General features: G+C 38.9%; 2 protein-coding genes across 2 annotated transcripts; both read left to right on the plus strand.

Annotated features, from left to right (window-relative positions):
- The first annotated feature begins 10,207 nt into the window (after positions 1 to 10,207).
- Positions 10,208 to 85,590, plus strand: SMCHD1 (structural maintenance of chromosomes flexible hinge domain containing 1). Its single transcript, XM_027675844.1, has 48 exons — positions 10,208 to 10,642; positions 23,395 to 23,470; positions 23,934 to 24,095; positions 28,783 to 28,865; positions 28,962 to 29,092; positions 30,157 to 30,271; positions 30,418 to 30,537; positions 33,113 to 33,279; positions 35,320 to 35,413; positions 35,662 to 35,872; positions 36,704 to 36,821; positions 36,923 to 37,106; positions 37,632 to 37,829; positions 37,963 to 38,076; positions 38,512 to 38,618; positions 38,887 to 38,969; positions 39,122 to 39,235; positions 41,070 to 41,147; positions 41,261 to 41,380; positions 46,576 to 46,720; positions 46,937 to 47,033; positions 50,138 to 50,210; positions 51,883 to 52,022; positions 52,987 to 53,121; positions 53,942 to 54,169; positions 54,840 to 54,988; positions 55,703 to 55,791; positions 56,297 to 56,415; positions 57,074 to 57,241; positions 58,495 to 58,620; positions 61,878 to 61,957; positions 63,429 to 63,586; positions 66,774 to 66,889; positions 67,337 to 67,398; positions 70,443 to 70,530; positions 70,941 to 71,072; positions 71,876 to 72,025; positions 75,196 to 75,322; positions 75,489 to 75,608; positions 76,955 to 77,040; positions 78,040 to 78,162; positions 78,431 to 78,621; positions 79,391 to 79,500; positions 80,297 to 80,367; positions 81,200 to 81,371; positions 83,267 to 83,425; positions 84,086 to 84,209; positions 85,193 to 85,590. Exons 1-48 carry the CDS (start codon positions 10,463 to 10,465, stop codon positions 85,299 to 85,301), a joined length of 6,102 nt encoding a protein of 2,033 aa, XP_027531645.1. The 5' UTR covers positions 10,208 to 10,462; the 3' UTR covers positions 85,302 to 85,590.
- A 23,284-nt stretch (positions 85,591 to 108,874) lies between these two features.
- EMILIN2 (elastin microfibril interfacer 2) lies at positions 108,875 to 140,070 on the plus strand. The gene is made up of 8 exons (XM_027675889.1): positions 108,875 to 109,041; positions 109,179 to 109,301; positions 122,951 to 123,126; positions 124,695 to 126,629; positions 132,643 to 132,975; positions 133,530 to 133,568; positions 138,409 to 138,546; positions 139,334 to 140,070. The coding sequence occupies exons 1-8, from the start codon at positions 108,917 to 108,919 to the stop codon at positions 139,669 to 139,671; spliced, it is 3,207 nt and encodes a 1,068-aa protein (XP_027531690.1). The 5' UTR covers positions 108,875 to 108,916; the 3' UTR covers positions 139,672 to 140,070.
- Positions 140,071 to 144,179: the final 4,109 nt, after the last annotated feature.

The raw sequence follows: 144,179 nt of genomic DNA on the forward strand, positions 1-144,179 counted from the left end.
GGTTTGTTGTCCTTTCCCCTCCTTCACCATCTCTCCCTCAGTTGCCTTCAATTTTTAAAAATATAATTTAATCTGTTATCACGTTGGTCAGATATTTCAGAACCATGGACTGTGCTTACAGTCCTCTCAGCTTGATTGTGTTTCACAAACTTTTGTCACTTTAGTTGCTTACTAATTTTGGTCAAGTTACTGAGAAGCAAATGAAAAAAAATTACCAGAGAGCACTTCAGTAACTTCTCCACTTCTACCTTAGTTTGCATGTTATGATGACAATTCACTGTTTATTTATATTCTTTGGTTTCTGTCTCTCAGATGGTTTGGTTTTCTGAATAATGGCACGGTGGTTTCACACCTTAGTGGTTCAAGTAACGACATTCTTTTGTTTCACACCTCAGGGATTCTCACTAAGGTACTTTTTCTAACAGATCAGGTCAAAGGTCCACAGAGTTCTAAACATAAGATGCCACAGGCTCCCCTTCTTACATATAAAACCTTTGTTAACTTTAAGGAGGAGCAGCCCTTTTTCTTAGATCATTTGGAGTTTGTAGTTTTGTACCTACAGAGCATATGTAGGCAGTAGCATCCAGTATCACTCAATAGACTCTGCCACTGGAGCAAGCCCTACTAGAGGGGCTGTGCACTTTCTCCTAGTGAATTTTCATTATGTGTATACAAAATATTTACTATTTAAAAATGTCCAGGCTGGAACTTGGCCCTTAATAAAAAAAGAAATTAGATATTTAATTTATTCCTTGATTGAAAAAATTAGATACAGGCAAGACATAATGATAAATGCATCCTCATGGACACACACGCATTCCTGAGCATCATCTAAAATATCAAATGGCAATATGAACAAAGTATTGGTTACTCTACTGCTACTACTAATTTTGAAAAATTACATGACACCTGACTTTAAAAGTCCAGTAGATGTATATAAACAATCTTCTTTTTTCCAGCAAAGAAAGTTCTTTCCCATGAGGACTGAAAATTATTACTCAGTTGTTACTAGAACAAAATACTTCATACTCCAGAATTAAAACTGTGCAACTGCAGGAACTCTTTAAACCAGCTTGCAGATAGGCTGAATAGTGAGGAACTTACTTTTATGTAAGTGCATGCCTGCATTTTAGGTAGAACCATCCCTCCCCCCTTGCCATATTAATTTTGAAACTAGTTGGAAAAATTCACCAAGTTTTTTTCCAAAGTAGTTAACATTCTAAAATGAAAGTGCTGTCTCAAGGCTAGAAACACAAGTACACTGAAAAACAAAATTCTGTTTAACAAAGTCATAAAGTAGTGAGATTTGATGCAGTCTTCCAAAAAGGGGCTCTGAGTCACAGCCTATATAAAAACTCTCAAGAGACCCCTTCACCTCTTAACCAGGTAGTACAAATGTTCTTTGTTCTCACCAAACTCCCCACTGCTCAGTTCCACTAGGCAATTTGCTTTGTTATAGTGTAAATGGGCCCAGAGTGTGGTGGAGTTGCATCCAAATGGTGTTTGGTCACAAGTGGTGTTCCTCAGGGCTCAGTGTTGGGGCCAGTCCTGTTTAATATCTTCATCAACAATGCAGGTAATTAAGTGCACCCTCAGTCACTTTGCAGACAACACCAAGTTGGGCACGAGTGTTGATGTACTGGAGGGCAGGAAGGCTCTGAAGAGGGCAGGCTGCATGAGGTTCAACAAGGTCAAGGTCCTGCACGTGGGTCACAATGACCCTGTGCCACGCTACAGGCTGGGAGCAGAATTACTGGAAAGTTGCCCAGTGGAAAACAACCTGAGGGTGCTGGTCAACAGCCAGCTGAAAATTAGCCAGCAGTGTGCCCAGGTGGCCAAGAAGGCCAATGGCATCCTGGCTTGGATCAGAAATTGTGTGGCCAGCAGGACTTGGAAAGGGATCGTCCCCCTGTACTCAGCACTGGTGAGGCTGCACCTTGAATCCTGTACCCAGTTCTGGGCCCCTCACTCCAAGAAAGACATTAAAGTGCTGAAGCATGTCCAGAGAAGGGCAACAAAGCTAGTGAAGGATCTGGAGCACAAGCCTTACATGGAGCAGCTGAGGAGCTGGGGTTTTTTAGCCTGGAGAAAAGGAGGCTTGGGGGGACCTTATAGCTCTCTACAACCACCTGCAAGGAGATTGTGGTGAGGTGGCGGTCGATGTCTTCTCGCAGGCAACAAGTGACAGGACAAGAGGACAGATTGGACATCAGGGAGAATTTCTTCACTAAAAGGGTGGTTAAGCATTGGAAAAAGTTGCCCAGGGAAGTGGCAGAATCACAGTTCTTGGAAGTTCTCAAAAGGTGTGTGGATGTGGCACTTGGGGATATGGTTTAGTGGTGAAGATGCCAGTGGTAGGTTAATGGTTGGACTTGATGATTAGAGATCTTTTCTTTGTCTTGCATGACATGATTTTTTTATTACTCATTGATCACCTCCACTATTTTACAGACCTCCCCTACATGCCATGACAATCCTTTCCTCAAAGCTAAGAGTCCTTAATACAGATGCAGCTGCACTCTTGTGCGGATTCCTTTTTGCACCTTCTCTAGACAAGCAGGACAGAGCACACAAAAGGATGACTGTGTTCCTTTGGACAGTTTTCGCTTTCATTTCCTATTCCTATCCAAAGAAAACTACACATACACTTTGAGCACTGCTAAATGAGAGGTCAGTGAACAGGCAATTCAGAGTTGAGGGCAAGATATAATCTTTCTAGAGGGCCTGAAGGTCAAAGATCAGAATGTCCAGACACCTATGTCTTCTAGAGCTCCATTTGTACAAGTAGCTGTATCAGACAATGAAAATGTCACCCTCAAATTAAAGAGTGACTATGAATAAAAATGTTTACACTTATGACATTTATGTATTCTTAGACCAGAGACCTCTTTCAGAAATGTCAGCAAATACTGAGGAAACTCCTCAGAAGGGTTATCTCAATTGGCAGTCCTGAAAGGCTGTGCAGAAACTCGGAATGCAAGAACACCATGCAGCATGGAAGAATGAATGCAAGTATAATGACAGCACACAAAACTCTGAACACATTCAGTTTCTCTGAGTTAACCCCATCTGGAGCATAAGCTGCACCTTCGGGTGACCTAAATGCACAAACCATGATAATTGAATTTCTTTCTCTAAGCTAGTTTACTATTAGTCTACACTACAACAAATGACAAATCAAAAGATCCGGACAGTTGGCTGACAAGTGTGTTTTGCTGGTTCCGTAAAGGCTGTGAAGACTCTACATATTTCTTGAATTATTTCAACTGCAGTTTTGCAGCTACTCTAGTCTTACCATCTTAACACAATACAAAAGTCATGAGGGGTTTGCATATACAAAAGCCCAAGAACTTTTTATTATATATGGGGGTTTAATTAAGTTTCTATAAAAATTTGATTTTTAAGACTGAAGACAAGACAGCAGCTCTTTCAGAGGAGGAAAAGGTTTATTCTTTTCAATGTTTACACTTAAAAGAATAAACAACAAGAGTAAGATTATGAATTTAGCAAGCAAGATTATGACCACAGACTTCAGGAGAGCTAACTTTAGCCTCTTCATGGATCTTCTTGGAAGAATCCCATGGGAGCGGGCCCTGCAGGTAAGAGGCATCCAAGAGCATTTGTCGATATTCAAGGATCACTTCCTTCAAGCTCAAGAATAATGCATCTCAAAGAGGAAGAAATAGGGCCAAGGGCACAAGAAACCTCTGTGAATGAATAAAGAACTTGTGTCATTACTTAAGTACAAGGAGATGGAAGTAGAATGAGGCTATTTGGAGTGAATATAGAGGGGTGGTCAGAGTAAGTAGAAATGAGACTAGAAAGGACAAGGCCCATCTAGAATCAAATCTGGCCAAGGATGTCAAGGATAAAAAAAAAGGGCTTTTTCAAATACATAAATAACAAAAAGAAAACAAAGGATAATGTGGGCCCATTAGTTAACAGGGAGAGGACCCTGATAGTAGAGGACACAGAGAAAGCAGAGTTATTGAATGCCTTCTTTGCATCAGTCTTCACTGATAAGACCAGCTCTCAGAGATCTCTGACCCAGGAGACCAGGATAAATAAATATTGGGACAAAGGCCTTCCCTTGGTCAAGGAGGATTGGGTCAGAGAACACCTGTAGGAGCAGCTAAACAAGACAACACCAGCCATCTGGATGATAGAAGAAGAAAATATTAAAGCAAAAATATTGTGGTCCTGAGCGAGCCAGAGCTAAGATTAGTGTGCGTGTGAAAAGAATTGCAAGGTCAAGCTGGAAAGCCGCTTGAAGCATGGATTGTTCTTTGTGGCTGAAGGCAGCCACGCGAGTGTCTGTGTGGAATGTGTGTAGATAAGTAAAATCTGGCCTGGCTTGATAGCTTGGACCATTATTCTGTACATAAACGGAGTAATAAAGTTACAAGAGAGTTCTGCCTGGATAAAATCTGTTTCCTGTGGATTCATTCTCCAAAAAGGGTGCTGAGTGAGGGACTTTTGCCGCAACTGGTGCCCCGTGTGAGTCATTTTTCTGCACTGTGGTGAACGCACAACATGACAGGTGAGTAGAGAAGAAAAAAAAAGGCAAAGGAAAAAACAGAAAAAGAGAGGAAGAGAAAAGGAAATAGAAAAAAATATATAATAAAAGGGGGGCGTTTTTTTTTTGTGTGGCCATAGCTCTATCAGAATAGAGCACAGCGGCACTTGTTGAAAAAGGAGTTGCAGGGTTGTGTTAGTGATGGGGCAGACTGCTTCTATTGAACATGAGTTGTAATTTCGAGTTTTGCAGCAGATTTTAAAATCTTCAGCGTATTGTTTAAGTGACAGGCAGGTGACTTCCCTATTATTATGAGTAAAAAGTAATTGTAATTGGTTCCCGGAATAAGGTTCATTTAATAGTAAAATATGGGAATGTGTTGGTGAACATTTACAAGCTATGAAACAAATGGGACTTGACATTGCAGATGAATTTTTAGTGACTTGGTGATTTATTTTTACAGCATCGTCTCAGTTGCAACCTGCAGAAAGAGTTCTTGAAAAACAGGGTGAACAGGGGGACGATAGGGAACATGTTTGTAATTTGTCCGAAGAGAAAAATGTTAAAGACGATGGTCCTGATGTAAATCCTTTTGATCCAAGACTCGTAAATCCTGGTATGGGACTGATTTATGCCCTCTCCTTATGCCTATGCAGACATTGTTAGCGGATAATGAGAAATCCAAAAATCTGTATTCCATGCCCACTATGGCACCCCCTCCCCTCTTATTGACTTTGCGAATAAGTGGGTTAATGATGCTGATGAACATATTTGACACACGGCAAAAACAGTTGTGAAATTCTGTACCGAGGAAGCATTAAAGCAAGGGGATTTATCTTTCGCTTTCCCTGCGGTTTACTATGCGAATCAGCCTCCTACACATGAGCCAGTTCCATATCCAATATTCAAGGAATTGAAAAAATCTGTAACGGAAAATAGCATTCAAAGTCCTTTCACACTGGAGTTGGTAGAAATGATTGCTTCTAGTAATTCTATGGTACCTTGGGACTGGAAAACTCTAATGTGAACAATCATAGAATCAGCCAGGTTGGAAGGGACCTCTGAGATCATCAAGTCCAAAAATGATCCACTACCACCGTGGTTACTAGACCATGGCACTAAATGCCACATCCAGTCTCATCTTAAAAACCTCCATGTGGATGAGGACTCCGAAGAATTAGAGAGAAAAGCCTACCAGCGCTGGACTGCAGCATTGAAGGAGATCGCAGAAGAAGAGGATTGGATCTAAGATAATGGACTTGTCTAACTGAAACTGTTAAATGGAGAGAAATCACAGGTTAATGTTTGTCTTAATGTTTTAAACTGATGGTTTATTCCTGCCCCCGAATTTTACAATGCTTTGATCCCACAAGAGTTTCACTCCCTTCTTATGCATATTCTATTGTAATCCCTCCCCTCATGTTCTGCACCCAATCGTTGTTCTTCTTTCCCACAACTCCTCCCCTTGTTTATCATACTCTGGAAAGTTATTCGAGCTCCCCTATAAAAGGGGGAGCCATTTTAATAAAGTGGTTCACTCCTTTCCAACCTACAACCTGTGTCAAACCCTGAGTGAACTTCCCTAGCTGGGCTGCGTTACCTCCAGGGACCAAGAATCCACCACTTCCCTGGGCAGCTCATTCCAATGCCTGATTACCCTCTCTGTAAAGAATTTCTTCCTAATATCTAACCTAAACCTCCCCTGGAAGAGCTTAAGACCATGCCCTCTTGTCTTACTGAGAGCTGCCTGGGAAAAGAGACCAACCCCCACCTGGCTACAACCTCCTTTCAGGGAGTTGTAGAGAGTGATGAGGTCTCCCCTGAGCCTCTTCTTCTCCAGGCTAAACAACCCCAGCTCCCTCAGCCTCTCCTCATAGGTCTTGTGCTCAAGTCCCTTCACCAGCCTCGTTGCTCTTCTCTGGACCTGCTCCAGCACCTCAATATCCTTCCTGAACTGAGGGGCCCAGAACTGGACACAGTACTCAAGGAGTGGTCTCACCAGCGCTGAGTCCAGGGGAAGAATCACTTCCCTGGACCTGTTGGCCATGCTGTTCCTGATAGAGGCCAGGATGCCATTGGCCTTCTTGGCCACCTGGGTACACTGCTGGCTCATGTTCAGCTTCCTGTCAATCCAAACTCCCAGGTCCCTTTCTGCCTGGCTGCTCTCCAGCCAATCTGTGCCCAGCCTGTAGTGCTGCAGGGGGTTATTGTGGCCAAAGTGCAGGAGCCGGCACTTGGCCTTGTTGAACCTCATCCCATTGGAATCAGCCCAACTCTCCAGCCTATCCAGGTCCCTCTGCAGAGCGCTCCTGCCTTCCAGCTGATCAACACGCCTCCCCAATTTAGTGTCATCTGCAAATTTGCTGATGATGGACTCAATCCCCTCATCCAGATCATCACTAAAGATATTAAACAGGACTGGGCCCAACACTGATCCCTGGGGGATGCCACTAGTGACCGGCTGCCAACTGGATGCAGCACCATTCACCACCACTCTCTGGGCCCGGCTCTCCAGCCAGTTCCTAACCCAGCACAGAGTGCCCCTGTCCAAGCTCTGGGCTGCCAGCTTTTTCAGGAGTATGCTGCGGGAGATGGTGTCAAAGACTTTGCTGAAGTCCAGATAGACCACATCCACAGCCTTCCCCTCATCCACCAGGTGGGTCATCTGATCATAAAAGGAGATCAGGTTGGTCAGACAGGACCTGCCCTTCCTAAACCCCTGCTGGCTGGATCTGATCCCTTGTCCATCCTGTAGGTGCTGTGTGATTGCACTTAGGATGATCTGCTCCATAACCTTGCCAGGCACTGAGGTCAGGCTGACGGGCCTGTAGTTTCCCAGGTCCTCCTTCTGGCCCTTTTTGTGGATGGGTGTGACATTTGCCAATTTCCAATCATCTGGGATCTCCCCAGTGAGCCAGGACTGTTGGTAGATGATGGAGAGAGGCTTGGCGAGCTCTTCTGCCAGCTTCCTCATCACCCTTGGGTGGATCCCATCTGATCCCATAGACTTGTGGAGATCCAAGTGGGCTCAGCACGTCGCAAACTGTTTCTTCCTGGATTATTGGGAGGCTATTCAGCTTCTTATCTCTGTCTACAAGCTCCAGAAGCCAGCTGTCCTCAGGACAACCTGTCTAACTGTTGAAAACTGAGGTAAAGAAGATGTTAAATAGCTCAGCCTTTTCCTCATCTTTGATAACTATATTCCTGCCCACGTCCAATAAAGAACGGAGGTTTTCCTTGCCCCTCCTTTTGCTACTGATGTATCTGTAGAAAGACTTTTTGTTATCCCTAACAGAAGTGAATAGATTGAGTTCAAGCTGTGCCTTCGTCTCTCTAATTTTCTTTCTACATGACCTAACTATATTCCTAAACTCTTCCCGAGTAGACAGCCCTTTTTTCCATAATCGGTAGGCTCTTTTTTTTACCGTAATTTCCTTCAAAATCTCCCTGTTCAGCCAGACTGGTCGTCTTCCCCGCCAGCTTGCCTTTTGGCACACTGGGACAGCCTGCTCCTGTGCTTTCAAGACTTCCTTCTTGAAGCATGTCCATCCCTCCTGGATCCCTTTGTTTTCAAGGGTTGTTTCCCAGGGTACACTCTGAACTGAAAAGAATTGCAAGGTCAAGCTGGAAAGCCACTTGAAGTATGATTGTTCTTTGTGGCTGAAGGCAGCCACGCGAGTGTCTGTGTGGAATGAGTGCAGATAAGTAAAATCTGGCCTGGCTTGATAGCTTGGACCATTATTCTGTACATAAACAGAGTAATAAAGTTACAAGAGAGTTCTGCCTGGACAAAGTCTGTCTCCCGTGGATTCATTCGCCGAAAAGGGTGCTGAGTGAGGGACTTCTGCCGCAAACACCTAAACAAATTCAACATCCACAAGTCCATGGGCCTTGACAGGATGCATCCACAAATGCCGAGAGCACTGATGGACATCATAGCCAGGCCACTCATGATCATCTTTGAAAGGTCATGGAGATGAGGAGAGGTGCCTGAGAACTGGAAGAAAGCAGATGTCACCCTGGTCTTCAAAACAGCAAGGAGGAGAATCCAGGGAACTAGCAGCCAGTCAGCCTCACCTCAATCCCTGGAAAGGTGATGGAGCATCCTATTCTGGAGGCCATCCCTGCCCACATGAAAGACAAGGTGATGCAGAGTAGTCAACAAGGGCTCACTAAAGGTAAGTCATGTTTCACCAACGTGATGGCCTTTTACAATGAAACAACTACCTGGATGGATGAGGGGAGAGCAGTGGATATTGTCAGCAGTGTCTACCTTGATGTCAGCAAGGCTTTTGACACTGTGTCTCACAACATCCTCATAGGGAAAGTCAAGAAGTGTGGGTTGGATGAGTGGACAGTGGGGTGGATTGTGAACTGGGTAAGTGGCAGATCTCAGAGGGTCATAATTGGTGGCACAGGGTCTAGTTAGAGGCCTGTCACTAGTGGTGTCTCCCAAGGTTCAATACTGGGACCAATTTTGTTTGACTTATTCATCAGCGACTTGCCTGAGGGCATGGAGTGCCTACTCAGGTACAAAACAGGGAGAAGTGGCCAATACCCCAGAGTGCTGTGCAGCCCTTTGGAGGGACCTTGACAGGTTGGAGAGATGGGCAGAGAACCTTCTGAAATTCTACAAAGGCAAGTGCAGGGTCCTGCATCTGGGGAAGAACCACAGGCACCAGTACAGGTTGGGGTCTGACCTCCTGGAAATCAGCTCTGTGGAGAAGGACCTGGGGATCCCAGTAGACAACAAGCTGTCCATGATCCAGCAGTGTGCACTTGTGGCCAAGGTCAACAGAATCCTGGGGTGCATTAGGAATAGCATTGCCAGTAGGTTGAGGGAGGTGATCCTGCCCCTCTGCTCAGCACTAGTGAGGCCACTTCTGGAGTGCTGTGTCCAGTTCTGGGATCCTCGGTACAAGAAGGACATGGAGCTCCTGGAGCAGGTCCAGCACAGGGCTACAAGGATGGTCAATGGACTGGAGCATCTCTCTTACAAGGACAGGCTGAGGGAGCTGGCCCTGTTCAGTCTTGAAGAGAGCTGACTGAGAGGGGACCTTATCAATGTATGGAAATATCTGAAGCCAGCGTGTCCAGAAGATGGAGCCAGGCTCTTCTCAGTGGTGCCAAGCAATAGGACAAGAGGCAACAGGCAGAAACTTATCCACAAGAATGTCCACCTGAACGTGAGGAAGAACTTCTTTACTGTGCGGATGACCAAGCATTGGACCAGACTGCCCAGAGAGGTTGTGGAGTCTCCCTCACTGAAGGTATTCCAGAACTGTCTGGATGGAATCCTGTGCCTTGTGCTCTGGGATGACCTAGACTGAGCAGGGAGGTTGGACCAGATGACCCAACTATGGTCCCTTCCGATCTCACCGATTCTGTGAAACAACAACGTTGGGATCTGGATTTAGTTTTAAGGCACACGAAGCGGGACTTCACGCCTCCGGGCTGAAGCCAAACTGCCGCACTCACAGCAAGATCCAGCCTCTCCCTGGCACAGCCGCGCGCCGGGCCGGTCGTGGCACGCGGTCCCACCGTCCGACCCGCCTGCGCCTCCCGCGGCCGCGCCGGGGGAAGCAGCACCGGCCCCCGCCCCCGCTCCCGCCCCGCCCGGCGGCGGCAACGGAAGTGGCGCGAGGCAGAGGGCACCAAATCGTTCGGAGGTCGCGGCGCCAAAGCGAAGCCTGCGGTTCCAGGCCGCTCCCTCCCGCCTGGCCCCACCCCGAACCGCGGGCAGCGCTGCCACCGCCGCCTTTTCTCCGTTTCTCTCCCCTTCCGGGGCTCCGCAGCGACTCCTACCCGGGCCTCCCGCCCGGCTCCGCCTCCTCCTTCCCCGGCCGGGTTGCGCTGCGCCAGGTGGGGGCGCTCGCGGGCGCGGCAGTGGGAGCCGCTGGCGCCGCCATCGCAGCGGGACGGTTTCCGTCCGCTCGGCTCCCCAACATGGCAGCGGTAGCGGGAAGCAGCCGCTCACCTCGCAGGCCGGCGCTGCTGACCCCTCGCGGCAACGGGGACCGCACCGTGTTCCTCTTCGACCGGCGCCGGGAGCAGGCAGACCCGGACGAGAAAGTGCTCAGCTACGGCAAGGACAATTACCGCGCCTTCCGCAGCGCCGTGTGCCAGGTACGCGGCGGGGCGGGCGGTGGCGGGCATGGCGGCGTCGAGGCTCCCGGTGGCGCGGGGACTGTGGGGCGGCCGGGGGCGTCGCACCCTCCGCTGCCTGCCGGGGGGCCGCCGCGTCCTCCGCCTCACCGCCAACTTTGTTGCCGGCACAGGTGGGCGGGCGTGGGGGAGAGCCTGCAGCCGCCCCCTCAGTGTCCCCTCTCCCGCAGGGAGCGGGACGGCAGTACGGGGCGGCGGCGGGAGGCGCGCGGGGAGCAGCCCCTGGCGGCGGGCGAGAAAGCCGCGGGAAAGCGGCGGGCGGGCCCCGAGCGCCCCCGCGCGGGCAGCGGCGGCGGCGGGCGCGGTGCTGCACCTCGGAGGGTGCTGCCAGGAGGGATGGTGTTCCTCGGCCCCTGGTGGGACTCGGTGATCTCAGAGGTCTTTTCCGACCTATTTGAGTCTGCGATTCTGTTTGTGCTGTCCAAGGTGTTGGCGATAAACGCCGATCGTTTCCCATCCATAGCGCAGTGACTGTCTCTCCGAAGCCCCCAGCGGTGACTGCCGTTTAAATACTTTGTCTGGCTGGTCCATTGCTTTGTCGCGCGTCCTTTCAGTTTTCTTTCCCTTCGTTTCGCGAAACGAAACGAAACTTATTCCGTCTTCACATTTCTTGGAGGTGGAGATTCCTTTCTGCCTACGGGCTGTTTGCTGTAGTTTGCTGGTGATACCAATGGGCATCCCCCGTCTTCTGTAATGGTTTCGTTTTCTTAGGGAGTAATAAATGTCATAGACCTGTTAGCTGCCTGCATGTTTTGTCTTGTGAAATCCACGGGAAAATAAGCTGTAGATTGCAATAATTTAGCCTGATAAAACGTTTATTTTAGTTTCTTTATCCAGTGTAATTTGCACTTTGTTCTTTAGGGTATAAATTATATAGTTCATATATAGATAGGATATAATAAATGTATATTTTATATTTAAATAAATAGAATATTTTTCTATAATATTATACAAGTATAACTTTATGTAATAATTCTACCTATAATGCATATAATTAATTTCATGTATAGTAATATAACATACAATGTATATAATGACAAGAGTATATAAATAGAATGTATAAAATATAACATTAACATATTTATTAAAATATGTAAATAAATAAATATAATAAATGAACAAATAATATAGTGTTTAATGTAATAGTTTCCTACTGCAATGGAAACTTTGGGTTATCAATGTCAGCAGGAATAGCTGTCACGTATAATTACCTGCTCCTTGCATAGTTCATCTATTTCAGTGTCAAAAATGGCATATCCATATTCTGATAGAGGCACTGAATCTGTACTGCTATTTAAGATGGAGTCACCTTCCCTGGAAGTGTTCAGAAAACGTGTAGACATGGCTTTTCGCGGTATAGTTTAGTAAGTGTGGGTTTATTTGTTCAAGGTTGGACTTGATGATCATGGAGGTCTTTTCCAACCTTTATGATTCTATACGCAGAAGTCACCTGGCTATGGAGTGTTAGCACATTCCTTGGTCTGATCAGCACCACTGAAGTTCAGAAGACTGGAAGAAACAACTAGTAAAATGGAATAAAGAAATTAGTACACTTCATGCAGTGTAACATTCTGAGAAGTTAGACGGTGGGGGTGGGTTCATGGCCTTCTAAAGGTTTGTATCTCCTATGAGAAATTATGAGTATTACATTATTTTCTCCAAGACTTGTCTTAATGGATCCCATCACAACTCTACATAGCAGATGAATTGCAAGAATACTTCAGAATAATATTTTCAGTAGTCAAGGCAAATATGTGGATGATTAACCCATTTTTTTTCTTTTCTTTCTTTTGTAATTAATGGATTCGCTGAGTTTAACACTAATTTGCAATTTGTTATATGCAACAGAGTGTTTTCATGATTTTTATGTATATGCTGTGCACTCGAGTGATTTGTGTTTCCATGCATCTTCATGGTGTTCAGTAGTTCACAGAGCTTTTGGGATATTTGCAGTCTTATACAGAAATAAGCCATCATCACCAGCTGTGACAAATCTTGGGTACAAACAGCTTCAGGGGTTTGTTGTCTGAAAAGTGTATTGACATTGTGAAGGCAGTAATTTGCCATTGAGCAGACTGCTCAGATGTGCAGCATAGCATTTGAAAAGTCTGGTGCTGCAAAGCAGACCGTGGTGTGTTTGATGCCTATGAAAGTAAAATTTTTCAAGTATAGTTTTTTTCAGTGTTAACACCATAATAGTTGTCAACAGTCCTGTAGCTGTTTTGGGTAATAGAATCTGTGCTCTTATGAAGTTATGCACCAAAACCCTCAAGTGATCATTCACTTGGAGAAAAGACTTCTCCAATAATGTGTTGACTGTGTGTAAGTGCAGTCAGAGATGAGTCTTTTACTGCTCGTTTCAGTGTGGTGAGTCTCTGCACCTTGGAGCTTTCATCATCTGACTCTGAAAGGATGCTGAGACAAGTGGTTTGACATGACCAGTAAATGCTGGTACAGTGAAAAGTGGACAGACAGAGGTCTGAGAAGTTTGATATCTGGTGTCTCCCACATCAACAGTGTACAGGTTCTCCTTAGACTTCTGGAAGAACATTCTGGCATCTCAGTGCCCCTGGGAGCTTTGTGCATTGTGTGTGTTTCTTGGAGTGTTGTACTCCTAAGTTCCCCAATTTGAAAGTTGCAATTAACTACTTTCATGAAAAAGGTGATGGATAAATGGGTTCACCTGGCTGGGACAGACTTTCCTCACTTCATGGTGCTGAAAATGTGTCAGAGAAGTGATGAAAGTTCAGAAAGAAAGATTCTTTTGTTAAGCAAATTTTCAGTTGATTCAGATTAAGATGAAGTGGATTGTTATATTCATCCTTCTCCAATTAAAGCTGTTAGAGACGATCTGTCTGCTTGATAAGGAAAATGCCACATATGTAACAGTGTTGTTCCCACATCTACCATGTCTGGTGCCTCAACCTCAACACAGGCCCAGCTTTAAATTGACTTTCATTGGAAGTTTGTCATACAACTGAGTGATGCTGCTATACCAACAAAGGTGCATAGGTGTTTTCCAGTCTGCCAGTCTGGGCTATGGGGCTGGTCATGTCTGACAAGGATGCTGGAAATATTAAGCTGTTGGAACTCATCATCATCATCATGGCTAGGCTTTGCAAACTATTTCTGCTGTGAACATCTTCCTGTGGCATAAGAGAATTCCTATGGATATAACTGGATATGTAGGAGTCAAAGGAGAGGGTAAATCTTGAAAAAAAAGTGAAATTAAACCTGACTGCAGTATGTGATGAAGGCATGATCTTGGCCTGCTGCTTCTGAGACTTATTGTTTTTGCATAATGCAGAAAGAAGATATTTTCCTGTTTGTGTAGAAAAGAACTATTTCTGCCACTTGAGAGGTTGGTTTAGGAGCTGATGCATGTCCTCGCTGTCTGTTGTCGTATAAAATATTTCTCCATTATTACTGAAATATTCTTTATTTATTTTTGAAACTTTTGGGGTATATTTGAAGCAAATATTTTTTTACTGTCCCCTGACAACAAGTTAATGTGTGGCAATGTTGTTGGATGTGGCTTTATATACTGATAAATTAGCTTTTCATTCTCAGTGTTGGGGGAATATTTAGAAAAAAAAATCTTATAAAAGAAGCTGAAGCATATATAGTCTTCATTCTTCATCCTTACAAGGTCAATCCTAAAGCAGAAATCTCCTAATTAAAAGTGATGTTAGCCTGATTATTCCATTTGAGCTCTGTTGAGCATATATGAAGCAGTCATATAATTTCAGTGTGAAGAACCATGAAGTTTTAAGGTGAATAAGTGAATTAAATACCGTGTTTTGCCTCTTCTTGGCAATACCATTTCTTGTGCACCTTCCTATTGTCTTCTGTTAGGTCAAAGCCCCACTGCTTGTCCTGATATTTAGAATATAATTCAAAAATAAGTATTGGCGATGAGTAGAATGGAGCTAAACTGTTGACAGCTAATCCTAGATCCCTTGTTCACGTTGTCCAGGTACACAGTGAAGCTGGAACATTTCATTTTGTTGCTAAGCTGGCAGGAATCCTTCCAAGCACTTAGACCACAGTCCTTTTAAAGCAGAAAGGTGTCTGTGCTGAAAACTGCACAAAACTTCTGCTGTATGTGAAGGGTTTTTTGAGAGTCTTTGAGGTGAAGTACCAGTCTGAAGAGAGTTTAATGTACTAAGATTAGTGTTACTACTTAAATAGGAGCTGAATACATCTGTAGATACTTCTTTAATTCTCTTGAAAGTTTTCATCATTGCTGCGACCTCCTTGTGTGAAAAAATTATAGATCTATAATCTGTATTGAAAGTAAATATCTGTAATTGAAGTAAATACTCAAAAATCAGGTATCACAATAAACCAATTTTTTTTTGCTTTTAATCTTTTGTCACATCTTATGTTGAGCTTCCCATTGTAATAGATTTTTTTTTGCCAGTCCACGCAAATAAATTTCAGTGTCTCAATAAGCCGAGGCAAAAAAGGATATTCATTAAGATGCAGTAGGGACAATAAGCATAGGTGTAGTAGAAACTTGAGAAATAAGTGTACATTTTTGGTGAATATTTGCTTACCAATGCCTAATAAATAATGTATAATTAAATTATCTGGAATTAAAGAAAAAATATTAGCAACTTCTGCAAAATTTGTATCACCAAAGAGTAACTGATAGATGTATTTAGAGGTATTTAGATTACTGACTAAAACATCATTCTGATAAACACTCAGTAGAAGTACTTCCATTCCTAATGATGAAATCAGTCCATCTTAAAATAATTATATTTTTGTATTATAAAGCCTATATTTGTTTACTCAATTTTAGCAATTCTGTATAACCAGAAATTAAAAATAGATACATTTTAAATGTACTGTGCATACACAAAGCAAATTTTTCCTTGATTTTTAAAGAAACTGTTACAGGTACTATAAGATATATGTAAGATGCAGCGACATTGTTTTTTCCAAAACTATCACATTGTATTTCAGACTTCACTGAAATTCTTGTGTATAGCATCTCTGCGGACGTTTCGTGGGAAGAAGGATGCAGTTTGCATACCTTGGTACACTTAGATACTGCTTTATGGTGTGGTGATTGATTTGGAAAGCTGTATGGCCTTTAAGTTCTTGGTCAAATTTGAGTGTTGGCAATACAGTCAGATGCAGAATATCTGCACTCTTTAGGATTAGTTACGCAAGTGAAGCTTTTAGATGCGACTGAGTACTTTTTGCTTTTGAAGAGCAAAATTTTGAATTCTTGTTACTTTAACAAGTGGTGCCATACAAAGTATTTTGGTGGTGGAAGCTTACAATGAGTTGATGTCAAAATTTTGGCCGATAGCTACACTCATGAACATTTCTGATTGTGCTTTTAGACACAACAGTTTGTGAAGGTCTCATGGAAGTTACTATGGTTGTCTAGACTTGGAATAAGTCTAGTAATGACAGCACAGCTCTTTGCAGACATTCTGGGGTCCCAGGCTTCTTTCTGCTAGTTATATGTTGCAAATCTTGAAAAGATGACTGAGTTAACAACCGTTCTGGACAAAATTTTATAGATATATGCTTGTGGCTTCTGTAGCTGTCTTGTGTCATGCAATTTCCCTCTCTTCTTTTTCTCTCTGGTTTTCAAAAAAAATATGGTAAAGCTTTAAGATACCTCATAAAATTTTATTATATTACTGAATCTATTACATAGCAATGTTCTAAGTGTTTCTTTTGAACCATCTGTTCACTTCTTAACATGTTTCATTGATTACTTTTTGTAAATATTTAGAAGCATATCAATGGAGCTTCTTATAGTAGTGAAACTTTTAAGTAGGACAGAGGACAAGGCCCCTCAAGTTCTGCAAATGCTGTAATTTAATCTTTAGATGGAGATGGCTCTGTCAATAAAGGATTGTTGAAAAATATTATAAAACATTAGTGTTCACTGCTTGTTTTTGTCTGTAGGTTGTCTCTAGTGACCATCTGCCCAGAAGATACTGGCTCCTGTTCTTCTATTTCTGTAACATACAATTTTTTGTTTTGAACTCCATGAAATGCTTAGAAATAATTTCTGTCTTTTTTTTTTTATTTCAACTGTTTTTTTTGGAGACTTTTGGATCCCCTTTTTGTTGGTGTCCAAAGATGTTATATATTAAGTTTGTGTTCGGATATTCGGAAAGATCAATCGTGTTATGATTAGAGATAATTGTTGTCATGCTTGCCTTGCTACCATGAGTGCTTAGCCCCAGATCCTTGATAACAGATTCTCAGCAGAGTGTCATCATGTTGAGACTAACTGACCTAAGAATGGACTGGAAAAGTTTATTTGATTAGCATTCTTAAGAGTTCAATACAGTTGTTCCAACTGACTTCCAGCAAGGTCTTTGTCTCCACTTAATCTTTTTAGGTCTTAGTTTTTGTATTTGTAATTTGTAATGATTTTGTATTTATTAATTACCTTAATATATCTGATTATATGAATAATGGAGAGACAATACAAATATCTCAGTATCCATAAGTGTGGTGGTTTGAAAAACCTTTTCTCTGGGGCAGTAATGGTTTGCCCCACTGATAATACTGGACCAATCAAAGGTTCATATGCGCCCTACGGAAATTACATACCCACAGCAACGGAAGAGAAGGTGGTGAGGTAGTTTTTTAGTAGTTGGGTAGCCATGATCTGAACCACGAGGAGGCAGGGGGCCGGTGGGCCCCCTCTGGGGGCCAAGAGCCCACAGCCCCAACTGAGGCTACGAGAGACCCGATGTAGTGTCAAAGCTGGACTGGGTCCTGTGATCAAGAGGTGGGAAGATTTCCTTGCTATCGGCAGCGGCAGAAAACATTGAAAGCGGCAGCGGAGCAGTCCTGAACAGACACAGCGATGGCTGAAAGCCAAGGAGATAGCCAGTAGCAACAAGATAACATGAAGCCAGCTGAAAGACGCAGAGATGTTCCTGCAGGAGGGAGAGCTGCAACGAGGCAGAGGAAGGCTCAACGGAGCTGGTTTGGGGTAAGACTGTGTTACTTTCCCAAAACTCAGACACCTGCTGAGGAGCAGGGGTGGACTTCCAAACCTTTAGGGAGTCCCAAAATGCAGCAGCAGCTAGAGAGAGGGAGAAAAGAGCCGAGAAACCTGAAGTCGTCCTGAGAACTCAACCAGGACAGAGTGCGGAGGAGGTGCCCGTGCCCTCTGCTGCTGCTGCTGCTGCTTCTATTGTGCTGGGAGTCTGAGACAGAGCAAAAGAGCTTTGGTAAGACTGAACTGAAAGCTGCCTTCAATGTTCTACCCCAAGAGGAGTGAAGATCTACAGGGAGATCCCCCGAAGGCTCGGGCTCAGGGTTGGAATTTCCACAAAGTAAGAACCAAACTCCTGACTGCCATACTTATATCTGCTGCCTTAGGAAAATGAAGGACACTAACCAGTGCCACAAAAAACTGAAACGAAGGAACTGTGGCCTGTGCAGTGACAGAAAGACTTTTCTCTTTCCTTCTTGGACTTTTATTGAAGGAAAAGAGGAATTTAATTCAATGTAAATATATATATATATATATAGGTGTGAGTAAATAAACCCTTGTAAATATTTTTTCCCTTCCCCCAATAACGAATGGTTGTGTTTTGTCTGAAAACTCTCCACATGAAGTGAAAAAGATATCAAGTCCATACCATCACTAAACCCTCTCACAGGGGCAGACTGTGGGAGGGGGGCTTGAACTTAAAAATTAGATCCTTGGGAGTTTCAAACCACCACAATAAGCATTACTGAAAGACAGTTCTTGGTTTGAAAGTCTGTGATTTGAGAGTGAAGTCCTTTTCTGTAAATGTGTACTACCATTTCATCCATTTGTTGCTATATAAAATCTCTCAATTTTGACTGGTAACTCTTTTTGATGTGGCATAAAGTGGGATAGCTAACTGATAAATGTATATTGTTCAGATGGCAACTTGGCAAATAGTGTGGGATATTTAGTTAATCCCATGCAAAGTTACAGAAGGCTACAGGCCTCTCAGAGTTTGAATTGGCTTCATTTCTCCAGATTCCAGAACAAGTTTCTGCAAAGGAGCTGCTCGATCAATGTGAAATACTGAAAAAGCTGTATTGTTTTTTTTGTAATGTTGGGTAGCTAAGTAACTATCTATGAAGGACAGCATTGAAAATGACATTGCGAGATTTCTTTACATTTAACTGATACAATTCAGGTCCCCTTTAGGAGTTTTGTGTTGGCAGTACTGTTCTCTTAGCCAGAAAAATACTTCTGGGCTAGATGCCACTTGGAGGAAGATAACTGTGGCTGTTAAGTCTCTTGTTATCCTTTGACTACATCATCAAGCTCTGGGATCAGTTCTTCACATCATTCTTATGCATCTGCCTGTTTGGGTTGGTTACTGTAGAAGGAGACAGCATTTTAAGGGTGCAGAAGTTGCTTATTGTAGGAAACAACTTTGTTTTGGAAAAGTTTGGATTGCAAGGGGTTAAATGTCTTCTATAAAGATACTGTAGTTTTGATTTCACTGTTTGACCTCTGTCTTAATGGAGTGTTCCATTCCTTCAGTTTGAAAAGTCACCACCAGAAATTATTATTCTATGGTAATAGACTGTAGGACCAGAAGAAGCAGACCAATGATTCTGTGTTTACAGCATGTTATTTCTCCTTCACTTACCACTGCAAGCCTATTCATGTGACTGCAAACTGTGACAGTACACACAAAGCTAAATATTCGCTTGTTGAACACCTTTTCCAAGGCAGATAGTAAATCTAGAGGTGAAATCTATGTTAACTTCATGTTAAGTGTTTTAGTTGGCTTAGTAGCCAGGTGCAGATAAAGTAGCAACAAAACTTGGTTTTGTGCTTATGTGCTAATATGTGGAAGAGAAAAGAAATGGAGGTCTATTTGAAGGAGTTTTTGCTGCTTATGAGTTATCTGTGATTTGTGGGCTTGTGTTTTGTTTTGAGTTTGGTTTTCTTTTTAGTTTGTAAAGAAAACCTGTGACTGAAGCAAGTATATAAATTGAACCTTGCTTCTTGATTCAGATTAAAGGGTTAGAGATATCACAGTTCCCTCACACTTTCATGTATCTTACCTGTAAATTGTTCTGCTGAGAGCTTGTTGGGCATGGCGCATTCATGTGGCTGTCTCAAACTCTTTTAGCAGTATACTAATCTCATGTCATAAATAGCTACCAACAAATTGAGAGCTGTTAGCTTTATTTATTTAACATGAAGCATAGATGACGCTCCAGACTGCTTTTGTTTGTACGAAGACAGCTTTTTTTCCTTAGGTACCATTCCATGGGTGTAAGGACTGGTATCCTGCCATGTGTAAAACAGGCTTGACTCAGGGATTTTTTTTCTTAATTTGACTTACTGCCAGTTAACACAAATTTTTGCTTATTGATTGAGGGGGCCATTAAACACTTAGGTAAATGCTTTTCCTTCTTCTTCTCCAAGCTCATCTTCTGTCATAAACCTTTTTTTCCCCCCTTTCTAGTCTAAGCTACCCTTGTTTTCCCAATACACAACGCTTGCTCAATCCCAATTCCTTTGGTGATGCAACAGGTGGTGTGAGTGTCAGGGCCATTTACAGGGCTTTATTCTGCTTCTGCTCCTCCTCCATGCTTTTTACTGGGTTTTTTCCCACTATGGAGGGTTGTCCATAGGCCACAGCCTTGTGAGAGTAGGAAGACAGAGAAGGGAAATTGCCTGCCCTGACATGGGTCCTCCACAGGCCTCAATGCCTTTGGGGCCATCCCTGCTCTGGTGTGAAGAACATGGAGGTCCATGCAATGTGTCCTCTACATCTCCTCTATTCTTTCTCATTTGTCTCTTCTGTTTCTACCCCGATAAATTTGAGCAGGAGCATCATGTACCCCTCTGGTTGAAATTTGGATGTGTAGTTTGAGAGCCATCTGGCACTGGTCATGACTGGCTCAGGACAGTTGATGGCCTCCTCTCGCACTGGTCGTCGCTACAGCTTTCTGACATCAAAGCCCTGCAGCGTACTCTCAGTGTGGTTTAGCAACCAGTTTGGCTTTTAGTCAACAGCTATGGTTGTTTTCCCCGAATATTCAAATTTTGGTTCATTGATATAATTATACTTTATAGGTTTTAGTTGGCCTTCCTCTTCTGTATGCACATAGCTGTTAATCTTTGTAACATTTTAACTCTTGCGTTTGCATGTAGTGATCGTATGTAACCAATAGCTTAGGGATCCCTGCCTTTTCACACATCTACCTCTCCTAGCTTGTGGATTAATTTGAAGGTTGTCTCTATTTTTTCCTTGAAGTCTTTTCTTTTCTATCCAAACAGATAAAATCTTTCTGCTTAGCTGTTTTAATACACTAACCTCCAAACATGCTATCATCGTGAATGTGCAGAAGCATTTCTGAGTATAGTGATTGTATTGTGCTCTTCAAGATTTTGGTGACACGAAAAGCTAGCTTGTGGTCATGCGTCTAGACAGTGATCATAGAATAACCAACAGATTAAGAATCTGAATGTACTGTTGTTATTTAGTGAATTTTATCAAGTTTTGTGCATTGTCAGTGCTTATTTGGAAAAGGGCACAATGCTAGGCTGAAAAGGGCTCAGCAGGTAAACCTGAGCTTGTTACGAAGTCAACAGAAGATATCGTGTTGTCTCTTACGTGCACAAATCTTAGCGAGAAATGAAACATATGACCAAACGTTGTTTATCAGAATCAAATGAAACATCATCAGCTGTACAAGTAAATTACCCAATAGATTCACTTTAATTCAGCAATGACCAGCTCATCTTCCTGGAGACCATATCCACAAAATGGGACAGCTGTGCAGCCATCTCACTGCTACCTGGCATAGTGGGAAGGGACAGGGGCTGGAATAGCTAAGAGTGTAGGACAGAGGGAAAGAGAAAGTAGAAGTAGGTCTTATGTGGAAGTGAAGCATTTGAACTGAGAAATCTTCTAAGTTGGCCAAAGCTTACAAAGCAGATGGTCTCTTAAATTATGCCATGGACAAGAAAAACAGATTATCTGCAGTTAGAACTGCCAAACTCAGTCCATGAACCTGCCTAGTAGCTTATCATTAAATGACAAGCATTTGGACTGCGATGGAAAGGGCCTGCTGCCAGTGGACACCCAAGAACTGCTGAGCTCACCCAAGAAATATAAGTGTAGCTCTGCCTGTGAGGCTCGCCTATGGAATAGGGGAGAGGACTAGGAGGAGGCTGCCCCTGTTCGGGCAGCAGGCGGCTGTCTTGTGCAAGCACTACCCTTCCTAACTTCTTGGTGCCTTAAATGCTGCACTCTTCATAAGGTTTTGAGAGCAGAAGAGCTTTTGGGCGGTTGAGAAAATAGGGAAGCTGTAATTACAGCTGGAGGGAAAGATGCTAATCTGTGCTTTCAGTGTAAAACTCTACAGTTATTCTATATTAACCACTGACCTCGAATGGCACAGTAGAATGTTAGCTTTCTAGTATCCATATCCTTTGTTGCTTACTTTCCTTGCTCTGAGCAATTTAATATTTTTCCTACACAGATTTTTCATGTGGAAATTTGTGTAATGTGAGAGGTTGACTTCAAGTGATCTGAACGTAGAAGAGTTAAAAAGTGTAATTACTCCAGGTTCTTTAGTCTGAACATCAGTTTCTTTGTGTCATCTCTGTTTCACTTGCACCAAGTGCTATGATAAATTTGACAATTTTGCTAATTTTGCTGATGGTTAATAAATGTATTTTTAACATGGTCACTGTTGGAGAGAGAGTAACTGAAATATGAAAATCAGGCTTCTAGTGGAACCTTAAGCAGTGTTTTAAAAGTATTTTCATGAGTCAGAGTACTAGAGATGGAAAGAAAGAGGTATGGGAAATGATGAGGGCAAACTGCTGCAGAGAACACCAGTGTTTTAGGGAAGAATATCTAAAAGTGCATAAAGCACCTGTCTGAGCTGTGACTGTAGGACTGAATGGGTTGATGGAGTTTAATGAGACTAGATCTGACTTTTTCTTGAGTTTCAAAGACCTGGAAAGACAGGAGAAAATACAGATATTTAGTTTATTATTTTGAGAAAGAGATTAATGTTGAATATCAGGGTACAAAAATAGGGGCAAATGTAGAGGCATTTAAATGCATGTAGAAAGCTGGATAAAAAGTCAAAAGCTACAGTAACATATTCAAAATTTGGAGGCATCAAAGTGGCAAAGATTGTTTAGATTCAGAAGAATAAACTTCAGTGTTTTAGTGGTAAAGAATTTTTCTGAAAGAAATCTACTATTTTTTTAACTGTATGATATAATTGAAGAACCAAGACTTTAATATGTATCCAATGTTAAGAAATACTAGGTTGGTTTAGTATCTTGAAACAGTGCAGTTAAATATGGGACACCCTCTAGGTCATAACTATTGCTGTTGTAGGTGCAGCCTGAAGTAGAGCTGTTCATTCTTGTTCTTCAGCCCCCAAGGTGATTACCTGTAAGACATTTCCTCCTTCTGACAATTCCTATTGCTCACTAGAGCATATTTTAAGCAGGTGAAAAAACAAACAATGCTAGTACAGACAGATTTGGCTAAGCTGAGAAAGCAAATGAAGTTAAGTTCTGGATTTGAACTGTGTTCTAGGAGTTAATACAGGAAAATTATTTGATCACTTCTTAGTAGTTTGTGACAAAGTAAATAGACCACCTTTTTTTATTATTTGTTTGTTTTAATTTCTCTGAATCTTTTTGGAGTACTTAGTTGTCATAACTGAATACCCTCCAATTTTTATAGGCATTTGGCATAGCTACTGATGAAAAGTTTGTTATCACCACAACAAATAGGAAGGAAATTACAGAAGACAACTTCAGTAAGTATCTTAGATGGCAAAATAATTACAACTATTTCTTATATTGATTGTCAAGATCACGTGATGATTGTTAATGCTCTATGACATGAAATAATGCAATAATGAACTGAAAGTACAAGTCCTGTAATAGTTTGCCAAGAATTGTTACAAAGGTGACTCTTACAAGCAAGTTTTCAACAATTACTTGCTAGTATGATGGACAGTTATGCCAAGTAATTTTTTTACTGTCCATTGCGAATTCTGTAAATGATGGGGGAAAATGGCATGTATGTAGCTATCACCTGAGAAAACCTGCATTATTAAGCTTGGAAATGTGAAAAGATATTAAATTAAATGTTGCTAAATGCTGAGCAGGCAACGCCTAAGAAAATATAGAGATTACCTGAGGGTAAACCAGTACTGGTTTTGAGAGCAGAATTTGTAGTGCTCTTCAGTGTAACCTTGTATTTCATCTTCATTGCAGGCGAACTTGTTCAAGATGGAGTCACTTTATATCTGCTGCAGTCAGTTGATCAAATGTTGGTTTTGGCAACCAAGGAACGAATTGACTTCCTGCCCCACTATGATACACTTGTCAAAAGTGGCATGTACGAGTACTATGCCAGCGAAGGGCAAAATCCTTTGCGTAAGTAGTTGCCAAGATGTTTAAATGGTGTTCGTATGAATATAATGTGGTTATAACTAAGAGTTACATTTAGTTTAACTTTTAACTTTTAGTTATAGCTGGTGAAAAAAAACTCTTAACTGTAAAAAAAACTATGTTCCTCATGCAAATTTTTCTTTTAAAAATGAATTAAAGTGGCCATGTAATAATCCAGATTTATAAAGGTATCTCCTCAAATACTTCTTTAAGAAGTTTGAATATTTTAGAAGTAAAATAACTATAGCCTGAATAATCTTGTGGATGTCATCCAGACAGGAAGCATTTGTGTTATCAATTTTTGTCTCTTATACTAAACAAAAGAAACTTTGAATTTGGTGAACAGTTTTTCTGTGAGCTACTATAGAATTTTGTGTGCCTTCCCATCGGGGGTTCTACAGGGCTTAACTTACCAACAAGAGCAAGTATTCATTTAAAAAGATGCTACTTTAATTAGTTTTTATCTAACTGGTGTATTAAATATGTAACCAGCATTTTGTATTGTTTTATTGAAAAAAATAATTTCTGTTTATGGCTTCTGTGAAAATTCTGTCTGTGGCTATGATTGTTTTTTAAGTATATACTTAGGTACAGCGGGTTCAAAATTGTGCAGAAAAAAATGCAACTATCAAGACTCAAGCATGATACCATTCCCACCGTGATTTCTGTTTTAAAACAATATTGACATCTATAAATAGCAAATATATTTTTAAGGACCAGTCTCCTTTTTCCTCTTTCCTCTTTCTGCGCTTCATTTGTTCCCTGCTGCAATGAAGACGCTGTTTTGGTTCAGGTTTGGGGGTACTGTGCTCAAAGTGCACTGATAGTTTGGTCAATGATGTACGTATCCCTGTGCACAGGAATTGCTATATTAGACCACTCAAAGCATTCTGTTGAGATCTGTGCTTTGTTCTTGCCAGCAGCCATTAGTGGACCTGTTGCTCACCAGCACAGAGGAACCTACTGGAAGGGTCTAGATGGATAGTAGCCTGGTCTGTACTGATCACACCCTGGTGGAATTCATGATTTCAGTGAATATAGGCTAGGTGAAAAGTATAGTTAGGACTCTAAACCTTAGGAAAGCGAACTTTCAGTTGCTTAAGGGCGGGGTGGATGGGACACCCTGGGAAACAGCCCTTGGGGATAAAGGAGTAGAAGAAAGATAGCAGCTATTTAAAGACTTTTTTTCTCTTTGAGCACAGGAGCTATTGATTTTCATGTGCAAGGAGTCAGGCAAGGAAGACTAGTATGTCTGAGTAAAGACCTCCTGGTCAAAGTAAAACGCAAGAGGGAAATGCATAGACAGTGGAAGCAGAGACATGAATACTGGGAATAATACAGGGATATTGCCTGGGAATGTAGGGATGGGATCAGAAAAGCTAAGGCACAGGTAGAGCTAAATTTGGCAAGGAATGTGAAAAGAATGAAAAGGATTTCTACAGATACATTAAAAAACAATGACAAAAGAAATTGTACCCTCAATAAATGAAATGTGGAGTGGAGGGGTCTAGTGGCAACTGGCATGGAGAAAACTGAAGTACTAAACAATTTTTTGCCTGTGTTTTCACTTTCGGTTGCTCCTCCCACAATTCTTGACTCCCTGAATCTAAAGGCAGGGACTGGGGGAAGGATATTCCCATTCATCAGGGGAGAAGGTCAGGTTCAAGACCATCTGAGGAACCTAAATGTACAAGTCCATGGGACCCCATGAGATGCTTCCCAGGGTCTAGAACTGTCAGATGTAGTCAGCAAGCCATTCTCAATGATATTTGAAAATAGCTGACAGTCAGGCAAAATTTCCAGTAGCTGGAAAAAGGGAAACATCACACTGATTTTTAAAAAGGAGTACTGTGGGAACTACGAACCACTCAACCTCACCTCAGTGCCCCATAAGGTCATGCAACGCATCCTCCTGAAAGCTATGTCTAAGCATATGGTTGACAAGGAGGTGGTTAGAGACAGCCAACATGGCTACATGGTTTCACCAAGTGCAAATCATTGGTGGATAAGGGACGAGCAACTGATGTCGTCTGTCTTGACTTCTGTAAGGCCTTTGATACAGTCCCATACAACATCCTTGTGGCAAAATTGGAGAGATATGGGTTTGATGGATGAACTGTTAAATGAGTAAGAAGTTGGCCGGATGGCCACATTCAAAGACTTGCAGTCAACAGCTCAATGTCCAAATAGAGATTGGTAACACATGGTGTGCCTCACAGGTCTGTACTGGTACTGGTACCATTCAATATCTTTATTAATGACGTATTGAAACATATTGAAAACGTATTGAAACGTATTGAAAACATCAAGCTGAGTGATGCAGTTGATAGACACTTGAGGGAATGGATGCCTTCCACAGGGACCTTCACAGGGTTCAGAAGTGGGGCAGCATGAACCTCATGAAGTTCAACAAGGCCAAGTGCAAGGTTCCGCACTTGGGTCAGAGCAATCCCCAGTATCAATACAGACTGGGGCTGAATGGATTGAGAGCAGCCCTGCCAAGAAGGACTTGGAGATACCGGTCAATCAAAAAGTTGGACGTGAGCCAGCACACAAAAACCCAGTCATATCCTGGCTGTGTAAGAAGTAGTATGACCACCATGTCAAGGGAGATGAATCCTCCAGCTATACTCTGCTCTTGTGAAACATCCACCTGGAGCACTTTCAGTCAGCTCTGTGGCCCCTAGCACAAGGCAGACATGGACCTAATAGAGCAGGAGGGCCGTAAAGATGATCAGAGAGCTGGAGTACCTCTCCTGTGAAGACATGTTGAGAGTTGTGGTTGTTCAACCTGGAGAAGAGAAGGTTTCGTGGAGACCTTATTGCAGCCTTCTAGTACTTAAAATATGCTTATAAGGAAAATGGGAAGATGCTTTTTACCAAGGCCTGTAGCGACAGGACGTGGCGTAATGGTTTTAAACTTAAAGAGGGTAGATTTAGATGGAACATAAGGAAGAAATTCTTTACTGTGAGGGTGACGAGACACTGAAACAGGTTGCCCAGAGAAGCTGTAGCTGCCTCATCCCTGGAAATGTTCAAGGCCAGGTTGGGTGGAGCTTTGAGCAATGTGATCTAGTGAAATATGTCCTTGCCCGTGTCCGAGGGGTTGGAACAATGTAATCTTTGAAGGTTTCTTCTGACCTGGACTCTGAACTCACTTGTTAAAAGCTGTGTTTTTCCATACATGATGGAAACTACAAGAAAAATAAGAGCAAAAGCAGTAGAACGAGATACTTCTCTGTTGTGAATTTATCAGTGTTGCTGATGATGCTAAACTGGATGGTGAGGTAGACAGATCAGGAGAGAGCTACCTTGGAAAGAGACGTGGACAGGCTGAAGCAGTGGGCAAGCAAGAACAGTGTGAAGTTTAACTGGGCTTTGCCTGTCAGTGTTTGCAGGTCTAGGTAATGAAAATTTCTTCACATTTTACTGTAGTTCAAAATAATTTTAAACTTATGTTTGGTCCGTTGGACAGTATCACCAACATACGTTTGCTGTTTTCTCTCCGTTAATATAGTTACCCCAAAGCTTGAAACAGACTTATTGATGAATCAGAGAAGTGATCTAAAGATGGAATCTCAATGTTGTCTTTTTGAAGTGCGTTGATTTTTCTTTTTTTTTAGTAGTAAAGCAAACTTTTCCGCTACTGAAGGAATGGTAAACTTTTTGCAGTATTTTCCTCTGTCGTGTTATTGCTAAAACAGCTTGCTACAGTGGTTTTAAGTCATCGTTCTCTCTTAAAGAGTGAACAAGCTTCGGGTGTTTATGAGAAACTTTTCATATGCATTTATGTTACTTCTTGAACTTGTCTGTACTCTGCAATAGGTGACAGAGAAAAAAAGGATTCATGCTCTGAGTGCACTGAATGTATTCATATTGCTACCACAGAAGCTTTTAAAATGGCCCAAAAGTTGTGGTGCCCGTAAGTCTTCTTGTGGTCATAACTCTGCAGTCATAAAGAGATTACAATGATCAAGACTACAAACAGAATAATTTTTAGATCCACTTCTGTAATGACATTACTGGTATATATTTTTTCTAATGTGTTACTATTTCTTGCTCTTGGAGACCATACTGAGGTATTTTGTGAAATTCTGCAACATACCAGTAATTCAAATTTGCAAGCTAGCTATATTAAACAGTCTGCTTTTGTTTGTTATGTACTAGAATTGACTGTTAGAGCAAATAGCAGTTTTGAGTTTGTGTAAGTGTACTGCTGCTGATGCTCCTTATTTGCCACGTGTCTAAGGCCATGCTTAACCAATTTCACATGTTGCTGAAGGACCATTAATCTTTGATATGGAATAGTAAGTATGGATCACATAACTGATGCTCAACTACTGTTGTTCACAATGAATAAAGTTGCAAAAAAGTGTAGAATTGTTTTTATACTTCAAAAACAACTTGAGGGAAAATGCCACATGCTTCAGTGTTGATGCATGGTAATAATACTCAAGGGATTTCTTTTACATGCTTGAAGTGTATGGCCAGTATAACTTGCACCTTGCACTGTAGCATTCTGAAGAACCTTGTAAATTGTAGGAAATAAAACTTTCTTTTTAGAGAGTCTGGATGGAAATGTGTTCCTTAAGGCTAAGTGAATAGGTAAGGTAAGTGGGTGTCTGTTTTCTGACTCCTGTTTAATAGGGTTATGTTTCTTCAATTTCTTTAGCATTTGCCCTTGCTGAGTTGATTGATAATTCTCTGTCAGCTACATCCCGAAATACCGGTATTCGGAGCATACAGATAAAATTGGTAAGATGGAGATATTCTACCTTTTTTAGGTGTAGTTCACATTATCCCTTTTTATTGGTGCTCCTTGTTGAGTTGTGTTGGTTTTTTTCCCCTCAGTTATTTGATGATTCCCAAGGAAAACCAGCTGTTGCTGTGATCGATAATGGAAGTGGAATGACTTCTAAACAGCTTAACAACTGGGCTGTATATAGATTGTCAAAGTTTACAAGACAAGGTGACTTTGAAAGGTTAGAAAGTTTTAAATATTTCTACAACCATTAACAAACTCTGCGAAGGTTCACAGAATACCCTTTTAAGACATAGCTCTGTACCAACACTTAGCTAAAACCCGTCATTTTATGATTACATAATTAGATTTATACTTTTTGTAGGTAGGAAGTAGAGAAGCTTCATAATATGAAACTGCTCTTCTGATCTTATGGTACTGTGTGAATATTAGGATACAATAGTAAATGTGAGGATGAGAATTACAGCCTCAGTCTTTTCATATGAGTAACTACTGTAAAAAGTAGTGGGGCAGTGGAAAGTGGTAATATGGTTAATGGAAGGTTTTTTGCATTGGAAGCATCTCCAAATAGAATAGCAAAATCTTTTGAACATCTGGAGATAAGTGTATAAATAGTGGTTCTGGGTCATATGTAAAGAAATTCACTGCTTTTTGAAATTGCTGCAGCTGAGTTCAGTAACAGTGGAAATGTATAGTATTCTAAAGCTACAGGTTTAAACTGTGGATTGCTACTGTTCAAAGGGAGTATATGTGCAGATTATAACAGGTTAACCTCTACACCTTTTTTCATTTGCGACTGCTGTGATTTAAAAATAGATATTTGTCCTAAACTAGGTAAGACTGTTCAGGCTGACTTAAGAGACATGGAATTTAATTACTGATAGCATATGCTGTCTTTCCAAGCCTGCATTTAATAGTTGGTTGGCATTATTTCCCATTTTGACTTAAAAGTATTTTTATGAAAGGATACTGTCAGAAAGATCAGGCTTGCTTTGTAAGCATTTTCATTTGAATAAGATTTGGTTTGTGACAAGGGACAGAAGTGTTTTATAAGAGGACTTAGGAAAATAGTTACTTGGTCATCATTCTTTCAGAAAGAATACATCAAGAATCTTAGGCACATACATTTTAATATTACAATTTTAATAGGTCTAAATTTGAGGGTTTTTTAACAAGGTGACAGCAGGAAGAATTTAATATAAGCTGTTTGGATCAGAAGTTTCATTGCTTTTTTTACATTACTTTTGTCTTGAGAAAATTTATTAAGGGCACTTTTATTTTCAGTGATCATTCAGGATATGTACGCCCTTTGCCAGTGCCTCGTAGTTTAAATAGTGATATCTCTTATTTTGGAGTTGGAGGCAAACAAGCAGTGTTCTTTGTTGGACAGTCTGCCAGAGTAAGTAAATGTCAGTCTTTATTTTAAAACATTTTTACATAATCAGATTGTTATTTCCTAGCTTTTAATCACAGCATTGAACTATTTTATTATGTTCATTTTAAGTCTAATTTTGATTTTAAATGCTGTTTCTTTAATAAAATCAGATGATAAGCAAACCTGCAGAATCTCAGGATGTTCATGAACTTGTCCTTTCTAAAGAGGATTTTGAAAAGAAGGAGAAACACAAAGAAGCAATATATACTGGTTTCATTCGAAACAGAAAGGTAAATAGCCCTAATACTTTCTCATTTTTAATTGAAAGCCTTTCCCAGGTTAACGTGATTTAACTATATAATATTTATGTAATACTTATCTGGGGATATCTCCATCTTATTGAATCATTTTCACTCTGGAGTGTAAAAGGAAGTAATAGGAAACTTGAAGACACTGTATCATAGGGCTTTATTTCTACGTGATTCTGTCTTCTCTTGTCAGTTAAGATTAAGGGACAGAAATGCCATATATTTTAAAATACTTTTCTAAGCACAGCAATTTTTTGTTATGTATGAAACATAAAGAAAATGTGTGTTCTTTGAAATAGCAATGAATAAATTAGGGAAACAAATTGTGTATGTAGAAATTTGTAGAAGAACTAACTTCTTCTGGGAGAGAAGTCCAGCCAGATCAACAAAACCCAGTGGTTTTACAAATATTCATTATTTTGTAAAATAAGTGAACTATTCAGCTGAAAATTAAGATGAACTGTCCTGATGCTTTTCATGAAGAGGAAAAGCTTGAGCAAAAAAGCTGTAAGATAAGGAAGAAGACTGAAAAGAACTGTTCTTTGGATATTTTTGAGCAAGGTGGTAAAGGCAAAGATATAGCTAAGGGCGCAGATGGGAGGCAAAGTGGGTGCTGTGTGTGACAAGGTACTCAGACTGTAAGCCCATATGAAATGGGATATATCAGTGTTCTTGGCCTTTTATATGAGTGAGAAAGGAACAGGAGATAAATAAGGTTTTTATTGTGCCAATCTTGGGTCAGTGACTTGCAACAAAAAATGAATTGTCAGGGTTTTGTTTTTAATCTCTGTACAATATTGTTGAGAAGGTAGACCACAAAAATAGACGCTATTTTTGTAAATAAAATAGTCTACTTTTATTTTATTTTGAAAATAAAAACAGACACAGATGCTTTCCCTCCCCATTTAATATTAAAAGGGGGAATGGTGATAGAAAAGTAGAATATAAGCTAACAGGTGTAAGTTGGAGGAAAGCAGCTGAATGAGGTGTGTAGATACTACTAAAGGTGGTACAAAAAGGTGGTGCAATTAACTGTTGGAAAAGTTGTGGTGATAATATAAAATTAAAGTTGACACAGTTAAAAAATGTAAGTTCTATTAGAGGAAAAAAAAAACTTTTAACTATCGAAGAGAGAAGAGATGATGTGAAGAACTCAAGTAATAGAAATGACATGTGAAGGTAATGGATAGAGAACTCGGGTTTAGGAATTTTTTTGCCAATCATTGAAATACCTAGGCCAGTTAATTATAGTGATGTGAAATAAAGTGTGTGAATTTGTCTCTTCAATGACATGAAAAATTATCTGTGCTGCACATAGGTGAGCAAGAGAATACTACGGCAGAAATAGAAGTTGTAATGGATTACTAGAGTGAGAAGAATAATTGAGTCTTTGAGGCATTGAGTTGGTAAAGGAAGTTACTTTTGCAAGGAAATCAAGATGTAATCAATATCAAACATAAGGCACTGTAGAACAAGGCCAGAACACTGAAGAGAAGTGGCATTGATGGCACCCTAGCTGATCATCTTCTCTCGAGGGATAATAGGCACCTATCTTTACTGCACTCACTTCTCTGGACCATTTAGTATTGCCAATAAGTAAATAGTACTTTTGTAGTTGAGGTGGATGCTAAGAATGTAGGGGAAAGTGCCATGGTAGTTTATTCTCTTGGTTAAGGAGAGGTCTTTGATTCCCTGAGAAAAGTAAGTCTTAATAGAACACCCTTGATTAATTATTTCACCACCTATGGGCAGGTAAGACATGTCTCCTTCCATGACTTAGTGATCTGGGGTTTGCCTACTTTCCTGCAAAACGAGGCATGAAGCTGCATTTGCTACAGCTCGTCTTCTCAGTTGTACCAATTGTTTGCAATGACTATAAAGATCTCAATCTTTGTTTTAAAAATAGCTTCTTTTCTGGATGTAGCAAATGTAAAGGAGTATCCACTGGTCCAGCATGAAGCATGACATCAGCCGCTGTGTTTTTGTGCAGCTTAGAAACCTGTCATAAGAGTAAAGTGCATCCATCCAGGAAAAGATAACCAGTAGGTTCCATAATTGAGAATTTCTGTTTCTGTGAGATACTACTGGATATTTCATCTGGAACTGAGGAGTCACCATTTCTTTTTTACAGCAAAAGCATGTTTCTTCCACTTCAGTTTTTGTTATAGAAAGCAGCCTGCTTTAAAAGCAAATAATTTTTTTCTGGCTTTGTTTTCCTAAAAAAAACTTAATGTGTTATACACATAATAGTCCCATTTGATGGATGAGAACATGGATATCCCACAGTGCATTAAACATGATTAAATCCATTTCTAGGCTGAACACTTCAAATGCTGTGATGAAAGTGAGTTGAAAATGAATTGGATCACGGATGTCACATTCTCAGCTTGTTGACTTTAGTTTGGAAACTTTTATTTTAAGCTTTAATCTTTTTTGATATTTAGCATCGTATGTTCTGATTTACTTTCCTGTTATGTTTTTTAATCTCTTCCAAAGCTGATGGGAGTTCAGAAATTCAGTTTACATTCCTGCTCTTATTATTTTACTCTTTTTGTAGCCATCTGACTCTACTCACATCACAAGTGATGATGAAAGATTTCTTCATAATCTAATATTAGAAGAAAGGGATAAAGAGAGTTTCACAGCAGTTGTCATTACAGGTGTACAACCAGATCACATGCAGTACTTGAAAAACTACTTTCATCTTTGGACAAGGCAGCTGGCGTAAGTTGATGATTTGAAAGATTTTAGTTAAAAATGGGCTACTAACAAAGTCAACCAATTATTAATTGCTTCCTTTTTGTTCTCAGCTGTTGGCCTTCTTCCTGTTAAAGCTGTTCATACATCCTTTGTTGATGCTGCAATTAGTTTTCCTATCTAACTGATTTTACAGAAACTAGAACAACTGAATGTGGCCCCCCAAACCAAAGATGTTTACAAACATCAGCTTTAATGTGGCTTGATAATTGATACATAATTATCCAATGTAATTTTTAGTAACATATTTCATGTCGTATTATTAATGTAATAATTAGTTATCTAATTATTAATAACTTGATCAGTTATTTTGCTCACCGGTGTGCTCCTAACCTTGGTATAGAGCTTTGTATTTATAGTTTTTTGGAATCTTTTGGTTGGTTGGCTTTTTAAACAACAACAAAAAAGTGTTGCTGCTTCATCCCAGTTTAAGAGGGAGAACAATATATGCTGCTGTCCACTCAGTAGGCCTGCAGAGCCTGGAGAAAGGGAAGCTTGAGATACCTGTGAATTGTTTGGTCTTACCTGTTGAGGTGATCTGTCTCTCTGTGAATGTGATCTGAAATAAGAAGTTATAGATCAAATTTGAAATCTGGCAAATTATAGACCTTTGTTTTTGAACTATAATTTTAAATTTTGTATTACCTGTAATCTAATAATATAGGTAATTCTTAAAATGAGGAATAACGTAAGGATTAGATAATACCTTATTGTATGGAACATCATTCAGTGTTGCATGTAAGAATTTGTGGTCAAAACCCTTTTTAACTTCATGAAAATGTAGAGGTACGCGTACATTGACAGATTAACTTCGGTCCCTTATTACCTTCTAGGTGCTATTCAGGTAAACACCCACACTGTGGGTTATGTGCATTAGTTCTTTCCAGCCATCTCTTGAAATGAAAGAGCTGCCTCCATCTGAAATGGACCCGGTGCAATTATTCAAGTAAATACCCTGTAGCTGTTACAGTAAAACTAATCAGATTTAGCTTTCTGGTGCATCACTGTCAGCTGTAATGGCATTTTTTCCCTCAAACACCTCCACGTACCCTTCTGCCATGCCTTTTGCCACATGTTTCATTCTGCTTTAATGGGCTACAGCAGAGCCCTCATTGTTTTGGATGCTTTGAAGTGGAGATGAACCCCTAAAATAACTGTCTTAAGGCCATGAGAGCACCTTTTGAAGTCTGGAGAAAAAGCAGACAAAATGCTAAGCAATTTGGACATACTGTAAAGTCCTAAGCAATGAGGCCATGAGGAGCTTTTTGCTGGGAAGATTTCTCTTTGGGGCACATTTAGTGTAGTGGATGTCAGAAGCAAAGCGCTTGCAGGTGCATTCAGTCCCATTGACTCGTATAATCTCATTTTTCTGCATGCCACCACCCTAAGGTTTAGGGATTCAGTCTTTGAAGTTGGAAGAACTAGCTAGCTTGCCGAGAAGTTAAAGTAAATGGAGTTAAGTTCCTCAGTTTTCTCAAACTTTGTATCTATGAAATGAATTAATCTATCTGACCGTGTGGATTTTTTGAAGTTTCTTAAATGAGCAAAAATGCCCATTAGAAAATACTGTTTACAAATAGAAGAATTATTTCTAATAAGCTGAGCACATCCACGACTCTTGCCTGTATTCAAATATTTGTAAATAACTTAAGGAGAGTGATTGTTGGTTAAATGTTTCTATTGCTATTAGATGATTGATACAAAACTGGTATCAGAAACAAAGTCGGGAAAGCTTTATCTGTAATTCTTTCTCATCTCGAGAGTGCAGAACAATTTACAGTAGTTTTTTAGTTTGTGCTTTGATGTAAAAGATCTGGTAGCCACGTAACAATCATAAGGGTTTTTTTCACTTATGTATCTTTTTCCAATTTGTTTCCAACTATTTTGTCCAAAAATTGGATATTTTAATAGAAATATGAGCTTATTTAGGTTTTTTTTAAATTATAATGTGCAATTTCTTAATTTCACTTTCTGGTTTTGGATATTTTTTTCTGAAATGTATTTCAGACATATCTATCACTATTATATCCATGGACCAAAAGGAAATGAAACTAGTGCTGTAACAAAAGACATAAGCCCTTTCAACAACATCGACATTCAGGTAAGAGGTTTTATACATATTAGTCAAAAGTCTTCTTTGATGGCAACTTATTTCATATTGTGCCTGTTTCTCTTTAATCATGCATTTTGAACTACAGCATTTTAAGATGTGTACATAATTTAATTTTTTTAAAGTGAAACTATTTATCGTTGCAGCATAGGAACTAATTCATTTGCTAACAGTCAAGTGTCAAAATGCTAATTACTGTGTCTTTTGATCTAAGGAAAAATCAACTTGTTTTCTTCCAGATTTCAATGTTCGAAAAAGGAAAAGTACCAAAGATTGTCAATCTGAGGGAGATCAAAGATGACATGCAGACATTATATATAAATACTGCAGCAGATAGTTTTGAGTTTAAGGCACATGTTGAAGAAGAAGGTATAGTGGAAGGCATCATCCGATATCATCCTTTCCTGTATGATAAAGAAACATACCCTGATGATCCATGCTATCCATCAAGTGAGTGAAATGTTTTGCTGCTTGTCAGTCCTATCACAGGCAATCCCACTACTCTAAATGTTTAAATGAAATAAAAAGTAAAACAATTGAAATTGAAGTGCAAATTATTACCTGATTTAAATTGTGTCAGAACAGAAAAGTTCACATTCTTTGACTGAACAGATCCTGTGAATAAATTGGCTGTTGTGGTAACTTGTTTGTGTAAACCTGATCTTTGGCATAACACTGTGTGATTTCAAACTATAAACTCTCATGGAATGTAGTCAGATTTAAACTTTCCATCTTCCTGACTGTTAGATCTTTGCTCCAAGAAACTAATAAAATACCAGCAGTTAGATTCAAAAGATTCTGATGGCAGAATACTGCAAAAGACAACATGTAGTCTGAAGTCTTTAATTTAAAATTAGTTTTATTCAGTCATGATGAGTTTTCAAATGCTAAGGGGTTTAAAATATACTGTGTTGGTTTTTTTTTTTTACAAAATCTTGAGTTTAATTGTGAAGAGATTTTATGATATTAGAAGATCATCAGTTGAAAATAAGAGGAAAAAATAATACTTATTCAAATTGAAAACTTTCAAATTTGGTAGATTTGGTAATATTTAACTCCTATTTAAAATTTTTACTTAGCTTTCCTAGTTTTTCTGCTTGGTATATTTAAAATATGAAAAAAATTCCTTATCTTATATATAACTAGCTTGATGTCGTGTGCACTGCTACTGTGCTCAACTTAATAGATAATCCTTAATTTAGTCTACACTGGTTTTGGATATCGGTTTTTTAATGAATTTATGCAAGAAGACTGTCCTTTTTTTTTTTTTTTTTAATCAAGGATTAAACGATGATGATGATGATGACTGCTTTATAGTAGAAAAAGGTGCCAGAGGAAAAAGGCCTATTTTTGAATGTTTTTGGAATGGTAGATTAATACCGTACACAACTGTGGAAGAGTAAGTGGTGATCTGTTTCTACAATGTAAACCAGTCTGTTTCCATAATGTAAACCTCTCTTTATGAAAGCGGATTTTAATGTCTTTCTCCTTTTGTTTCAGTTTTGACTGGTGTGCTCCTCCAAAGAAGAGAGGGTTGGCACCAGTTGAATGCTACTACAGAATTTCTGGTGCATTGTTTACCAATGATAAGTTCCAGGTCAGCACAAACAAACTCACTTTCATGGATCTGGAGCTGAAGCTAAAAGATAAAAATACTCTGTTCACGAGAATCTTCAATGGACAGGTAATAATTGCATAATGTTAAGTATTTCTTCTTGATAAAGTTTAATGCACATTATACAGAAACCTTTTCTCACTGCTAATTTGCTCGTATCACTGAATATTGCCTGGTTCTAAAGAACTTTCACCTTGTGCATTTTTGCAGAACTTTGTAGCACATATATCTCTGTTTTAGTGAGTAATAAGGCTGAATCTTTAAATCCGAGGAAACAAGGCTCACTATTTTTCCTTTTATTTTCTCAAACAGTTACTTTGTTTAGATGTTATATGACAGTTTTGGTAGAAAGACACCCTTCATGGAGGAATATGGCTGCTGGGGGAAGCACTTTCTTTGGCTTGAAGTGTAGCTTTCCTAGAATTTTGTCATGTTTTCAAGCTGAGGAATCCTCTGGGTTTGGTTTTGTTTTTTTTTTTGAATGTTTGAGTACAGTATCTCTGTACTCTTACAATTGTTCCAGCTTCTGAAGTGGTCAGCTTTAAATTTTTTAATACATTGCTAATAGGTATTTCTTTTGTAATCTCTTCATAGGAGCAGCGAATGAAAATTGACAGAGAATTTGCTTTGTGGCTCAAAGACTGTCATGAAAAATATGACAAACAGATAAAATTCACAGTCTTTAAAGGAATAACTGTACGTACTGATATACCATCCAAAAGATTGCAGAGCCCTTGGACAATGTATGCTGCAATAGAGTGGGATGGAAAAACATACAAAACTGGACAGCTGGTAAGTTAGTTGCTCACTGATGTTGGGGTTTTGCTTGTTTTGTCATAGGTGATTTGAACCTTCTAAAGGGCAGATACTATGTATTTGATGCAGAAGTAATGCATTGCCATTAATTGTTGTCTTCTCATTGCAGGTGAAAAGTATCAAGACTCATCCAATATTCTATGGAAGTATCGAGAAATTTTTTTTGTATGGAGACCATGATGGGGATATATTTGCCACTGGAGGAGAGGTTCAGATTGCTTTGGTAATACAAATATAGAAAGGTTTCACACACCTCGTTTACCTATGAAATCTTTAAACAAAATCCTGTGTCAGATTTATTTAAATTACTTTTAAACTGTTGAAAATTATGTGGTTTTTGAGATTCAGCAATCTAGAAATAATCAAACTACTTAGTTACTGAATTTTTAATTAAAATATATTAAAATTACTATCCAGTCTCAACAGTCTGATTCATTTAAATCTGCATGTCAAATAGAGTGTCACGGTATCAATAGTATGTTTGGAACCATTCTTAACTGTTTTGATTTCAGCAAATTTTAGAACAGTGTCTTGTGCTGTCTGCAGATAGTGTTTATTAGCTTATTGCATTATGTCTATGTCAACTTGTCTAGTGCCTTGATCTTCTCTGACATACTGTAATCTGGCCATTTATAACTGCACTGAGTTTTTATTTCAGGAACCACAGGCGCTGTATGCTGAAATGAGAATTATTCCAATCTCAAAACTTGACAGAACAGTGTCTGAGAAAGCCGTTAAAAAATACATAGAGGATGAAATGGCAAGGTAAGCACTGAGTTGTAATTATATGATTGTGGAGTTTCTAATCACAGTTTTAGTATTTCTTCAGCAACAAAAAAGAAGTTCAGTTTTATTCCCAAATGGGAGAGCAGTCAACTGTTTCAGTAGAAACAAAATTATAAACCGAGAAGAAATAGTTCAGGGTTTGGGTTTTTTTTTCTACCCCCAAAATAGCTTTCTGTATATTCAACTAAAGATAAATTACCCTTTCGTTATATCACTGAAAAACTGTTCATCCTTTCTTTTTTATTAGACTTCCTGACAGATTATCGGTAACATGGCCTGAAGGAGATGAGTTATTACCAAATGAAACAAGATTTGCTGGTACACCAATAGGTATATTTTTTTCTTCCAAATAATAAAACATTAAATGCCAATTAAAAAATATATTATGCACTCTTGTTAAAAAAGGAAGCATACAGCAATCTCTGATCATTTATAATCCACAGCATATTTTAAACGTCCATTATTTTTCCTTTTAAATATAGGAGCGTTAAGAATAGAAATTTTGAACAAAAAAGGAGAAGCAATGCAAAAACTTCCAGGTACAAGCCATGGAGGTTCAAAGAAACTACTTGTTGAACTCAAGGTTATTTTACATTGTAAGTATTTCAGTATATTTAATTGTCTTTATTATTTTATAAATGCATAATGTATTTCTTTGTGTATATACATAAATCTAGTGATTTACTGTGATTTACTGTTTTGTGGTTTCCATTTGTGGGTGTTTCACTTGATATTCTTACATTGCATTGTTGAAGAATTGCATTCTGTCCAAGGCAGCTGAAATTACTCAGTTTTGGGTTGAACACACATTAGAACACTAAAACTCCAATTCTGCCATGTCAAATGTATTTGAAATTTATAGAAAGTTAAAATCTTTTTTACCTTGTTTATTTCCATATATGATAGGAAAATCCAATTCCTTTATCATTTAGGAGTTGTAAAAAATACCTTTCTGAAACACTGAGATTATTGTAGTGATACATGTGAAAGAAAACCAAATAGAAGTATCTTAGCTTCAGTTTAGTATACGTGTCATGAGAATACAGGTCATATTTTAATGGCACTCATTATTTGGGAACTGTCTGCTGTGCATGACCACTGTCCAGTGTAGTGTGCTGGGGCATAAAGAGATTGGAATTAAAAAAAAGGTGTTCATGTATTACAGATTATCAGCATGACAAATTGGTATTATGCCACCTTAACTGAGATACACCATCCTGAGTTCAGGATGTATGGACTTGAGAGAGACATGGTGTTTCTATTATCCTATTTTGTCAGTGTTGTTCCTGGGAGAAATAAACCCCTTTGCTTCTGATCACTGAAAAGTCTGCCTTCAGACCTATTGTGTCTCCTGACCACTTGACTCATTGATGAAAATTTGTGCTTAAAACTGTTTCTACTGCTTCCTGTCTTTTTTCTCTAGTCAATTGAGGAATCATTAGGGTAGTTCCCCTGTTCTTCACCAGAACAATGAGTAAATCCTGTGAGTGAGGATTTGGGCATGGCGCACCTGTCAAACTCAAACCCCTAATTGTACAAATAAGAGTAACATGGTTACAACCATAGGAAGGCCAACAGCAAACACAGTGTACAAAATGTTTCTCTTTCAATGAATAGAATACTTGACAGAATGTACTGTGGGCTGAGTACACACAGAGAGATGAGCTACAAGAAACTTCATACCTCGTCTGTTAGTAGAGAGTCTTATACAAGATTCGGTTCAAAATTGGAGTTTGAATTAGGGTTGAGAGAATGATAAAGCAGAGGGGTCTGATGGGCTTTGAAACAGCTGCCAAAGGAAAGGGTGGGATAGCAGGGGAACTAGACTATGAGAAACTACTTGTCTGAGCTGAGTTAGGAACACTTTGTGCAGGGTTTGGACAAGGGAAGAAAGGGCTGGAAAGACATCTGGGATATGAGGAATGTTTTTATCTGGGCTCTGATGAAGAGGGGCTTGAAAGTTTTGGCCAAAAAATAAGGTTAGGTTGACCTTTAATTATGACTTTACAGTAATGAAAGTAATGCAGACACTTACGCAGGAAGGCCTCTACCATCTAAAGTGTTTAAATTTACTATTATAGATAAGAATTTCAATCCTATTTTCTTCTACTGTTAGTGTTTCTATTTGATTCATTGTGTTTCAAAAAATAAAGTGGGTTTGAGCTGAGGGAAAGAGAAAGCTGGAGTGATTAGTTGAAGCAGGAACATGAAGGGTTACCAAATGAAAGGCTGCTACTTTGTGTCATGTGTCTGAGGCTAGCAATTTTTAATTAAAATAGGATTAGCTGTGATCAATGTGTTTAATTGGGGAGCTGAATTGATATTTAGTAGATCTAGAAGTGATAGTAATAATAAGTGATAGTAATGCTTAAAAATTGCAAACTTATGGTGTAAAATTTAAATACTTGTAGCTAAGTGTTTGTTTTGCAGCACCTACTGAGAATAAAGAAATAATTTCCCATATCAGTCAGCATGGAGGCAAATGGCCATACTGGTTTAAAAAAATGGGTAAGTTTGCATATTCAGTATCTTGAGGTTTGGCTTTTGGTTGGTTGGTTGGTTTTAGTTTTTGGTTGGAGAGGGTGTTTTTTCTTTCTAAGTGTATTTTTATCATTGTTTAGAAAATCTTCAGAAACTCGGGAACTACTCCTTGAAATTGCAAGTAGTATTGAATGAAAGTAATGCAGACACTTACGCAGGGAGGCCTCTACCATCTAAAGTATTTAAATTTACTATTATAGGTAAGAATTCCAATCTTATTTTCTTCTACTGTTACTGTTTCTAGTTGATTCATTGTATATCAAAATTATTCATGTTTTAGTTGAGAGGTAATTTTCACCACTGAAAAGTAGCATGTGCATGTCAAATATGAAGCATTTTCAGGGAAAAAAAGTTTTTCCTAATAGGTTTTGATCTGACCTGTAGTGTGTTGGCTCTGCTGTACAGTCAGTTTTACCAAAAAAAAAAAATTTTGATGTAATCTGAAGCTCCCTAATGTGAACTTTCCCAAACGTACTTAGAAAAAGAAACTTCTGCTTAATTAGAATCACTCTTTTTCCTCATGCCATGGACATAAATATTCTTTCATAAAACTAGTATTTATTAGGCCAACTTTCATGCATAAACCACAGAAACTCATTAAAGAAACAGGTTATACATTTAAAATATGCATGTTGAGATTGAAGTCTTTTTTTTTTTTAATTAAAGGAAGAATCCTGTGCAAAACTAAATTCTCATTTGATTGTATTGAGTCTGTCTCTTTGGGTTAACCATCATAAAATACTTAACTAGAAAACCAGAATAAAAATAATACTGTTACATATGTTTAATGTTAATCTATCTTGCCTTACACTCTGGTATGTGTATATGTATGTGGCCTAAAGTAGTCTGTATAGATCTTATCTTCCCCCCAAAATTCATAGATTTCGGTTTTAATGACACTGTTGAAGACTGTAAGGCACACAATGTACAGTTACAGTGTGGTTTTGGTATAGTCTTACTAGTTCTGTATCTCTTACCCTCTAAGATGATTTCATTTCCTGATTTATTTGTCTGCGTTTATCTGTTAGTAGCTGGTTACTTTTTGTTTATAAGCCTTTCCTGCATGGCTATTTATATTTATGTTCCCCTTCAGAAAGGATAGGCAAAGAAGAAGTGGTGGGGTAGCCTGGGAGTAGTTGGACTTTCTAGAGCTTGATGATGGTGACAATAGGATTGAGTGTTTGTGTAAGAAGTGGGGGGAAGGCCAACAAGGCAGATATTGTGGTGGGAGTCTGTGTTAAAAGACCACTTAACCAGGATGAATGGGCGGTGAAATATAGAAGCAGCTGGGAGAAGTATAACAATCACTAGCCCTTGTTCTCCTGGAGGGCTTCAGCTAAGCAGATATCTGCAGGAAATACAGCAGAGAGGAAACACTCCAGAAGATTCCTGGAGTGTGTGGAACATGACTTCCTGACACAGCTGGTGAGGGAACCAACCAGGGAAGGCACCCCACTGGGCTTACTGTTTGTGAACAGAAAAGGACTGGTGGGTTATGTGATAGTTGGAAGCTGGCTTGGTCTTGGGCACATTGATCAAATGTATACAAAATGATAGTTTTCTGTTCTTGAAGAAGTAAGGAGGATGGTTAACAGAACTGCCACGTTGGATTTCCAGAGGGCAGACTTTAGCCTGCCCTGGTTGACAGAATCCCTTGGGAGGCGGTCCTGAAGGGCATGGACATTCTTCCAGAAGGAAATCTTAAAGCCAGAGGAGCATGCTGTCCCCATGTGCTGAAAGACAAGCTGACAGGGAAGAAGACCAGCCTGGCTGAACAGAGAGCATTGGCTGGAACTAAGGTGAAAAAAAAGAGAGTTTATGGCCTTTGGAAGAGGGGACAGGCAACTCAGGAGGACTACAAGGATGTCATGAGATTGTGCAGGGAGAAAATTAGTAAAGCCAAAGCCCAAGTAGAGCTTAATCTGGCTACTGCTGTAAAAGACAACAAAAAATGTTCTATTAATACATTAGTAAGGCTAATAAGGGCTAAGGAGAATCTCCATCTTTATGGATGTGGAAGGGAAGCAGAGTGGAAAAGGATAAGGTTCTTAATGCTTTCTCTGCCTCAGTCTTTAATAATAAGACCAATTGTTCTCCAAGTACGCATCCCCCTGAGCTGGAAGACAGGGGAGCAGAATGAATGATCCAAGGGGGCAAATGGTCAGCAACACCATTAGAAACACACAAGTATATAGGGCCAAATGGGGTCTTTCCAAAGGTACCTAGGGAGCTGGTGGAAGTGCTCACTGAGTCCTTTCCATCATTTACCAGCAGTCCTGGCTGACCAGGGTTGTTCCAGTTGTCTGGAGGTGAGCAAATGTGATGCCCATCTGCAAGAAGGGCTGGAAGGAGGATCCAGGGAACTACAGGCCTGTCAGCATGACTTCAATGCCAGCAATGGTCATGGAGCAGATCATCCTGATTTCCATCACACAGCATGTACAGGACAACCTCCTGTGTTTTAGTGTGTGCCCATTGCCTCTGGTCCTCTGTCACTGGAAAGAGTCTGCCTCCACTTTCTTTACACTGTCCCTTCAGTTATTTACATACATTGATAAGATCCCCATGAATCTTCTCTTCTCCAGGCGGAGCAGCCCCAGCTCTCCCAGCCTTTCTTCATATGACAGATCACAGAATCACAGAATGGTTTGTGTTGGAAGGGACCCTAAAGATCATCTAGTTCCAACCCTCCTGCCATGGGCAGGGACACCTTCCACTAGACCAAGTTGCTCAAAGCCCCATCCTACCTGGCCTTGAACACTTTCAGGAATGGGGCAACAACGACTTTTCTGGGAAAATTATTCCGGTGCGTCACCACCCTCCAGTCCCTTCATCATCTTCATGGCCTTTTGCTGGACTCTCTCCAGTATGTCCATGCTTCTGTGTTGTAAGGTAATATGCCCAGAACTGGACACAGTACTCCAGGTGTTGCCTCACATATGCTGTGTAGAGAGGAAGGATCACCTCCCTCCACCTGCTGGCAACACTTCTAACACAGCCCAAGAAGGTTATTGCTGCTTTTGCAGCAAAGAGCACATTGTTGGCTTGTGTGCACTCTGTTATCCACCAGGACCCCAGGCCATCTTCCGCAAAGCTGCTTTCAGTGCACTTGGTTGACAGCTTGGGGGCTGTTCTTGCTGAATTTCGTGAGGTTTCTGACAGCCCATTTCTGCAGTCTGTTGAGGTCCCTCTGGATGGCAGCACGACTTTCAGGTTTATCAGCCATTCTTCCTACTTTTGTATCATCAGCAAACTTGCTGAAGGTACGATCTACCCCATCATCCAGATCATCAGTGAAGACGTGAAACAGAATCAGACCCAGTATTGACCCCAGGGGTAACCCCTACTTACTGCCTTCCAACAAGACTTCATACCACTGATAACCACTCTCTGTGGTTATTTTTTCACTGTGGGGGTGACCTAGTGCTGGGACAAGTTGCCCAATATGTTGTGGAGTCTACATGTTCTGGGATATTCAAAAGTTGTCTGGACGTGTTCCTAGGCAATTTGCTCTAGGGTGGCCCTGCTTGAACCAGGGTCACAAGCCTCTGGCTTGAGCCAGAGGACCTCCAGAAAACCCTTCCAACCTCAACCATTCTGTGAATCTACAAGAGGGTGGGGAAAGAGTAAGGTAAAAAAATACTAATTCCTTAGAGTTTAAAATGGATATTTTCATTACAATTTTGGTAGATAAAGCTAACATCTGTTTTCAGAAGATCAAGAAAAAAAATCACCGTTTCCAGTAGCCTCCTATTTCTTCCTCAGAAGAAGAGGCTCTGAATGCAAACCCTTTAGTCAGAAAAGAGTTCTTTGTAGCATATTCTTCTAAAAGCTTTTTCTTATTGGCACAGTAGAAAGAGGTATTCTTGTATGATAATACAGGAAAAAATGTTTGGCATTACTTGAGAAAAGTAACTGTCTAAACATATGTCTGAAAACTTGTCATTGAAGTCTCAAGATATTTCCAAGAAAAGAAAAAAAAATCTCTGAACAAAAATGAACCTTGTCTGCTCCTTTATCTCTTTATTAAAATGAAAAGAGAATCTTTAAAGTTGCAAAGTTGTATTCTGCATTTTAAAAATTTTTCTTAGTAGTAGTGTGGCTTTCCCCTGTATAGAAGCATTCAGTTAAAGATTCCTGAGCCATAACAATTGAAATGAATCACCTTGGAAAGGAATATAAACTTGAAAAAATCTAATTAACTAATAGTTTGAATCTTTTAACACAAGGGATACCAAAAGCAACTTTTGCTATGTATTACTGCTTTTTTATTCGACAATTTTAATATGTGGAGTCTTGAAAATTGAATATTTCAAGTCTTTACTGTTGCAATGTTTTGCGTTGTCTCAAAGGCAGCCATAAATCTTCACACTCGTTATTCCAAAATATTAACATTTGTGTGACCTTTTATGTATGTAGATTCTGAAAATTAAAAAAAAAAAAATCTGAACTGAAAAAGCAGCATTTTTGTCTGAGGAAAAAATATTTTATTTCTATAACAGTGTTTATAGTTCTTCTTGATAAACTAAAAAATCATCATAAATGCTGGTTAAAACTAATTTCCTAAGTTTTGTGGTTATTTTACTGTTATTTTCTCAAATCATTTTACAGTTTTATCATTCACTTGTAAGTAAAACTGTAGGCACTGTAAGATTGAGGTCTTTTTCCTATTGTAACCAGTAAATAATTTTGGCCAGTACGAGGTGTCATCTCTTGTGCAAAGGAATCTCTTTGATAATGACACCTGTGGGTAAGGAAAGTAGTTGTTAATTTGAGTTCAAAATTATTTCATAGGAGATATATTTACCACTTAGTTCAGCAGTGCATTGCTTCTTTATTTTAAAGGCCAGTTGGTCAAGCCAGTTAGATTCCACAAAACACGACTCTGATTTACCAGCTCCCATTTGTTACCATTCTGCTGAGTCTCATTTATTAGGGCCTAATTGGAGGCAGTCTAATGGGGCCAGATTTCACAGGGAGGATGCACTCATATTTCTTTTTCTAATACACATTATTACTCATCTTTATCTCTCAGATTTGGGGTAGTTGTAGAACAAAAATGTTTTGCTGCATAAATAATTTTATTTTACTATAATTAAAGCAATTAAATGTTTAAAAAAACTGTCTGCAAGGAACTTGTCCAGTTTCAGGTGCTGTAGTGATGTTCTAAATACTGTCCTGTTATATTTCTTATGCTGTTATGTTTTAACTATTGTTTTATGTTAGTGTAAGTTAAAAAAAGACGATCAATTAGTAAACAATAACTTTGGTTACATATTCTGAACAGCCTGTTTACTTTGCAGCTGCAAACCACTTGACTTAATTGCAACCTTAATCAAGAAAAATCCAATGAGCACGCATAATTATTTCTAAACATGTTATTCTTTTCTCTTAGAGGGCAAACCAGAGAAATTTTTGGTTGGTCTTTTGGAGCTTCCTTTTCGAATTGGAGTACCTTTTAGTATTCCTTTGGAATTGCAGGATGAATTTGGTCATGCAACACACTTGACATCTCGCATGAGACCAATTCTTGAAGCTAGGTAATTCAACCATCTCTCCTTTTTTGTCCTTTCTTCATGTGACAATAATATAGTAATACTTTGGGTTTGTCTCAGTGATATACGGGATTTCTTTCACATAAATTAGATGGCATTTTTGCTTTTATTTCCATAAGAGTATCTGAAAGTATCTTATGTAGTAAAACACTGTGTTTGTTTTTAAATTTATTCTGTTGTGTTTTCTATGTATTTTTCTAGTGGATTAACATTGAAGCATGATGACATACCTGTGGGAACAAAGTGTGTCATTAAGAGTGTCACTGCTAAAGGCTGTATCAATAGTTGCCAGGGCAAGGTAGGCTAACATATTTAAAGTTGAAGTAACATATTACAAGAAAACCCACAGAACAAGTAATTTTTATGTAAAATGAATTGTCACATAGTGTTAGGTAAGTTTGGCCTACACTAATGACTGCAGGTATTTCATTTATTTATTTTTAAATAAATTTGCAAATATTTTCAAATTATCTCTTACAGTTTTACCCTGATCAGTTTGTCTTTCTCATACCTGTACTCTGTTAGCTGATGGTACTGGAGCTGGAGGGGCTGAGCACTACATGGATGTGTGGCAGAGTGTGCCCAGCAGCCTAAATCAGCTATCTGAGTTTGAACTGGTGCTGAAATTGGTTTAAGCCAAACCATCCTGGTGACTTTTGCACTGAATTGTCACAGGGAGCACTGAAATCTTTCATTCTTGTAGTTGAGATGATGAGTAGTAATAGTTAATGTCGGGGATATCTGTTTGAGATTCTTTAAATGTTTCCAAAATGGTGGTGGCAAATACATTTTCCAAATCCAGCCTGTTACTGATGGATTCCCAGCACTTAGTCAAGCTGTTAATTTACTGTAAAAACAGAAACCTGTGTTACATGCTAAAAATATTTCTTTCATAAAACAGATCTTAATGTCTCTGATAAATACAGATTTGAAGATTTAAAAAAAAAAAAAATTAAAATCATGTATATGCTGTGTTTACACAATATTCTAACCAGGTCCTAATCCTTTCGTTTAGTCTTGTAGTCTAGCGCAGTAAAAAGAAATCTAGGAACTGAGGTAGTGTTGATATTGTTGCTTAGAAAAAAGCAAAAAACATTGCTGGTGGAAAGATGTGTAAAGCAAAGAGGCAAACTCTTATGGCAAACTGGAGAGTTTTGAACATAGTAGGTTTTGTAGGCAAACCTGAGCATTTAAGGCAAAGTGCAAGAATAATGACATAAAATAGAGGTGGATTGTGGGAAATAAAGTGTGTAGGAGCAAAAGTGCCAGGCTGGAACAAGACCTAAATTTGGTGAGGGCAAGACCAAGAGCCATTTAAGGAACTTGCAGTACAGAAATAGTATCATACTATAGTAGTTGAAAAGAAGGGATGTTACTTTCTCATGTTGCTTAATTGCATGAAACGTCAGAGGCAATACTGGACCTGGCACTGAAAGTAGTGGTTCTAATTTATATGAAAAAAGAACTGTTTAAGATAGTAATAAAAAAAATGACAAAAAGCAGGACTGTGGTACAGCAGAATAAAAGCAACAGATAATTTTAAAACATAAATACAGTGTAATTCTCAGTGCTTAATTAAAAATTAGGAAGCAGAGAAGAACATATGAGAAATTTTCAATACTTTAAAAGTTGATTGTAAAATGGTAGCAGAACAGCTGAAATATCTCAAGAGAAACAATAATTTAGAAGAAGAAAGTGAAGGAGAGAACAAAAAGAGAACTGGAAAGCATGGAAAAAAATACTGTTTTTCAGAGGTAGAAGTAAAGAAAAAAACTGTTGAAGGAATAATCATGCCAAATGGAGAAGAGAAACTCAGCTAAGATAGGAAATACAGCATATCACAGTTGTCAACGAAGGAAGCACTGATAGAGATGAAAGAGAAAGCAGACTTCATTTACTTCTGTAGTCATTGATTCAGTTCCCCCCAAACCAGTCAAAATAGAAATGTGTTTTCATTGTGGGTGGAATCAACAAGAAAATTTTATGACAAGTGTGTAAGTAATATGAAGACGATTCCTTTATAGGATTTTGAATACAGTCAGGAGAAGGTTGAAGAAGAGAGTTTATAAAAGGAAAATATTTCTTTGTTCTTCTTTTTATTTTAAAATACTGCAGTAGACGTAGAAGCAGACTTGGAAGCAGGAGTAAAATTGATACAGGGGTCATAAAGGATAAGGGAAAACAACTTTCCTGGAAGACACAGATGCTGAAAGATTAAAAGGAATGAAGTTAAAGATAGCAAGAATAATTTGCAACTATATGTAGTGCAGTATGAAAAGACAGTATTAAGTAAAAACTGAGTATTGCAGATAAGTTTTTGAAACTAAAAGAAGGAGAGCATAAGACTAGTGTCTAGTGAATGAATACAAAGCTACTGAAGAATTCAGCTCATTAGCACTGAACACCTATTATCATCTATATCAGTTTCCTATGTTTTTATTCCCTACCATATTTTTTCCCTTCTTTTCCCCTTTACTTTACTGGGGCTTCAGCTGATATGTAGTGTTTGGCTTTCCAGCAGACCTGTATGCTTGAGTGGCTGGTCAGAGCTGGAGAGTTTTCACGCACCTGCGTGTCTGGTCATCAGCTGGGGACCTCATGTATTTGCTGTGGCTGCAGTTGTGATGTGCCTGCCCAGGCCTCATTGCACTTTCTGCTTTTCTCACCAAGCAAACCAGAAGAATTGCCTGGTTGTTTTCATGCAATCTACAAGGTGTTAATGTTGCACATATATTGTGAGGCATGGCAAGGGCATACGCCACGATTATGAAACTAAACCTTTCCAGAGACAGTGTTTCTGAGCATATACAGATGACAGTTCATGAATTGCAACTAAACATTGTCAAATATATATATTACATATGAAATTCACATATCTGCAGTGCAACTAGTTTTTTTAAGTTGGAGCTTTTAAGGTTGACTTGACTGCTTCATTCTCTGATTTTAATATGAAAGTTGCTTTTAGTGATGCAGGCTACAGCAGTTGTTTTTCTTATGGCCTTATCCAAAGATGAGATGGACACTAGTTGTGCCTTGCTAAGGAATAACAAACACAAAAGTTGCTGACCCTGTCTTTAAAACTCCTTTTTTAAAAACTGATATATTTTTTCCCATTAAAACAGCCTTTAAGCAGGAAACCACAAGTTATGATAGCTGCTTTTAATGGTTTCAGAACCATGTAGTATAACATGCAAATCCTGGATTGAATGTCTCTGAGTATAACATGGAAATGATAGATTTCAGTACAGGGGAAAAAAATGTTGATTTTTTTTCCCTTTTTTTAGCAGTGCAAGAAAATTTGTAGAGATAAATTTTACATATATGTGAACTGACATGATTATGCGAGACAGTTTATTGTATGGGGTTTTTTAAGGTTAATATTTAAAATATTATTTTAATTAGAACTTTAATCTGAAGATTACTCTTCCTGGTTTGAAAGAAGACACACAGATCATTAAAATAAGATTGCAGCCTGGTAAGTATTCTTAAAATATTTAATGAATTCCTGTTGAACTTTATTCTGACACTATTAATGAAATACTTCTCCCAAGAAGGTTAAACATTTAGTGAAGTATAAAAAAAGGATTCTATCTCATCCAAATGATGACTAGAAACTAAATAAACCTAAGGGCATGTCATTCTTGGCAGGAATAACATCATACAGCCCAATTTTGTCTATTGTTCTAGCAGCTGGAATTTTTCTGCTTGCTTGAGACTAATTTTTCATTTCTTTTTTAAATCATTTTAAATCTTTTTCTAGCCTAGCAACATTGAATAAATTAATTTCTTATCTTCTAATTTTTCTTTAGCATTAAGATCTTTAACCTGTACTAGTCTGCACTGACCTGTTCGCCCTGTAGAAAAAATGTTGTGAATGAGTAAGTGCTCATTCAGTTTCCTATCCCAGCAAAGGGGATGCTTTGGCAATTGGATTGTGTCTGAAATTTTAATGTTACATGTTGAATTAATCATAACGCAAGAGAGGAACATGGAAATCTGTAAGGACACTGCCCTTATCAGAATTTTATATTTTGTGGGTGTCTTGATACTGAGGATTCCCTTATATGAGACCTGTTATCCCTTGTTACTTGGGTTTTTCTGAATTTGGGGTGCAAGGTATAGTCTGAAGGCTGATTTTTGACCTTCCAGATTACCAAACTTGAGGCTTCTGTGTCTCATTTTGCATAGAAATTGTGTACTTCAAGCTTTGTTAGGCCAACAGTGAACAGTTCATTCCATTATTCTTTATCTTTTGAGGAGGTAAGACTTCATATAGAAAACAGAGTGGAATGACTGAACTTGAGACAGACTGTGTTGTGTATTTGTGTATTACTGTTATTTACCTTGGACTGAAAGCAGCTTTGTCCTTTGTGAGAATTTTTTGCTTTTGGCAGTGTAGAGATACTTCACTACATCTTTCTTCTCACTGGACTTATTCTTGGCTTTTAAAGCTGTTTTTTGATGAAGCAGTGAATAAAAGCTATTTCAGTCTCTTGTTCTTCAACCATTGAGTTTGAAATGGAAGTTCTAATGCATCATGCATAAAGGATGTTTCTGAAAATTTGCCTTCTTTGTTCCTTCAGAACTTACCTTTTAATAGTAATCTGTTACTTCCTTCTCTTTGTTAAAACTGATAAAAATAATTATATGTTCAAGGGGATAGACTTAGTTGAATAGCTTCACTTTACTGTCCAAGTAATGACAACAGATTTTCTTTTGCATTTCTTTGCATGCAGATTTTAGCTGTGATAGCTTTGGCAATTAATCAGATATTTCAACATGAATATTTTGGGTTTTAACATGTCAGAAGAAAGCTCCAAGGTTCTTTTTGATCAATGTGAAACCATTAGTATATGAACAGACCCATATCGTGTGTTTACACCTTGTATATGCTGAATTTCATCTTGTTTGTCTAACTATTCCATACTGAATTCAAAAGATTGGCAGGTGTTACGTATTGAAGGACAAAAAGGGTCTAGAACTTTTAAATATAAACCAATACACCTGAGTTGCTTTAGATGGTTTGTTACCACACATACCTTGGTAGCTTGGCTTTAAAATCTCCTTGAGAAAGCAAAAACTGAAACTCAGTGTCTCACTAGTTATCTAAAATATAACTACTGTTATGCAATTCTGCATTTTTACAGGCCCTCCTCGTCAATTGAAAGTAAAACCAGATTCAGAAATTCTGAAGATTGAAAATGGTACAGCTTTTCCCTTTCAGGTTGAAGTACTGGATGAATCAGGAAATATAACAGCACAGCCAGAGCTGATTGTTCATTGTAAGGTAAACTGCATTTCATTATGTGCCATAAGAATTTTGAAACTTCCTTTTCAAAGAGCTGGGAGAAGAGTCTATTTTGGAATCTAGATAGAGTTTAATATCTTTAATAATGCTTTTGAAGTTTCTACAGTTCAGTAGCCAAACTGTGACTCTCTTACCTCATCTCAGTCATTCAATAAGTTTTAGAATCAGTGGAACCTGGCCATAGAAATGGAAGAGAAAATTATGTGAGGATATACACAATGTGAAAATGTATTCAGAAAAATTACTTCATGCAGCTTACTTTTGATTTTTTTTTTAAGTTGAAAAAGCAAGTCTAGTGCCAAAAAGAATATTAGATAAGACTATTATCATAAGCACTAATCTAAGCTCAGAAGAGAATGCATGTCGTGCTCTGACTTTAAGTAAAAAAAATTGCTCTTTTGGCAACTTGCCCTTTTTTTTTTGACTCAAGAAGTAACTTTTCCAATTCTAGTGAAATTCAGCAAGAACAAAGAAAAATGTTTTTCTCACTGCAAAATAGTCTGCATTCCACTTACACTTTATATGCATACATTGTCTTCCTGCAGACTGGGTCTGCAATAGTATGATATGTTGAACTCAATGTTTAAATTCATGATGTTTAGTAAATTAATGAAAATTATGTTTACTTAAGAGTTTAATTGAATTTATTGCATAATGGCAGAAGAGACTAATGCTTATGTGTTAGTACAAAGCAGTTGGATAGATAGTATATTTTATTTCTATAACTTCCTCCTTTCTCCCACACATCTCTTATCACCTGCAGAAAACTACAGGTGTTGATCTTGCAGGCTTCTGGAAAACTGAAATATATCAAATTTTTCTGTATATAGTCCTATATATATATATATATATATATATTTGGATTTCTACAAATAATAATTTCTGGAGTAATCATTTTTCTTCTGTCAAAGAAACTTGAAATTTATTCTTGCATTTTTAATAGTTTTTAGGTGCTTCAGACCTTCCTGTGTATTCTGTGGACTGCAGTAATGGAGGGACAAACATTTTAACTGGTCCAGTTATACATGTACAGAATATCAAGAAAGACCAGATACTGAAAGCAAGAATTGAAATACTTGTAAGTATTGCTTGGAAAGTTTGCATGAACAAAAAATTGAAAACAGTTTATTGTACTGTGTTACATCTTTTATGAATCAACCCCTAAAAGTTACTGCTTTAGTTACCATAAGCATGATAATCAGGTGGCTGCAGTTTTAAATCTCTAGGAAATCATAAAAAGGCAAAGAATTTTTAAACTTTTTTAACTTTTTTTTTCTTCACCTCTTACTCTTTATTTCTTAAATCCCTGAGGTGTTTTCAGAAATATGCATATTTTCTGCCCCTTATTAGTACCTGGATCATTTTGACAAATTGCATGGTCATTGCATAAACATTTAGTGTCAGAAAAGGTGTGGCAATCAATAGTTTTTGGTAGCATTTCAGTTTTAAAGCTCTTGAAATATGATTTTTTTAAAAAAATGCTACTGAACATACCAGTTCTCTGGTAGTCAGGAGACTCACACTGCTGCAGAAAATAACACCTGTGTGTGTTTTACCATGGAAAAATGTGTAAACAAATACTGTATTGCAAGATGACCTATATGAAAGGATACTTATGACTATTCTTAAGAAGTATTTTGTAAATTGTGTAACATAGTATTTCTAGAATAGAAAAATATTCTAAATAGCTAGCATCAGTTCTAATATCTGTAAAAAGTTGTAAGTATACTGGCACATCCTTTTGATTTACTTTTGACAAGTCAAGCTGATTTCATGTCTGGACACCTGATCACATCTGGTAAACTAGAGTAGTGACATAAGCTATTATGAACTTATGTCTATGCATATCTACATTTAATATCTTAATTATATGTCTTTTCTTTCCCTCCCATGTATAGAATTGTAAAGATGTGCCACCAGTGGAAAAGATTATTAAACTTCTTCCTAGCAGTCATGTTGCAAGACTACAAGTCTTAAGTATGAACGGACAAAAGGCTCTTCAAATTAAACATCAGGATGAAATTAGTTGCGTTGCTGGCCGTATCATGAACAAGCTTATATTTCAGATGTATGATGAGGCAGAAAGGGAGATACCCATAACTGCAGCTGCTGCAGAAAAAATCAAGGCGAGTACTTTGAACTAAACAGCAGCATAGTATGTTGGAGAGATACAAAGTTTATTCCCTTAAAATCCATAGTCATCAGACTGTGAAATAATATTCCTCAAGACTATTATTCCCATGTGTTATTAAACATGGGAACTTAACTCTCTGCTTATTTTTTTTAATATTCTTATTTTATTTAATTAAATGTTAAATAATGCTTCAGGGTAGTAGTATGAAAAGGTTAGTATTTCCAGTGCTTCTCCTAAACACATAAAATAATTAGGGCATAGTTATGATTCTTCAGATCTGAGGCTTTCCCAACATTTAGGAACTTTTGAAAAGGCATGTTCCTTATGAAGGTTTGCTTGCCTGTCTTATCTCCCTGTCTGTGTACATATTTGGAGACTAATACAAACATAGATATTCACTTTTTTAGGTGAGGTTTTTCAGAATTGGATCTTTTCCTAACTCAAGGTTAGTGAGGGCAACTTAATGTATGTTTGGATTTGTGTGCATTTTTTTTCTGAGGAATTGACTGTATTTGGAAAGATAGCATTGGTTACTGTTGGGAAATATACAGCTCTCCATTGAAAGTTTCTATTGCCTTTATGTTAGAATGGTTAAAAGATGTATTATGTAGCTAATTGTTAATAATTTGGCTTTTGATTAATTTATGACATTTTAATTTTAGGTTAACTGGACACCTAAAATTGACAGAGAACTGTTGATGCAGGGATTATTACCTGATGTAAAAGTACCGAGCTCAGTAAAAGATGTACGTTACTGTCTAATTACTTATCTTGATGAACACGTGTCTTTGGAGAGCGCATTCACAGTCAGGTTTGTTCATTTGAAATACTTCTTATTAGTTATGTTGTTGGCATAGCATTGTAGATCTGTACTTTGAGGTAAAACAGAAGTCTTTCTATGAAGCTGAAATAATGAAATGAGCTGGCATATTAACAGGAGAATGAAAGTTTGGGGGGGGGAGGAAGAGTTTGTGCAAATTGTTTACATGTGAGAACATTACCCATGTGAAAGACTCCATCATAATCTGTTTATATCCAGGAATCACTTGTGTAAGTATACATACACTGAAGAAGATTATCTTAGAAAATTTGCAGTAAATAATAGCTCTTAAAATCACTAGTTTTAGAGTTAGGTCACTTGTTACTGAAGAGAAGTATTACTATGAAGTTAGTTCTGCTTCTGGTTTCTCAGTCAAAAAAGATAGGCTGTAAACTGAACTTTAAAATTGTGTGTTTATCACTCTTAGTGAGTCTAGGCAGTTAGCTCTCCTTGTATCTTTATGAAGTTTATTAAGATGAATCTGATTCTAAATTAGTGTATTTCGTGTGATGTTAATAGGTTAAAATAAACTAATTAGGTCACACCACACTGATGCTGGGGTAAATTTGTAGCAGTTAGTCATTTCACAGATCTGCAGTAGGAAAATAAATTACATGACCAAGCATTAAGATATTTATCATGCCTACTATTATGTTATGTTTACCTTGATGAGAAAAGTAAGTCAATATTCATATGCTGCCTCAGACCAGTTCCTGATGATCCCAAACACATTAAATGTAAACTAAAAGGATCGAACACACTGCGGATGGGTGAAGAACTACAAAGTGAAATTGGTGAGTATTTGCATATTTTTCCATTTCTTTTAAGATACATTTCTTTTTCTTTGCAGTTTATTAAACCTGTTCTGTATACAGATGTCAGCAAGAGTAAATTATCTGCAATAATATAAAAAACAGGTTTATATTCTTATTCATGGAATGATGATCAGACTTCTCTAATGGCCCTTATACAATTTTGGAGTTACTCTCTGATAAAATCTGGCTCTTAGTTTTTACATTGGGACAGATTGCCCAGAGAGTTGGTGGAGTCCCCGTACTTGGAGATACTCAGAAGCTGCTTGGCTGCAGCTGGCTCTGGGTTGCCTTACTTGAGCAGAGGCTTTGGACCAGGTGACATCCAGAGGTCCCATCCAACCTCAGCCACTCTGCGATTCAGTCATGTAAATTTTCTCTATTGTGTCTATGTTGTGTACGTTTATATTCCATATGTTGTATAATGTTTCATTAAAGCAGCTGCTGAGGTAATCATCTTAATAATCATCATCATCTTTTTTAACAGATGTAATGATTACAGATCAGTTTGGAAATCAGGTTCAGACAGTGACATCTGCATGTGTAAATTCCCTAGGAGTTTCTGGGCCTGGACTTGATAAATCAAATTTGAAAATAACTTGGCAGGTATTTATAAGAATGTCATATAGTTTATTTCTTTGTGGCATTTGTGTGGTAATTGTCTGAATTCTGTCACACAGAATTGAACCAAAATTACACATTAGTTGGTAAGATGTCCAATAAGAGGCTTAAAGCATTAAAATTGTATGATCCAGTTCTAAGGAATACAGCAGCATCTGTTAAAAACCTTATCACTGCTGCAGCTATCCAGTGTGGGGACCAGTTTGCTTTGTTCTTGAGTCAGGTTTGCTTTGTTTCTAGTCCATTGTTCAATATGTGTTCTTCTGTCTTGTTTTTAGTCTTTTCTTCTGTGTTTATTTGTGTTGGTACAGTTGATTTTAGATCTTTTGAAAAACTTTGTAGAATGGTCTAATGTCTACACCTTTTAAAGTATACTGGATATAATCAAGTTGTGCATAACTTATACACTGGAAAACAAGTGTCTGAGAAATGCTCAATTTCATTGATCACTTCTTACTCAAGAAGTTCATTTAAGTTTAACAGAAGGCATAGAGCTTGCATTTTAATTTTTAATCCACTGTTTTCACATTAAAAACAACAAATAGTGTCTAGACAGTATTAATATTAAATACTATATTGAAAAATATTAACTATACTTCCCTTTACTTGTTCTTTATAAAATCTTCTCTTTATTTTTTAATAGGACAGTACTCAAACAATGAAAGTAAAAGGTATTCGGTACAAACCCTGTTTACTTGGAAGCAAAGAACTGTGCTTTGCTTGGCGTGAATTTTCTGACTTTATCAGGGTGAATTTAATAGCAGGATTGCCTGCTAAATTGCAGTTTGTGGATTGGCCAGAAATAGAAAAAGTAAGTTCAATAGTTTTGTTTTGGAAAAAAAGCAACATGGTCACTAGTCAGGTCTTTTATTTCCAGAGCTTTGGGACCATGGAATGTGATTTCATAGTATTTATACTTGTAAAATTGTCAGAATATGATTGCTCTAGAGGCATTTTTTATTCTATACAGGACAACGTAACACAAGCAATGTTAAGTAAGTATTTTGCAATCTAATTATATAGATGTGTTTTAAATGGGACTATAGATATGAAGCATTTTTCATGCAATAGCTAACTACATTAGGTTTTTAAAAGTCAACTTATTTGGGAGTAATCTAAGTCATATGTGTATGTTTACAACACTGTATTCCTTCAGTATGTCTTAAACTGTTTATTCTGCCCCATTTGCATTTCTACAAATGGCGTATTTTTTCCTTTCTTTGGTGTAGTAATTTTTTACTGTGGGCTGGATCCTGACACACATCTTTCCCTGCTGTTTTCCAAAGACACAGTCCTTAATGGTAGTGACAGCTGGCAGCTCATCTCTTCTTTATCTGTTACTGGGTTTTTTGATGTTTAGGATGTAGGAAGGCAGTTTCAAATATACTTAAGTTTACAAGTGTTTACAGTCAGAAAGTGGAGAATGGAGTACAGGACTTGAATGAGAAGGCAGAAGATTTTTGGTACTATACATTTATTTGTCTTGTTTTTCAATTGTTTTTCAAATTTTAAATTGTTTTTCAATGCTTATTTTGACTAATCAAATGATAGTGCTGAAGTTGCAGCAGAAATCGGAATAGGAGAGTGAAAGAGGGAAAAAGAAAACTGGATCTCTTAATAGAGGGCAGGAATCAAGGTTGATGTGTTGGGAAAATGGAGAAGGAAGTTACCGAAGAAAACAAAACAAAAGGTTCAGCAAGTAGCATAACTGTTTTTGCTCTATAGATAACTGTTGAAGTATATCAGAAAAAAAAATCTTTTAAACCATTAGCTCTTCCTACAACAAGGACACTGATAGTCCTCTTCAGAAACATGTCCTTCCTTTTAGTCACATCGACTTGAGTAACCTGTGCAATCCAAGTAGTGCATTTTATTATGACAAGAGAATGTAAATAAGGAAATTCTAGAAATACCCTTCTGGGTACAATTATATCATGGTCTAGCTGTTATGTGAGACAAATAGTGTTGAAATGGTGGATACCATTGCTTTGGGAATTTCTGACCTGCCATGAACATCTGAGATACCTAGGACAGAATAGTATAATGTATTTGTTTCTCTTCCAGCCTATTGCAGTGATTAATGGTAGAGAATTGGACAGACCCCTTATTGTTCAGTTGTGTGATCAGTGGGGAAATCCATCTCCTGAACCTAATGTCAAAATCAGCCTTACAAAGAGTAACAACTTAAAGGTAAGCATAGGCCTTATTATGTGAACTTTGTTTAACACAAGGTTTTTTGTCATGTCTATGTTATCTTAATTTTCAGGACATTTTTTGAAAAGGTAATAAATTATTGTAAGAACACAAAAGCATAATTAATCTAGTATAATAGTAGTGTCAACAAATAATGTAAAGAGTTCCCAGTACAGATTGTTCAGTTTCCTTGCATTATAGCAATCACAAATAAAACAAAAATCCTATAGGACAGTGTCAAAGTGTTAGAATAGGTTCCAAGTGTTCTACAGAACCTTTTTCCAAATTTTGTATGCACATCACACTACCCCATTCCCCACATTATCTAAGGTAATTGACTGAATAACAGTAATGATGATGATATGGTCCCAACTAGCAACCAAATAATTTTTATCTGGTGGTTCCTGAATGTATGACTTACGGTCTGTAAGTCCTACTTAATTATCCCTGTGAAATGCATTGGCAGAATAAATTAAATTAAAACAATGAGGATGCAAATCTAACCCAAATTTAAGTGGTTGCTGCCCTTTCCCTGAGTGAGGTGTGTCAGCTGGTCTCCACATTGGTCTGTTAAAAGAAAGGAGTTTGACAGAATACTCCATTAATTAAAATTTTTGTTCTTATTATTGAAAAAAAAAAAGTCAGCAGTCAAACATTCCTAACTATTAGGGCAGAGATTGTTACATTGAATGTATACGTTATCAGTACAGAATATATTCATCCACCTCTGGGCATAACATTTTTACATGCAGGGCTGGTCTTGTTCCCTTTTTGTTCCTGCTTGCCATGAATCTGTGTCCCTCAGTTCTCTCAGAATACACAACAGCTAGGAACTGTCTTTTGCTCACTTCTCAAGAATTGTGCCACAACCTCACCTTTTTCCAAATTTAACTATGCTATTACTACTTTTTTTTCTTGGATTTTTTTAAGGAGATTTCATGATATCTTGAATATTTTTCTTCTGGCTCTTTTGCATCTCTTGCCATAGAAGCCTGCCTCATATTTGGGATATTTTTGTTTGCCCCAACTATTGTCTTTATGATGGCAGCTGCAACTCATTGGCGTTTCTCGTTATGTTGTTCTTGAGAGAACCTACAACCTTGACAGTAACACCGTGTGGTTGTGCTGCCTCATCAAAGAGTTGTTGTGGTGGCAGGCTGTGTCTTTTCAGATTTTATGCCTTGCTTCAGGGAGGCCCAGCATCATGTTTTAGAGAGTCCACATGTTCTTTATCTAAGGTGGATGTGTCCAGGAGAAGGTGTTCTGAAAGCCAAGGTGGATCAGTTGTAATATGTTTATTATGGCATGCTCTCCTAGAGCTTAAAACCAGTGTAATTTCTAAAGATTAAGTTTCATACATAAGCAGAGCAACCAACTGTATATTTGTTGAATAAACATCAGATCAGTATTCATTAGTATCTTGAAGAACCTCTTCAGAGAACTTGGCATTTCCAATAGGTTGTATGCACAGTCTCACAAAAGAACTGAGAAGCGTTTGGGAACTGAAATTCTTGAATAAGCTGTCTTTCTGTATTTCACATCCCGGTCTCTAAGTCTCCAAAGCCTGATACACAGTTGCAGCATGCATTTCCTTTACTCCATCTTCTATCTTACAGGTCCAAAACTAAATGAGTATAGCTGAACATAAAAACTCTGAACTCTTAGTGGAAGTGCACAAAGTACTGGTTCCTATAAAAATTAAAACTTTTCAGTCTGTGACAGTAGTTTCAAATGCAGACCTATTTTGAGTTGATTATACTCTTCAAAAGAATTTACAAAATGTTTGGCAATTTTCTTAGTCTGTCTTTATAATGCTGCCTTCCATTTGAACCATTAAGCACACATTTTTTGCCATTGCTTTTCTCTAGTGACTTGCTAGGGATAAACTCATGCTCTCATAGCTGATCCATGATGAATCAACTTTCACTTCTCCCCCCCCCGAAGTGATTTCATTCTTTTTCTTACTGACATGAGGTTCAGGAAGGAAAATAATTTTGGAAGAGGATTGCCCACTTCAAGTGGTCCAAAATCATTATTTTTGTCTAAGTGGAGACTAGACAGTCTCCTGAAATTTGTGCTGAAATAGCAAAGGGAAAGCAATTTAATGCCAAGCACTGTTCAGATAATGACAAACATTTACACCACATTGTTGCATTGTATCATCAAAGAGTTGATTTCCCTCCCTAGTGAGGACTTCATTACAGAGTAACTCAGAATGTATCCATGGCTTTGCTGTCCACCAAACTCTAACTGTCTGAGGTTCTTTTGATACATTGACAAGCTATTTCTTGGGTAAGGCTAAAGCAGCATGCACACAAGTTTGCAGAAGAAATAGCTTCTGCTTACTTAAGGGGTGTATTAGTATTCTTTGATTCCCACCTGTCTCTATGAGAGGATAGGCATTTGCCATCTGCAATAGTTTCAAAAAGTTGTGGCTGAAGAGGAAATTGAAGTGATAGCTTCTCTGCCATTTAAGTAAGGCAAGTATGACTTAAAGCTACTGCTAATCATAAGACTTAAAGGACTTAGAATTGGAGGTAATTAATGTGTAAGATAAACAGAAAATGTATAAGCCATTTGTGGTGTTAGCCCAAAACAACACTGACGAGAAGTTATCATGATTAGCATTTGATTAAATGCCATTTTTTACACTATGGAGATCTTGCTTATCATGATGTTTGATAAATAAGGTACTGTACTTCATCACTTAATACTTTTCTCTAGGTTGTTAGTAGTCTCACATTTTTGGCAGCAAGATGATATTGGGGAAAGGAAAGAGAGAGACAGTTGTGGTAGTTGTTTTTACTGCAGTTGTATAATTCTTTAACTTTTGCTACCCAGAAATCTCTGTGCAGACTAGAGAAACACTGTAAAAGGGAATAAATAGTTTTTAGAAGGTTTTTGGATCTGAAAATATACTCAGATTAGCATCTGCTGTAGCAATTAAAAAAATAACATTAATAAAATATTTGAACATACTGATGAAGAAAAATATCCTTGTTTCAGATAAAGTGATTGTTTACAAAAGATGGCAGAGATTTTTGAAACTTCTTTATTAATATTCATAACAGTATCGGTACTCATAATAAATTAGTATTCGTAACAGTGTCTTTCCCTAATTTAGAGTGCAAAAATACAAAGAGACTACAGCTCAAATCGACAGACAGTATGCAGGCAAATGAGATACATGTTTTCTTCTAAGACTTGATGCTGCTTCTATATCATTAAAAGAATAACATTTTTTTATTTGACAGATTGTTCCTTCAAACCAGCAACATAAAACAGATGACACTGGTAGGGCTAACCTCGGAGTTTTTAGTATTCATGCACCTAGGTAAGTAGTGAAAACTAGATGGAAAAAAATTGAATTCTGAAATGTTACTTGCTAGATGTATTTAAGCTGTGCATTTCATAAAGTACCTACCAAGTATTAATCTAGAACTGAGATCAAACATTAATTGCTTGTATGCTGGTGGATGGCCAGATTGTGAGTTTTAAGAAATTAAATGCTTAACTAAATAAAATTCCTTAGCTGCTTCTTTTGGTCTACTGAGAAGCTGCTAATCTAATTTTTCTGAATCCTGTTTTTTCTGATGATGGTAAAACACAGCTTATAATTATCAACCTGCACCAAATGCAAGTGGTGTCATAAACCACTCAAAAGATTTGAAATGTACAGTCTTAAAGTGTCCAGTTCCAGACATTATGCTTTCAAAGTAGGAGCACATTCTAAGTGTTGAAACTCCACTTCCTCTGTTTGCTAGGCATTGTTTTAAAGGATTAGGTGGAATGTCCAAAAGAATTTTAAAAATATATATTTATCTTTTCTTATTTGCACTTGAACTAAGGAAGTCTCATTTCCAGGCAGATGTGTGTCCTGTGGCTCCTGCTTCTTTATGTGCTTCTTCACGCTCACTTCTTCATGTCTGCCTCCCTTTACACTCATATGTCCCATCTGGCTTTTCAAATTCATCATTTTTGTATCTTCTTCTATTCACAGTTCTGCTATCCACTCCCTGTACCCCTGAGCTTTTCTTGCAAGACTGGGTTGGCTTTAGATTATTTCTTTGCATTCATATCTGCAGGATTTGGCCCATAGTACTATTTTGTGTTTGGAAGAAAATAACTTTAAATGCTGTTGATGGTGCTCAGTGAATTTATAATGCCTGTGTCATGGTCGAAAGACGATGAATATTAGTTATCAATATAGTACTGTAGGTTAGAGACAGGTGTATTATCATACTATTTACAGAATAATCAAAACTGGCTGGGGAGTAAAACCTCTATGCAATTAAATACCGTATTCCCAGTTATGTGTGAAAACTTGAAAATTAAGTTTTTAATTCTGTAAAGAAAATTATTTATTTGATAGTGCTGAAGTCATTATATACTGGCACTGCACTTTGCTACGTGTGAATGGTAGCTGGATTTGTTCTTTGGAAACTGTCAAAGCAGAATGCTCCTCAGACAGTATTTGTATTGTGCTTGCTTTCTGCTTTACTACCTTCTGCTACTTGAAGCTGTAGTTGCTAGTGTCTTAGAGACAGGCAATGAAACACGATCAGACTAAGGAAATATAATGCAAAATTAAGTTCAGTAAGCTAATATCTTAAGAATAGCTTAAACTCACAGTTTTACTTGTCTAATGTTGCATTAACACTTCTGGTTTTGTCTTCTCTTTGCTACAACTTTGCCACTACTAGATGTTGTTTATCATGTTTTCATATACATGATTCAGACTTTCGAAGCCTGTTGAAAATTGCCTTTTCAGAAGAGATTTTATATCGGTTGTTTTGATATTGCAGGGGAGAACACATTTTACAGCTTAGAGCCTTATACAACAAGACAACATTAGATTGTCCTATAATCACAATAAATGTCCTGCCTGATCCCGAGAAACCCGTTTGCTTGAATGTTAAATATGACAGAAGTCCTGCTTTTCCAGCGGGAGGTACCTTTCCTGGTAAGTATAAGGACCCTTTAGTGGATCACTCAAGAGCTTTGTAAACCTGTGAAAAACTGTTTTAGTGATTCTGGTGGTATATTTTCTTGCTTTTTTGGTCTCTTTTGTCTCAGTTCTTTGTTACAGCTGTATTTGAGATGCATCTGTGACACTCTGAGAGAAGAGATATGTAGGTCATCTTTGGAAAGCATTTCAAAGGACTTCCTATTTATTTGTTCCAAATTGTTGGTTTTATCCATCTGTAAATGGTAAAACTACAGAACCTCTTCTCTATCTTTGGTGAAATACCATATTTCAGTTTTTGATCTTCCCAAAAGATGATCTGAGCTAGTTCATGCATGTTTCCCCTCATCCCTTTTTCTATGGAATAGTGACAGACTAGGTAGCTATGAAATTGTAGGCCAGCCATGAGTCAAGAGGAACCAGAAAGTGATCAGAAGTATGCCAGGGACAGTACAGAATGCTCTTTTCTCCTGACAAAACAGTGATCTTTTCCTTCCAGCTAAGACCACTCACTCATTAAAGACAAAAAACCATCTCATGTTTTATATCCCAGTAGTATTTACAATGAGGAAAACAAATAAAGAAGAGTAAGTGTCTCAGTCTGAAGAGACTGGAAGGTTTGCTAAAGAGAATGAGTTATGGGACAAAACAAAACTCCTCTCTCTCTGCAGTTGTGGGTTTAAAATTTACGGGGCTTTACTCGAGGAAAGAGTGGAAAAACAGAGGAGATAACAACCCTTTATTAAAAGATATATGTAAGTTAGCAAAACAGTTAAAAAACAACAGTAACAGAACACAACAAGACTATGCGGTAGTCCTAGAAAAAAAACCAAAATCTGGCAAATACTTCTCTGTCCTATTAGCGCAGTCCTAATCGTGGCCTGCAGGGGGCGCTGTTGGCTCGCAGAGGTGCAGAGCCTGCAGTTCGCTGGTGTGGTCGGCAGGGGGCGCTGCCGAGTTCCAGCAGCCTCCACGGGGAAGAAAAGGGCCTGGGGCCGGTCCCAAGGTCACGGGAGTGGCCGAAAGGAGAAATGGGAAAACTCACTGTGGTTTTCCAGGTGGTAGCGTCGCAAGAAGCCCCTCTCTCCTCTCAGCAAGCACAAAGAAAAAAAACTCTCTGATGAAACACAACAGAGTCGGGCCAGGGCAGCTCTCAAGCCGAAACCCTGCACCCAGACCCTGCCTCCGTCCCTCCCGGAGCGTCCCGCAACACTGCCCCTCTCCCCTCCGAGCAGAGCCAGCTTCTCCAATCGCCCATTAGCCAGGAATGCCACCAGGCTGGCTAAATCTAATGTTATGCTAATCGCCTTCTCCCCCTTCCCTGTTTCGTGCTCCTGTTTCTCTTACAGAGGGGGCAGGGAAGGAAAAAATTCTCCTCAGATTATAAACTCTAACAGTAAGTTAGAACCTTGAGGAAATATCTTTTGCTAAAAGCGAAACAGAATTTGAAACTTTTGCTTTTTTCTGTATGGAAACTTTGGCATGAATAAGAGACTTATCCTAACTAATTCAGGAAACAACTCTTCTTTACAGTAACCATTGAAGATACAGTATCTTGCAAAGATACTCTTCAGGAAGCTGAAGTCCTGTTTACATAAATTAAATAGAAAGCAAGAAGATTCTGTCAGTTTGAGTTGAGACTTCAGTAATAATTGAGTGAAATTAAAAAAAAAAATAAACTTGAGACCTGGGAAACCTACTGTATTTTGTCAGTAGTATCTGTGAAGGAGAGTAAAGTTTCCAAACTACTTTTTTTTCCCATTTGAATCCTGCCTTGGATTTTAAAAGAATAAAATTAAAATTCACATTTGAATCTTCAGTAGATGACTTTGAGATCTATTTGATGCAATACTAAGAAATTTCCTTTACCAAATGGTATTCACTTAATTATAAATTAAAATTATTAACTCTGATATGCTAGTCCTATTTAATTTGGCCTTTATTTGAAAGGGGTAAAGTAAGGTTGCAAATCTGATGCAGTTTTCAGAAAGTTTCAGGAGAGGTCAAGGAAACTTGATCAGGTGGTGTGTTTTCGGTACTGGGCAGTTGTTGGAAGGAATATAACAAATATAACTAAGTGACTTGATGGCTAAGAAATGGGAGCAAGTTGGGAACTATGATGTTTGTACAGAAAGTAGTGCCTTAAAAAGGTATTTGAAGAAGCTGACAAATGTATGAATGCGAGTGATCCTTCTGATATAGAGTACTTGGTTTCTTAGACAGCTTTTGGCAAGTTTCTTAACCAAAGGCTCTATAAGATGTTACAGGACACTGTCCTTCCTATAATTCAGTCTTTCCCTTTAGATGGACTTAAAAATTGTTTCTCTTAGGAGTGTCTTCAGTTCAGTGAGATTTCAGCCTAAGCATCTGATTTTTTCCCACCTATTCCTTTGTAAATGTTTCTGGATTCCCAGATGATAAAGGTCACCCAAAGGTGACAAAAAATAATTGAAAATCTGCTTCATACAAATCCATTTGTTGTATTCCCAAGCCTTTATGAAATATCCACAACATCTGTTCAAAATTTAGAATAAAAAGGATGTGTTTGTGGTACTAGGAGCTGAGAAGCAGAATACCCCCACAAATACAAAGTCTGTGGTGGTGGGGCTTGTTTCTTTACCATCTTAACTTGATCAGGCAACATTTTTATGGCAAGAGGTTTTTGTTCTTTAGAATACTCTTTATAGTGTTATGAACTTGATTAAATTCACAGGGTATTTTAGTTTTGCCTAGAGGAAGTGTAATGTAGAATCATAGAATGACAGAGTGGTTTGGGTTGGAAGGGACTTGTAAAGATCATCTATCTCCAACCTCCCTGCCAAATAGACCTTTTTCAAATGTAGTGTGTGGTATAAATCAGCCACGTTTTGGTAGTAAACAGCTTCATCAGGAGATAACTTATATAGTATATATGACATTACATTTTTTAATAAAATTAGGTAATTAATTCCTTATTAACAGCCTCATATCAATTAAATACTACATAAATAAAATACTTTAACATCCTAATTATTTGACTTACTGGTGAGCTCAGGTACACCTGAGGGTGGACACTGTAGTCTTGGAGAGAGTCATGCCTGCATTTTTATCTTAGGTGTGAAACAGACACAGAAATTAGTGAAGTTTAGGCTTCTTAATTCTGAATAAAAATAATCTTCAAAGAATGTTGTCTCTCATCTCACAGATTTTATGGTTAGTGTTCTTTCTGAAGATGACACCATTATTAAAAATATTAATCCAGCACGGATTTGTATGAAAATGTGGGAAGCACAGAGCAGCCGGATTAGGTCACCAATTGATGTAAGTCATCAAAATGCATTTTCAAAACCGATGTCAAAATGCCAGCATAGGCCAAACATATTTGTAGTAGAAACTTTCCGTCATTTGACTTAGGTCTGTATCCTGTTCTAGATTTTAAGTAACAAGTATTACAGATCAGCCATATTTGTTTGTCAGTATCTGTCCTGTTACAAGTTGGCAGACTGTTCAAGTATCAATACTACAGTAATAACAAAAATGTTACTGCTCTGCAGAAGCTAACTCATAGCAGGGAGAGGATTAAAAATTGTCACCCTGAATTTTGCAAAGATTCCAATAATTAAGGATATGAAACTAGTGCCTAAATTATAGGTGATTTCATTGAATTACTGTGTGCTATCAGTACTGCAAATCATTAAGACTTATAGCATGTTACAAGTAAGGTACTTTCAGTATATTGCATTTAATTTTTTGGATCTTTCTGTACAGGTTACAACATTTAGCTGTAGTAAAGTGAAGGATGAAAAGGAAGATGGCTTCTTCTACTTCAGGTATAGAAGCATTTATTTTATAATTACTGATGCAACTTACTATACAAAATACATAGTTTGAAATAGAAACAAGAGTTTTATGTTTTGATAATAACAGTCTGTTATAGAATTAGTAGGATACAGTGCTAAGAAAAGGTGAAAGATACTGGCAAGATGCAAAGAGATGAGGATTAAATTCTTCCCTAGATACTTTTAGACTTTGTTTAATCTCAGAGTAGAGAAGAGTCTAAGATAATATATTAGAATGCATTGTGAGAAATGCTAGCAATGAAGAGACTATATCATCAGCTTGTCATGTATAGCAACATTCCTTAATTCTTTTCAATGTAATGTTCAACTGCTGTAGAATTGCAGGCTGTACAAAGCAGACTTAACTCTTTATTTAATTTCTCCTGTAGCTGTGAGTTGATCCTGAACCATAATCTTGGCCCTGTCAGTTTAGCAGTCTCCTTGAGCTACTTATTCAGAGATACTGTCTTAGATGACCAGCAACAGAACTAGAGGTCATCCTAAGCTGGTGCCTGACTTACCATATTATTTCTACGTCTATTTCTGGTAGGCCCTCAATGGGATCAGCTAAATAATTACAGTGCTGGCTGTTGATTCAAGCTCTTGCCTCCTAGGAGCGAGCTTTCCTTCTGCTTTCAGAAAGCAGACTTTAGGATCACCTTATTGCAGCAGATACTACTGTTGTACAGCCGATCCTGGTTTCTGCGTTAGAGGAACATAGGTAGGTTGCTGCAGCTCAGTTATGTTAAGATCTCAGGAAAGTCTGAATGACAGCACTTAAGAGGTGATAAGAAGTTTCCTAACTTGTCTCTCAGCTGCAACTCCCCTCCCTTTTGAGGAGCATAGTAGAGTTCCAGAAACCAGGCACCCAGTTTGTAAAAAGACTTTCATGTAGCATTAAATCTTCAACACTTTTTTCTGGGGAGTTGAGACTCAAATCCAGGGGTCTGACTCAGCTTTTTATGCAGTGCACATGTACCTCCATCTGTAATTCGCTTTGTCATATCCAGCCAAGAAACTAACCCATCTGGGAGGGCAGTTGCTACAACCCTTGTTTTTTCAGTCTTTTTAGCTTTTCTAATAATGTACAGCAAGGTGATGTATTTGTATATGAAGGCTTTTTCATTTAAGAGATTACAGCTAATTCAAAAAACTGTTTAGGCATGGCTTTGTGTATAATTTCCAAGATCTGTATTTACCTTGAAGGCATTTGAGGTTCCAAAGCTGTCTAAGGCTGAATTTGGCAGCTGCATGGAGACTCAAATGAGGATGCAGTTTTGCTTTTAACAGAGCAGAGTTTTTGTGTGGCTGGTCCAAGGTTATGAAATGAACTTCTTTAGAAACCAAGGGTTGCTTCAGATTTGCACTAAGTATAAGGTACATTTCCATGACCTTGGTCATTCTGAGAAATACTTAGTAGGTATAATTAAATATAATTAACTTAATAGGTATAATTAAAACATAAGAACTCCCTAAAATGTTATCAAAACAAGGCACTCTGCATCATGTATTTGTACCTCCATAAAAAGAAAACTAGAGTGAATGTGCTGATGTGTAGTCATGCTAATAAATGCTCTCCTGTGAAAAGCACTGTGGTCAATGTGATATAAACTAACCTGTATAGACTTGAATATGGAATTATGAAAATCTTGACATCGGTATCTGTGGTATACTAATTGTTCACAAATGTCCAGAATTAAAACTCCCAGCCGTATTGAAAAATTTGAAAGGACAGTAGAAACTGCCCATAAGCAACCCTTGTAGAAAAGGTACGTTTTAGTCCTTGCTGCCAGTGTCTGTGACATCACTGTCTACCACCTGGTTTGTCTCAAGTTTTCCTGTTCTTGGCGTAGTCAGATGGTTTTCATCTATTTATCACCAGTCAGTAACATGAATGCTATTATGAAGTCTTACAACTTTCATAACAATTGTGTCATTTCTTCTTTTCATAAAGCCTGTGTCTGTCCAGCTGTGAGATCCTTAGCAGACTATTTACAACTCAGTTTTTTTAATGCATCCTGACAAGGCAGATGCTACTTTCAGTCTTAAGCTGGATAAAATGCAGAAAAGATGGTAGAATTCTTTCTTCTCTATATGAAATATAAACACAGAAAAGTCATAGCTTATTCTAGAAATACTAAAGCTTTGGAATTTTGCTTTTTACGAGTTACGCATTCCAGGGAATCTTGCATATCACTCCTTCCCAAATAAAAGAAGAAGAAATAAATATTTTAATATATTAACATAACAGATAAAATGCTGTATATTGAAAACAGAAGTCTTATTAAGCAGTACAAGAGTGCCACGAGTCATCCTCGTAGAAATATCTGAGTCTTGGCTGTTTGGATCTCCTCAAAAGTTTCTAAGCGTTCGTAAGTCACTGCTATCCCTTGTTAAACACTGTGACGGTCTTCTGGATGCCGTGTGGCCTTCCTTGCTTGGTGAAGTTTTGTTTATAGCAGCAGAACGTCTGGTCTTTCCTTCATGTTTTGATGGTAGGGGCTCTTTGCCAGTAGTCTACACTCTGGAATGCTGTACGATAAAATGAAAACAGTTTTTTCTTTCACTGGACTCAATGTGGGCCAGTGGTCCAAGTTACCCAACTTTGAACAATCTGAGTAAGGGAAGGAATTAGCTACTCAAATTTTATGTAAATTTTATTAAATTTTGAGATAATTTATTGCAGATCTAAACGTGTCTATGCTTTACTCCAGAAGCTTTATGAAAATTCATTGAATGGGAAGTGAAATGAGGTAGACTTGCAGATTTCTGAACAGTAGAGCCACAACAAACTTCCTATCAGCTAGAAGAGACAAACTCTCGAAGGAGACTTTCCTCACTCAAGCTTCCAAAAGCCTCATCTTAATTCTTGAGAAACTTTGATGGCTTTCTTGCTGAAAGAAGAGTATTATGCCTTAACAGAGCTTTCTAACTGGTTGGAGGACTACTCAGAATTTTAATTGCTTGCATACTTACATACTTGTCACTTCAATACTGACTCATGTTTGCTTGGTTTTTATTTTTGGTTTATTTAGGGATAAAGTGGTTCCAGAGCGAGTGGGCACTTACAGTATCCAGTTTACCTTTGCAATGGATAAGACAAATATGCTCAACAGTGAACAGGTTTGAATCTATAATTAATTGCATGTAGCCAGTAGCATGTAATACAGAATCATCTGTGAGAAGTGTTATGATACTTTGTAGATTCAGAAAGCAAATACTTTCACTTGCAAGTTTTGCAAAAAATTATATTTTTATTTTTGATAGTTACTGATTTCAAACTGTTGATTATCAAAATATGTTTTCATTAACTTTTATAACCAAAAATTTGATGGAATAACAGAGCTGAATAATTTGCAACCTAGTAGAACTGCTCTATGGTTGTGCTAATTTATTTCAGGACTGTCCATAAATTTCTCATGTATTTGTTTCAGTGCTTCTTGAGCAACCCAAGTGTGCAGGTGAACTGCAGTTAATTACATCAGTCTTTATTTTATTTTAGTTTATTTTATTCTTCTTCCTTTTTCTGCTAGATTATAGTTGAAGTTGTACCTAATGACCCTGTGCGCTTGCTTCCTGATTCTTTACCAGCTACTCCAGCAGTTTCCAATGTTCGAGCTCTTACGAGCCGTACACTGGTCAAGGATTTATACCTCCATATAATGGTAACTATACTTTCATACAAAATCATAATTAGGGAAATATATAAGACTACTAAAAATATTTTTAATTTTACTGTAAGGCATTGCTGCTGTTTCTTTGCAGATTAACTTCATAAAAAAAGAAAGATGTAAATCTGTGATTTTTCAGCATATGAACAGGTGCATCTTGTTTCATTTATGTACAAATGACCAAAACTTAAATGTTCGGTCCTTGCTGTCAGACATGTTTCTTGTTGCCACAGGAAAAAATTGTTTCAAGAATAGATTTTGGTGGGAAAGCACTTTGTGGGAAAGCAGATGTTTCTCTCCATGATTTTTCTTCCAGGAGACAGTTTCTCTTAGAAATGTTGTATTACAAAAAATAAAGTTTCCTGGACTCTGCATGTTCATAGGGATACAATTTACCAGTTACCACCATGAGTAAAGCTAATGTAATTTCTCACCAACTAAAAAAGGTTTGAGTAGGTAGAAACAAAGACTAAAAATAATAAAGAAACAGCTTCTGCCCCACTCTTTCCTAGGCTCAACTTTGCTGCAGACTCCCCTAGCCTTCCCCAAACAGTGCAGGTGGATGGGGAATGGGGGTCACAGTCAACCCGTAACAACTCCTCACAGCTCAGCTGTGTCCTGCAGTGGGTCAGTTGGAGCACCAGCCCTGTCCAGCATGGGGCAGCCCCCACCTGTCCTCACACCCCTGCAGCTACCCACTGCTAGCACCTTACCATGCAAATCCACTGCAGTATAGAAATGGATTACTTAGTTCAGTTCATGTACCAAAGTAACTTTATTGTCTTTTTTACTTACAGGATGAATACAACAACCACACTGGATTTGAACTAGTTGGCAGAATAATAGCAAAAATTAAAAGCCCTAATGAAGAAGATATAGAGATCCCACAGTTTCAGGGGAAAGTCAGTACAGTGGAGTTTCCATTTGAGCATGGATCAGCTGAAATTGTAAGTGTGACTGAAATACAGAGCTCCATGAGCAATGGATCTAATGAGGTTTATTTTCCTACAGTGTCAAAGTTGATCTTACATCTCATTGTGTTTTGGTGAGGGTTAGTATATATTGTAGCTTTTCCTTACAGATAAGTAGATAACTTATTTCTTCTCTGTTTGGTTGCTGATTTTCAGAAAACCTGAAGGATGGACATTGGTTAAACTGTTTATCCTTGCCAAGTGAGGGGAGTATACAGGTACTTTCACTTAGGGACTGGGACAGGCAGGGTGATCCAGGACAAATATTTTCTTCATTTGAATTTCACATGTAAATAACACTTCACCAATCTGTAGTTAAACCATTAATATTAGCAGTATTTTACAATACTTTCTGGCTGTAATATCTTAAGATCCTTTAGACTAACCTCTTCATACATTTGTAATTAAATTTTGCCAGGTTCTCTTTACATTTTCTCAAGCTAAATGGGGCTATATATACTTCGCAGAAAGGCATCCTATCATCATTTGAAGAAGTAAAGATAAAAGTACCATTTTTCTTTATGCTTTATTTCACTTATTGGTGCATTTGGCTGCTAAAAATTACTGCCTTATTTCAGTTTTAATCTCTGGCTGTACCATCATGCATACCTCTGAAACTACTGCATACTGTAGTCAGATCACCACAGTCACTTTTTCTTCAACAAATACAGATTAAATTTTTAAAGACTACAATTTCTATCTGTCACAGTTGTTACAAAATATAATACAAAAGACACAAGTTAAAACATACACAAAAGCAGAAACTGTTGAAAACACACCAAAAAACCCAGCTGAGTGTAGAATTTCTTCTCTGTGGAATGGTCACAATCTCTCTCTTAAAAGCCTACAGAGAATTTCAGTCACTAGGACTATTCCTGTGGTGAAACAGTTGTATATTTGTTTCTTGTTTTCTTCAACTTGCTGAAGTATCATATAAGAATGGCAGAGCAGAATTTCATTTGATTACTTCATTTGATTGTTGTCAGATGTTTTACTTGTCTGAAGTCTATGGAAGTCTTCAAACAGTTAGGAGTACTGAAGGAGAATCCAACTTTTTTAAGACATTTTCTCAGCCACCTTTTCAAACTTGTTCATTGTAAGCAGCTTTGCAACAGACCAACATCAGCGTGTGCCAGGTGGAGGCAGACACTGCATAGCAATGAACACAAAACCTCCAAATACATCTTGGAAATCACCACAGTAAGATCCCAGTACAATCCTAAAATCTACAGGTCCTACATACAAACTTCTTCATAATATATTTTGTTCAGTACATTGACTGCTTTAATGGAACTATATATATGAAACTTAATGACACAGTGTAAATAGTTCTCTGTTGATAACAGTCAAGGACTAGAAACATCTAGTTAACATGGACAAACGTTTTTCACTGAACAATCTGCCAAACTCTGGTCTACTCTAATCCATAAGAAAAGTGACAAAATATGTATTAAAAACAAGCTAGAAAAATGAAATGCAGGGACTAAATAGAGGTATCAGATAAAATAATCGATTTACAGTACACTCTTGATTTTCTCTTGTTGTTCAACCAAGTTTCAGAAGTAATACATTATTTGGTTTGTGAACATGTTTTTCTCAGGCAGGTGAGGTGAGAAAAAATGCAAAAGTGTAGCTAAGGGTGGTCTAACAAAACAGCTTTTTTTCTGCAAATCTTGCATTTACACTTCTGGTAATGAGGTGTAAATTGAACAGTGTTTCAAATTTCGTACTGTTGAGGATAATAAGAACCCCATAGGGTGGAGTGACAAAGTTAACAACCTATGTAATGGAGGGGGGAGTGTGTTAGGATTTTTTGTTTTGACCTTTTTTTTTTTTTTTTTGGGTAAGCAGACTTTTAGACTATTTTTGCTTTCTACTTATGTATTCCTGGTTTGATACGGGGTGGAGGATGTTGTGTGCTTCTTCCTTCTCATTACTGGGACCTGATGAGATCCTTCTGCTTTTGACAGTAACTTGTGTTCCCTAGTCACCCATAGGCAATAATTGTGTTTCAGTGAATCCAGTCTCTCTTCAGGCAGTTTTCAGTCATCTGGTTTATACTGAGTTCGCTGACTTGAAACAACTCACAAAACGCATGTGGAAAGAATTTGTTGGTTGTGATGCAATGTATTTTTCATATGACTTGTAATGGGGAGGGGAATAATCTGATAATCTGACATATTTACCCTTACTCACAGGTTCAGGAATACTAAACTTGTTTAATGAAGAAAAATGTTTAGACTTTTATTAGCATATGCTTTCTAAGGAAAAGATATTTCCACTACAGACTTCTTCTGATAAAATATGTAGCTGCAATATTTTTGAAAGCCATGAAGACTATCTTTGAAGGTTATATATCTATCTCTTCTTTTAGGCTGCAACCACCTCTCTCTTGATTTGGCCAGTTGAGTAGCAATTTCTACATGTTAAAGGTGGAAACAGTATGAGTTTTATTATAAGCATTATTCATTTTATGCATGATACCTTTCCCAAAGTAACAGCACATTTAGATATTGCCTGTACTAATTTTATTTCTGTTTATCGTTCTTTATGGTTTTGTAATATTTCCCATGTTTATAAAGAAAGACAAAGGATTTAGTTTGTCTTTTCCATAAGGAATTAATAAGAAACTGAATGTTCGTGATAGTGTTTGGATATATATTGTTCATTCATTTGGGACCTGCTGTCTACTTCCATGGTAACAGCAGTAACTTTAACTAAGCACTGGGAATAGTTTGTTTTTCCTTCTCTGCATCAGGTCTTTCTTTTTAATGTTCTGTTTGCATTTCACATACTGAATGAAGTACACATGAGGAAATCTTGCTTACAGAACAGTGCAGAGGAGATTTTTTCTGAGCATCTGTTTCTTGAGATAAAATATATAGCCAAAAATAATACGACTTTTTAAACAGGTAAAATGACAATCTTAATTCTTAAATAATAAAATGGCTACTGCTATATCTTTGTATTTTAGTTTTGTGTAATAGTTGTAAAAGGCATTTCCAACTCAATACTTAAAACCATAGTAATACTGTTTAGATATCAGGCGTTAGGTAACTTACAAGATTTAGTATTTGAATAATGTTTATGTTGTGTGTTACCTCTAGTGTGGGCATAAACTTATGTATGTTTGTTTGTTTCAATAGAATCTAGTGCTGGCTGAAGACAGTCCTGGAAGAGATAGCACTGAATATATTCTTGTCTTTGAGCCACATCTGCCAGCTCTGAAAAAACCTTTGGAACCATATCATCTCTCATTTATGTTTTACAATGGTGTGTGTCAATTACTCTAAAATACTTGCTTTTCCTTAGAACCAACTATTTTTAGGTCCATAATACTTTTTAAGAACTACATAATAGGTTAATAGATTTTTGCTAATGTTTGAACGAGCTATGTTACTGTATTTTCTTTTAAAAGTATATATGCTTATTTCTGTAGATTCCAAGAAGCAGCAGCTGATGGCAACACTTACAAGGGAGAAAGACCAATTATCTAAGTCCATAGATCTTTACAGAAAGATGTTTGATACTACTAACCAACTTGTAGCTGAAATGAAATGTAAGTTCAATCAAATATGTAAATCAATTTCCTCAAAATTTTTAACTTTTTTCCTTTAATAATTTTGAGAATATAGAGAAGGGGAGAAAAATCAGTATTGAAATTGAGAGACAGTAATTAGAGGAGAGTAGAAGGGAGTATAGCTTGCAGGGAAGCATCTAGTTATTTGGATGTACCTCCCTATAAAGGGTCTTGATTTGAGGTAGAATGTCTTATGTCAGAATTATCAGAAGAAGTAATTGAACATTGAAGTTGGTGGTCTGATTCTTTTTTCCCGTGACTGTCTTTCACTCCCATATTCGCAATGAATGTGTGAATGCTCATACATCTGGAAATTCAGCAGTTGCCTAAAACCAGTTTTGGGGAATGAACTGTAGGTAATCCTCTCTAAAAAAGTTAGTCTTACATTTTCAAAATGTTACTTTTTCCCCTCATATTTGACTCTCTGTACATTATTCAGAAGTGTTGCATAGCTATTCAAGTTTATCTTCATCAGCAAATGTAATCCTTTATATAGTCTATTAAACTGAAGAGTAGTATGAGGGCAGTGGTTTATGGGAATGGGAGAAATGAAAAAAAAAGTTTTCTTTGCATTTTTTTTTGTTTGAATCATCCTGCCTGTTGATCAGAAGGTTTGTTTTAATAATTGCATTTTGAATTTTTGTTTTGAGTAATTACTTAATGTAAATAAAGCAGGCTGGAATTAGAATATGCTGCTGTTTCTTGTAAAATTTTAATACTGCATGTTTCCATTATGAAAACAAATTCCTGAATTCCAGTGTAAAAGACAAAAAACCTTTGTTTCATATTTGTAGATTTTTGGACCTCTGTAGACAGTAAGTTAGAGAACAGCGTTATACTTTATGCTTAAGTAACATTTTCAAATATAAACACATTTTGAATAGAGAATGGAAAGCACCTGTTTACTCATTTGTTTTCAAAATTCTTTCAGTTCAGATATGAGAGTTGAGGAAATAGTGTCCAGAAAGTGATGTCCCCTATAACAGACAAAAGAGATTAGTACCAGCTAGCACTCTTCTCTTCTGTCTTGCCGTTTTACCTGTTGGAGAACCATTTAGAAGGATAATTGAGGATGAAAACTAAAAACAGCTTACATTCTCAGACTGATCTGAGATCTAGGCCCCTTTGCTTCTTGAAATTGAAGGAGTGACATCTGCTGAAATTGCTTAGAAAATGCACAAATCACAAGATCTTTGTGGACAAATCCTGATATTCTGGGCTAAAATTAAGAAGCAAATAGAATCAGCTGTGGCAGGTGTAATTCTGAAAAGTGTCCTGTTGCTTTCTAATATTTCCTTACTCTCTCTTGATTTTATTGGTTTCAGGTCAGGTTAAAGAAGCTGAAACTAGAGAAACTTTCCTAAAGAATGAACTGAAAAAGCACCAAATTGAATTACCACAGACAAACATAGTAAGGCTTACTTCTTACTAAACTCCATTAACATCTTTCAAATAAATCTAATCCTAATATGAAATTGATATCAATATATAACATTGTTGAATCACACCTGTTACCAAAACCATGAAAATTTAAACCATAGAAAAATTTGTGGATCAGTGTCAAACTTAAGAATTTTTTTTTTTCTGTTAATGTGAATATCTCTAAAAAAACTGCTAAAGAAATAAAAAAACCTTTTTTATATCTTCGTCTTGTTCTTGCATTGCTGCTAAGGTTACTGCTGTTATGGGTATTGCTAGTTTTTATAATGGGGTATTGCAGGCTGATCAATATACACTGGATATATGCTGGCACACTTCAGAAAATTAGAGAATTGTGTATGTTACTGCCAAAGTTGATGTAAAAATAAATTTGAAAGATTCAGGGCAATGTAGCCCATTGCTAATGTCCCATAAAGATCCAATTATATTTTAAAGGAAGTTTTTAAAGAAGGTTTTCTTTTCTTTTGAAAGAAAGAAACTCCACCTGTGTAAACAAGTATCTTTAGATCAAATAAAACCAGGTTACAGTTATTAATCACAAATCAGTAGAATTAAATTGCAATCATAGTACCCAAGTTCCCCCTGCTGGCTAAATTTTTCAGACTTACACATAATCCCCTTCTGAAATGGTTTGGTTTTGTACATTCATGGCTGTCTCTTCTACTGTTTTAAACTTTCTTCAGTTTTGGCCCTATTCAAGCGCTGTTAGCTCTTTGTGAAATGCTCCTTGAAGTCTTCAAAAATTAAAAAGAAGAATAAAAGGAGTAATTAAAAAGTTCGGCCGCAATTGCAATTGCAAGATGCCTCCCCTCTTCTCAGATTATGTAGAGTGGGTCCCCTATATATTAAAAGTCTGTTTCAGATTATTGAATGTTTTTTTGTCAGAAACTTATTGATGACAGGTAAAGTAACTACTTCTGCTGCTCAGTCCAATGATACATGCTTGCTGATTTTAAACTTACGTTCTCAGATTCAGTATGTGGATTCACTTCTAAAAAAAAAGATGTTGGATCAAGAAGGAGTAATGAAGCAGCCAAGGAGAACTTGTACCCTCCCAAACTATCCAAAAGGCAACCCAGATATTCTAGGCAAGGTGAGTTTTCTCTCAGGGAGCCTTCTAATGAGTTTTGTTGGTTCCATGAAACAGTAGTGATGAAAAATTAGCCAACTGAATACGCAAGTAGTTTTTGAGAAGTATTTGAAAAAAGATAGCTATCTCAAATCAGATGACCAGCTCTTCTAACAGAACCATCAACAGGGGAATTAAATATGTGATTGAAGTTGCAGGATTATTGTGCTTAACATGAAAAGGGGAGGTGGTCTTGATTTCTGTTTTGACTATTTTAACTTCTGTGGCATAGATTGCACATTTAGCTCAAATCGAGGATAACGAAGCAGCAAAAGTTATCTCTTGGCATTTGGCAAGTGACATGGACTGTGTGGTCACACTGACGACTGAAGCTGCTCGTTCTATTTTTGATGAAACTCAAGGTCGACAACAAGTGTTACCCCTTGATTCTATTTACAAGAAGACACTCCCAGACTGGAACAGGTAGAGAAAAAAATTTTTTTTGTCTAATTTGTTTTTTAAACTTTACTCCTATTAAATATTCAATGTATAAAATTTCTGGATTCACTACTATAGCAACAGTAATGTCACTTGAAATGTTAGCTGAAATCGTAACTTATGTCTTTAACTGTTGTGTGATGTTCTTTGTCTAATAAGGTGTTTCTATTAATAAGAGAAGACACTCTACCTTTTTTTTTCTTCTACCTGTTTTCTTGAGCAGGAACTTATTTTTAAATAATTCTAGTGCTTCAAATCAAATAATAACTTTTCAAAATCCTGTTTCAGAGTACATTCCCTAAAATCATTTGTAGTAATAGAAATTCATGCTGCTATTTCAGTTGCCTGAAAGATAAAGGATAATACTGTATTTCTGTTCCTGAAAATCATTTGTTTATGACAATTACTGCTAATATCATGAAGAATGCCCTTTAGAAAAGATCTGATGTACAGATTTATTTGTAGGGTCCAAAATCTCAGTTTTTATAACATGGTGCATTAAAACTTGTCCGTAAAATTAGTCATATGAATTTGTTGGAAATAATATCTCATTAAAAATCAATGTTTGACCAAAACATCTTTAATATAACTGGCATTTAAGATCATGTTGGGATCATTTGCCACCTCATGTGAAAACATTAAGATGCATTCAATTCAGTTTGAGATTTCTGACTCGATGTCAGAAGCAGTAGTGAAATAAGGACAAATTGCTTTTTTCTTGTCTTCTCCTTCACTCTTGTCTTTCTTTAACCAGACCTTTACCTCACTTAAGAAATGGAAAAACCTTCTTCAAACCTATTGGAAATCCTGTATTTGCCAGAGATCTGTTAACATTTCCAGATAACGTAGAGCATTGTCAAACAGGTAAATGATATGAAAGGAATTGTTAATAACTTCTTTCGTTTTAAAAAATGAAATACAGAAACATCACAAATCGTAATCCATTCAGTAATCTTCATTGAGATGTTTGCATATATGGAGAGTTGGAATCTGTAATTAGTTCAATAAGTTTTTTATTTGACTTCACTAATTCCCACTATTGAAATATTCCTCTCTACTCTTAATAAAAAACAATTTTTAGTGCTATGCATTTTCAGAAAGTTAGATATTGTCTCTTGGGGGAATTTAAAACCACATTGCTTGACATATCTCATGCAAGACTACCTTGTTAGACTTTGTATGGAACAGTCTTTTCTTAGCAGCAGAGTAAGAACAGTTGGATTATCAGCCTGTGAATGTTTTTTTCTTTGATGATCCACTGAATACTGAGAAACCTATTAAGAAACTGTGAAAAAAATTCATCATTCCAGGAGGACTTGAAAAAGATGATAATTTATATAATTTACTGAAATTTGGGATTATATTATGTGTGTCTTCATAAAGATATCAAGAGAGTACTTTAGTGGAAAATACAGTCAATTATGCTAAAAGGCAATTAAACATACTAATTTTTTTCTGTATGAATTCTTTGATGAAAGCAGAAGATTGCATATCTATCTCAAGCTCAGAATAAAATTTTGTTGAAAAAAAATCATTTACATGCTATTTCCCTTGCACTTATCTGAAAAGATGTAATAATGATGCCTCAGAATTGACTTTTCAGAACTTGAGTTATTTTGTTGCAGAGAAATTTCATGGTTCAAAAAATTACATTTTTCAGTGTTTGGTATGCTCTTGGGTGACACTATCATTATAGATAACTTGGATGCTGCCAACCATTACAGAAAAGAGGTAGGTTTCAATTATTCTTGATATTTTAAAATACAGATATACTGCATAGCTACATATTTAATACATTACAGACTTAGTATAATTTCCAAGTTTAATGCTGTTTTAGCTGGAAGTGTGCGTACTGTCTGTGCGGTCTCAAAGCACTTAACAGTGAATGAAATCTCTATTATTTGCAATGACAGAATTACCTCCTTTTAACAAATTCTGTTATGGGAATGTTGCCATGATGCATGGCACCATGTTTTTAAAGATTAACATTTTCACTTTTGCTGTTAGTGTTAAATGCAAGTCCTTCAGTACTTTCCTAGTCACTGTATGTATAATAAAACACAGGAGTCTAAGGCATTTGATGAAATTTCAGGTCCACTTGACTTAAAACTTGATGTGAAACTTACTGGATCTCTTCGTGACCCATTTTATTTAGGTTTAATGGTACACTTTCCATTTCAGCTCATGAGTTTGCTACAATTGAAATAATGATTCTGCATAAGAATGTAGAACTGTACTGATGACCGTTGCTTCATAGTGTATGTTGATAATAAGCTTTTTCCACAGTATAAATTTAAATTCAGCCTTCTGAGTTCTGCTAAAAACTGAGAACACAAACCCAAAAAAATTTAGTCTTCATAATTATTGACAGTGCTGCTTAATTTTAATATATGTATTCTGTTGCTTGAAAGCAAAAGTCATGACATGTAATTTCATAGAATAAGTTTTTATTAGAGAGCAAACTGCATTGCAGTTGAAAAATAAGCTTCACAGCAGCATAGCTGAAACCTTAGATTTTTTTCATGGAGTCACTAATTTAGTATCATTTTTTATACTTGTGTAGGTTGTAAAAATTACACATTGCCCTACCTTGCTGACGAGGGAGGGTGACAGGATTCGCAGCAATGGAAAATTTGGAGGCCTGCAGAATAAAGCTCCTCCAATGGACAAACTCAGAGGAATGGTATTTGGAGCACCAATGCCAAAACTTTACTCTACTTTCTCTGGACAGATAGGTGGGTTAATGAAGTCATAAAAATACAAAACTTCCAAAATTATATTGTTTACCTATGTTTGTTGTTCTCTTAAGTAATAGAGAAAGGAAAACTTCAATTAAGCATAAAGTTATTTTAAGAAATAGGGCCTGTACAATGTCCTGTTTATGAATTTCTCTTTGCTTGAAAGCTTATAGCTATTAAATTCCCTGAAAGAAGAAAAAATAATAATAATGAGATATTCTCCTCTTTTTCTTAGTCTTATTTAGGGACTATAAGCTGTGGTAATTAATTCAAACAGCAGGCATGAGAAGCTTGAGCTGACTGAATTCTGGCATCCTTGAAAAACAAGTTTAAGGTCTTTCCACTCTGGAAGCACCATACATCAATTTAGAATTTCTTACTATGCAAGTAAGCTCTATGAAGCAGTAGTAGAAAAATTCCTGTTTTCATAAGAGAGAATATTTCATAAGCACAACAGCTACATTATTTCCATAGCAAGAAGATACCTTTTATTTCTTATGAGATCACTTCCATTTCATTATGTGCTTGGATTCTTCATTTGGGAATAAAGGTTATAAATTAAGTTTGAAGATGGCAGTTTCTGTCATGTAACAGCTGACCTGACTGATTGGTAAAACATTGAAAAGTCTTATTCAAAAATAATAATGCTATGAAATATTTCGTTTTCAAAAGAAAGGACATGAAGTTTATCCAGGACAGTATTCCTAGAAATGTGCAATGGAGAGGACTGGGGGGAGAATGAGAGAGAACATATGCACCTGTTGGAGTAGCCTTATGTATGAACAAACTACTTAACATTAACCAATTGAAGGAGGAAAGAAATAAGGACTAAAGGGATCTTTGCTGGCATTTCAGTAAAAAATATATTACATATAGGGTAAACATAGTAAGCATGTCAGCCACAGGCTAAAATATGCTGCGTTTAGGACACTTTTTATTTGTCTATCAACACGTTTTCAATTGTTGAACTGAATTATTACCATATAAATTAAACTGGCATTTTCTGTAATCATGTAATCATGGTAAAAGAAAAGGGCATGTTTTAATTTCACTTGGAGTGATGCTAGACATTTAAAGGAAAATCATAGTAAAATTCTGTTTAAAGGACAGCATCTCATTACACAGGACTTGTCTTGAACTGAATTTCACTTTTAGCATTAGTTCTGACATGCACTTTTTCAACGTTTGTAGCGTAAAAGGAAAGTAGGTACTTAGTGTTCAGTTAAGCTTGGTGCAAGCCACCTAACACTCACCAAAGTAAAAGGAATGAGCCTAGACTGACATGCTTGAACTCTTCCTTTATTACTCGATCTATTCAGTGCCTGGGCAGGGAAAAATTCTTTTTCTCATATGTTAAAAGAGGAAAAAGGTTTGTTAACAAACTATACCCTTGTTTTTTTGAGTCTACTTGATTCGATTTCTGTAGGTAGGACAAAGTGAAACTCGGTAAATATTCTCTTGGTCCACAAGGTGGAATACAATTCAAGTCAGCAATACGAGCTTCTGCTTTGTAGCACTAAAAGCAAAGCATACTACAAGCATTTAGTGTCATCAAAGGTAGAGAATTTGTTTGGACACACAAGGGACAAGATGTGTAAAGTAATACCAGTTTCCCACATAATTTTCAGAGTTTGCTGGTACTGTTAAATAAGATATGGGCTCAAAAAGAAAAGAGGAATCAAAATATTGGATGTAATTTTTTGCCTCCCGTTACAGTCATTTTAATAACAGCTACCAATCCATTATAAGAGTGCATGTTTTTTAAGTAGTGCTTTAGAAAGATATGTTTTCCTGTGGATTTATACATTGTCTGAATTGTATTTGTTAGCGTTCTAAATCAAAATGGCCACATATTTATTGTTTTGTGGTTTATTATTTTATTCTTCAATTAGATCTTCTTCAGCAATACCGTGCAGCAGTGGTTAAACTTGATAATGTGAATAAGGACCTTGATTTACATTTGCAGTCTCTGAACACTCCAGAAATGCAAAAGAAAAAACAGGAACTTGCTGAACAAGAGAAAAGCCTCAAGCTAGTAAAACAGAAATTGGGTAGGTTATTGTATTATAATTTTGGTGTCCTAAAGGAGACTTAACTGAAACCAGATGTGTTCTGCTCTTGCAAACTAAGAAGTTCAAACTATGAAGGAATATTGTTAACATTAAGAGCTTAGAGATGTCACATTTTAAGGAAAGAATAGAAAAACTGTATGTAGTACTATGATGCTGTAGATAGTGCCTAGAGCAGCACTGCCCTGTATTGTGTTCAGATAATAAAAATGTGGTCAGTCAGTGTCTTGTGAGCATGAAACTATGATCTCACTAATAAGAGATTATATAACTATTTGTGTGGCTGGCTGAATGGCTTTTGCTAAGGAAACACAATCAAAACATTGTGCTATAAAAAGAAACACCCCTAAGTCTGCAAGGATAGTATTTCTGAGTTAGAAATGGGTTTTATGTAAATAACAAATAATTTACAATATTTCGAAATATATTTAAAAAATCAACATTTACTCTGTGACCGTTATAAGTAAAGCAGATAGTTTTGCCTGTCACCTTTGAACTTGGTTTGAGACATAAGGTAACCATAAAATTTATGGCATATCTAAAGCCTTAGTTCAGAGGTTTAACTCTATCTGTTACGGGGCCCGTTTATAACAAGCAGGTTAACTTTTTTTTTTTTTGTTCTGACTTGCAACTCTTTCATAGGTATGACTCCTGCTTTATCAGATAAAGGCGCTGAGTCATTACTTCAGCCTATAATGTTAGATATGTCTGACACTCCCATACCTCCCAAAAGAATGAGAAGAGAAACAGTGAAAAAATTGTATAGGTAAGTCTGTTCTGAATCTAGTCATTATTTTCTCATATCTCGAATTCAAAACAAAAACTAGTTTATTTTGCATATTTTTTAATTCATATTTGTATGCAATAGCCAACAATTAGTAGAGTTTGCATAAAGCTGATTTTCAATTTTTTTTTTAATTTGTGCTGCTATTTAAGCTTAATATAAAGATTTGCTTAATGATTCTAGTTCTGTTTCTCTTTATGAACTGATTGATTGGCATCTTCTAGCATTCACATTCCCTGTATTTTTTGGTATATTCAACTCTGTTACACCCCAGAAATATTTGAGATGGCTTGCTCTATAAACTCTTTTCAGGTTTGATTTCAAATACTGGAAAGATAAACAGAGAAAAAATTATTTTTACAGAATAAAGAATCATGCTTACACAGCTTTTTCTAAGTAACTGAGCTGAACTGGCAGTAAAGTATTTAACACAGTTCTCTCTTTACCTGTGTATCTTCTTCTGCATTCCCTCTGTGACTAAGGAGCATTTGAACACACACACACAAACATGCACACACACAAAATCTGGGAAATCTGTATGTCTGTATCTTTAAAGTGACATGGAACTGACTTTTCCATTTCTCATGTCCATCCTCATGACTACATCATTCTTTGCTGAACTATGGTTGTATTTTTAAGATTATTTAAATCTTATCCAGTTGTGTTCTGTGAATCTCTGAACAAGTGTTCACTATATTACTATGTCTCTTTATTATTTATATTGGTTACTATTTTAATTTTTATCCACATATAGAACTGAAATGGTTATGTATTTAAAGTATCTAATATTAGCCTGGTGCTATTCTTCATTTTAACAAAATAATTAAATAATAAGAAGCTGCGCACAAATATGGGGTTTATGTTATTTATACTAAGGGGAGCTCTGTGCTATATATATGTATTACATATATGTATATAAGAGAAAAGCTTTGTTTATAAGCAACTGTGCTTTTATTTTTGTTTAGCTCAGAAGAATGGTTCTCCTGTCCCACAAAGCAGCAGCAGCAGCAACAGCAAGTGCTGCAAATGGCCCCTTCAGAACTTAATGGAACTCCACGAAAAAGAAAGGCATAGACTGATATGACTTGCTTGGAAAAGCTATATATTGAAAATGTGAATACATTCAGTTAAAGGAAATTCTTATGTTGTATTACCTATTACTATGAAGATTTTTATACCAATAGAAGATACAAATTAGTTAGTAGTAACAAGAGTTTAAGTATTTAACATTGATAGCCCAATTTTTGTATAGTTAATTTTAATTTCTGAAGGCTTTCAGAGTTTTTACGTTCATGTGTGAAAAAAAGTTTAAAATATATTCTTTTTTATTTATGAAAAAATAAAGAATCTTTTCAGTAAAACTGCTTCAGTGCAAAGCACTGCCAATACAATCACTTGACAATAGATTGTCATGAAATGAGATTTTAATTTAAAAAGCGTCTCAGGCTGTCTTGGGGAAGAGAACTTTATGTACTACTCTTTTTTGATGGATGAGCTGTTGAGGTAGTATCAATTCAGAAGGGAGGGTTTCAGCAGCAATGTAGTGAGACCTGTAGAGATGGTTAGCAAGAGGCCCCTATCAAAGGCTATATCCAAGGTGTTGACATGGGAATTAATTTCTCCTTCAGACAGTGCCAACGGAAAAACAAAGTAACTTGTGAGTATGAAAAGTGTAGTGGGTTTACAATGTGTACTAGGTGGCTGTTCTATGGATTGGTGAGTAAAGGGTAAGTAGGGATACTTCATGGTTGTGAATGAGATATAAAATCGTACCAATGCTAACCATCTTTTCACATCTGTATTACCACAACCATCATAAAGAGACCTCACTGCATAAGCAGATAAGAGATTACTCCTTGACACCAAAAGAATAATTATGACAGAAGGATTTGAGTAGGAAGCAGTTACATCACAAAGGAAAAAGAAAAATCCTTAGAGCTGAACTGTGTGTATGAATTTTAAGAAGTGGAAATGGCGACTTCAGCTGGATGTAAAATAATCACGTTGGGAAACTGTAGATACCCATGCAGAATTTTACTTTATAAGGCTGTCCCCAGCTTCAAAAAACAACAACAACAACAAAACCAAACAAGCAAAAAAAAACCAAACCACCAAAAGAAAAGAAAAATATGATTCTGTTGGTTTTCATAAATACCTAGGAAATTAAGTTGTCCATGGTTTGAGAAATGGAGTCTTAAAATGCTAGAGAAAATAGCCAACAGGTAGACGAGACCAAAAAAGAAGAGCCAAATGTCACCTCTAGTGATCTGCATCACAAGGATTTTAGTGATGAACAGGGCAGAAAAGGACCAGGCATAAATAAAATACAGTTTCAGCCAGGGTCAGAGCGAGCCGCTGGAAACATTTCATTGAATGAAAATGATAGGGCAAGAGTAGAAAGCTAAAATTGAGAAAGTATTAGTCAAAGCCATGTAAATTAAGAAATAGGAGAAGGTGGTCAAGGGTGTGGGCGTGTTGGTTCACACCTGCCTCAAAGAATTCCTGCCTTGGAGTGAAAGTTGGCACCAAATCTACTGATTTATACTCTCAGCAACGTGTATTTTATATACAGGTTTTCTGAAAAGGGACTTTAAATTTAAGAAAATATGATGGCATCCTGCTAGAACTTTCAGAATGCTGATCACTGTTGCACATTTCTATGACATTTCTAATTAAATTAAATTTCTCCAAATTAAGGAGAAATTAAGCAGTGCAGTTTGTAGTGGAATGTTCTCCAAAGCTTCATGTCATAAAGATAGGCTAAACATCAAATAGTCCTATTCTTAAAGAAAATAACTATATTCAAGTATAACATGTAACACCGGCAAGAAACTATGCTAGCCCTTCCTCAGCCCTTTTTCCTGTTTTTCAGCTCTAAATTTAGACATACAGGCTTAAACCAGGTAGCCATAGTGGAGGATTTGCCACATGAGAAATGGTGCCACCACACCAAGTTACTTGGTAGCACTTCTTTTAAATGCATGTATTTTAATTCTGACATCTGCCAAGCCTCAGCCTCCAACCTCTGGATAACCTTGTTGATTTAATCTTTTTGGATTAAATACATATTCTGGCAGAAATGTTTCCTTTTGGAATTCATCTCTTGCCTTTGCTAGTCAGTTGTAGGCACCACCAGCATCATGTAATGTATCTCCCTGCTGGAAGAAGCAAATATGAAATTAAGGATGGTTTCCGGGGTTGTGCAATAGCTATCAGAGATTTCAGGAAATTTCACCAGGGAATCTTCAGGATTTTCCAGCAGAGTGATTGCAGGTTATTACAGTGCAAGTTACTGTTTTGCATAGGCTGTTTAGGGCAACTGATTTGCTCATGACAAAACATTTGAGCTCCGAAGGTAAGTGTCAGTTTTTTCCTTTACCCACTCTTGAATCTCTAACAGAGCAGACCAGAGACCTCAGCCATGCTGTCACATATGTGTTGTTCTCGTTGGTTTCATGAGGGGCTGGTGGAAATCCCTGCAGGAAAAGTGAAAGTGGTTGTGACGCGGGTCTCAGCCTGCTCATGGGAACAAGGAGGTGGTTTCTGATGGAGGCTGGAAGCAACTCCAGGTGGGGAAGGGCTGCTGGCTGCCACATCACCACAGGGAGATGGAGCAGCTGTTCAGCAGGGCTGGGTGGAGATGAGATGGAGGCATGAACTGCAGGCATGTTGGGTCAGGTGGCATCAGCCACAGAGTAGAGCTGGCTGGGAGTCAGTTCTCTTTGTTTTGTCTTAGCTACTGGCACCTGTCCCAGCCCAGGGAAATAGGACCTCAACACCTCTCTTTTTTTGCAATAGGCAGACACTAGTCTGGCGCCCTGTCCCAGTGTGAGGTGATAATTGCCACATGCACTATTCGCACTGTGTTATCACTGTACCCTGTCAGGAAGCTGAGCAGGAGGCCCATTGCTGGGCCACATGATCCCACTCCACACCATAGGCCCTGTACTCCCCGCAGCAGGTTTCCTGCTCAGAAGGTAGACAAGATTTCCCTCATCAAAGGACGTGAGACCTTGCCCTTACCCCAGCTTGAGGCTTTGATTGCTCCCTGCCCCATCAGACCCCAATATCTTCATGCTGTGTGCCAGGCTCATCAGTGAAGATGGAAATTAGGGCATCTGTCAATGAAGAGAGACAGTTCTCTTGTAGGACCTGGAACCTCAGACAAAAGTGTATCAAGAGGAAACCTAATGTGAGTCTTCTGCCTGGGCTTCTGTCAGCAACTGTATTTACCATCTTATCTTCTTCCCAGTCTCCCTCCCTTCAGCAGAGGAAAAAACATCAATGTCAAGCCTTTATTTTTCTTTTGCCCTTCCCTAAAAGGACCATGGCTTGACTTGGTGCTTAAGCTCTTCTTCCCTAGCACTGGCATGTACTTCCATGCTTTCTGCTCTTCCTCTAGCACACAGGGATGTGGAGACTGCCTGTCTGTCACCTGAATGGGGTTACACTATGTAACCCAGTGATAAAGGTTGGATGACAAGTCCTTTCTTGCTAATTCACACTGCTGTGGTATTACAGCCTCACCATCAGTACCATGGCCCTAACTCTACATCTCTACCATCTCAGTATCACCATCTTCTCCAGTATTTCTCTAGCCATGTGTATCTCATCTGGGACTTCCTCTGCTTCCTCCAGGGCCAAAGTCCCCTTGGCAGCCAGAGTACCAGTTCAGGGAAAGAGCTGTGAGAGGGAAGGAGGAAAGGATGATACCCAGGGGAGCAAAAGGAAGGCAGAGTAGCAAGCAAGGCAGGGAACCACTGCAGGATGCTACCACTACATCAGTAGCCTGCATGAAAAACACCCATTCCAAATGTCACCTTGTGAGACTTTAGCAGTATAATTACTGGAAGTTTCCTCTGAAGCCTCTAGAGTAGGTGTATATTTGCTGAATTTAGCTTTATATTGCTGTTCTGAACTCCATTTCAGCTAAGCCTTTAAAGAGATTTGCATTCGCCATTGATGAATGGTTCATACTTAGTTGATCACAGTAGGAAGAGAGAAATAAGTTGGTTGCTGTACTGTGGTTTTTTAGGGATGAAGTGTCTACAGGTGCATTTTGCAGTTATTCTTCCAGCCCTTATCCCTGTGACTGTGGTTCTAAGTAACTGGGATCCAGTAGTTTGGTTGGGGGCAGGGAGAAGTGAAACAAACTCAGTTGTCCTTAGTTAGTGAAGTACAACTCGAGGTGTGAGCACTTAAAAGCAAGTCCAGCTTACTAAGGCATGTTGTGTTTGGTGATGCAGGAACAGCAATCCTCCTTGTTATTTGAAAAGTCATGGCAGTGAGGCGAAGGCCCTCTGTGCCTGGGAAGATCATGGAACAGATCCTTCTAGAAGCTCTGCTAAGGCACATGGAGGACAGGGAAGGGATTTTGGACAGTCAGCATGGCTTCACCATGGGCAAGTCTTGCCTGACCAACCTGGTGGCCTCCTTCTATGATGGGGTGACTACTTCAGTGGACAAGGGAAAAGCTATCTGTTTAGATTTCTTCAAGACCTTTGAAATGGTCCTCCATGACAATATTCTCTCTAAATTGGAGAGAGATGGATTTGATGAGTGGACTGTTTGCTGGATGAGGAGTTGGCTAGATGGTCACATCCAGAGGGTGATGGTCAGTGGCTCAGTGTCCATATTGCAGTTGGTGACAAGTGATGTCCCACAGGGGTCTGTACTGGGGCCAGTATTGCTTTATATCTTCATCAGTGACACAGACAGTGGGATCAAGTGCACCTTCAGCAAGTTCAAGGACAACACCAAGCTGTGTGATGTGGTTGACATGCCCGAGGGACAGGTTGCCATCCAGAGGGACCTGGACAAGCAATCCACTTGGCACCTGGGAACCTCATGAGGTTCAACAAGACCAAGTACAAGATGCTGCACCTCGTTTGAGGCGGACCCACTATCTACACAGGCTGGGGGATGAACAGAGTGAAAGCAGCCCTGCCAGGAAGGACTTTGTGGTGCTGATGGGTGAAAAGCTGGACATGACCCATGAATATGTGCTTGCAGCCCAGAAAGCCAATTGTATGCTGGGCTGCATCCAAAGCAGTGTGGCCAGCAGGTCGATGGAGTTGATTCTGCCTCTGCTCTGCTCTTGGGAGACCCCAGCTGGAGTGCTGTGTCCAGCTCTGTGGTCCTCAGCACAGGAAGGACATTGACCTATTGGAGCAGGGCCAGAGGAGGCCACGAAGATGATCAGAGGGCTAGAGCACTTCTCTTGTGAGAAAAGACTGAAAGAGTTGAGGTTGCTCAGCCTGGTAAAGAGTAGGCTCCAGCAAGACCTTACAGTACTTTTCAGTACCTAAAGGAGGGCCTATAAGAAAGATGGGGAGAGAGTTTTTAGTCCTGTTGTGGTACAAGGGGTAATAGTTTTAGAATAAAAGAGGATAGATTTAGACTAGATAGAAGGAGGACATTTTTTTACAATGAGGGTGGTGAAACACAGGAACAGATTGCCCAGAGAGGTGACAGATGTCCCATCCCTGGAAACCTTCAAGGCCAGGTTAGATGGGGCTCTGAGCAACCTGATCAAGTTGAAGATGTCAGGGGATTGGACTAGATGACCCATAAAGTTCCCTTCCAACCCAAACTATTCTATGATTCAATCAAAGAATTCCATTTTACTTGATGCTCAGGTCTTTGAAGATTCATTAAAAATTATTATTAATTGTTCAGGCAAGTATTATACTATTCCATGAGTCAGTTTCCTTCAGACTTTCCATTCTTTCTTTTTGTTGTTAATCCTAAGTCATTTTCTACTGATACCTTCATCTCCCAGCTTGTATTTTTATGTGATAGCAGCGAGGGAATCAGCTGTTCTTAGAGACTTTTATGATTACAGTATGTCACTAGGGTTGTATCATTTTATGGACGTTTAATAAAACATTAGTAAGGAACTGTCATTAAAATGTTATCTGCCTTCATGCACCAACATTTTCTCCCAATGAATTCTGCTCCCAAGTTGTTGGGGTTTTTTTATTTTATATTTGGGAAACACAGCCCATTAAGATTGCATTTCATGAGCACACAACAAGGATAATAATTACTACTGAGGCAACCATCACAGAACAGATCTGCAGTAAATTCCCTTTCATCTGCCAGAATACAGTACAGCTTAGAAGTTTTAATATTTTCTTTTTAAAAAGTCAGTTTGCTTATTATCTAGGAATTAAAGCATGTTTTACTGATGGTGGCAGTAACAGTATCAGTATAAAGCAGCTATTAGCCTTCATTTCTGCCTATTGCTGGAAAGGGTGTATCCAGTGATTTTGACATTCCTGTCACACCAGATCATCTCCCCAGGCTTCAGCAAGAGTCATCATTTCAGGTTCATAAAAACCTGAAATAGATGTGTATGTGCATACACACAGAAAGTTATATCTGTTACGCGTTTAACCATACATATAATTCCTCTATCATCCTATATTTCCATAAACAGGCTCTTCAACACCCACTATTGAAATGCATAAAATTTCAACAGAGCTACTGTGTTGACTAGGTGTACTTTAGCTGCTCAGATACTTTGCCTGTGTGACATGTCTTCTCTGCTATGAAATGGTTCCAAGAGCAGAGCAGCCTTAACTTTAGCAAACAAAACTGGCATTAAAAAATGTGTATATGTAAATCAATTGAATGAGATTTTATTTTAAACCAACCTATATATAAAACTGGGGAAAATTTTCATCTGTTAGGGGAAAAAAACCAAGCATCTTCAATTTCCAAATATATTAATTCCACAAATTTTACCATATATGTTAATGAATTCTTAAAACTCTCACTAGTTTTTATAGGACTGAGTATTTATGAGGGCTCTAAAGAAATCCCCACACATTACTTTGTGGGTAATTATTTTACAGTAGGCTAGCTGTTTATGACTATACTCTTTATGACCTGTTTGTATGCACATCATCAAGCACACATGTAGTTTGCAACAGAAATGGGCCAGAAAGACTTTCCTTCAATTTGACAAAATTGAAAATATTTTATACAACAGCAGAACTATTTGTTTCACAGTCTTACATAGGAACAAATTATTTTTTTAATCTACTAAACAGTCCAAGAATCTTTTCCTAAACTATGTAATGTTCACCCTTTTTAGCGAGTGAATGTTACATTCTAGTTGCTTGAAGGACATTTATTGGGCTCTCATTTCCTATAATCCACTCCCTCTTTATCCCTCATCCTGTAACTTTGGCAAATCAATTAAATGATATCATGCAACAAATACACAAATTATTGCATTCAAGCCTAATTTCTAGAACAGAAAAATTATTTTCCCTCAATGTACTTGCAAGTTTAGAAGAATGGCAAACTAACAAACTAACTGCAGGAACCTTTCATTCATCATTTTTCACAAAAAAAACCTTCGTAGGTTAAAAAGTTACTGAACAAAAAAAAATATTGAATTAAAAGTTGCTGTTACTTGGTTTAACTAGAAAATGGGAATGATCAAAAAAAACTAGAAGTTAACTTTCTCCAGTAAACAGCTAGTGAAAACAAATGTTTCATATTAGATACAGCTCCTGCTTTTAGTGTGTTCTTACAACTAGGTCCAAAACATACTAGAGAAATGAAATGGCAGTGTCATAAAATTAGTACTTATAGGCTGCCTTATAACAAAAGGGAAAGGTGGACTGTCATGCTCCCACTTTGTTTTACTTTCAAAAACCTGTCTTTTTAACTCTAAGGGTCTCTTAGCACCTACATATGTGCTGGCGTAATGTCAACCTAAATTAACGACTTCTGATTTGGAAGATACAGATGAAGGCCCAGCTCTGCTCAAACTGGAAGAGCTGGTTGTGCAAGAGGAAGATTCATGACAGCCTGAGGAATGCAGTGAAAAGAATTCTTCCTAAACAATGGAGGAGGCCATTCTACAAGTTGCTCAAGAGTTTCTTTTCTTCAGCAGAGTCCTGGGGCAATTCTAGCACAGAGAATGTCCTGTGAAAAGTGAGAAGGGATGGTTGGAAGCCCTCTTAATGTGAGGGACTTCTGGCAGAAGCAGTCATGAGTGTAGTTTTAGTGATGCATACCAGAGCTAACTCAGCAATGGGAAGTCAAAGCAGAGCTCCTTAAGTGGAAGCACACTGAAGACTGTGAGAAGTCTCACATTCTGAAATTCAGCCTGCTTCTGTTGCCAGTGGTAGTTTGGGCAGATAAATGGGTTACAGAGGGCTGCCTTCAGTATAGCAACTTCACCTTGCATCATTCACATCTGAACTGACCTAAGGCATACAACAAGGCTGGTTGAGTCAAACTGCTGCAGCAGCATGGTAAAAATGGGGATGGGTTAGATCAGATGGTAAGTTACAGTGTGTTGCTGTTGCACTGTGGTGTTAGACAGACGTGTAAGCTTGCAATTAATCATGTCCTTCTTTGGCATGTGAACCACCACTTTGAAACTTTTAAGTACATTCTGAGTAGAGAGCCTTCAGATGCCAAAGGCAGTTTGTTATCATGCACAGCTTGAAAGGAAAATGTCCCTCTGAAAGTGTGTGGTCAGACCAAGACTGACTTATCCAGCTGGACTCTGGATGGAGATTGTATCTACCTGCAGAATTGAGCCCATCTAGGAGTCCATGTCAGAGTATCTGACCTGTACAAGATTTGGCTGTTCTTGCCCTCCTCCTTACCCTGCAAACACTGGGAAGCCAGCAGGAGTGCTGGAGGAGGCCTGTACTTTTCTCACTCTGCACAAAGCCAAAAGGGTCTTTACTTTTTCCTCTTAACTGTTACTGAGAGTAAGCTTGTGATACTGGTAGAGTCTCTCTCCTCTACCAATCTTTGACACCAGCATGTGTCAAGATATTTCAAATATAAAAAAGAGTCCTCAGAGAAGTCCAAATAGAGGAGTGTCTGGCAGAGAAGGGGGAAGTGTGGAAGCAATAGAGTGTAAGGAATCAGACATCACTGGCTTTGAAATTTGAGTCTGAAGTTTCACATGTCCCAAAAGCAGACCTGAGAGTTTGTTAGGATTCTGTTGTTGGATGCTTCCAAGACAAAAGTGGCTTGGGGTTAGAGAGGAACTGGCCATGGAGGCTACTGGCACATGACTTTGAGAGCCCCTAGAAGACTCAGAAGTGTGATAGAGTTCCCTACAATCAGATGCTGGTGGCACAGGGAAGATGAACAGGAAAACAGAAGCTGCTGGAGTTCCCAAAAATAAAATACCAGGTAAGTATGCAAGGAGTAACATGAAAGCAGAACCGAGAGATGGACACGTCTATCAACATGAGCAAGAGCTACTCTGGTAGATTTATGGACGACCTCACCAGCGAGACTCCTAAAACCTATTTCTGTTTCCACACTGACAGCAAGGCATGGGCTCAGGATTCTAGAGAATATACATTGCAAAACCTCTATGCAGTGAACTTGCAACTTATGCCAAATACCTTGTTCCAAAAGATTTTATGGGCCACTTTTCCTCACTGTAGTGATCAGGTAACTTCCCTGGGTTGCTGAAAGGTCATGGAGACAGAATTAGCTTTAATCAAGTCTGGTGGTAAAATAACCCATTTTTCTTATGGGAAAGAAAACACTGAATTTTTTAGATTTTGTATCATCCTTGTGGGGTATTTTGTGGCTCTCAGAGTCATCTAATTCCCAGTTACTCAACCACCCTCTGAATCACAGCGTGGGAACGTGTTCTAGGCTATGCAAATCCAAGTAATTTTTTTATGTTAATATTTCTTAACTGTAAGAAGTATTTTCTAGAAAATTAAGTTAAGCATGCTTGGAGAAAGAGAACACACAGATATACTTCATGTGCTTTGCACAAAAAATGTCAGGTATTTTGGAGAACAGTTGCTCATTATATATTGATACACTGGTTCTTAAAACCCATAAATACATTTAAAATATATGTGTTGATTTTTTTTCCTAACCTGGTCTACTTTCTCTTATCTTAGAATGGTAATACATACCACTTGTGGTGTAAAGAAAGATTGGAAACATTATTTCAACCAAATGTGTTGAAGTGCAAATAACAAGTGAACTTTTGAACTCTCTTGCATTCTCTGAGGATCTGGAGGGGTCTCTGCCAGGCTTGGAGAAAGAGCTGAATATGGGTGCTTTTGTTAGAATTTTGGCAAATAGAATTATCTGTAATTAACATGATTTATTCAGATTCCAGCTTATCACTTCAAACTAGATTTCTCTTGAATAAGAGTTACTCAGTTTCTCTTATGAAAGTTTCCTGTATGTAAGAGGATAGCAGTGACCCTGTGTCAAATGCATGACAGCATTATCAAAATAGAGGAATCTGGGGTCAAAGAGTTTGCTGGCTAGCTCTGTTGCCAAGACTGACTGTTCCAGATCCTTATAAAGACATGCTGACACATCTATGTAATGTGTGAAGGACCTGATGATATGGGACATTTTCCACACCGTCACTTCAAATGTGAGCCTTTCCTTTGCTGAAAATCTCTCCTGCATGTGCAGAGATTGTACATAAAAAAACAATAACAAAAAATATGCCATCTTCAGGTGTGGTGCAAGAACTGGAAAGAAATTTGGGCTCTTTTTCCAGAGCTGGCAAAGCACAAAGCAGTTCAGTGTTCTGCATTAAAATGCAATTTTGCAATACATTTACAATACAGTTAGAACTTTGGGAATCAGCAAGTTTATCAACTGTTACTTCATTCTTTTGTTCTCAGTTTTCAGAATGCTTCTGAATTTCAAAATCACAGCTATCACTTTTAAGTCTGCTCTGTCTTTGGAATGTATTTGCCATATTTTGCATGGATTCTGACTGTGTCTCTCCCTTCACTCCTTCCAGAAGTTCTCCTGATTCCTGGTAAAGAAGGAAATTTGTTAGAACATTCCTCAGGTTTTAGGCAATGCCCATTATTGCTCTTGGAAGGCTTTGACAAAGCAACTACACAGAGAGATACAGAAGTTGTCAAATCCTGTTAAAATTCATTTAGGTTAAAAATAAATAATGCCATCTCAGAATCCATAACATTTAGAGTTTTCATCTGCATCATTTCCTCTGTCAGCTTGCCTTTTAAAAAAGAATTGTTTCCTAATCCTCTGCATATACCTATTTAGTAAAAAATTGTGAGTGGTAAATGTAAATTCCCCCTCATAAGAAAAGCGAAAACCAGAATCCTTAGAATGAAAAAAGAGGTATCAGATTATCTCTGCCAAAAGATCTGAAAGGCTTTGAAGATGCAGTGCTGGATGTCATTTCATACATTTTTTGTTTGTTTTTTTCTCTTTCCTAAACTTCAGGTTAAGTCTGGTATAAATTCCTCCAGGATGGAAAATAAAGATGATTAAATAGGACTCATTCCTGTAGGCAACCTGCAGTCAAACTAAAATTTTATAACCAAATGCTTTCTCCCTTTTTCTTTGTTTAAAATATCAGAAAAAGAACCAAGGTTCCAATAATTACTAGAGAGTAGGTGCAGATGGGTCCTGTCTTTTTCACAGTCTGGTCCTCTGCTACACTGAATAAATCATAGAATCAAAGAATTGTTTGGGTTGGAAGGCACCTTAAAGATCATCCAGTTCCAACTCCCCTGCTGTGGACAGGGATGCCTTCCACTAGACCAGATTGCTCAAAGATCAATCCAACCAGGCCTTAAACACTTCCAGAGACAGGGCATCCACAACTTCTCTTGGCAACCTGTTCCAGTGCCTCACTACCCTAATGGTAAAGAATTTTTTCCTAATATCTAATCTAAACCTACTCTCTTTTAGTTTGAAGCCACTTCCCCTTGTCCTCTCACTCCATGCTCTTGTAAAAAGTCTCTCTCCATCTTTCTTGTAGGCTCCTTGCAGGTACTGGAAGAATGCAAGTGGGTCACATAGAAGCTTTCTCTTCTCCAGGTTGAACAATTCCACTTCTTTTAGCCTTTTTTCATAGGAGAGGTGTTCCACCCCTCTAATATCTTGGTGGCCCTCCTCTGGACTTTCTCCAACAGGTCAATGTACTTCCTGTGCTGGGGACCCCAGAGCTGGATGCCGTTCTCCAGGTAGGGTCTTCAGCAGAGGTAGGTAAAAGCCATTTTTCATTTACATGTGTGCAATTTTGAATGCTCCAGAAGTCTGTGTTTTCAGCAGCAGCAGGTCCATGCAGCCACATCAGATGCTAACATCTTAAAGCACAGACACAGGGGCCAGAATTCAGGCTTCCCATCTGAAATGTCTCACAGGGTTCTACCAGCCAAGATGTACTCTGTACAAATCCAGTCCCTGTACGGTACAATCAAATGCACTGCCTGATAGGATGAGCAAATAAAAATGGGGTATTTTTTGGTATTTTGCCTAGTTTCACACCAACTGTCCACTTTTCTTGGTACCCTGCAGACCAGCCTGCTAGTGTTCTAAGAACCACAAATGGATATGTCGTACACTATCAACAATCTCGGCTACAGCACCAACTGCAACCGCACTGAGCAACTTTGTACTTATTGCCCTTCCTTACTTTCACAGACTGTGCACGATTCACTCAGAGCACAGAACCTGCAGAAGCCCCTTGCCTTCAAAAGTCCCAAGCCAACCTTGTCCTGAACAGCAGTGAGGTTTTGTTGTCAGTGTAAAATCTTTTGTAACCATTTTTTGCCAATTGAAAAACAGGACCAGACCCTAGAGACAGTCTGTAGAAAAGGATTGTTTTGTTCCCACCCCTGGATGTGTGTCCAACCTATGTTGCAATGTTTGGCTGTGGACTTCTGCCTTTTTTTTTCTTTTTCTTTTTTTTTCATTTTTTTTTAACTGCCTGAAAACAAAAGAGTATATCCATGCAAAGGATTGGATCTATGCTTAAATTTTAAGCTGAGCTCCTCACATTTAAATTACTTAAAGTCTGGAAAAAATTATTAACACTTAATGCATCTCAGAAGAGTTTTGCAAGTCACCAAGAAATGAGTCAGGCATGAAATGCTGTCTGTAGGTTTAGGGGGCAGTTGAAATGTAAGTACCCAGTTACCACAGATTGGATTAAGAGGAAAGAAAGGTAAGTGTCTTTTACTGTAAATTACAGTAACTACCCATTATGTAAGTTTCCCACTAGTAACTCAATCCAGATACGTGACCTGTACCAGAGAAAGGTAAATGGAATAAAAGAATTGTAAAGGAAGGCTGAACAATGAGATAGAAGAGTGAAGGACTCTGATTCCATACTTGGATAAAGAAGTTAATTAAAGTCATTGTTGCCTTTTAATATGCCACATAGCAAATAGTGCTTTAAGGTAATCTGTGTTGCCAATCCCAGAACAGCAACTCCAGGGGACTGCTGAAAGTCAGAAGCAGATGGATAAAGACAGTAAGTTACTGCAAAGCTGTAGCAATAAAAAAAAGTAAAATTAGGAGGCTGGCTTAAAAGTCAGGAGATTTAAAAAATTATACAATTCTTTGTACCTTACTTTTTGTTTCTGAGCCTGTAGGATCTGTTTGAGTCAAGTTTTCAGATTACTCTTAGCAATGGAATGCCAGAACTAACTTTTTCTTGCAATACAATCTGAATTACTCAAATCAAGATGGAATTCCAGGAACTGGAACTTAAATGAAAAAGCAAAATGTATGAGATTCTGCAATACTAAAAAAAAAAAAAAAAAAAAAAAAAGAGCACAGTATTAACAGAAGTTATTTTTCTGCCTCAATTTTTAAAAAGAAGACTGATGTAACAAAATCCAACCCATAATCTAACAATGATAAATCATTCCCTCTTCATAAGGATTTCACTGCTCTAACTTGTAAAATCCATTGAACTGAACAGACCTCTCTAGGAATAAAGGTCTTGGGAGTATTCCCATTTTTTCAAGGCAAAAAGGACAACTCATGCATGAGGCAGTAAAGTTTTGGCTGTCTCAGAATACACTCAGTGAAGTGGCTCTTTGTGAGTTATCTAAATCTCTTCAGTTATACACAGTTGATGTTTCTAGACATTTGGCATACTGTTTCTGCTCTGGATACTGATGTCTTCTTCTGTGAAAGAGAAATGTCCCCATAATTTGTGTTAATCTTCTGCATTGTGCTGTTTGCAGTGAAATTACAGTGTAATAATTTGCAGTGATTTCCTTGACCTCCAATTAGGAAACGTCCTACTGTGCTTCAGGCAATTTATTTTCCCCTAGTGCAGTATAAAAATATGTCTACAGCTACAGCCTCTGTGATGTTATTTCTCTATCAATGACAAACTTCAGGGAAACATTAGGAATGAACTGCTATGACTTACTAATTGAATGTTTGCCTTCAAGTGGACTATTGTTGGTAATCTTGGAAAACTGTTCAAACTGTATGTGTAGATTGGCATGAAGTAAGGCAGAATCTCACAGCAAAGATTGTCCTATTTCTACAAAATTAAATTTGAAAGGAGCAAAATGGCAGCCAATGTATTTCTAAACAGCAATGACAAATATAAGCTTTTAATTTTTAATTCACCTGGCACAGTTTAACCACTTCCCAAACTGACACAGGCTATCCCAGTGTGTGCATGATAACCATGCCTGTGTCTATAAAACTTTTTCTGGCTTTAACATGGGTGGTATAACCAGAGTGGCAAAACTCCCCTGTAGAGACCATGCCTTTGCACAAAACTTGGCACTGAAGACAACAGAGCTCTGATTTTGTTCATAGTCTCTAGCATCACTGACAGGTACCTATAAAACAACAGGATTCCTTCCTTAATCATTTTTTATCCTAGAGCAGTAGTGATCCCATTGTGCTGTTCTGTAAATAGCTAAAGGGAATAAAAAGAAAAGTCTAACATCAACAGGAGAAGAGAGTATTAACAATTCCTGACAGAGTTCATCCTAAAGTTTAGGTTTGATTTTAACTGTCATAAAAAAGTATTTTAAATAACATTCTACAGGCCTGAAATTCTGTGCTCCTAAAAGTAAAATCAAATGCTGTAAATAATGCCAGATGCCCTGAACTGAGTCCATGACTGAGTTCATTCTTGAACACATGCTGCTATACATAAATTCTTCATATCTTATGTTCTCTTAATTCTGAAACCATGAGTTCATTTTACCACTACTGCATACAGTCTTGTTCAGTGGAAGTATTACTGTCATTTGATCCACCAGTTCTCAAACCCGCACACAGGAAACACACCAGCAATGTTCATCTTTAATTTCTTCTCCCTCAACCATCATCCCTGTAGCCATTGCTCTTCCAAGACGATATAAAAACACACCCTTTTTGGCAATGGATATTTCCTTTTAACAATGAAAGACAAATTAAAAAGGATACAAGTCCGTGGCTGACCAAGAACACTCATCCGTATAGCCTGCAGCAGGAAGGATGCCAAAGTATAATATGTGTGTGAAATAATCGGAGGAAATGGCGTCATCAGAAGGTTTTGATCTCAGGTGGGAAAAAGGAAATTCAAGACTGATCTGGACTCATCTCATAGATAACTTAAGGATACTGCTGAAATCTCTGAGATGTTCTAAAATCTAAACATTTATGAATACACATAAATACTTAGCTAAATGATATTATGATGCAGAATGGAAAGGTCATTAGTGAGAAAATTTAAAGATATATTTAACTATTCCTCCCTACTTACCAATTGCAATTAACTACATGACCACTGTTTAGGAGACATATTTAAACCTACCCACCCTCCTCTCCCTGGAAAGAAACAATCAGCAAAACCATCATCTGTGTAAAACACTTCTGTACTTCCCCATACTCCATGGACTTTGCTGCCCAAGTAATGGAATTACTTTATACTAGCATGTCTGAACAAAAGAGTCTTTCACGTTTTTAATTAAACTATTGATTCTTGCCTGAGCCTTTCAAGAGAGGGTGACAGAATGAGGCACGCAATGCACACAAACAGTATCCAGTGATGTTATCCAGCAGAGGTTTGATTGAAACAAATCTTGGGTGCTTAATCTCTAGTTTTGACAGAGATGAGGGCTGTTAATTCCCATCAACATTGGCGGGAGAGAAGTACTTACCTACTTTAAGGATGTTGCCCTTGGCTCATTCAAATTGCTCAACTGACCAAACCAGAGCACTGCTATCACCAGTTTATTTATCTGCAACCCTGAGAAATTCAATACACATGGTTTGTGCAGCCGGATTACACACAGTTAGACTCACAATTAGGATACAATGCAAAACATTTACTGAGAAAAATTTCTTGGAAAAATCTCTAGAATAAACACAGATAATTACTTAGTGAACTCTGTGAACAAAACAAAATACAAACTTTCTTTTTTCCCCCCATTTTAATCTGCTTCTTAGTGTATTTGTCTTTGCAACCACACATCCCTTCAGAAGGTATTTAGGATTCGATAGTGGAACACTTACAGCCAGAGTTACCACAACATGCTGGAAATACATGTTAGAGTACATGAAGTACAACAAAGCACAGTAAAATAAGGCAAATGTGTGAATAACAATGTTTCATGGGATTTGAGCATATGATCAGAGTAAGATGCTGCCCACCTTTACACCGTGGACCTCACCACCTCCTCTTTCCACGCTTTACCTCCAATGCCTTTTTGTGTCTTATCTGTCTTATCTCTGTGTGATCTTATATCTGTGTTATCTTAGCAGTCACACTCTTGTGCAGCCTCTTACATTTTACTTCATCTTTTTCCTTCTTTTGTTTAACTTCTCAGTTTTTAAAATCGTCACCTCCTTGGAATCTCTTGAATAATAAACAGAGAATCAAAAGCAACTGCAAGAAAAGATCAGATAGTTTCCTTTGCATTTCACATTGCAGCAAAAAATAATTGGTCATATTACAGTACTGGAGTTTACAGGTGTGTCAGAAACAGGAGGAATATTATTTGCTGCCTGGATCTGATTTGACTGTAAATTCTTTGGGGTAGAAGCTACGCGTTCATTTCCATGAACTGGATTTTGATAGCCTTGCTACCGTATAGGAAATCTTGCTCCTTTAGTAGGCTTGTGCACATTAAAGTATTGTAACCTCATCCCATATTTGCAAGAGGTTGTTAAGGTTCTTCCACACAAAAGCACCTTTGGGGACTGAGTAGGGGGAGAAAAGCGCCTTGGGGAAGGGTGTGACCGGCTACAAGGGACTCTCCTCCCCCCTTCCATCCCATACTTCTCCATTTCTGGTGAGCAACCTCACTGGCTGCAGGCAGCAGGGCATGGAGCTGTCGTTTAACTTTGTTCACCACACGCTGCAGTCATATGTTTTGAGTTGTAGTTTTTGAGATTAGCGAGGGACACATACCATCATCTTCCAGTGAAAATATAAGACTGGAGAAGGCAGATGAAAAAAGAGACTTTGTGTTTGTTCCTGTCTTTTATTTGAGTTTTTCCTTGTTCAAGCAGCTGTAACCTTAATTAGAATTTACAGGACAAATAATAAGCAGCATCTTCTACAAGAAAAAAAGCAGGGAGAAAGTAGAGAAGCTGAAGAAATTAATTCATTGTCCAAATGGCTGAATCAGAAAAACTAGCCTTCTTTTAAAAACATGGTGTGACTGCAGACAGGCATGAAATAGTTGTGGCCATGGTCTTTACCTAATGAGGTCTTATTTCAAATATTCTTGGCATTTTCATGTTTGGTTAGTTCACTTTGAAACACAGAATTTCTGTCAGAATTTCTTTTATTTCTTCAATGATTTCTAAGTCTTCTTTACAGTGTGCAAGTTGAATAGAAGTTAAATTTAACTTTGCTTTTGAATGGAAAATAGATAAGGATCAGAAGAAATATAGAGAAGGCCTCCTTAAAATTAGCAGTTAGTTTCTTCCTTGGGAAACAATTAGGCTAGGAGTTATTTTTTCCCAAGGAAGCAAGACTGATGTTGTGATTACAGTATTAGGTCTTACCAACATAAAGAATGTCCGCCTCTTGTTTTCAGGAAGAGAATATTATTTTAATTTTAAGTGGACTTAGTGCATTTATAATCAATTCCTTGAAATAAACCAACATCTATTACACCTAAACTGAGATTATAATGTCCGCCTAGAAACTCGCACCTGTTGTAGTTAAACTCACATAACTTTCTTGCTTATTTAAAACACCAGGAACTTCAGCCAGAGAGTGGATAAACTGATGAACAAGGAATTACAGCTTCAGAATCATTTTCTATCAGAAGCAATGTCATTGTTTAAAAATCTGCTGACAACTTTGTCCCAAACACTGTAAAGCCATGTGCCACTCCCTTGCTCTCCTTTCCAGCTCATCTCTAAAAAATTGTGAAAGCTGAAATCTGTCACGTTCAATCAGAGAGTGGCACGTTGACAAGGGCGGTGCATGCTGTGAAGCTCCGGAAGCTGCCCTATACTGCAGGTAAGGACTGCACACTAATTAATGCCCTCGGTTTTATTCTTTATTCTGAAATACTGCACTACCATCAGAGGTGAGATATTAAAACAATATGACAATTCTTCTTTTCACAACAAGTAACATTCGAATAAACTCTTTACAGCAAGGGCAAACAATGCATACAGTTTCAGACTCAGTCTCTTAAGTATGTTCCAGCTATTTGCCTGCAGGTTTCTGCTACAGGTAGCAACTGTAGCTTCGTACAAACCATCTTTGTCCTATTGAATATGAAGGTTAGAGCAGTAGTAGCTGTGGAAAGAACAGAAGAGCATCATGCACCCTCTCCTTTAAAGTCACTTGGCAATTTCACCAAATTACAGATAAGCAGACACAAAAGAAACCTCTTCCCCATATCTCCTCTACCCTCCCATCTCCAGCCCATCTGCCAAGAAAAGCCGACCTCCTCTGATTTTCTTTCCAATACTCTTTAGCTTCTTCCACCTTAGTGCATGTGTCAACCAGCTTGGGCTCTTCACTGAAGATCCTGCGGAGCAGGAAAATGTTTTCTTCTGATTGTCATCCTATACTGTGATGTCCAAACCTCTGTGGTTGGAAAACTATGGTAACATCAGTCAGTCCTCTCACATTATATAGTAAGTAATATGAGAGAGCACTTACCTTTTGTATAGAAGCAATATAGACCTTAATCACGTCATTTCTTTAGCTGTCCCAACTATTCAGTACAAAGCAGATAGGATGTTCCACAAGTGTGGCATACTTGTGGTTTATGATGCTCCAGCACTCAGGTAGATCATTCTTCCTGGTGGAGAATAATATATATTGATCTCTGCTGTCCTGCCTTGAGGCCATGAACCGATAGTAATGGTGTGCTGAGACAGCTGCTCCCAGGGACTAGCCTTTGTTTATTTTGTTTTCTAATCAAACCCATAAGTATGACAATAAAGAGCATCAGCTTCAATACAAACACCTAACGCATACCACAACAACTAGGCAATGTTTGGGCTTTCTGTAATACACCAATTTGTTTTTCTGTTTAAATAAATAAACTTAGCATAAATGTTTTTCCACAAAAAGAAAGCAACACCAAGGAAGAAAGGCTGGAGTTTTCAGGTTGCCTGCCCATACACTGAAACATCCCCAACACCACTGTCACCTAGATAGGCAAATACAGCACTTCACTCAAGTGAAGATGTGGCCGAGCACTGGTCAGGACCACATGAGCTATATCTCTGCATACTCCAAAGCTCCTAGAATGGATCTCTGCTACAGACCTTTTTTGTGGCATTAACAAAATCTCTGTGGTTGCGTAACTGTTAAGGCCCTTCAAGGTGGCTCTTCAGTAAGGAGAAATCCAAAATACTCTGTTCTTCCTCCTTTCATTTGTTTATTTATTCATCCCTGACTAGAGCTTGGATTTTTAACTCTAAGTTAACGTGTTTATAAAGAGTAATTTTATTAGCATCTGTTACTTACTTTTCATTCAGTCATTAATTTTCATTAAACATTCACAGATAAATATGTGTCTGACAGACTTTATTGAGGTGATTACACATAAAAATTTAAAACTTGAAACCTGCCTCTTGCAACGGGGAATAATTTTTTAAAGATATTGCAACCAAAGCTCAAGGTCAAATCTGAGAGTGGAAAAGCTGGAGAACACCAATCCTAGACTCAAATTAGAAATGTTAATGTTAATATTACCATGTAGTGACCTATGCACCAGGCCAAGTGAATGTGACAGGGCTGTATCGTGTCTCTGCAAAACAGTATTCAAAACCCCTCTTTCCCCGTGGAGTGCTTTTCCTAGTATATCCAAAGCAGCATGCACGATACACCTCAATCCAACCTTTCCTCTGTTAGCTTGGAGTTTCCTACAGTCTCCTCTTTTCTTTGTTCCCTAATACCAGTTTCATCTTTCCAGAGGGACACTGTGACCTGCTTTGACCAATGGATGGAGTTAACACAGGACCAAATGTAAAGCCAGATTGGAGAGAAGTAACTGAGAGACCTTCTGTGCCACAGACAATTTTCCTAGACGAGAGACCTTTTTTTATTACAGAGAAGTATCAAGGGACTACAAATACCTCTCTGAAAACTACAGGTTATTTTGGCAATTTTTTCAGGCGGGGAACCTGAAGAAAAGGAACTCAGAATTCTCAAAGAAATTTATTGCTGAAATCTACAGAAAAAAAGTGCTGATAGATAAGAGAGGTAAACTGCAGGGAGAATACCATTCCTCCTCCATGCATCACACCACTACAGATACATTTCTCTCTTGGGGGTTCTGCAGTAAATACTCTGATAATGTTTTTGTTATTTATTCTGCCCACCTGCTCTGTGCACTCTGGAAGGCCCTTGCATGTGGCCCTAGTTGTTTCCCCATCATTACCCTGTTATGAAATTTGAAAGTGTGGTTGATCTTGGTGCTGGAAACACAGACAGGTTGCTTAGTAAAGAAACAAGAACTTTAAAACATTTAAAAGAATTTATGGAGTCACATCTGGGATCTCCTTCTCCCAAGGATGCATGTACTGAGCTTGCCAGTCATTGAAGATCTCCTCAGTGCACTCACAGACTACATGTTCCATTTGTAGGGAGGGGTGGAGGGATACTTTCCATGTACTGAAAGGATCATCTGTCTTGGGATTTCTGTGAATTTAGAGATGAGAGGACATAGTACAGAGATATAAAGTGTGAGCATTTCTGTCTTCTTGAGAACACGATTAACCCTCATACTTATGCTCTGAAATAAAACTAGTTACACCCACAGAAAAAATGCAGCCATGTGCAGAGCTTGGACCATATTTTCAGAATGCACCTGAGCTGAAGATTCTCCTGACAAAGCCCAATTTCTGTACTGGTTGCTGTTGAATCAGCTGATATCATAGGCCCAGTGTGAATATTAGAGGAGTTGAGCTCTGTGCATCTGCCCAAATTCATCCATTTTTATTCAGCTCAATAATTCCACCACAAGTCATCTCTGCTGCTACTCCTTACCGAGCCATCATGCAGCCACACATAAAACTTCACTCCCTGAAGCAGCACTTGTATTCAAGTTCCCACAGAGCTCTGGTTTAAGTGAGAAGAAGAGAATGGTCCTGCAGGATTTTGTTTTTCAGTGTTATGGCTTATTTTAAATGAAACAAACTCAAAAATGCACTGTGCTTTGCAGTGGAAGAAGTCTTACATAGCCTTTTAAAGAAATGGCAGCAAATGCTGTCAAAGCTCTGTTTCATAATATTTACAAAGTAGTTGATTCGGACAGTAAGGGGATGACCACATATCAGAAATCAGGAGAGAGATTTTCTTGCACAGTTATTGAGTGAACATTCACAGAGTCCTGAAGTTACAGGAAACTCCTGATTCATTATCTGTCATATCCATGGGGTAAGCAAAGGGTTGTAACAACTCTACTTCTAATGGTGCCCCATGTTACATTCAGTCACGCAATTGAATCTGTACTTCACAGGTTAGTAGGGTGCCCTCACGGCAAATCAGGTAATATCTGCATTATCTTCTTTCACCAAAATATAAGCTCAGTGTTTTGCATATGTTGCTTCATGCTCATTTTGTTTAAATCAGCCTATTAATTTTTGTACTATGCAGTCATTCTCAAGACAGGCATGACCTCAGTCTTTTATTATTTAATGACTTTCCCTTTGTGGGACAACATACAGCTCTTCCACGTTGCTCATCACTTGGAAAAGGACCAACTTCATGAGTTCCTTGACTGAATGAGGAGGGGGGAAAAGGGAAAAAAAAGCCTTCTTTATTGTTTTTTAGGTATTGAAATCTAGTCTTGCTTTCTTCAGGCTGGAGAAACTCCAGATAATTTCTGCCAGCACAAATACGAATGATACGCTTCTACAAATCTGAACAGCGGCACAGCAAATTGTTCAACCCTTGTCTGAAGCACAATTTCTTGACAGTGAGGTGCTATCCTCTTCAAAGCACCTTCAGGGCATTAGAAGGGTTTCAAGTGAAACAGGACAGATTGAAGCAACAGTCATAATCTCATCTTTTCCCATTGCTATTTATCGCCAATGAAGTGTTCCTATGCATCTGTAACGGCTCACATTTCTCTGGGGGACAGGAAGCTTTAGTGTATATTTCCAGTGAAACAATTTCTAAAAAACAGTCTGAATGCATAATTTTGACCTCAGCATTGAAAGGTTATTTCCCTGCAGACTCAGAGGCCAAGTGAAGTTGTCAGGTGAGACCAACTGTAAGACTGGCAGATGAAACCTTCTTGTTTCAGCAGGTCAGGGCAAATGATGAGGAGAGCAGGCTGCTGTCTACAGCACAAGAAAGGGCCCAACCCTGCTGCTGGCTTTGCCTGCCTGTGAGACCTAGAAAACCCTGAGCAGCTGCTGTGGCCATGGGAGGCCTGGGAACATGTGGACAGGGTTGAGGCTGGTCAGGCTCAGCAGCAGCAGCAGGCACTGCTCCCAAAACTCCCACCCAAACTCTTCTCCACCCATGTATCGCTGTCTCCCTTCCCCTCCTTCCCTCTGGTGGGAGCAGCCTGACCTAGCCCAGCCTTGATGCTTTGTTCAGTTTCGCCTCAATCCAAAGATCCAACCTGCAAAATAGCAGGAGCTGAGAAAGATAAAGGAGCTGTGTGGTCCTGACAGCGGTGGACCCATTGCAGATGGCCTCACCTGGGCAGGCCACTCAGTCAAGGTGCTTGAGTTGGATTTTAACAGCTGGGTCAATCTGAATGCCCATTGCTCTCTCCAACCATTGAACACTCCTCCTTACAAATAAAGGCTTATTGTACATCTCTCACAGAGGTAGCCGTCAGCACCCTTCCCATGCCAGTGGGTTGGAATGAGCCATTGGGCCATGCAAGGGAATGCCATGTCATGGCACTGGTGTCAAGCAGGACCACAGGGTAGCAAGCCCTTCTCAGCCTCCCTCACGCACGCCGGGAACACCACCAGCACACCGGGAGCCCACCGCGACTCCACCGGCCCCACCTGAAGGAGAACCCAGTGCCACTCTTGCCCGCGATTCGCGGGCTGCGCTCTGTCCCAGGACTCCGGGTCATCGGGAGAGGGGGAGCTCTTCCTCAGGGGCCCGGCCCTCTCCTCCCATTAGCTCGGGAGCGGCCGTCGGCCGGCTCGGGCAGGGGTCGGGGAGCGGGAGCTGCCCCGAAGGGACCCGCTGATGGCGAGGGGCGCCACGCGAGGCCGGCGGCTCCCGCTTCTGCTCGGCCGGGGGGCTGGAGCGGGGCGGGGGCCGGGGCCGGCCGGGTGGAGGGGAGCGGCGCCTCGGCCGGAGGGGGGTGCGGAGCCGCTGTGGAGGGCGGAAACGGGGTGGGGGGATTTGCGTCAGTGAGGGAGCTGGGAGCGGGCGAGGGCGGGCGGGACGGACGGAGGGACAGACGGACGGAGGGAGCCCTCCGAGAGGCACCGGCCCGCCCCGCTCGCCCGCCGCCGCTGCCCGCCGCCCCATGGAGCTGTGCCCGGGGCCCGCCGTGCACTGGGGATGGGCGCTGCCGCTCCTCCTCGCCCTGGGCGCCGGGCTCAGCCACGGCACCCCGCACCTGCCGTACTCCCGGCCGGGCTCCCGCAGCAAGTGAGTACCGCCCGCCCGGAGCGGGAGCGGGAGGCGCTGCCGGCGGCAGGGCGAGCTGGGGCAGCCCGGGGTGCCGGTCCGGGCGAGCTGGGGCGGCGTGAGGACTCTCTGACAGGCGCTGTCTTTCCACCCTCCAGGAACTGGTGCGCCTACATAGTGAACAAGAACGTGAGCTGCTCGGTGCTGGACGGGACGGAGAGCTACGTCCAGGCCCAGTACAAGTGCGCTTGGAACCAGTTCCCCTGCCAGCCGACCCCGGTGTAAGTAGCCCAGGAGGCGACCTCGGGAGGGCAAGCGCTTGGCCACCCACTGCCAAGCCCCGGCAGGGAGGTGGTCGCTGCGCCGGCGCTCGGGTGGTTCCCGGCACCCCAAAAGCGCAGAGCCGGGGCAGGAGGGCGCGGACCGCCCCTGGTCCTCAGCACGCCCCAAACAAAGCGCGCTCTCATTGCAAACATCAGGCGGCCGGAGCTAATTGAAGCCAGATTGAATTGTTGGTCTGTGCAGCCAGCCCGCCGAGAGGGAGCTGCGCTGGCACACCTCGTCGGCGTGGTGGGGCGTGCAGGCAGGCGGAAAGCACGCGGGCTGCTTCCCATGGACGGCGGGAACGCCAGGATCTGTCGGGAGCGCACCTATGTGCTGCTGGGAGCGCCCCTAAGCATCCTGGCCCAGAGCTGCCAGGGTACAGCCACGCTCAAAACCGGTTTTATAGTTGCTCTGTGTTCCTGGATCAAGAGAGAGCCAGGAACGTGAGCCAGCTGCTTTACAGTCTGTGTATCCCTGTCGGTTGCCCAGCAAGGGGAGCTGCCAGTGCAGAGATTTTTACGGGGGGTTATATAAAGTTACTTTTTTGATTTTAAGCTTTATGAGTGTGACCGCGTGCTAGTCTGCAGAGTGGCCACCTACGGCACACTGTGCTGCAGCAAAGCTGTGTGAGCCTGAAGGTACCATAGGCGTCAGGGAACACATGTATCTCACCTTCTGGCTAATCTCAGGCAAGTCCCCTTTCCTCAGTTTCCCACTTGAGAAGCAGTAATATTTGCATGTTTCTGTTTGAAAGCTCTTAGTGATATGCACCCTGTGAAAGCATTTCACCTCTCCCAGAAGTCAGTGGAAGGACACCCACAGATTTTCGTAGGCTCAGACTTGGGCTGAGGAGGTGATGAGGATTGTTTTAGAGTAAAACTTCAGTAACTAGTTTTTATTTTGACGTGAAACGGTGAGAATGAAACTTATACTGCTGCATCCTGGGTACTACTGAAATAAGGCTGTGGACATTGATGACACTGCCACCCTGGGGCTCATGACAATAGGTGTTGGGTGTTTGGCATTCGAATGTGCCGCTTTCTGTCTGTTTGGGTTGCTATTTTTGTTAAAAAAACCAGCTTTTCTCTATTGGAAAATATAAACACTAGAATTTGAGGGGAAAAAACAAAGCAGACAGCTGAGTAACACTCTCTTGTGTAATATCCCGTTTCTCTTTGGAGTGTTGAACTGGCCATTTTGGACTTGTGACTGAGTTTATGGACTGTGTAATGGGGTGTGCCCTCTATCTTGAGAAGTCTCCGTAGTGGAGCTACAGAGGAGTGAGGAGTGGTTGAAACTGAGCTCTTTAAACATATAAATCACCAAGCATTGAGATAAGGAATTTCAGAGGCAGTAAATTAGGACTTTCGTGGACTATTTGCTAGTAGATAATGAAGAAAGTGCAAGGGCATTGCTTCTAGCTCAGGAAATTCCTGAACTGAAAATGTTTGAGTGTGTGAGGTCTTTGGCAGGAGTAAGAAGGGGAAGCCCATCTTGAGAGGGGGCTGGACTGCATGACCTCCAGAAGTCCCATCCCTTTCAGATTTCTCTGTAGTTCTGTGAAATGGAATTGTCTGTCCTTGTGCTTCGGAACATCTGGAGTTGGCTGCTGTCAGAGAGAGAATATGGGGCTAAACAGGCATTTGGTCTCGCCAGCTGTGTCCAGTCTCATGGGGTTTTTTTGTTCTTTTGAGAATGGAATTAGATACTTATCATAAGACTTTGTTGCCTCAATTTGACTTTCTTTGTTGAACATCACTATTATTTTCTTCATAACTGTAATGGCAACTGCAAAACAATTCCTTATTCTTAACATAAAATATTTTAAGCACCTTACACAGCACCGGCTGATTAACACCAAAAGATGGTAGAATATCAAAATCTTGAAATTTTATTGTGTTCAAAACTTTTGAACTTTTTGACTTTTATTTTTGTCTGCTGCATATACACCTTCTCTAAGTGCCAGAGTAGGAAAGGAGCTAATCCAAAATGTTTGAAAGACAGACCTCAAATCCTGCAAATCCCTAACTTCAGTCCTGTGAAAAGAATTATTTAATTCAGAAGGAATAGTGGTCTGAATAACAAAATGTGTTTATGTATGTTTATTAGCTAATGCTGACATAAATAGGAGAGGAAAGAGCTATACAAGCAACAAAGAAATAACTGTGAGGACTTTTCGGAAATTATTCTCTTTCCTTCCTTTATGCACTTGCATAGAGAACTTAAAATGAACTAAATAGCAGATATTCATGGTAATAAAGTATAGTCCCTGTGTACTCTCCTCCTGATACCCAGGGTTTATCTGAGAGCTCATTCAGCTGCAGACAGTGGGGACAGTGAGATCCAAATCAAACAAAGAGTTCCTTAACTGTATCACAGATGTAGGGGTTTTATTAGTACTTAAGTACTGTTAGGTCTATTTTTTAATTAGTCAGTGGATTTACTGTTGATTTATGTTAGTTGAAGACTAGGTTTAAAGAGCTTTTCTAGTATTTAGATACAGTCTAGGTTATGGGTAGCAATTACTTAGGTTGCATTTTATATGGGAGCATTTCACTGCCTTAAACATACAGAGTACTCCCAAACTCCATGTGTTCTTCACATACAAGAGATTGTGTATTCAGGTTTGGACTATAGTCAGCACTGATTATCCTTTTAATTTTTTTATTTTTTTTTTAGAAATACAAAGCTCTGGTGATTAAGCATAAAAATCATATGCATGCATGAACCCTTTTCATCTACGCTTTAGGCCCATTAAAATATAATTTGTCTGGAGAAAAAAAAAAAACAAAACGAAATCCCCTGTTGGGATGACTGCTGTCATGGTTTGAGACACTAGAAGTGTTAACTGTAAGTTCACTTTGGCTAGGGGATGTATTTCCTGAACTGTTAAGCTGAAATTCAGGAAATTATTACACTTCATTGTTTAAGTGTTCTATAGGTACTTGGGCTTGATAGTGCATTTCCTTGCTGAAAAGTTGGTGAATGCTTTAGCTCATTAAGGTGTCAAGGATAAATGTGAGTTGAAGTGTGGCTGCTTAAGAGATAGGAGGAGAGGGAGTAGAAAGAGCAGAAAGGCCCTTTGAAGTATGTTCCCTTTGAAGTATGGGGGGGCGCCTGATTTATTTTTCTTAAAACTGTGAGTAGCAAAAGAAGGAGGAAGGTTGTTATTAGTAGGTCATTGGGCTGAAAGGTACTTACGCAAAATATTAATGTTTTTACCCACTAAAAAGAACTTGGATGTTTTGAAATTTAATATTACTTCATCAATAACTGACCCCTCCCCGCTTCTTTTTTTGTGAATTTCCTTTCCTAGCTTTCTTGTGAATGGTTTGGTAACTTAATTAGCATTATTAGCAATTTATAACTAATAGCATTGTCTGATTCTAAATAAAAAATGTATTGCCCTTCTGGTTAGATCCTACACACTCTTTAGGATTTTGGCTTGTTCTGGTCAATGTAGCTGCTTCAGAGTAGGGTATCGTCATACTAATTGGTTTTTTTGCCTCTTGTTCTGTAGAGTATGGACTGTACCATAGGTGCTCAAGTTTATGGCCCAGCATTTTTGGGAAAAGCTGCCCTCAATACTAAGGTTTTGATTTTAAAGTTTGAAGTGAACTGAAGTGGCTGAAGCAGAGGGATGTTTTCTGGGTTTCTGTCTTCGCTACAGAACTACAATAGGACTTCCCCATAAATCAAATAGAAAGAAATTTAGATTGGTTAGAACCCCTGGAGGTATGTAACCCCCTTCCTCCCGCCATGGCTCCCAGCTAACAGAGAGCCAGCTTCAAGGTTAGATAAGGTTGCTCGGGGACTTGGAAGAGGGGATGTTTTATCAAATCTTCTAATTCATGTACCAACCCCCATTAATTCTGCTACGTGAGTAAAGATTCGTGAGCTCAAGTCAGGTCATCTGTCTTTAGCTTGTGAAAAGTAAATTTCATGGTTTAGGGTAAGCTTCTCATCGTAACACTAATGATAAATGTTTAATAAGCAAACCCATTATTTCATTTTGTTGCACATACTTAGAAAATGGTCAAGAAAATGATGAATGAATCAATAGCTGAATTAGCAAGCCTCTCCAAATCTCTCATTGAGCAATATTTTCCAAATTCTTGTCGTTTAATACTTTCAAATGAGCATAAATAAGCCCACTGCCAAACAAATCACGGTTTTGTTCATTGCCCAGAAGAAGATTTAAAGCAAAAGATTGAAATAATTTTAGAGAATATTACTGCTAGTTTTCTGCATTCATAAGTATCAGGATAGATGATTACTTATGAGTAAAACACAGCTTTTAATAAGCAGCACTCAGTGTTTATTAACAAAATAATACTAAGTAAAAGCAGAAATGTATTACTGAGGAACGGCATATGAGACTTCGAGTTCATGTTAAATGGCTTTATCAATCTGGCCACACCAGAGCAACCTCAGTAGAGCACGTCAGCCCTAGACTAGGAACATGTAGGAAATCCACATCTCGTTTTCAACTCTTCAACAGTCCCAATGTAGTTTTCAGTGAGACTGTTCAGTTGCTAGAAATTAAGCATACAGACCAGTGTCAGAATGCTTAGAAACAGCCAGGATCAAAAAAACTCAGATACACAAGTCAGCACAGATCGGAGCCTGTGCCTACCACTGGCCTCCAGCAATACATATCTTGTAAGAAAAACTTTCAGGATGCACAAAAACTTGAAGGGAAAGTGAGAGTGGTTTAATGTTTCCCCTCCAAGTATCTATAAAGGTCTTTGAGATTTTTTTTTCTGACTTCTTGTATTTTGTATGAAGCAGTGTTTCTTTGTACAGGCTCCAGCTAGCTGACTACATAGGGAGGTTAGCCTAAGGGGTTGTGCATTGAAAACAGTAAGGAAACTTAAAAAACTTCAGTCTCCTGTAGTGCTTGTTTGAAAATCTTTTAGGGCCTGCTGGGTGTGGTAAGCTTTCCTGGCTGGCTCCCCGAGCCTGAAATTGTGCATCTCTGCCTCCACACACTGAATGCAAGAGAATCTTTCTTCTCTGTGAACTGGACAGGGAATTTTAACTTCACACATCATCTGAGTGTGTTGCAACAATTTTAAAAAAAATCACACAGTGCTCCTCACTTCACGTTAGTGTAAATACGTAGAGTTTTATGCTTTCAGGTTTGAGAAATGCGTGACCTGGAGATCTGGAGCCTCTTCTGCTAAGCACCAAACTGTTGCCAAAACAACAAATTTTCTCTTTTAGGGAGCTGCTGACCTGTTTAAAGTGTATTTCATCATAAACCACCCAAATAACCAAGGAACATTCTGCACCATTAGAAAGTGGGCAGTGCCAGTTTTACACATCGCGCATTATTACTCCCATCTGACTTTGGTTTTGCATTCACATCTCATCTTTCCTTTCCTTTCTGGTTCACTTTTGGCTTGGTGTCTTGAAAAGTAACAGCTCTCAAGCTAAAAGTAACAGGTCTCAGCTAATCCCACAGTTAGCTCTTGCATTCATGAAAGTATTGGTCTTCTGTTCTAACTGTGTGTGTTCTTAAATGATCTGTCAGCAATAGCTAATTCTAGAGCATCCTAGGAATCAGTTTATTTCATGGGCAGAGAAGCAGGAGAGATACTGTTGGAGCTCAGTTTCTCAGGCAGCTTTATCAGTAGCAGTGTTCTGCATCCTCACTTGATCTTTTCACTGGTGTAAGGTGAGAAACTTGGTCCTCGCTGCTGGAAGAGGCACGTGAGTATGTTGCTAACATATAACCTGTTGGAAAATTTCACCTGTTCCATCCCTGTTAGACTACATCACATTGCAGCTCTACAAAGTTTTCCTGAAATCTTTTTGAAAGGACTGTATTTTCAGGGTTCTCCTATCCCATCCCATTTAAGTGGGATTTTAATAGCTTATTGTTGATCTGTCACCACGTCTGACTGACATAGGTGTATCTCATGACAAAATGGAAGGAAGCAACCATGTACGATAATTCAAGATTGTAAGTCCCAAGAATGAAGCTCTGCTTTGAGCTTTGCCACAGGCTGTCTGTGGCTGCAAGTTACTTAAATGCATCCTATGTCTTGGTTTCACTGCTTCTAAGAAGAGGATGCCTACCTAGTGGTAATTTATGAACATTAAGAGTATTAACATTTTAAACTTCTGAGCATTGCCTACTGGACTTTAGTGGTCAGCTCTTTGAAAATAAAATCTTCGGTGGCTGAGAGAGAGTTAGACAGATAGGTATTCCCATGTGTGTATGTGTCTGTATGAAGATATATATACAAGAAGAAATAACTAGTATGAGACATGAGGTCATGTTTCAGAGTGTGGAGTCCTTTGGCTCTTTCTTCCCATGAAGAAACATTTCTCTCCCAAGAGAGAAAATTGTAATTTGAGTCTCATCTTTTTTTGATAGAAGAATTCCAGCTGAGTGGCATGAAAGTCACTGTGTAAGTAATAAACAATGGCACTTCTGGAGGCTTTGAAAGGAGCTACAAATGAAACCATGTGGTGTTGCCTGAGAATAGTTGAAAGTTTTTGTCTTCTAATGCTTCCTGTAATCTTCTGCCTCTCTTATTGAAAAAAACACCCAAACTCTGAAGTAAAATTCAGGATTCTCTTGGATTCATTGAAATAATATTCAGCATTGAAGAGAACTGTGTGCGAGAAACCAGCCTACAATGAGCTGATTTGGGCACCATGATTGTCTGCTCCTTCCCTGGCACCAGTGGGTGAGACAACAGTTTTATTTAGATGTAGGCAAAAGCAACTTTTTCCTTTCTATCAGGAGATGAGTAATACAATCAAATAAGCACTGGAAAAAAACACTTAGTCTCTAATGCTCATTCCTGTTTTATGCAACATTTAGTAAAATTACAGTACTTTCATAATCAGATACTAAAACAGTCATTGCCATGACCTGGATGGGTGATTTCTTGGTTATGTACACAGCAGGCAGTTGTGTTTATGTGGATGCATAGTGCTTTGATTTATTCCCTTGCTTTCCTCGAGTTTCAGTCCCTTTTAATGCTCTCAGCCAGCAGCAGTTTTTTATTCAGGATTTAGCTCAGAATAGATCTGGTACAAATGTTGGCCATGCTATACATTAGTGAAAACTTTATTAAAAGCTCCCTTATGTACCTGTGCGAGCCCAGAGAAGCTGAGCCTCCTTGGTCATATGTGCTAGTGGTACTCATGACAGTTTTACGTTTTCCACAGGGGTGCCTCAAAATTGTGTTTTTCCTAGCACAAAAAAATTTGAATCACTCTGTGGTTTCTTTTCATAACGAATATTAAGTCCTGATTATTATGTTATCTATAGACCTTGCCATGACTTTTCAGGATCTTCAATTAAGATGGCTGTGACTGGGCCAGACACTGGACTAGTGGGTAAGGTCAGTGGCATTTTTTTCAAGAAAAAGTAATTCCTCAGACCCCAGTGCCTGCAGAGACATGTACTGACCTACTTTATGTGATTTTTGAAAAAAAAAAGCCAGCTAAAGGAAGAATAGCAGTGTAAAGATAAGATTTTCTTAAGTCTATCTGTAAGAAGCAGCTTAGTGCCTCTAATGTCAGATCAAAATGGAAAATCATTTTGGGGTGCAATAGGATTCTTTTTAAATTGATTTTGCTGCATTTCATAATTGGAATTTATTATGGCCTTGATGTCTTTCTTTCACTTAACATCTAGACTTCTGTAGGTTATTCTATTCCTATCAAAACATCTTTGCACTGCTTCCTATAAATGCCTTAGGATAAACTCTTAGTAAAGACACATATTTCTCAAATTAAGCTCATCTGTGGGCTGGAACACAAGCTAGCTGCCAGTGCTGCTGTGCAGTAGTAAGATTATAAAAGAACAAAATCCAGAGGTGGGGTTTGACTCACCCTGAATTCAGTTGTCTGCCCTTTATATGGAGGGATGAATATGAGCATGGGAACTTAGACATGCAGTGATGGTGACTCAAATGCAAGTCAGTGGTGTCCAGCATGCTCTGTAGGTAATCGGATGTAAATAATGACTTTAGGGTGAGATGCAGCCCTGGTTTGACTCTGCTGGCTGTATTGACTATTTCTGTTGGCCATTGTGGAAATAGAGACTAGTACCTGTCTGTACCTACACAGGAGGCACCTGAAATCCAGGAGAGCTGAAACTCACTGTTACAGACAACCACTGGAAGTCTCCCACGATCTCAGTGGAACTAAGATTTCTGTCACCATTTGTAGGGCTTACGGTTAGGCCTGCAGCCTTGGGAAACAGAAAACTTGGGATCAAGTGGTTCTAGTTTAGTATTTGTGTAGTATAAACGTACAAAATAAAAAATGTTTGGTCAAAGTACATTTGCATCTAGATAGTATTTCTGAGAGTGTCTGTGTGCTACTTCGGCACTCCTGTTGCAATCTATATTGGAAATTTAGATGGCTGGGACTATATAACTGGATAAAAATAACTAGCAGACTATATAATTTACAAAGAATGAATGTAGATTCATTCAATACAATTGTGAAATACTGAATACTACATTCAATAAAATTGTGAAATACTGAAGATTTGTTATCTTATATTCAATAAGACAGCAGTTTTCAGGCTGCTGAAGTATGGGACTTGTTCCAATCACTACAGAATTTTGGACCAACCTTAAAGCTTTATGCTCTGAATAAACATTTTATACTCTGCTTATGTAGAAACGTATGCTGATTCAGCAGTCCCTTCCTCACAGTGAGGATGTGGTGGCACTCATCTCACTGCATTTCCCAAAAGGTTGAGTGTTAATATCTAGTTCCAGAACTGAGCCATATGTTTTCCCACCAGTTTTGTCCAAATGTTTGTGATTTGTTTTATCGCTATTAGGTGACATTCCAAATATCAGTGTTAACTGTTTCCTTCTGTGGTTTAGCACCATGAGAATATTATAGCTTATTCCCTAGTCAAAATGTCTAATATTTACAGCAAACATGAATTTTTAATTAAGCATTTTCCTAAGGATGTATTTCTCTTTCAAAGAGGAGGAATATTTGAATGCTATTGTCACCCTGTACAACTTTATTTCAGCTGCAAAACACTTAGCTATTAAAAGTGAAGATTTGCATTAGCATTCTGAATGTGTTTTCTCATTTGATCATCATGTTGAATTCATGGTGAAGATAGTAGGCATTGGTAGTTATAAGCCTGTTGTGGCAAGACTCCTAAAACCAGCTGTTCTTATTTTCTCTGTTGCGAGGAAGGATTAGAGACTGTTGAAAGAATTATTTCAATTACAATATTTAGCTCAATTCATCAAGGGGATACGACCATCATCTTCGACTGAAGGTCCACAGGAGGATGGGGTGACTAGGCACAGTAAGTGCTGGTGTATTGTATGTAACTTTTAACCATGTAAGAAATTACTATTTTTAAATATATCTTTAAGGTACTTGTAAAAATAATTGTGTTTAGTAACACTTACATGAATAGCAGAAATTCAAGTCAACTGTAGGAAGATTTGATGTTTTACTGATTTTTAATTGCATTGCAGCATTTAAAGGCAATAAAGCAGAGCCTCAATTCTTTGAGAGACTTCTGAATTTTTTGTGAACCCTTTTGACCAAATTGCCTCACTAGATAACTCTGTAAAGATTCACACCTACTGGATACACGATGTGAAAATTGATGATACATTCTAACCATGTAACTCTACCCAGCTTCATAGAGAACCAACATTTTGTATCTCTGTATGTCTGTGATTGTATGTTATGCATTTGCTGTGACTATGAGTGAGCAGTTGTATTCAGAATGCTGCAGAATTGAATAAAGACATGTCTGATTTGTATATTCTGGTAGCTCCCAGTCCTATGTCTTTCACATACATAGAATCACAAATTATTCCCAGGATGTGGTCCCTCACAGGAAGTTATGGTTTGTTTTGTTAGAACTGTAACCAATAATACATTGTGTTCAATGCTGTTAGACTGTTATATCCTAGCAAAATCCTGGAAGTCTCCAGCTCCTGCACTGAAATTCATTGAGCGAGCAAAGTTCTGGCTTTAAAAAACTTAATATATGATTGAGAATCTCCCTTGGGCTGGATGCCTGCTGGTGACTGTCATTTATCAGTGCAGCTGGACAGTGCTGGCACAGTGGCACCATTCCTTGCATGGGCGACTTGCACAACAACTCTGTATGAAGTATATCATTAGTAGAGAAGCTGCATCAATGAAGCTGTCATTTTAAAGAAATTTTTATTTGACTGAATTTACATTAAAAAAGTGTTATTTTAAGTTCCTGTTTCCCAGCCTTACATGACTAACCTTCCTGGAGGAAATGGGAGTAGCTCTATGATTCATTCAGCTGGACTGGCAGTATAGAGAAGGAATAGTTCTTGGTAAGTAAATCCAGCTTTAAGTTCTGAGCCATCCATGAGTATAGCTTCTTGCTAGCATAGTTCAAAATGTGAAATATGAAAGCTATTCTAGATCTAGATTTCGAAATATTCTGATTCTAGCTTATTTTTGCTCTAGGAGAATTGTAGTTTAGGATTCAGGTTAGTCTGTATTTGATGTGCCATATCGGAAATCAGAACAGATCCAATTTGTGTATTTGCTGAAGTTTTCAAACTGGCAAGAATTTGTAAGAAATGGACTGCTACAACATTTTAGAAGTTGTAGATGCACAGTGTTTATATTTTATAATTTACAATGTGAGAATTATTCTGCATTTCAAATAATTTATTAAATCATATTGAAGGATTTTATGTCTCTTAGGATCATGACACTACGAAACAAAAAAAAGTAAGAATGTCGAACATGCTTATTTTTTAAGACGGAGTTTAGAAAAATTTCACATATGAGAAATATTAAGCTTGATTTCTTTTTATTTGTTAATATTCTTCTTTTGTGTCTTATGATTTGTCTGAACGTTGAAGTCATCTTAAGGTGTCTATGTTGATGAGTATGACTACAGAGAAGGTATAGAAAGAGAAACTTGTCAAAAATACGATAGAAAATCCTCGTTCTGTAATTTAAGCAAAGAAGTGCACAGTTTGCATAAAACTAGTCCTTATTCCTTTTATAAAATTACTTTCAGCTATATTCTTAAAACTTTGTTAGGAATATAGAGAGGTGTTTGAAAATAATCAAAATACTGTAATTTTCATGAAGGGTGTTGGCCCTGAAAGTATAGAGAGGAACACACACAAAGTTTGGAGCAGTTAAGTGTTTTATGGAAATCAGAGAAAAGTATGTACAACCATTTCCGGCATGTGAACATTGATCTGGAAGTTCAAAGTTTGCATTTCAGTAATGTGGTAGTTGTGAGAGAGGTTGTAATGACTCTCAAAACCACTTCAAAACACTCAAGTGTCTAGCTAATCCTGTGGTTCCTGACTCTGGCAGCTAGTTGGAAGGAAAGGATTCAAACTCAAATTATCTCGACAAGATGTGTTTTAATACTTTAGATAAGGGAGAAGGAAAAGGAAGTTCCTGGGTGGCCGGGATATTATTCTTCCCAGTGGTGCCCTCTACGTTGCACTCCTCTTTTTAAGTTTTAAAGCACTTGACCTTGGGGATGTCTGTACTTTATATTTGTAAGCAGGATTCAGCAGATGTTTCAGTGAAAATTGTGGAAGAAATGATGAGCTGCTACAGCTGTTTCATATATGGTGTTGCGAAGGTAAAAAAGGATTGGAAACCCACGTTGAGTTTACATGCTCCTAGTCAGAGTCTGAAAAGCTGACAGCCACAGCAAACCACTGTAGTTATGACCAGCTAATAGACAAGAGATGCAACGTAGCCTGCCCCTGCCTTCCTATGTAATCGAGAGGCTTATTAGAACAAGATACTCTTGGCCCAGAAAGTAACTTTTTCCCATTAAATGAGAAGTCATAGACAAAGTAATAATGCAAAACAACACCGAGTATATGCAAAAATTAGAATATATTGTGGCAGAATTGGGAAAGGTATGGTTGGAAAAGAAAAAAATTCATAATTAGTAGTAAACATTATAACCACCCTGCCACAAGTTTGTTAACCACCTTACCGAAAAGGGACAGCAAATGTCTGCAAGATGTGGGACGTTATATTAAAATAATGTATCTGGAGGTGAAATATGCTGAATAAAAAAAATATGGAATTATTTTAGTAATTATTTGCTAAAATGGCAAGAGGAACTTTGAAGGGTAACAGTTAAACTAACTCTCACTCTATCACTTTGAAGAGAAACTTTTTCACAGTCAGTGTAAGAATTTAACTCTTTCCATTTGATAGCTGAATACTGATTTTTTTTAACCAATAAGGAATTTTGCAAATTAATACAACACAGTGTTTAATGAAATATGTAGGTGATTTTTGTGTGATAGTATGGCTGCTCTTAGTGCCTGTTCTGTACTGTATTCTCTCTGTCCCAAGAGACACTCCCTATGAGCCCAGCCAGGCTATGGGTGAAATCTGTTGCAGAGCTCCTGTAGAGTCCTTTGCCACTGTTCTGAATTTATTCTGCCAGTATTACTATTTTAGAGACATGTAAGCTGTGAAGTGAGCCTGTCTTTCATTAAATGAGTGCAACCTGTTGTTATAATCTGAAATAATTGTAAGGAAAAAAGAAAGGAAAAAAGATCTGAAAATGCTGTAGGGAGATTAGTAGCGTGATGCTAGTTTTACTCTGAGAAAGGAATTTGTGTGAGAAATTGGGATTTTTTGTTTCTCTGTGTTCCAAAAATACAATTTTACAGAGCTCAGGCAGCAAATCCGTTTTCCTCATTTTCCTCTTCTCTCAACCCGAAATGAGCTGTGCTTTAAATTGATTTCGTTTTTATAAAATAGCAGGGCCTCTGGTTATAGTCTGGTGGGATACCATAGTGTCTGACTGCAGGTGAACATGCAGTATGTCTATGAAGGAAAGCTATGGAAGAAGTCTATGGTTAAAGAAAGTTGCACATCCAGAATCACTTTGTCATTTATTAACTTATGAGTGATTAATCAGGGAAGCTCAAGATTGTGTGTACTTAATGTGTGCATAGGTTTGTCTGCCAGACCCTTTTCAACTTAACTAATGAAGTAGGAAAGAGTTGATTTTTTTGTTGGTTTAGCATTTCATCTGACTCCTTCTTTCATGTCCTTGTCTGACTCATGCTTTCAGCGTTTTGTCCTTCTCTGGAATATCCCTTCCAGCTTTGACTGCTCTGTACATATGCATCCTGATGAATGGTTTAAGTGAAGACTGTGGAAAGACAAGTGGAACGAAGCAGGCAGAAACATTTTTTGATGTCCAGAAGAGCCCTGTGGGTGGGTTTGCCATGTAAAGCAGTTATTAGAGGAAAAAGGTTTTGAATTTATAGAATAATACATTGATGGTCACTGTTACTCTCAGTGGTGTCTGAGAAGTTGAATCTTCACTTGCCACAACATTTTATCCCTCTGCTCATACATGAAAGCCCTTATTCCATGCCAATATTTGTTTTTCCTGACATGACTGTGTTGAGCGCAGGTAACTTTAAAACCTAGACAGAAATGTTTGTTCATTTGAGGTTTGAAGCAGAAAATGAATCATAGATGAAAATATTTGATTTTCATTGGAAAAAAAAACACACCTGTTTTAATTTTTATTTTAATTCAAATAGCAGGTTAGGTTATAGATAGTTTAAAATGCTTTCTGTTTTGTCAGATACCGAACGAGTTTCAGACCTCGGTACACAGTTGCATATAAGACAGTGACAGAGCTGGAATGGAGATGTTGTCCTGGGTACAAAGGAGAAGACTGCAGGGAAGGACCAGCAGAAAAGCCAAACACTGCTCGTCGTCCCACAACACCAGCGAAAGCTGTTGTGAAGAAAGGCGTAGGTAAGTTTTGTTTTGAATTTTGGTAGGCGTGATCATGTCTGGTTTCTTGTTTTGTCTTTTAAGAATAAGAACTGTTATGGTTTCTATTAAAATCAACTACTGGCAGGTACAAATGCAGTATGGAAGGCGCTGTGTGGTGGCAAAATAATAGCCAGGCAATAGCAGTCTTGATACAGAGAATTTCCTGAAGAATTACAGAGGGTTGGGCTGTAGAATGCTGGCTGGAAATGCCAGCTGACTACTCAGGGTTCCAGAAAATCTTTGTTTTACGATTGGAGTTTTTGTGAGAATTTACAGGATTTTTTTTCTGTACTTTCTCCAATGTTGAGGAAAAAAAAATATTATGAAGAGCTACTATTAAAAAAACCCCACAACAGGTACTAATTTTGGTTATACATAATGGTCCCTTGCAGTTTCACAGTGTTTTGTTCAAGGTTGTGTAGATTTTTCAGATTTATGTTAGATTACCTGCCTTAGTAGTAAGGAGTAAGGGAATAAGTAGGGATAAGCCTTGGTTCCTCAAAGAATATTTTAAAGAATGAATGATATTTGTGTAAGATACTGTCTTCTGAAAGGGCAAGAAGGAGTGCCGTTACTGCTATATTATGCCTTTTCTCCATTAACAAAAAAATGATAAACAGATGTTTCCTTCTGAAGGACTTTTTCCGACATAATTGGAGATTAGTGTCACATATAGCACTTAGTCAGATTTCTACATGTGTTTTCTGTGTAGTGGAATGTATTGAATGACTTAAAACATGCTTTCAAACAAGTCCTATAGATTATACACCTGCTTTAAAAATAACCTTTTAAAATATTTTGTTAGCCCACCTAAAACATTATTTCCAAAAGATGATAATAAAACATGGATGATATCTGTATCATTCTCCTCTCTTCTAGACTAAATAAAAAATTACTTTGACTTTTCCTGAAGTTTATCCTTTCTTGACCTCTGATAATATTTCTTTTTTGTTGTTGTTCTGGATTTTCTGCAATTGTCACACATTTTCCCTGAAACTGAACATCCAGAACTGCATATGAAGCAAGTGTGGTAACTGGAGTACCATGCAGAACCCCATTTCATAATCTCATATATGGGATGTATATTTGGACCCCAGTTCAGTAAAATACTGGAGCACAAATCCATTTCAGGCAAATAAATGGCTGGCTGCCACTGAAGTTTTCAGTGGGAATTTGGGAGCAAATTATTGTTATAGTGGTTCCAAGGTGATTGTGTTGTGATGTGTATGGATCTATAATGGTCTGTTATATATACTATAACTTAGATTCATTGCTGAACAAGAAGGGCAGTTCTGCTTGCCGGTTTATTTATTGCCCTTGTATCTTGACAGGAGTTGGTCAATGTGCATAAACTTTTTAGTTTGGAGGGTTTTTGATAATGTGTTAATTATAAACTACTGAAAACAAGAACAGAAAAGGCAACAAGCATTCTGCAAATTAAATCATTATTTGGTTTTAAAGAAAAGTGAAATTAACCACAGCTGATTAAAACAAGTGACACTGAGAATATTTACATCCAGAGCTTGTCTGTTATTTCTGTGAAACAGATGCAGAACCAACGGAAGTGCCAGAGGCTCCAGCATATGAGAAGAGAATGCAGTTTCTTGAGGATGAATTGTTTAGACTTACACGATCTGTGATTGAACTTCAGTCCTCCGTGGCAGGTGTGAATGAAAACCTAAAGTTGACTGTACAAGAAGATGCTAGTAAGATGTTGGTCACTTGGCTGAACAACCTTTACGACCGCCCGGAGCCTGACAGCGCGGTTAGTGGTGAAACAGATGCTATTCATCTGCCTGGACTCCACAACAATAAAGATCAAAAAGACCCTTTTATTGATTTTGAAATGGAAGATATAAAGTCTGAGCTAGCTGAGGTCAAAGAAGCCTTGAAGGTGAGGAATGATGAGCTGGAGGAACTGAATGGAAAAGTAAAAGGCTATGAAGGGCAATTAAAACAACTGCAGGAGGCAGCACAAGGACCTACGCTAACAATGCCCAGTGACAATATTTATCAGGAGTATATAGACTCAAAATTTGAGTCCCTCAGACAAGAAATAATGGAAGGATTTGAAAAGAAAATGTCAGATCTGAAGAACTCCTGTGAATACAAACTACAGGATATTCAACAGCAGTGTGATGACAATGAAAATAACTGTATAGGGATAATTGATGTTATAAAAGGAAAAGAGAATGATTTGAGGAAAGAAATAAATACTCTCCGAAATCAGATTCCATCAAACGACTCCAGTTGTTGCAACGAGGGTGAGAGAAATGACTTTGACCAAAAGATAAAAGATTTAGATAAGAAGATTGACAGAGTTGTGGAAGCACATAGGATCTTGAATGTCAGAATAGATAATGAAATAATTCGATTGTCAACTCCAGATCTAGAAGACATGTTTGGCGAGAGGTTGGAGGAGCTTGATGCGAGGATGAATATTACAGAACGAAATGCTGAAGAACATTGTTTTTACGTTGAGGAAACTCTCCGCGGTGCTATAGCTGCTGAGGTAGATGAACTGAGAGACTTGTTTGACCAAAAGCTGCGGGCACTAGAGGTTAGGCTGGGTGGCACTATTTTAGAGATTGCTAATACCACGGACCCGGATGGAATGTTTATGAACCCTGGGCCCATCTTTCCCAGTGATGCAGGACTTGCAAGTGAGCAATTTACAGCAGAGATTGACTTCCTGAAGAACAAACTACTGTCACTTGAACAGCTCTGTGGACAGAAATGTCAGCCTGCACCGCAAGGTGTGGAGGACCTTCAGAAACAGCTAGAAAACTGTAATGATAAGTACAGTCACTTGCTTTTGAAAACAGAGAATAACTCTGTTCTTCTGCAGTCTCTAAATAGTTCTCTTAATGAGAAACTCAACTTAATTAAGGGTAACCAACGTGACATCCAGAAAATGCAAAGAGACATACGTGTATTCCGGTATAATCTAAATGTAATTGATAAAGATATGAAAAATCTTCAAGATGGCTTGAGTAGCTGCAAGGAGCAGCTTCTGGGTGTCAATTCTACATGTAGAAAAACACAACGAGGTGTCTTCCGAAAAATTGATCAAATGCAGAGGACATTTGCAAATCAAACTGCTCATCCCAGTGAGAGTTGCTGTGGTGAAGTGAAAGAGAGGCTAGAACAATTGAATGACCATGTCCTGAATGATCTTAGCAAGTGCAAAGAAAAGACACAAGGTATCCAGGAGGGTGTTTCGGATGTTGAGAGCAGAGTCTCACATGTTGAAAAAGTTTGCGGCAGGCTGGACTCTGTCTCAGATAGCTTGCAGAGGATAAAAGAAGGTCTGAATAAACACGTGAGCAGCTTATGGAACTGCATCCATGAAATGAATGGAACTATAGCATCTCATTCCACAGATATTTCTGGCCTCAAATATTCTGTCCAACAGTTTCATAGTCAGGTCTCCAAAATCACCACAGACATTGAAGGTGTGCTGAAATCTCAGTCTGACACAAGTAAGTTTTTTCCTTTTCTTTTTTTTCCCTTTTTTTTGTTTGTTTGTTTTTCAATTGGCTTTCCTTTCTGAAACTTTTATAAAGGAAGCTAAACAAGGGAGGGAAAACTTAATATTACACAATTACTATTTTGTTTTTACAGTGACTAATTTTGGCTCTTTGCTCTAGAACACCACAGAGTACTTTGAGTGCTTTTAAAAGTATCCTCCAAAAAAAACCAAAACCCAAAAAAGAAGTCTTACATGCTTTTACGTTTACTTTGAGACAGAATAAAGAGAGTGGGAAAAGTAGTATTTTTGAATAGTGAGTTTAAAGTAATGATTGTCTGTGGCTCTTATTGCAGTTAATTTGATTTAATTCTTTTTCTGTTTTTATTCTGTTGTGTGAGATTATTCTGTATGCCTCAGGAGAAATTGAAAAGTAAATGGAGAAAATCAAGTCAGAGTAATTCAAATTTATTTTGATAATACATATTATCCCCGCATTTTCTCAGTTGTGTTCTTAGCATGAGTTAATGATTATAATTCAGCATCAACTTTTTGATCTAGAACTTTCACAAACAAACTCTGGCATATCTTGGCATGGCAATATAAAAATTCTTCTTCATAACTCTCACAGAAGTTTGCATTCCCACAAGGTAGTTGGCAATAGTTGGCAGACCCCAACTGGCACTGTTTTCACACCTCAGCCACTTCTGTTGGTAGTCCAACATGTTAGTACAAATCTACCTCCACAGGTGGTTTAAAGTTTGCATTAGAGCAGATAAGAAGCAGGGGCACATTCACTTTGGCTCAAAATACTGTGAAGTGGTAACCTCAGCATGCTGGTGAACCTTGCCATGAAGGTTTAGGGACCTTGACAAAAGCCGCTCTGTTCCCTCTGCAGTTCTTGCTCCAAATTTCAGCAATGGGTTGTTTTGCTGAGAGAGTCAAAGTTTACAGAAGGAAGCTGAGTTCCTGTTTCTGCTAGCATGATGCAGAAACATAGGAATTGGAGACTGCTTTGAAACTGCACTCCTCAGCTGGTTGATGCTTCTGGTTTTAATTCTGTACACATATGAGATAAATAAGAGGCAAATTTCTCTGACTGGCCTAAAATTAGGAGAGGTGCTGAGGGAAGAGCCTGTGGGCTGTTGCAGCTGATGGTGGTTGGGAGAGATCAGATGCAAGACTGCAAGCACTTGTCCTTGAATGGACAAGTTGTGCTTCAAAAAGGGTCTGAAACTAGTTTCTTTAGGGAAGACTATTCTTCTCACTCCAAGGTGGAGACTTGAAAGCCTGTAATAGATGTGTTTCTTTTGTTTAATTGTTTAAAACCAAATGTATTGCAGAACTTGATGCAAAAATCCTTCTGAGGTGAGAAGCTTTTGTGTGAAATTAAAAAAAAATACATTTCTTTTCCTTTAAAGGAAGAAGTGAAGAGGAATGAAGAGGCTCCATAATTTTCAGATAATTCTTTTGGTGTCATCTTGACTTAAATTCAACAGGGTTAGGACTTTTACTCCTAGATCTTACAAATCCTCATTAAAATGGAGCATGATGTATCTGCGTAATCCTGTTTCTCATCCATGTTGCCCAAAATTAATTTGCACTAGGGAATGACACTGGAGAAAGGTCCAAGATACACACAGTAATCTTTCTTCTGCTCTTTAAAGCAGATGTTCAAGTGACCTCATGGGTTGCATTTATCAGCCCCTATTACAGTATGTTAAAGCTTCAGCACACCTGGCTTTCCATAACATCATGCTGCTTTAGGGCAGACGTCTCCATCTACCATTGGATGCTTAAAGTCTATGAAAGGATGCTGCTGCTGGATCTGGGGTGCAGGCACTCTGAGCATCCCTTGCTGCTATGGAGTGCCTCTGGCCTCTGAAGGATTTGTGAAGCACACATTTCAGTTCCCAAATGTTTCCAATTATAATAACACTATCTGGCACAGCAGTCTGAGTAAGTTTTGAAGGCTGGAGTTGCAGAAACATTTTGGCAGAAGAGCCTTTTTTGGAAGTGATTTGGGAATGCTGTAACATGAGTTGGGGTATGGCTTAAACTATTTTTACATCTGTGATCTGCAGCATTGTCTCCGATACCAATGTTATTTGAAAGGAAGACTGACAGTCCTGGACTTGTATCAGTGTAGAATTTCTTATGCACAATTTGCCAGCATATTGTAGCATTCAAATGATGTCATTTGACTTCAGAAGGGCTGAAACAGAATCCAATTGTTACTAATAAAGTTATTGAGGGCAGTATGTTGCAAGGAATAGAATAGAAAATCTCATCAAGCAGCGTAAGCCCAGCACACTGTAAACCTGAGCAAAATCAAATGACAATGATCTTAGGAATATGGCTATGTTTTCTTCCAAATGTTTTTATTAAGGGGTTTCAAGTGCCTCAATCCAAACTAACAAACCAGTGAATCAGACATGAATCCAGAGGCCAGAAATGTATTTAATTTGTTATAATTCCTGGTGAAGGTAGTACAATGTCCTGCCTCACACAAGGCAGTGGTGGCAGCAGGTGGTGGTCTGCTCTAAGCATTTAGGGGACCACGCATGATGTGCTGTCCGAGGTAATATGATCCTGTAGCTTTTCATCCACACTAAATGGTGGCTGCCCCCAGCTCCATATCTCGTAGGGTAAGTTGTTCTCATTGCACTCTGTGCCTCTCTGTGAGTACATTTGCTCTTCAAATGGCACGACACTGAAAGCCATGTTAAAGTCAGTGGTCTCTTTTAATTACTGCCTATTCATATATGTCCATGAAGTTTTCCAGGGATCAAAGTGTGGTCTTGTAGCCAGATACCGTGCTGGGAGTGCAGTTTGCTTTGGTTATGGTTATTTGACCTCAACTGCAATTCCTACGGTAATTGTCTCTGTAGCAGGGTTTTGAAAGCAACAGCAAAATGTTGTCTGATGAAGTTATGGTCTAAGAAACCAAAGGTGTGCTCTACATTACAGCATCGATAAAAGGCAACATAAAATCTTAATGTTGCAGTGTGAACAGTCATACAGTCATAATAGTCAATTCCTCTGGGCTCCCTGTGAGCTTGTGCAAAATGCTGCTTCCTAGCGTAATTGTAAAATCCCCTTGGTATCTATAAGAAAATTCACATGAGGCCTTTTTGGCTTCTTGTGGGTACAGTGACAGATTCCTTTACTCATTAGTTTGCTTTATACGCTTTGTTTCTGTGTGTGTAGGGGACTGAGGAGAGCACGGTCAGAGCAGAATGATACTAGAAAAAAATGCATCCCAAAGGTCCACCCACCTCGTGCATCCAGGTTGCTGCTCATTGTCCTTCCCAGCAAATCATTCTTCCTTCAGTGAAGTAACTTGCAGGTTAAAGCTGCCTGGCTGAACAAACTGAAGGGAGAGAAAACAAAAGCAGTCTTATTTTCAACCAAGGAGGAAAATCTTTCCTTTGGTTTTTAGTTGTAGATGAGCATCTGAGAGAAGACGCTGGTATGTGATATGGTAACCACATTGTCACTCACAACAGTGATGACAGCCAGAACAGCAAGGCCATCTCTGCTGAGGACAGTGTTAGTGTTCCTAGCTGTGTAATGATCTCAGCTCTATCCTTTGCATTCCCAGACAAATGGGAAGATGATGAGGAAGATTCTGTTTCGTGTGCTGCTCAGCAAAGTTAAAGCAGGTCCAGCTAGATTCCCCCCAGTCTTCATCAGGGGTTCATTTTCTCATTGCCTTGTGAATTGACAATGTGTGTTATGGAATTCAGTGTCAGAATAGGTTGACTCCAGTGTTACCATCTTTATCTAGTGATTTATTGGTACTTTGTCTTGCTATGATGCATCTCAGTAGAAAAGGCCAAAAGGTTGGCAAAGGTGGCAGACCAGATTACTCTCAACTTGCACATATCTGATTACTTCCACTTAAAGTTGAGCTTTAGGCAGGTGATTCTGGATTTAGTTTTACGGAGATGGGATAATTCTGGGTATTGCAGTATTGATGTTGCATGCAAGGAGGCAGTTTGCTCAGGATATGGGATTTCAGCTGTTGATTGTTATTTAAAGGTCTAGAAAAACAAACATAGAAATGTATACATTTTCCCAGTGTCATTCCAAATAATTGTCTTAATAAAGCTCAGTATAACTGACTCAAGAAATGACAAGTACGTGCATCCCAAGTATTTTATCAGTTTGTGTTTTGGATGAGGTTAATCTGAAGATCTTAGTTAAAGGTCTAAATAGATGCTGCTGCGGACAGAATTTGTCTCTACTAAGTTAATAATTCTGTTAAACAATTCACTTTGATACTTAAAGGCTTTTTTTGAAAGAAAAAAAATTCCAAGATTTTTTTAATCTTGGGATTTTTATGACAATAATTTTAACCTGTGTAAAGCAAACATTTCACTCTTTATGCCTCTGCCTTGTGGACAGAGTTACCAAGAGAGCTTTAGCCCAGCTTTGTGGTGCACTGCCTGTGTAAGTTTCAATTCTCTTGACGGTGAAAGTCAGCCAGCAAAGCTCAGGGAGATTTATTTCCAGCAGCCATATCGAGCAAATGAATGCAGGTGGTGTGAGACTATGACTTCAGACATCCTCCCAGTACTCTGGAAGGCTTATGTGGAGTTCTCATGAGACTGAAAACAAGAAATGGAATTCACAAGGGTAAAGTGCAGGTGCTGAGTAGTCACAAAACAGCATGTAGTTGCAATGACACTGTCCAGACCCCAGCCATGCATCTTGGACAATACCTGCATGACTTGGTTGTAAGCTCTTGCCCCAAGGAGCAGTGTAAGGCCCTCCTGGGGTCCCCAGCTGCACAGCAGAGCCAGGGGGAGCCTCACACCAAATCTGCTTCTAGGCACAGCCAGGTGGTTTAGCCCTAGCTACTGATGAATTTACCCAGGCTGATTTTGGACTGTGCTGAATTGAAGTGCTTCATTGTGACCACTGAGACCTCAGAGAGGTGGTCTCCACTGTGGACCATGGCAAGCGTGTTTCTGACGTGTCAGAATCTGACAAGTTTCATCAGATGAATTTGCAATGGGGTTTTTGCCCATTTCCACATAAACTCACATTGCTCCCTGCACCTAACCAAAGTAAGCTATGCTGAAGTTTAATTTAGCATGAAATTCTAATTATTCTGTATAAAAGCTGTCATTGCATCTGCTGAAATCTACACATTTGTAGATTCCTGTTCTTAGTGTAGATGTAATTCAGCTTTATTCTTGGGAGGACATTTCAGCCTTAAATGTCATCTAGGACTTCATTTTTATGAATGTCATAATTCCTGTAAGGGGCTTAGAACTACACCAGACACAAATGTAACCATGTCAGTGCTGTTCAACCCTGATGTCATATGAGCTGGCTGCCCAAGTGGAAAAGTCTTTTAATGATATCTCTTCACTTTAAACAATAAAGAGTTTTCTGGTAGATTATATCCTAGAGTTCTGCCTTCATTGTCAGAAAATATTAGTAATGGAAGCACTAGGAATTTTAAGTTCATTGCTTTTTAAAGTAAGGAAAAAAAAGTCTCATAAGTTGTGCTCATTACTGAATTTTTTTTGCTGTGGATAATTTTCTTATGGTCATGCTGAAGAGTCAGCCTTGTGCTAGGAGTTATGTGAGTACAGGGTCGCAGAGTACGCAGTGGGTGTGAGGGGTTGAGCAGAATTGAAGTGAAAGTAGAGAGAGAGAGAGCACGCAGTGGAGATTAAAGTACTGGTGGGAATAGGTGTGATACACACCCTGCCTGGTGCAGAAAGTCAAAACTGGTCTAGTGGTTGAATGAATGTTCATGGGTTATTCGACTGCTGCTTGTCTTGTCCCCAGATTGTCCTTTCCTTGTGTCACAGAGGCTGGTAAAGAGTCTGTAGTACTGCAAGCGTGGAATGGAGTTTTGCCAGTGCAGTCTTGGGTCTGAGGGAACAGGTGGCCTCCAACTGAGCCCTGTTTGGTTTTAAAGTGTTTATTTTACAAAACTATGCCATTTTACTTACTGTTTTAGGCAAATAAATTTGTATGTTTCCTCCTCTTTCATCATTTCAAAGGGCGATCAGAAGTACCATGGCAGCCATTGCCACCAAGGCCACCCGTGCAGCCCCATCCTGGCATATCCCTGCTGCCATCAAGGCCAAGGATACAACCCCCTCGACACAGGACCCCCCTCCAGCCACCACAGCTGAGACCTCCTCCACGCCCAGTGCTGCCAGGGTCAGGAGTTGTGCCACTTCTGCCTGGAACAACCGGGATCATCTTGGAGACTGGAGAGGCAGGACCTCCTGGCACAGTTTTGATGTCAGGAAGAGGACGGCTTAGAAGTGTGGATGGTCAGGCTGGTCAAAGTACCATGCCTATTGCTGAAGGGTATGCTGGAGCACCAGGTGAGAGAACCAAACTGGTAGTGAATCACTCCCAGCTAACTGCAATGGACATGCCAAGTCTGGCTGGAGAAGTGACACTGAGATCTGTTGTGCTTTACCAGCCACTTTTACCTTCCTTGCTGTTGAGAATGGGTTTACAGCAGAGATGATTTGTGAATGGGCCTTTGCAGCCTGCAGCTGGCTATAGAAGTAGGGGAAACACATTCAGTGCCAGTTTTGTTGCTTTTCCAAGGCTGCACAAAGCATGAGGTCAACAGAGCTGATGTAAAATCCCTGGTAACTACAGTAGTCTTTGCCACTAGGGAAACTTAAATCATTTTTTTCTTTCCATAATGCTTGCAGTGGATTTAGTACATTGAAGTAATAACTTGGTTTTCTTTCCCATGACCACCCCAGTTTAATGATAATTGAGCATTTCATAGGGGATGCTGTTTGGTAGCTGTTTGGGTAGGTTGCTGTTCAGTAACCAAGGATCTTTTCAGAAGACTGCAGTAATATTGGTCATAATGAACTCTGCTATGTACTGAGTCACACATACTACTTCTCCTTTGTAGGATATCCAAAGTCGTCTCCTCCTACCACGGACTCACAAGGTAAGGTGATTGTTTCCTAGAAATTCTTCACACAGGTATTTAATGTTTATTTCAGTCCCTGGAAAGTCACGGTTGAAAGAAAAAAAGTGTTGATTTTTAGTATTTAAGTTTAGCATTGAGGAAAATCTGACTGATTTTTGCTATATGTACACATCAAAGCAGAATCTGCATACTTTACAAATATGGGGCGGGGGAGAAGGGGGTTAGGTTTTGAAAAACAATTCATCTTGGGTTCTGGTTACTTACTTCAGTGTGTTTTTTAAATACAAAGGGTTTGTAGTTTCCAGCAAATGTTAGTACAGACCTTTTTATTTGCCTTTTAAATAAGAAAATAAAGATATATTTCTGCTGATTTTAATATTTCTTTAATAAGATATGAATAAGGCCAAGACTAAGATCTTGAAGAACTGTTAGTGTCTTAGCCTAGTGCATGAGTTGGTTCTCCTCTTGGGAGAGTTTCTGGCTTTGTTAGAATCACCAAGGCTTGTGTTCCTGACTACAGTGAAAGCAAAAGTGCTGCCCACTGACAGCCACAGATTAAAGGATTCAAAACACAGTTTTCTTGATTTCGTAGGGTGTTTTTTATTTTTTATAATTGTTAACATTGCAATTCATTTATGGATTTGTATTACAAACAGGTATAAAATTTGTGTAGGACATGCTAGTTGGCCTTGATAAATATGTTGATTAGGTGCTGCCAGCCCTGCAATCTCATACTCAAGATATTATCAAACCCTGGGGATTGGTATCCTTGATCAGAGTGAATATTTCCACACCCTCTTCAAAAAGAATGATTTCATCTAAATTTGTTTGAGGAAATATGGGAAATAGATGGAAATAAAACATAAGGGCTTTATGGAATCCAAAATCCTACCCCTGGGACTTAATTTGATGACCATAACAAAATCACAAAAACACGTCGTAAAGACTGGTCTGGGGACTGACAAAAAAGGAGTTGTAAAGAGTTCACACTGTAATTCTGATATTTATACATTCTAAATTAAAAATCCATCAAGCCTTAAAGCAATGTTTTTGCATTTGGGGGTTGGTGGTAAGAACAAGCAGCAATAGATGAGGTTTCTGGAAGAGGATAAGAAGTAAAGAAATATTAATTTATCTTGATACCAGCAAAGCCAATATAGATGTCTAGATTTCTGTGATAAATGGATTTCCTGGGGGGTTTCTTCCACTTTGTACAATTTATTGCAGTTTATAGGCAGCAGCATTTTAATAAGTTTATGCTAAAACTGTGTGAAACAGTAGTTGGATGTTAGAAGTGTTGAAAAGGCAGGGTGAGGCAGGCAGTGCACCCATCTGCTGCTTGGTGGAACATGTTGGTGGAACAGTTATCATCCTGTGATCCAGAGAGAGGTGGGCTTCACCGAAGAGTTCCTTTTCCTGATCCGTGTCCCTGAAGACCTATCTAAATATAAGATATACCTGCTGATCTGTCCTTTAGCTTCCCCCCAAGTGCCTTGCAAACCTTAATGGCAGGTACAGTCAGAAAAAAGAGAGGTAAGAATGGTGCAAAGAGCTGTTAGACTTCTGTGGAGTTGGAGCATTTACATCCACTGTCCCTAATCTGGCCTTATGGCTGGATAGATGGGCCGAGACCAACGGCATGAGGTTCAACAAGACCAAGTGCTGGGTCCTACACTTTGACCGCAAAGAGAGACTTTGGAGAAAAGTTTGTGTCTTCATAACACAGTGAGGTGTCATCCCTATCAGAAACACTGTGACTTAGCAGAGCAGCGTCACTGAGCACTGGTTCATGGAAATCAGTGTGATGCTGTGCTGTGTGGCCAGCCCATAAGCAGAAAAAATGTTCCTGAAAATGAGACATTAGGGTCAAACTGAAGTGTTAAAAAATAAAAAAGCAAATCTGACAAATCCTCCTTACTTGCGCCGTCTTCAAAGGAAATCATAAGTGCCTGCTGGCGAATTAAATACTTATGGTGGTTTTTCTGTGTAGGTCCTTGAAGAATCTTCATTCCAGTTGCTGAGCAATTGTCAGCAGCACCATCACACTGTTATTTTTTCTCCTTTCACCTTGATGGCAAATGCCTATGCTGTGTGCTGTTTTGTTTTGCTCAATATTTTTTTCTTCTTTTCTCTCCTTCTGGCCCTTGGGCTCTGTGGGAGGCATGAACTGCGCTGGGAAGCCAAAAGAGAGGTGGAGAACCAGAAGTACAACTAGCAGATGGGTGGAAGTAGATGTAACCTAACAAGGGCCACCCATGCATCTTCCGTAGTTCTTTGACTTCCCAGAATGCATTACGTAGCTTAGATTGTCAAGAACAGACATACCTACTCCTTCTTATGTGTCTATATGTATAGATAGATGTAGATATATCTATCTCAAGTGAAACCTTCTTGAATGCATCTGAAGTAAAAAGAGTTTTTTCTACCCCCAGAAGTTGTAAAACTGGGGTTGAATCTTTTGTGAATCTTTCTCTCTGCCTAGCAGTTTCCTCATCAGAGCTGTGCCTGTGGTTCACCGCTTTTAAATGTTTTGAAATGTTTCTTTCTGATGTTAATACTTCCACAACACTGACTGCTTAAGTGAAAGTAGTTTTCAAGCCTGGACCTTGTGTAGAGAAGCTGAGCTTTGATCTTTGCATGAAGGAAAGTGTTTTCAAGGGGGGACATGTAAGAGAGGGTGGTGCACCCCTCTGTAAAGTTCTGCAAAACACCGCTGAGCTGTTGGTAGGGATTGTGAAAGCTTTGAATAGGCACAACTCCAGCTGGAAGCTGTGAGGAGGGTAAGAGAGGACAGACACATTGCGTCTTTACTGTGCCTTCTTATATTGACCCCTGAACTGATCTACAGGATATTAAGATTTCCACTTTGAATAGATACATATAGTGTGCTAAACCAGGCTGCAGATCTGAAACAATTTCAGCAGCATAGCAGAAAATAGTTATTTCTAACAACTGTTTTAGCAATTAGTAAGGAAAATCTTGAAGGAAGTCGTGGCAAACCGGGGCAGGAGTCGCTCCCTTATTCAGATGACACCAATCCGAACAGGACTATAGTTGCTCCAAAGGAAGCAATGTTTGTGGGCAGGCAGCATATAGTTGTGCAGTGTGACTGCAGGGGAGAGAAACCATTTGAATGAGCCAGTAAGAAGTAAGTTGAGGTGTGTTTTCAGTTGATTTGAGTCTTGGGGTAAGCATATACATAGAGATGCTTTCTGTAAGTAGTGTGGTGTTAAGGTGGTGGAGTTCTACAGAAGCTGTTTAAGTGAGTAGGCTTCCAGCAATTAATGTTGGTCCTTTCAAATAACCTCATCCTAGCTTACAGGGGCACCTGCAGGCACACTGGCAGGCAGGGGTAAGGAAAAAGGGCTTCTGTGTGTTTTCTGAACATGAGACAAAATGCTGAATGAGATTTCTAAAGATACAGGAGGCAGCTGGTTACCAGCCCCCAAGGGAAATCAAGGTAGTTATTTGCCAATTCTTAATTTGCAGGCATGTCTTCCTCTTGCCTTCCCCTCCCACTCCCCCACACTGAGTTATTCAGAAAAAAAGTGGATGGGATAGCAGAGCATTTGTAGATCTACATTTTAGGAAAAGTTTTGACACTTTTAAACTTCAATTTTTAAGTGTTATAATCTGGATTAGATTGGATATTAGGAAAAGCCTTTTCACTCAGGGGGTGGTTGAGCACTGGAACGGGCTCCCCAGGGAGGTGGTCACAGCATGAAGCCTGTTGGAGTTTAAGAAGGGTTTGGACAACACTCTCAGGAACGCAGTGTGATTCTTGGAGCTGTCCTGTGCAGGACCAGGGGTTGAACAGGTCTCTTTTAATTCAGGATATTCTATGATTCAATGAATTGAGCACTTGTTGCTGATGGGCATCTCTGATTAAGAGGGAGAGGGCGAAGGCAAACATTTATTTTATGGAAGGCAGAAGGAGCAGGGTGAAGCAGCAACTGTGGACAATTTTAAGGTCATTTGTTGTTTACCTAACTGCCTGAACAAAGCAACAAGAGTTGACTACTTCTAGCAGTGTGTGCTGCCTTAGGGGAAATGTTTAAAGGGAAGGTAACTAAAACAGGACTAATAAGTGGTTAAGTATTAAGTACTTGCCATTAAGTCAGTCTGTTAAAAGTAAAAATTTGTCTTAATTGTCCAAATTGTATTTCATCCAGCCCAGTCTAACAGCAGTGTTTAGCTAGTAAGCAGATAGCCACTATAAAATGCCTGTCTGTTTGATCTGCTGAGAAAAGGAGAAAAAATTGTGAAGTGAAAATTCACCCAAAAGGGAAGTGCCAGAGTGAGAGAATAGCCCTGGTGATGGTTCTCTTTGCATTAATACTGAAATGTTATATATTCTTATATCTCTTTTCACTACCCTTTGGCAGAGAAGGTAGGAGATCTAAACTGTGTGTAGCTTCTCAGCATGACCAGGAAAGCTGGCATGAGCTAAACACCTTTAGCACTCCTGTTGCCATTGTGATAATGACAGAGAGTGGAGATGTTGAAGGGCAACCTCAATTCTGAAGAAGGACTTTGGCAGAAGCGTTGCAGAATTGAAACATGGCAGGATTTCCACTGCCAGCATTTAGAAGCCGTGTACTATTTTCTTAGAAGGAAAAAAAAGAAAAAGACTGTGGTCAACACAAGAACTTTATGGTGCTCAGTAAATTTTATGGTGAGACACCTGGGACCTGGGCCAGCAATACGTATTCTGCTAATTCTGGCATCTCTCAATTGACAGGGTTAGTCCAAGGGGAGTTATGTGCAGAAACAGAGACATTGGATTATAAACCATCACAGGGAAAAGGCTGTGTTGTCATCCTGATGTCATTCTCACTCGTCTTGTTACCCATTTTAGGACCTGCTGCTGCTGCTGCGCCCTCTCTGGTGTCGTTTTCTGCTGGGCTCACACAGAAGCCTTTCTCCAGTGATGCTGGCGTGGTTCACTTTAACAAAGTGCTTGTGAATGACGGGGACTATTATAACCCCAATACAGGTAATAGCCAAAGGATATGGACCCACAGAGATGATAGACTGGCAGTAGCATGGGTTACCAGGGTTTGAGGTTATCTCAGGTCTTGCTGGCACATTGAACAACAAAATAAGTCCATTTAAACCAGACACAGCAGGGTAAAAGCCTCCTGTGGATGTGGACAGGCATACACTTTGCCATGGCTGGTTTTCCACAACTGCCCGGTACTACTGAGGCCCAGCTCACCACTATGTCTTCTCTGGCAGCACAACTGATTGTGCTCCTCACACTACCACAGGCCAGCTGAGCCTAGGTAGCAGAGGTGAGATTCCTTCCTAACCCTTACTTACTAATCCTGATTTCACTGCAGCTTAGCCAGCTGGGTCAGCCAGAGGAGAGGTGGGGGGGGTGTCTCACACTGCCTCCCCAATGGCCATCCCTGCAGGCTGCCTCCTTCTCAAGCAGGGTGTCATGTCACTTGAGGGTGTTAGGTGTGCCTCAGCCTACTGGAGACTTGCACAGCATCCAGCTGTGCACACCTTCATCTAGCTCCAAGTCATGGGAGCTGCTTAGGCCAGAACGTTTTTGAATGTTGACAAGACCTGGTCATGTCCTGGAGGACAGGTGGGCTCTAACACAAAAGCAGCACTCCTTTGTCTTCCTGACTGTGGTCAGTTGATCAAGGCCAACCTTGTGCAGTTACATGCACGTAACGATGGATAACCCATGTAGCTTTATGTTTGTCATCATGCTTAGAGAGGTCAGGTGTCTCCATTTTGAATAACTCTGAAAAGCTGTCTCTCTTCTGCAGGCATTTTCACATCACCATATGAAGGGCGCTACCTGATCACCGCTGTGCTGGCCCCAGAGAGAGATGAGTATGTAGAAGCAGTGCTATCCGTCTCCAATGCAAGTGTGGCTCAGCTCCACACAGCTGGGTACAGAAGGGAACTGTTGGAGTATCACAAACCCTACTCAGGGAAACGGACCTGTGGTGGTCCTGGGACGTTCCACCTTGTTCTTCACCTCAAAGCAGGAGATGAAGTAAACGTTGTTGTAACGGGAGGCAAACTGGCCTACACAGACTCTGACGAAATGTACTCCACATTTAGTGGAGTTCTCCTTTATCCTTCTATTTCTCATGTTTAGGTTTATCTTGAACAGGAAAGAAGGGTAAGATACTCAGAAGAAATTAAGTGTAATAAAGTTCAAAGCTTTAATATATTCAGTTTATATATTTGATTTCAGTGATGGGTTTATAGTCTATATGGAAAACTTTTCCTTGTCCTTTGTTTCCCGAGGGAGCTACAAAAGACATGTTTCTGTAGCTAAATGAACTCCTCCCCAAGCCCTTGACCTGTACAAGCAGAACAACTGTTTAAAAGGTACATTCTCAATAGACACTTCTCCACTGTGCTCTTGCTGTTCCCTATTAAATTGTCTTTGCCATCTTCTCCCTAGTTTTTCAAACTGTCCCTAGTATATAAGAGTTTACATCTTTGCTTAAGTTTACAGTTGCTGTCAGATATTTTCATGTTTTCAGTAAAGCAGGGCCAAGAAAGAGAAATTGTAGTGGATGTGATTGATGACTTTTTATTCCTTGTGTTACTGAATCATGTGCGTTTGCATAATCAATTTGTGCAGTGCAATTGCTGACCATGATGGCGCAAAACAAAATGATACTCATCTGCATCGGTTTTCTTTTTTCCTCTAAGGGCCAAACACAGCGCTAGGAGGCAAGCTGAGTGACTTATTCCAGTCAAGTGAAAGCTGCAGTGCAGGGAGAAACTTGCCTCAGCTTTCCACTGGGCAGATGTGAGCATAAGGTGCAGTTGGTACTACTGAAAGGTTCAGAACAGCTACTATCCATTTAGAGAGTAAAAAAGAGGATCAGTTAAACATGATGCTCTTGGGATTAAAGCTTGCTGCTGGAAATTAATTAAACAGGTCAGAAAAATCAGAATTATCTTTGCTTAGGCAGGAAAATGGTAATTTTGAAAAGTTTAAAAAAATTTACAAAGTTTGTTTCTGGCACTCCTACAGTACTTGCATTAAGAGGGAAGCTTTTATCTTTGGTGCAAATCAGAGGAAAAATCATTGATAAAGGAAAACTGTCTTATTAGTCATTACTGTCAAATGCAGAAACCAACCATCTGCAGCCTCCTTCGCATTGGTGAAGGTTGTTTTAACACAGCATCTGTTTATATGGATGAAACAACTTTCATAGCTGAAACAGACAAACACATTTGGGGCACCAGTATTTTATTTCTCATTCTAGCCACTTCTCAGTGGAGGTAACAAAAATGATGCTTTGGCTCTTAGAGGATAGCCTTTTGGTGTCTTTTGTGGCTGAAAAAAAATCCAGCCTTGCCTTACTGAGTGCCGGACTGTTCATCTGTCACCTGTATATTCTTGTATCAACTGGCCTTTTGAATAGTCTACTCATGCCACATAGAGCTATATTTATCATAGTGGTTTGTGTAGTATATTTTCCTTGTTAAAAATGCAGAACAGCTGTTTATAGCCTCAGAACAAACAATTCCTTTAGCTGAGGGAAGAACTCTCTGTGCTGTAAGCATGCACAGTATGTTTATAGCTGAAGCCCATCCCATCTGAGGAGATCAGATGAAGACTTGTGCCTTTGTTGCTTAGCTTTGGAATAGATACTTCCTAATAACTGTGTTTCCAGGCAATGAGATGGGGCCTTCCCACAACAAACTGTCACATCCTGGAAACTGAACTGCTTTTGAGAAAAGCAGGCAGAAAAATCTTTCTCTCCACAGAGGAACTCTGAGTCAGTCCCTGTGCAGCTAGGATTGCACTGGGGGAGTTCCGAGCACAGGAAGGAAATTGTGAGTGGAGCTTTAAAGCACCTGGTTTGGGAAGATCTTTTGGCACCTGATTATCAGAAATGATGGTGTTAAGAGATGAGCAGAAGCTGGCTGCATTTGTAGCAGGAAGGCTGTTTCTGTAAGAGCAGCTGTTAGTAGCCAAAGATGTACAGTGAACTTGCACTTCACAGCTTGATAAAAGGAGCCGCCTCTGTCTCATTTCCCTGCGTGTTTTCTGGACCTGTGCTGGGGGCTGAGGCATTAGCATGTAGTCAGCAACCACACACTTGTTCAAGGGGGGCTTAGTGTTGTTCTGTCCTTTCTGTCTCATGTCTTTCTAGGTCTCAAAATTGAAGGGACAGACAGGAAGTGTTGTTTTCTGTGTTTTCAAAAGTCAAGCATATCATCCACTTTTTTTTAAATGTAATTTCTTGTTATGTAGAAAAGCCAGAGAGGCATTTTTTATTTTAGAATATTTTTCACTCTCCTCAAGAAAGCTGTGTTCTCTAAGAAGTTGGCTCCAGCCTATGTGTGACTCAAGTATTGTTAGATTATTGTTGCCTGTTCTAAAAATGACTCATGGAAATAAACAAAATGAGCTGAGTGCTAAGGGAGACCTAGCTGGCAAGCACAACCTTCTTTTTCCGCCCACGCCAAGTGAGAAATTTTTAAGAATCGGCAGTGCAAGTTTAGTGCTAAGAGTTGCAAAAGTTGTATCATTTAATTATTACCTAACTGCCCTGGGAGGTTGCTAAATCCAATTCACAAATCTGCACAAGCCCAGTCTTCTATCAGAAAGTTTCTCCTTAGGCCCAGAATCTGCTGATGCCCGTGCTGGAATGGTTGGAGCCCTCATAACACAGAGTAACTAGTATTTGTACGCTGCTGTAAAGCATTCCCTAAACTGTGTTACAGCAGGGCCCAGTCCCAGCAGCGTATTTTGAGGATACTTTTAGACCTTTCAGGGATAGCTTCCCATTCATCTCTAGCAGTGTGGGTGGCTAAAGCTATGACCTTTTACAAGGAACCTCTGTCTTAGATTCCTGCCTTTGTTGAGGGGAACTTGACCCTTAATTTCCACTTCGTTGATAATTGCTGTAATCAGGGTAGATGGCTCAATTCTTCCTAATGAGGTTATTTTCCTGAAACTTATGAGGTGAAATATTCATCCAGCTGGGAAGACTACAGTGCTGTAGCCCCTTAATAGGCAAAGGGAGAGTGGAACCTGAGTTCCAGTTCTCTGCTCCAGAGAATGCCTGGATAAAATATTAATAAAGCAGGAGATGGAAGACACTCAAGCACAGAGGCATTCATGGGCCTGCTGAGGGTTGGCTCCACACAGAACAGCCCAGCTTCAAAGGAAGGAGCAAGAGCCCTGCTCCAGAATACCCTGAACCTGCTGACAGAGCTTTCACATCTCTGGTGAGGATCAGCAGCAGAACACAGAAATACCTGCATTGAAAGCAACATTCTCACTGTAGGTTTGTAATTTGACTACCACATCCAGGAGCATCCATGAGCTTATATAGGAAGCGTCTGTTAACGGAGAAAGCCTTAAAAAAATAAATCCTGTAGGTGGGAGCTGTAAGGCAGGAATGCTGCCTGTTTCATAGATCACAGTGACACCTTTTAGATCTGCTTTGTAAGTAGTTTTGTAATGCATTGTATGAGAATTGCAAGATTCTTGGGCAATACAGTATCTGTTGTGCCAGGCGCTCTTGTTTAACATTGAAACAGGAAGAAAACCAAACCATACCAGGTGAAGCTGTACAGGCAGACATGTGTCTGACATTCCTGGAGCCAGGCATAAGGCATGGCAGTTCCACAGGGACTGTCCAAATATCAAAGCCAGCAGAGTCCCCAAGGCAGCACCATTTGTGAGACAGGTGAATTCCCACGGGCAGGTCATTAGCAGCAGAACATCTGAAGACAAGCCAGCATGCTGACAGTCAGAGAGACTCAGCTCTGCCAAACGTATCCTAGAGCAACAAGGTGACATATAAATCAGTCATATCCCCTGGAAAGCTTGCAGCAAAGCAGGAATACCAATTTTCACAGTAAAAACTATATAAAAAACTACCTCATCATTTTAATTTGCTGTTAAGACTTCTGAAAACATTTCTATGCTGAGCACTCTAAGCAGTGAGGATTGTCTGTGGTATTCCACCACATTTCCTTTCAGTGTACACCATGTTAGTTGCAGCAACTTTGTGCAGTGTCACTGAGACTATTCGGCTTGGTGAAGCCAACCAGCCCATCAAGAAAATTTACAAATAGTCAAGGAAATGGAGCAAACTGTTAAGTGGAAAGCACAGGAAAGCAACTTAAAGTAAAATGCCCAGTGCAGCTTTAAAATGCATGGAGAATACAAAGTAAAGGGCTCTCCAGCTCTCCAGCTGGACTAAACTGTTTCCTGAGGATACATGCATTTGGAAGTCCTGCTGATTTAACTAAGACTTTGTGTTACAGTCCATTAGTGGATACAGATGTATTTCACTAAAACTACAAATGCACTTACGGTCTCAGCTTGGAGATGGGAGGAATATGCACTCCAGTGAGAATTGCTCAGCAGGTACACGTTGGCTGCTGGTTGCTCCCAGATAATGGCACAGAGTTCAAATCATGAAGTTACCAGGAATACCTGGGGGCAGTCTCCTGTCATCACAAGGCAGACTTGTGCTTGAGCCAACACCAACTTTTTTGCAACATACCCTGGAGACTTGAGACGAGATGCAGAACAGCAGCTCTGCCAATTCTTTGTATATGGGAGACTTCAAAGAACATCTTGCAACATGTACTACATAAGCAGCTTTTGGCATTTATTCT

The sequence above is a fragment of the Neopelma chrysocephalum genome, unplaced genomic scaffold (genome assembly GCF_003984885.1).
Source record: "Neopelma chrysocephalum unplaced genomic scaffold, ASM398488v2 Primary Assembly neopelma1_22, whole genome shotgun sequence".
Taxonomy (NCBI): domain Eukaryota; kingdom Metazoa; phylum Chordata; class Aves; order Passeriformes; family Pipridae; genus Neopelma; species Neopelma chrysocephalum.

Bases quoted from the DNA above. Each gene is read 5' to 3' on its own strand.
- SMCHD1 (XM_027675844.1), top strand. From the start codon at position 10,463: ATGGCAGCGGTAGCGGGAAGCAGCCGCTCACCTCGCAGGCCGGCGCTG. The intron at 56,416-57,073 runs GTATTTATAAGA...ATTTTTTAATAG, and splicing joins ATTTGAAAATAACTTGGCAG to GACAGTACTCAAACAATGAA. The intron at 61,958-63,428 runs GTAAGTAGTGAA...TTGATATTGCAG, and splicing joins TTTAGTATTCATGCACCTAG to GGGAGAACACATTTTACAGC.
- EMILIN2 (XM_027675889.1), top strand. From the start codon at position 108,917: ATGGAGCTGTGCCCGGGGCCCGCCGTGCACTGGGGATGGGCGCTGCCG. The intron at 126,630-132,642 runs GTAAGTTTTTTC...ATCATTTCAAAG, and splicing joins GAAATCTCAGTCTGACACAA to GGCGATCAGAAGTACCATGG. The intron at 132,976-133,529 runs GTGAGAGAACCA...TCTCCTTTGTAG, and splicing joins AGGGTATGCTGGAGCACCAG to GATATCCAAAGTCGTCTCCT.